This window comes from Carassius gibelio, chromosome B7 (assembly GCF_023724105.1).
Source record: "Carassius gibelio isolate Cgi1373 ecotype wild population from Czech Republic chromosome B7, carGib1.2-hapl.c, whole genome shotgun sequence".
Classification (NCBI taxonomy): Eukaryota; Metazoa; Chordata; class Actinopteri; order Cypriniformes; family Cyprinidae; genus Carassius; species Carassius gibelio.
The window spans coordinates 13,650,001-13,758,547 of record NC_068402.1 but is presented as its reverse complement, the minus strand read 5'-3'; the positions used below and the strand labels follow the sequence as shown (position 1 = coordinate 13,758,547).

General features: G+C 36.9%; 3 protein-coding genes across 10 annotated transcripts; all 3 read left to right on the top strand.

Annotated features, from left to right (window-relative positions):
* Positions 1 to 1,014: 1,014 nt before the first annotated feature.
* LOC127961308 (intermembrane lipid transfer protein VPS13C) lies at positions 1,015 to 55,567 on the top strand. 5 transcript variants are annotated; one of them, XM_052560366.1, is made up of 85 exons: positions 1,017 to 1,242; positions 4,772 to 4,815; positions 5,213 to 5,255; positions 7,941 to 8,036; positions 9,859 to 9,960; positions 11,066 to 11,128; positions 11,365 to 11,433; positions 11,623 to 11,732; positions 11,857 to 11,916; positions 12,000 to 12,059; positions 12,166 to 12,246; positions 14,576 to 14,633; positions 15,263 to 15,390; positions 15,479 to 15,585; positions 15,676 to 15,847; positions 16,676 to 16,738; positions 16,829 to 16,964; positions 17,058 to 17,152; positions 17,334 to 17,476; positions 18,290 to 18,482; positions 19,013 to 19,127; positions 19,237 to 19,373; positions 19,450 to 19,582; positions 19,657 to 19,774; positions 19,840 to 19,975; positions 21,082 to 21,163; positions 21,300 to 21,400; positions 21,618 to 21,771; positions 21,885 to 21,964; positions 22,079 to 22,138; positions 22,445 to 22,595; positions 22,906 to 23,022; positions 23,126 to 23,229; positions 23,310 to 23,477; positions 23,755 to 23,790; positions 25,706 to 26,010; positions 26,264 to 26,411; positions 26,526 to 26,634; positions 26,719 to 26,843; positions 26,951 to 27,107; positions 27,223 to 27,302; positions 27,672 to 27,731; positions 27,841 to 27,994; positions 28,097 to 28,216; positions 28,546 to 28,649; positions 31,517 to 31,684; positions 31,760 to 32,064; positions 32,247 to 32,394; positions 32,568 to 32,712; positions 32,811 to 32,938; positions 33,014 to 33,174; positions 33,476 to 33,729; positions 34,053 to 34,270; positions 34,393 to 34,485; positions 35,257 to 35,709; positions 35,832 to 35,987; positions 37,090 to 37,348; positions 37,684 to 37,844; positions 37,973 to 38,094; positions 38,376 to 38,673; positions 39,172 to 39,561; positions 39,752 to 39,856; positions 39,976 to 40,137; positions 40,219 to 40,344; positions 40,432 to 40,565; positions 42,962 to 43,088; positions 43,170 to 43,405; positions 43,555 to 43,699; positions 43,794 to 43,934; positions 44,028 to 44,109; positions 44,203 to 44,272; positions 44,800 to 44,911; positions 45,090 to 45,203; positions 45,743 to 45,876; positions 45,974 to 46,055; positions 46,184 to 46,297; positions 46,777 to 46,852; positions 46,954 to 47,117; positions 47,255 to 47,300; positions 47,437 to 47,560; positions 50,907 to 51,021; positions 53,290 to 53,381; positions 53,468 to 53,591; positions 53,719 to 53,802; positions 54,157 to 55,567. In XM_052560366.1, the coding sequence occupies exons 1-85, from the start codon at positions 1,143 to 1,145 to the stop codon at positions 54,253 to 54,255; spliced, it is 11,244 nt and encodes a 3,747-aa protein (XP_052416326.1). In that variant the 5' UTR covers positions 1,017 to 1,142; the 3' UTR covers positions 54,256 to 55,567. The 5 variants fall into 5 exon arrangements, with proteins under 5 accessions (XP_052416328.1, XP_052416330.1, XP_052416326.1 ...); XM_052560367.1 differs by lacking the exon at positions 23,755 to 23,790; XM_052560368.1 differs by lacking the exons at positions 11,066 to 11,128; positions 11,365 to 11,433 and having other exon boundaries at positions 1,015 to 1,242.
* A 1,533-nt stretch (positions 55,568 to 57,100) lies between these two features.
* LOC127961781 (nuclear receptor ROR-alpha B) lies at positions 57,101 to 97,397 on the top strand. 3 transcript variants are annotated; one of them, XM_052561034.1, is made up of 12 exons: positions 57,101 to 57,200; positions 57,529 to 57,840; positions 79,616 to 79,645; positions 89,339 to 89,424; positions 90,422 to 90,563; positions 91,688 to 92,104; positions 92,697 to 92,818; positions 93,166 to 93,298; positions 93,409 to 93,516; positions 93,611 to 93,721; positions 94,270 to 94,382; positions 94,522 to 97,397. In XM_052561034.1, exons 2-12 carry the CDS (start codon positions 57,681 to 57,683, stop codon positions 94,684 to 94,686), a joined length of 1,587 nt encoding a protein of 528 aa, XP_052416994.1. In that variant the 5' UTR covers positions 57,101 to 57,200; positions 57,529 to 57,680; the 3' UTR covers positions 94,687 to 97,397. The 3 variants fall into 3 exon arrangements, with proteins under 3 accessions (XP_052416994.1, XP_052416993.1, XP_052416995.1); XM_052561033.1 differs by lacking the exon at positions 57,101 to 57,200 and having other exon boundaries at positions 57,487 to 57,840; XM_052561035.1 differs by lacking the exons at positions 57,101 to 57,200; positions 57,529 to 57,840; positions 79,616 to 79,645 and adding an exon at positions 85,169 to 85,337.
* Positions 97,398 to 99,681: 2,284 nt separating this feature from the next.
* Positions 99,682 to 104,428, top strand: anxa2b (annexin A2b). 2 transcript variants are annotated; one of them, XM_052561538.1, is made up of 13 exons: positions 99,682 to 99,781; positions 100,456 to 100,510; positions 100,694 to 100,787; positions 101,693 to 101,787; positions 101,895 to 102,008; positions 102,522 to 102,612; positions 102,691 to 102,770; positions 102,935 to 102,994; positions 103,146 to 103,239; positions 103,322 to 103,417; positions 103,708 to 103,766; positions 103,901 to 104,023; positions 104,158 to 104,427. In XM_052561538.1, exons 2-13 carry the CDS (start codon positions 100,460 to 100,462, stop codon positions 104,215 to 104,217), a joined length of 1,017 nt encoding a protein of 338 aa, XP_052417498.1. In that variant the 5' UTR covers positions 99,682 to 99,781; positions 100,456 to 100,459; the 3' UTR covers positions 104,218 to 104,427. The 2 variants fall into 2 exon arrangements, with proteins under 2 accessions (XP_052417498.1, XP_052417499.1); XM_052561539.1 differs by lacking the exon at positions 99,682 to 99,781 and adding an exon at positions 100,334 to 100,352 and having other exon boundaries at positions 104,158 to 104,428.
* The last annotated feature ends 4,119 nt before the right edge of the window (positions 104,429 to 108,547 follow it).

Genomic DNA, 108,547 nt, shown 5'->3' with positions numbered 1-108,547 from the left:
TTGAAGCTGATGAAGTCCAGTCATATTTTTGGATGAGGCAGGCTTTAACCTGGCCATGACATGGAGGAGAGGTTGAGAGAGGCCCAGAACAGTGTTCGCTGGGCAGCCTGACCACCCCCCACTGTGTGATTCTGATAGGACCCCATAGCAAAATCAATGCATTGGGCCCAGAAATCCTAGCAAAGGCAGCAAGTGCAACCATGGTTTCACGCCCATCCACAGTTTATCACCTTGTATTTACCCCATACTCCCCTTTCCTTACTGTAACCCAACTGAAGATTTTTTCTCCACATGGAGGTGGAAGATTCACAATAGGCACCCTCACAAACAAGTCATGCTTCTCCAGGCCACAGATGACATCGTGCAATGACATCACAGGAGACCAATGTCAGGCCAGTTTTTGCCATGCCAGAAGATTTTTTCCAAGATGTTTAGCTAATGAAAACATCAGTGATGATGTGGATGAAAACCTGTGGCCAAATCCACAAGATGTATTTTACTGTAGTTTTTTTCTTATTTTTTTTTCTAATCAAATTTTTTCTCATAATTTTTTTTCTTATCTATTTTTAAACCTGTTGTGAGTTGATTATTCAATAATTTTAAATTTCTTTTAATGATTCCAGCGTCTGTACTTTTCTCTCTAGTCTATTACAATGATCTACTTGGTATCTTGTGTGTGGGTGATCTAAAGTAACGTTCCTATCATATTTTATTTCTGCAAACGCAAGGCTTCTTTAAAGATATGAATGCAATATGCAAAGTTTTGAACATTGGACAGCCTGCCTGTGTTACAAATAATGACTGTTTTGAGTTTTGTGTCTAGAGTTTTGTAAAAAGGTTCTGTTGTTTGCGCAAAAAGTATTGTAAAAAAACTGTAGCAGATGAGGTATTAAACTGGCCTCCTGACATTCTGTTGTAATTATTTCCCCACCTTAATCATGAATACGGTGTTTAACTAGCCAGCCTGTTTATAATACAGTAATCGTCGCGACCCCTGATCTAGACAGTGTGAGTGGATCACCGATCGAGTCGATCTCGCTGTATACGCCTGTCATCTACGGAGGGAAGTAACCTTATCAAATGCGTATTGTGGCATTTTAGCGCGTTATCTTCGACAGCGTTGCTGTCGTTCTCGACTAACCATGGTGTTCGAGTCTTTAGTCAGTGATCTGTTGAACAGGTTTATAGGAGATTATGTGGAAAACTTGGATAAGTCTCAGCTCAAGATTGGCATATGGGGAGGTAAGCGTTTATTCGTCAAAACTGTCCGTCTACATTAGTGCAAAGAAACGCTTGTTTTCTGCTCTGGGTTGTTGTCTGCTGCAAAACGTTCTGTATCGATGTGCAGTGCGAGCTAGATGTGGATTTACTGCAGTCTCCATTAATGTCTCTCGTGCTGGATTGGTTTCTGTTTCTGTAGACTGGCGGCAGTCTGTCAAGTTGTTTGTCCCAAGGAGCCGTTCAGAGGCGATGAAAACACCCATTATTTTTACTGTTCATTTGTATTATTTTTAGGGTTTCCGCTTTTATTGTGTAAAAGGATTTCAGTCATCATCATTACATTTTCGTTTACACGAGTATTACATGAGACATTTGTCTAATATAGATAAGACACAGAAAATGGTTCTCAATAATTAGCTGAGCAGATGGGACAGTCAGTATTGCAAACACTGCTGTTTGTTCTGCTTTGTTGATTTTGTGCTCAAGTAAAGCTCAAGGTGAAGTGAAGCACACCTACATCAGGGGAGTTCCCTCCAAAGAGGCAAGGAAGGCAGTGTCTCCTCAAAAAATTGGATGACAAATTAATCGATATCAAAAACATAAATAGCAAGCATTAGTAAATATGGCATTAAGAGTATAAAAGTCACTAGTTTTTATAAAGTAACGCTGTCCAACAGCGACATCTGCAGGTACAGTTACCGCGGAGGCTTGCCTCCCTTCAGTCCATGGACTTACAACAGAGACCCCTTTGCATGTTGTGGTCCTACTGGGGGGTAATTAAGAATGAATGGGGGAAAGTCACATGAGAGGAGGCAATGCCTCCATCGCGCTATAATTGGATATGATCAATTATGATTGAATGTGATTGGTTCATGCGATAAATCCCGCCTCTTGTTTTCGTGCAAGCTCTTGGCCTGAATGAAGAAAATGATGGTGTTATTGCCTAATTATAAAGTAAACAAACAACTCTCCTGCTTAGATGCCAAGAGGGTCCTAACTGCAGAACACAAAATCCAGGGGGCGAGGTTGTATCCAGTTCCAACTCCTCCCACTTTACATACCTCTAAACCTCTATCCGTCTATCCATCTTTACCCCTGATCTCTAAACCCACCCATCTCCTTCCCTTAGATATGGATCCAACCACGACCCCTGAATATTGTGTTCTGCAGTGAGGGGCTTCTGTAGATACCACTACATTGTGTCATCTCAAAATAAAACTTGAAATGGTCTGAAAACGTGATGAATGCATCAGTTTTTAGTGAGCATATATCTTTGTGTCTATGGCAGTGTTTACAGAGCTTTTATGACGATGACCCCGAATTAAGTTGACCGTTAAAAAGAACATCAGTTCACAAATAAAAAAAAATATTGGAAAAATTTTACAATAAGATTTCATTTAATATGTTAACATGAACAAACAATTAACATTACAAATAAACATACTGTTCATTGTTGTTAGTTCACAGTGCTAAACTAATGTTAACAAACAACTTTTGATTTTAATAGTGCATTAGTAAATTAATTTTAACTGAGAATAATAAATGCTGTAGAAGTAGGCTATTGTTTATTCTTAGTTCAAGTTAAACTTCACATATATGTTTGGAAAAACCTGGGACACTACGTAACTACAGATTTATCTTGACGCCCCTTTCCTGACATTTTATCCTACCCTGTCAGATTTTCCTACCTGGGTCTACTGCGCACGCGCACATCAATATCGCGTCCGTTGTCTCATGCTAAATAACGATATTTAATGTATCTGGATTACTGTAAGGGTAGGTTTAGGGTTGGGGTAGGTGTAGACTTTAATAAAAACGCAATCTAATTGGTAGAAAACAATATTTATTGTTGGTTTCCTGACGCTGTATGCCTTCTAGCTACAACCGCGAATATAACACATAATTACTGTATTTGCAGTGCTGTAAGGGTATGATTAGGGTTGTGGTTGGTGTAGACGTTAATAAACCATAACTTTACAGTAGCATTTTTCGTTGTGGAATTATACTACCCACTGTTTTAGTGGGAGGTAGGAAAATCTGACAGCGTAGGACAAATGGACAGAACACCCCCTTTGGCCCATATCCCCCTATTACTCCTGTCATCACTAATGACTTCTTTTTAGAGTTAAAGTATGTAAACTGTTTTACATTGTATAAACTGTTTACAAAATCATTGGTCATACACAAACACTGCTGGGAACACGACCCTTTCATTCTCTTTGTGATCGTGTGGTGTAGTTTTATTGTTTGCAGGTTTAAATACAAATATGTGTGTTCGCTCAGTTAATGTTAGCATAAGCATAGTCTTTGAAAGGAGTCCTTTGAAAAGGAGTCATATCAGATTGCTGTCATTCTGTTGTTTTGTTTTAATCACTTTAGAGGAAGTGTCAAGGCGGGAACGACTAAATTCCAAGCATAGTTTGAAACCATGTTCATTAGAATTATAAGAAACATACGTCATGAAACAAAAATTTACCTAATCTGTACCTCATTACCTAATTTTAAATTCATGTCATAGCTCCTACTGTGAACAAATCATCAATTGATATGTTTCATTTTTTTTCCACCTCAAAATTATCATAATCAGAATGTCTTAACTTGACATTTGTCAGTTGATCTTACAGTGAAAATTGCAGGCTTTTCTCTACTAAGAGAAGTCATGGCTTAGTGGTTTGAGAGTTTGACTCCTAACCCTAAGGTTGTGGGTTTGAGTCTCGGGCCGGCTATACCACGACTGAGGTGCCCTTGTGCAAGGCACCGAACCCCATTTGCGTGAGTTCACGGTGTGTGTGTGGACTTTGGATGGGTTAAATGAAGAGCACAAATTCTGAGTATAGGTCACCATACTTGGCTGAATGTCACGTCACTTTTTTTTTTTATGTATGCCGGACTGCTTAATCCACGCCTCTGCAAGCGCACATTCATCTGCTTCAGTTTTTAAGTCCACATCTCAAAATTCAACCAACAGCCCGTGCATAGAACCAAGTCCCTGGCTTCAATTTTCGTTTTTGATAATCTGTTACACTTGGATTTACGCCATAATACAGATCTGTCACCACTTTCATTTCATTGCAGAAATGGTCAACTGTTGTTTAACATGAGAGGAGGAGAGGAGTAAAGTGTTTTGTATAATGAACATTCAGCTTTCATAGGTGTGACAGACTCCATAGGGGTTTATACAGTCCTTGGCCAGATCAGCATGGGTGCCCTATTATTCTGCCAGCATGCAGTTTGATAAGGTGACGTCTTTATCCCAGCATCAGATAGGCTGCTCTGGTTGACATTTATTTCTTTTCTGTGATGCCAATCCAATTATCGTCAGTGTCAAAAGTGGCCAGCCATATCAGGATGCAATTGTTTAAGCCTTTCATAGTAGCATTTCTTATCTGTGATGCTTTCAAAGTTTCAGATGTTTATATGGATGGCTTTGAGAGAGAAACTACATAATACATGTACTATCTGCAATATATATTATGTAGCATGGATGAAATAAAATTTACAATACAGTTGTTTTTATCTTTTATCTTTTCATTCTTTTTTTTTTTTTTAGGAAATGTGGTGTTGGAAAATCTGAGGGTGAAAGAAAATGCTTTGGTAAGTTTGTTTCGGAAAAATATTAAGTTTAATTGTATTTTATCTATTATTTTAATATAGATTTGAATTCGTTATTAACATGATTTCATGCCACAAAATGTAGAATATACTAAAATAAAAAATCCAATAATAAAAAAATCACAAACAATAAAAGACAGAACTATATTTATCTTGCTGAGGGAAAGGCTGTGTATGTAACACTGTGGTTAGTGGTAGACACTGAAGCATATGCTGAAACAAGAGTGTGCTAAAATAATGAGATTTGCTGATGTTACCACAACTAAATTGTAATAAACAGAGTTTAACTATGTATATGTGCACAAAATGGGATTTCTAATATTGAATTCTTGAAATCTGCATTTCAAAGCCATTTTACCAATTTATTTTTATTGTTTAGAGCGAGTTTGATGTGCCTTTCAAAGTGAAGGCTGGTCAAATTGGTAAGTACCCAATTTTCACTTTATCAGTAAAGTTATGCTGCAGGGAGCTGTAGCATGTGTACGGTCAGTGAAAAAGTGTGAAATGTGTAGTTTTCTAATATTTTGGCTTGTGTGTTGGGAGCTTGTAACCAAGGAGACTGAAGTAGACTTCCTGTTTTGTGCGGCTCTACAGAAATTATGCTGACTGATTCTACTTTGCAGTAACAGTCAAATAAAAGTGATTTTAGAAGTGATTTGGAGAGATCACACTCCAAACTCCAAAAGTAATAAAGACAGCTGAGCAGTAGTAGAGCTTGTTGTAATATGAATTTTAAAATAGTAAATTTAAGTCTATTTTCACAGTTCATAGTTTTTCCTCAATGGATTTGAGGTTTTGTTTAAGTTAGTTTTCAACAAATACTTCTGTTCGTGAATAATCACAAAAGATACCTTAAGATTAGGCAGGGTGTGGAAGCAATATGACTCTGTTCTGAAACTTTTAGGCCTCTTGGACTAGTTAAATTGAGAAGATTATTGTAAGAATAATCGATTTCAGTGAAGTTGTACTGTCTCAGTAATTCAGCATACATCACAGCACAGATGATTTGCCAGTAAATGGGAGCTTGTTGAAATCAGTTCATGCTATCACATGATCCAGTCAGATGACTTAAAACTTCTGCTAGACAGTGTGCCAAGATGTCAAGCAGTAAAAAGTAATTGGTTAAAGGGGTCATATGTTGCTACATGCACTTGTTTGAACTTGAAATGTGTGTTGGCTGTGTGTGTGTAACACAACCACCCTAAAATAATAAAAATCCACCCAGTGTATTTTTTATTTTTATTCATTTTTTTTATTTGCTCAAATCCTTACCCCTTTCTCAAATTAAGCCGGTCTCAGATGCGTGTCTGTGTGACGTCAGAAAAAAAAAACAGGCCCCTCCCACGATAGTTTGATTGACAGTAGCGTTTCAGCACAGTCTAGACCCGCTCTGAGTGACTGTCATCAGTCCACCGTTGTTTCATCGCCGGAGCAGATGTAGACAAGAATGTCTCCTAAGTAGAGATGTTCCGATACCCTTTTTCTCTTCCCGATACCGATTCCGATACCTGGGCTCAGGGTATCGGCCGATACCGAGTACTGATCCGATACCTGGGTGTGTATCTGTATATACAGCTGTATATACTACTAGCCCTGTGTAAATTGCTAGAATTCTTTTTATGGTGTGCTTCAGACAGATCCCTCAATAAAACATGAACAAATACATGGTGAACTACTGTATTTATTACAGTATTTTTATTATCTAACATGAATTTGACAGTATTATTTATTTTCATATGCAAAAAAGAACTTCAAATGCAGCCAAAAATCTAACACCGCAAACTAAAAAAGGTATTTAAGTTTTACAATATAACTGTATAAAAAAACTGCAACAAATAAGTCTAGGAATATAAAAAAAGATCTATTAATCAGATAATCTCTTTACAACAAAACAAGTAAAAAACAAGCAACCATCTAGGCATAATTATTATTATTATAGAGACGTATTATTATTACTGTAGGCTACAACAGTAGCTTTATATATTGTCAATTTACTCATGTAAACCAAACATTTATTTTAATGGGCTGCCATGAAGATCTTTGAGTGTCTGTGTTTATGATATGACAGTATTCTCAAATGAAACGGTAAATTCTCATGAAGTGACGGTTTATGCGTTCGTGTCCTCATGACACACAGCAGAGACTACAAAACAGCGAGCTCTCGCGCATCTGTGCCAGTCACCCACAGAGATGTAGATTTTGCGGGAGTAATATTTAAATAGTATTTTGCAGTTTAATATTCACAGACACTAGTATATATTCGGCTACTGTCTGGAGCCCTGCGTTTTGACTTACACGGAAGCGACTGAACGCAGTTGCCGGTACTGAATATACTCGAGAGTCTGTAACTACCGGTACTACAGAGACATACTGCTAACCACTGATCTATAATATAGAAGCGGCTTCACTGTCTTTTGGCAGTTTAGAATGTGATGAGTGATCCAGTCATATATAGATCAGGGCTGCTAACGCGTTTTCATTTCTTCTTCGCTGCTCTAAACAGGGGTTGCTTGTGGCAACACAGCACAACTTCCTGTGTTTTCAATGCATTTTGAGCAGCGAAGAAGAACCGTGCAGCAGTTAGGCAAAGCTTGCGGTCATAACTAGGTATTTTTTAAGAAAATGGTATCGGATCGGTATATGGGTTCATGTACTCGCCGATGCCGATGCCAGAATTTGTTGTGGTATCGGAGATATTTCCGATACTAGTATCGGAATCGGAACAACTCTACTCCTAAGTGTTTGAGTTGTTCTGTTGGATGTAGGGAATTTGTCCCTGATCTACTTAAATGCGTCTATGTTCACGTTTATCATTCAAGATCCAGCTTCACCCACAGAGGAAGTGAGTGTAAGGTTTTTTTAATGAAGTGAGAAAGCATAATAGGACCCCTTTAGAAAAGATCTGCTTGTTTTGCTTTATTAAATGTTCTTGATCAAAATATATTTAGTCAAAAGTTACCCAATGAACCTTGACCTGTAATGCAACAGATACAATTTTTTTTAAGGTTTTCAAGTTTTCTATGTTTCTATATATTTCTGTATTTATGTAATTCAAGTACTTTTATATTTCTTATGGTCACAGTGATTTGAAAATGTCTGCTTTTAAGGTAAACTGACTCTGAAGATCCCTTGGAAAAACCTGTACAATGAGGCAGTGGTGGCTACATTAGATGGATTATACCTTCTGGTGGTTCCAGGTGCAAGTGAGTGCTTATAGTATTTTTTTTTTACTTATTATGTTTCCTCAATATGACATGTTTCTTAATGTAAAAGTTGTTTTTACATCTAGCTGGAATCACCATGCTATTTATTTCATGGCACTTTACTACAGTAATTTGTCTGCAAAATGCTTTCATTTATTGTTATAACATGTCCTCTTAGAAATTAATTGCATGATTTACTAATAGGCTAGATGTATTCCTGCCTCTTAACTGAGGATTGTGTATTGTCTTGCATTATGCAACATTTCATTAAACAAAGAAAATGTAATTATCAGTCACAAATACTGTATACTTATTATAATACATATATGATTTTAATCATCTGTAATAAATAATGCTTTTAGTAATTACTGTAATAAAAAGCAGTCAGTGACACTTGCATTATCTTAGAACAATTTGAAAGCTATGTGAGGATGTTTTTTTTTTTCAGTAATTACAAATATATTGAATATCTAAATTTCTTTGATCCAGTATCTATTTTCAGTATCACTCGGGCTGCTTCAACTGACATTGTCTTTTACATGTTGCAGCTGAGTCTAAGTTATTTTCCTCACCTTACAATGGTAAGCCAGGTGTAGAAGGTGTGTTGCAGGGTGGTGGCTTGGGACCCGGACGTTAAATTGCTCTTGTGTGTATCTGAATCCTTGATTATTATGGCACACTTTATATGTACCTTTGGTTACAATGTTTAATCATACAAGTGTTTATTTGTATTGACAGTGTATCAATCAAGAGTTTTGAGAGTGTTTGTTCAAATTTGGTATTGATCTTAATAACTTTTTTCCATTCTTTTGGGATCTGCTTTATCTTGTAGTCTGATCAATTCTGTATAATGCATGTTCTGTAAGTAAAATGAGGCAAAATGATTTTTCTTTGTGTTTGTCTCTTGCAATGAAGACATTTAACTTCTACCTGCCAATGAAAAGTTGTTGCTGTTTTGAGATATACACAAGCATTTATCATTCAACAATGCTGAAAGATGTTCTGTAAAGATGGATTGTCTCAGAATTATTTAATATGCCCATTGTAGTGCAATGTCCTGTAAATTCACTATTGTTATAACACTATAAATAGGTGCATAATCTTGAAAATATTTATATTCTGACGTAACACAAGTCTTTTTCATGTTTTTATTCTTTATTATTATTATTATTATTATTATTATTATGTCTCTTGTTGTATTTATATGTGTGCACTCAAAGCTTCAATACCAAGAAAAACTCCTTCTGTGTGCTGGCACACTTGCCCATAAAGCTCTTTCTGGTTGTGAGGAATAGACTATGTATCTTAATGGATTGAATTGCCTCAGGAACTCCAAAGACCTTTTTGGTCTCTATAGATCAGAAATAACAAGTTTTTTTTAAATCTTCATTACTGTCTCTTGTATTACTCTGGTGAATAAAAATAAACAGTGGCTGCATATACAATAGCAGGCATTAAGGTTTTTGTTTCTCACATGGATTGGTCTGAACTGGTCTTTCCTGATAGAGCTTCACTACTGGATTCCAAATCAGAGGACAAAGCCTCAGTGAAAATATTAAGTCTGCCTGAACGAGCAGCATTAGACTGTAGCTACTTATAAGCCACAGTGCAAACCGTGGGAGATGGTCAATGTAAATAACTTTTCTGTTATTACATGGTTGACTGAGCTCCCACTGTTTAGTTTGACAAACACAATTTTAAGTGGCAGCAGTGAAAACAGATTCGTAATCAATTAAAGACTTCTGAGGTGTTAATGATATAAATGGTATCTTTGATGTTTGTTTACCTCTACAGTAACTGCGTGTGTATTGTGTGTTTAAAGCGATGAAATATGATCCAGTTAAAGAAGAGCATTACCAGCAGGAAGCCAAACAGAAGGAGCTTCAGCGCATTGAGGAAACCCTGCAGCTGGTTGCACGCAGAGGTGAGAAACCCTTTGTGTGTTTGTATGAGGAGGGTGTGATGCTTGCTTAACCTAGTACATAGTCAACTTTTGCATTCAAATTTGTCCGTTTTATTTTTATGCTCTCTGTACGATACGCAGTTATTGAAAGTATAACTATTAAAGGGTGTTCATCATTTCATTTAATCCCATCCAATCACATCACATCACAATCAGTCTGTGTCTACTTCATTCATCACACATTCCTCCATTTATTTGAGTTTGCACATTAAATCTGCATTGTATCAGTTTATTGCCTCAGCCTATGCTGTTTTTGCCTGTTTTAAGATCGTCTTCTAGCACTAACTTAAAAGGATAACAATATAATATGGCAAACATGTTAAACTTTTAAGAACACTTTCTCTTTAACAGGGCATTTGAAGTGAGTTGCTGTTAGCATGTAACAGTATTAAAGCTCTGTGAAAAAACACAAAACCAAAGAAATTCCGTAATAAATAATCAATCTTTTATACTTAACATTATATTGTTATGATATTCAAATAAAACTATTATAGTACTATTCAAAAGTTTGGGGTCTTTTTTTTTTTCTTTTTCTTTTTTGTTTTTTTAGAAAGAACTTAATTCTTTTATTCATCAGCAAGGATACATTTAATTGATCTAAAGTGACAGTAAGGACATTTGAATTTTTTATTTATTTTTTAATAAATGCTGTTCTTTCAGTTCAATGAATAATTCATAATTTCATAATAAATCATTTTTTTCTATAATCCCAAATCAGCATATTAGCATGTTATCGAAGGATAATGTGACACTTAAGACTGGAGTGATGTCATCAGCTTTGCCATCAGGAATGAATTCCATTTATAAATATATGAAAATAGAAAACCGTTCTAAATTGAGATATATTTCACAATTTTTCATTATTTTTTTAACTTTTTTTTTATAGATTTATTATATCGCCCATTTATCTGTCAATGGCGTCAGTATAAAAATTATTTCAGAACATCAGTTTAAACAAAGTGCATCCCTACATTAATCAACCCACCCACCCATCCATCCATCCATTCAGATCTCTCTGCCTAACAGCTATGTGTGTTTGCTTTGTGCTGCATCTGCTGGACGGCAGGCTCTCAGACTGGAGAGTTTGTGTTTAATCTGGAGAGTTATGTGTGTAAGAATCCACCACTGGGTATGTACAGACCCATTCCTATAGCAGGCTATTCACACGCCCGTCTCAAGTAGACTTTTTAATTTAAAAGTGTGCAGTGAGGGTCTATATGTGTAGAAATGTTATTCTTCCCCACTAATTGGTGTGCTTTGGTGCAGTTCTATGTTTGTTTAATCCAAGTGTGTGTGTTTATTGCTGCACTAGTTCTTTTCTACCTCAACAACTTTTCTCTCTCTCCCAATGCTGCGCTTGGTAAGACAAAGGACATAAGCTTAAAAAGCGTAAAAAACCCTTTAGGAGATCTAAAAAGTATGAACATAAAGCAGGTGGGTGGCCCGGGGTGGCTGTGAACGACTGTGATCGTGGCAAATATGAGCAATATTTTCAATAGCTTTATTCTGTTTATTGGACTAAATATGTTTGCTTAAGTATTAGATTGTATAAGGTATTAGAATGACAAATCGGATAGAGTTATGATAAAATCTTTGTGTTTACTAAATTATTTTTAATTTCAGAGAAGCACCAGGAAGAAAAGAAGGACACGTTTGCTGAGAAACTAGCTACACAAGTTATCAAAAACCTCCAGGTCAAAATCACCAGCATTCATGTCAGATATGAGGATGATGTAAGTGTTGACTCTCCATACAGTGCAGCTCTTGAGTTATGTGTATTTTTGAACCTATGTGTTGCTTATTAATAAAGACTTGTGAAATTAGATTATATGTCTTCATTTTCCATCTGTGCTTCAGGTGTCAGATCCTCAAAGGCCTTTTGCTATTGGCATGACTCTTTCAGAACTCAGCCTGCAGGTGCTCTCTCAAAACAAATGTAAAAATAATTGTATTTGCATGCTCTGGTCTTTCAGCACGTCTTCTGTTTTTCTCTCTTATAGACAGCAGATGAGAACTGGAAGCCTTGCATTCTGAACGAAGCAGCCAAGATCATCTACAAGGTAAACAACCAGAGAATATATCTTATTTTTCGTAATAATAACAAGACCTCATAGTACAGCTGTGGTTGTGTGTCTAACACGTGTCTGTATGTATCTTCTACATAAGCTGGGCCGCCTGGAGTGTTTTTGTGCCTACTGGAACGTGAACAGCCCAATCTTCTACAGAGGCTCATGGGGGGAAATAGTGGTAATGTGCCTTTTTTTTTTCTCTAACAGCCGAGCTCTAAAGTGTTGTTTAATTGAGATTTTTCATAGTATTTAAGACTACTATGTTGTCCTCAGGCATTGTAAATGGTGCACCATATTAAAAAGGTTTCAAATCCGTCATCATTTACTCTCCTTCATGTTGATTCAAACCAATAAGTCTTCTGTTTATCTTCAAAACAAATGAAGTGATTTTTAGTGATAGATTCCTGTGCCTCTGAGGTCCATTACACCAAAAATAAGCTTCATAAAAACGTTGGTAAAAGTAATCTATAGGAATAAAGTGGTTTAGTCCATGCCTTCTGAAGAGACGCAATCATTTTAACCTGTTAACTGTCACCCCGTCCTGAATACAGGACGCCTACGTTGACTATACTATATTACAATCAAATCTAATCTAATCTTGACAAGCTATATATCGTTGGAAAGGTCTAAGACTCCCAAATATATATTTTACCAAAATGTTTTGTTAAAAATTATGTAGGAAAAGTAATAGATTAATTTATGACAAGAGTGCACCCTCAGAAATATACATTACATAAGAAATTTTGACCTGTGTTTAAAAAAAAAAGCCTTCCTCGTTGCCTTTTTCTCTATCACATTTTAGAAATCATCAGAAGTTATATATCACTTGAAAACATAAAATCTCAAAAGTCATCTTTTAAAACCCATTTTAAAATCAGACATTTCATTACCATGTAAATTGCACATCAAAATCATGTTACAAAATGTTTTCAGTCATGAATTATAAAAATGTAGGTTTGTATCATGCACATTCATGTCTATCTTCAAAAACGTGAGTGACAGTGGTCACCCACATTTGCTTGATGCACAATAATCAATGAGGTACGTCAGGTAAGTAAGATTGAGCTTCCATTTGCCATTTTTGATGTGCTCAATGAATGAGTGCTGATCAGTGTTTATATGTGACAGAAAAAAAGTTTTCATTCAAATATTTTCAGTTGTGTTTTGAATATGAATGACAATTTTTTTGTAATGGAGCAACATGAGGGTGAGAAATTCATAACAGATGTATAATTTTTGGATGAACTCATTTTGGATGAAAACACAAGAAGAAAGTGTAAATTGAATTTTTTTTTTATCCTGTTATGCTCTGAAGATGCAAGGAAACAACTCATCTGCTTCTGTTTGTGTGTGAACATACAGACAAAGTGTGGGAAGATCTGAAGGTGCTTACCGACAAGCAGTACAAAATGTTTTTAGTCAGTGAAGATGTATGATAATACATAATAAAAGTTGAAAATAATTGTTGATAAGTGTCAGGATTCGTCCAATAAATGCAGGAAGCATGATTTGCAAAAGTTCAATTCTTTATAGATTTAAAAAATTTTAAAACGTACACTTGGCCATACATAGAGAAAATAAAGAAAACTGCACAAATAAACGAAAGGAAAATTGGAGCTCCAGGGCTCAGATGTTAACAGTTGTGATCCCTTTCCCAAAAAACTCCCTTAATGAACAAAACCCTGCCATTATATTACCGGGACCGTACCATTTGATAGATAACAAAAGTTCACGTGTATTTAATATTTTATAGCTTGATTTCTATTCATTTATGTTTGTAAACAGCTATACTAAAAATCTTTGATCTTGTTGATGTAAAATCGGCTGCTGCTGAAAGCTGTATCATTAAACTGTCAGTCTGAGGACTCTGGGTACACTTTTGACTTATCTCTCATCGAGGCTTGTGAAAACCAAGTACAGCAGCAATGGTTGAGCTTGCTTAGCGTCTAGCACTTTTTTTTATCTTTTAATCTCTCACTATATACGTTAATCTTTCTTCGACTTTGAAAGAAGCAAAAGAAAATTGCTCTCAGTGGTTTTTGCACTCAGCTCAACATGGACTGCCTCATCAAGATAACAGACATAACCAACAATGTTCTGTACATGCTATTGATCTACTACTGTATATCTGTCCAGGCCTGAATGTGCTGCCCAAATAATATTAAAACCCCTACTCTATTAATTATCATCAAAACTGTGATCGGTCCATCTTTTACTGTATATCTTAACGAGTCAGTAATTAAATAGGTTTATTTCTGGTTGAGCAATATGTAGAAATATCTTAAAATGAGCTCGAAATGGGTTTCATTACCTTGCAGATTGTATCTAGTTTGATATAATACACTTTTGTAAGAGGCTTAAGTACATACTGAATTAATATTGAAAATAAAGGAAATTAAAATTAAAAAGAAAAAACTCTCAGACTATTTCAGTCTCACTGTGTATGTACATTTTAAATGTATGTACATTTTAAAATATATCTCAAAATAATTTTTTGGTTTTTGCAGGACAAGCTGAAAGTGGGAGTAAGCACAAAAAATGAGGAGCTGCAAGGCTATCAGTACAGTATGTATTTTTTGTATAATTACTTATTCTGTATTTTCTTATCCACAGAAAGATGATGGCTACAGTATCTTTATTATTATCTGGCCTGGAGCTGTTTAGTATAGCTTTGTTAGTATGTTTTGGTGTCGTGCTTAACTGAATAGAAAGAATAGACACAATGACAAAAAAGAACAACATGGATGTTGAAAGCCTTAGGAGAAATACATATTAAATTATAAATAGAAAAAACAGTAATAATGATGTATCATCCTTTGCTGTTGCAAACCCTATTGTTTCATACTTTAGTTGGGTGTGTGTGTTTTACCTGGCACAGCTTCAATTTCAAGTGCTATTTAAACATGCTATGTGATCTCAATCGGTACACATGACACACCTCCTTATAGCACACAAACTCCAGTAATCACAGTGTGTACTATTTCTACAACAGCCTTATATTTACATGTACTAGTTAAACCACAAATGTCAGTAAGAGTGCCAGTACAGCTACATTTAATATGCATATGATATAACAAGCTTTTGTCAGTGAGATATAATGAAATTATTTTGGTGGTTAAAGGATTTATGAAAAACTTAGGGTTATCGTTCTAAATAATTGCATCCATCATGATGAACTGATTTGTTTCTTACAGTTTTCAAACCCATATTTGCTTCTGCAAGGATGTGCATCAACCCTAATGCTGAAGTTGAGCTAAAATCACCCAAAGCAAACCTGCACCTTGAGGTTCAGAACATTGCAATTGAGATGACCAAGCCACAGGTATAACATTATGGCCACCATCATGTGTCTTAAGCACAAACTACCATTCAAAAGTTTGGGATTAGTAATTTATTTTGGGTGTTTCTAGTACCTGTCTATGGTGGATCTGTTGGAATCTATAGACTGCATGGTGAAGAATGCCCCCTATAGAAAGTTTAGGCCTGATGTTCCAGTCCACAGAAATGCCAGGCAATGGTAAGTGCATTATGTGTTCATATGATAATGTTTCATATGGCTGATTGATTGGAGCATGGTGTTTCTAACAATTCCCCTTTGATCGGTCAGGTGGAAATACAGCATCAACAGTATACTGGAAGTGCATATCAGACACTTTAACCAGATGTGGAACTGGAACAACATCAAGAAGCACAGAAACACACTTAAGGCTTACAAAGCTGCATACAAAATCAAACTCACACAGGGAAAAGTCCGAGAAGACACGGAGAAACAAATCCAGGTATGAGCTATAGATTAATAGTTTATCCAGATAACGTCAATGCATTTAAATACATTGGGCTATCAGGTTTTGCACAACTTTGCTAAACAAAGAAACAAAATGCTAAGAAAGTCTGAGTTCCAGTTCATTCAATTTGTTAAAGGGATAGGTTACCCAAAAATGACAATTCCTCTCATAAATCACTTGTTTCAAACCCATTAGTTTTAAGACCTTCATTCATCTTCAAAATACAAATGAAGATATTTTTGATGAAATCTGAGAGCTTTTTGACCCTCCATAGACAGCATCGCAACTGACACATCCAGTTCTCAAAAATGTAGTAAGGACATAAGGATGAGTAGTTTGACAGAATATTAATTTTTGGGGTGAACTATCCCTTTACATTTTTATGATGAAATAATTTATAATGATTTTTAAAAAATGTATTAAAGGTGCAATAGGTGATTTTTTTTTTCTTTTTTTTTTCTCAAGTCTCTTCACATCCCGATAGCAATCATTAAGTTAATTGATCTAAATGTATTTATATATTCTGTGGAAGGCGTAGGACCAAGAAATGTTCGTCCAATCAAAACGCTAATTCCAAGCATTGTGATTGATTTTCCTACCTGCCTGTCAACATGTTTATTTGCATACCTCTGTACACCTGGTTCGCGCAGACAGGATACGTCATCAATGCCATTATGTTGCTATCAGGCTAAAGTTAGCATTTTCCAAGATCTCCTACTGCACCTTTAACATATACTATTTTGAAATTAAATTAGTTTTATTATTTAATCATTCTTAAATATGTTTTACTATTTTACATTTATTAATTGTGTTTTCTTTCAGGAGCTGGAGAAAGTTCTGGATGTGTTCAACATTTTATTGGCCAGACAGCAGATTCAGATGGAGGTTTGACAACATGTGTCAAAACAGAAACCATACTGTACTTGTGTTATGTTTTTCATCTGGTCTAAGTAAGCGGACTTTGTTTCTTCACAGGTTGTTCGGTCGGGACAGAAGCTGGTTGCTAAAAAGACTGCCACTCAGAAACAAAGTGGAGGAGGCTTCTTCGGCGGCTTTTTTGGCAAGAAAGAAGGGAAGAAGAAAGAGGAAGAGGAAGATAAAGGGCCTGAGAGTGAGTGTTAATCGCTAAAATAATTGCTAAACTATAAGTAAATGCACATTTTAAATGTACATCCATATTTATGTTCACGTACTCTTTGTACAGATATTGATTCCATCATGACTCCTGAAGAGAAAACAAAACTCTACACAGCCATTGGCTACAGCGGTAGCTCTCATAACCTTGCCTTACCAAAACACGTGAGTGGAAAATACTCTGTACTACCTTGTATCGTTAGAGTCACATTACTGTTGTTCTGTGAAATTAATGTGACTACACCTTAACAAAACATGTTTCACATTAACAAAAAAAAAAAACTGCATATCCTGTTTATCCTGGACATATACTCAAATGTTTCTGTATATTTGTTTTTATGTGCAGTATGTAGCTGTGATTGTCAATTTTAAACTGTTGAGCACCTCAGTAACCATCAGAGAGGAACCTGGTGTTCCAGAGATCCTCAAAGTGCAAATGATTGACCTCAGTACGTCCATCTCACAGAGACCAGGAGCACAGGCCATCAGGTATGTTCAGAATTACATATACAGATATACAGGGAAACCCTTAGAATTGGCCAACAAATATATATATATATATATATATATATATATATATATATATATATATATATATATATATATATATATATATATATATATAAATATAAATAATATTAGTGCTGGGCAACGATTACTTTCCGCAATTAATTGCAGCAATCTTAACCGTCTTGGAGCACATTTGACCCCCAAAGCCTAGTTCGTTTGAATAGTGTGATCGTTCCATTGAGCAGTCCCAGGCTTTTTTTGAAGAGTTCAGTTATAGATCAGTGCATGTGAGCACTAACCGCACCGGAGTGCAGATCTTCTGATGGGTGCTGCATGATTGCGTGAATATTTCTGAGCAGCAAAGCAATAGATCTGTAAAGCAATAGCCTATATTGTGAGAGGGACATGTGTTACCGCGACCCATACGACTCAAAATAATAAACCACAAAGATAACAAAATGATTCGCTCCACTGTGTTGAGTGAGAGCACTTCTCTGCTGTCTTCACATGCTAACGGAAACTTCCTATTTCCAACTTATAAAGTTATGATTAGCTTGTTTTTTTCTGTTAAAAATAACAGTGGACAGTGGTTTGTGAATGTTGATGCTTAGCCTAAATAATTTGATCGAGAGCATCCCCTCCTGTGACCCATGTTTTATCTATATGTGTATTCAGAGCTAGTGAGCAGCGGACTTTCATAATAATAAAAAGCTGCATATATCATATATATATATATATATAGCCATATGTAAAGTATATGCTTCAGTTGTGGGAAATGTGTGTGTTGTGTAGAGTGGAGGCTAAGCTGGAGCACTGGTACGTGACTGGTCTACAGCAGCAGGGGGAAGTGCCATCTCTCATAGCATCAGTCGGAGACTCTGACTCCTCTCTGCTCAGCGTGCTCTTTGAGCTCAATCCAGAGGATAGCACCGCTGACCAGCTCCTCAGAGTCCACTCACAGCCTGTAGAGATCATCTATGATGCTGTAAGAGACACACAAACACACTGTAGTTATGCCTTGATTTCAGAGAGAGCCATTGGAGTTTTTGATTAAGTGCAGTTTTTTTACATTCATCATTTTATTTTATTTATTTATTTATATTGCAATCAAATTGCATCTTCTGAAGACAACTTCAAACTGACAATTCATATAATAATATAATTATATCATTATATAAACAAAATATAATATAATAATCTATCTCCCTATTGTGTGTATTTATTACTAATATATATATACACACACACACACACACACACATATAAAGTACTTAATTTAATGTAGTAAAATAATATTTATATATAATATTTATTTATAAAGAACTAAATTATTGAATAATTACTCTAAATATAATCCATTTATTCTTATAATTATTAATTAATATTTTGTTCTTAATACATTAGTTTTTTATATCAATATTCAGAATTGTATATACATTTTTAATATATAAATATTTATACATTTAGATTAAAAATTATTTACAAATATTTACTGTTCATTTGTCTGTTCTGTAGCTGACTGTCATCAGCATCACAGAATTCTTTAAGACAGAAAAGGGAGTTGATCTGGAGGTCATCACCTCAGCGACACTCAGCAAACTTGAGGAGATCAAAGAGAAGACAGCCAGTGGTAACCCTCTCCTCATTTCCCATCATCCCCACAGATATGTTGGCACATTGAGAAAGAGTATGCGAGTAGTCATCTTAAATACTTCCCCATTGTCTTTATCTGAACCCAGGCTTGTCTCACATTATTGAGACACGTAAGGTGCTGGACCTGAGGATCGATCTAAAACCCTCCTACCTGCTGCTTCCCAAGTCTGGATTCTATGACAGCAAATCAGACCTCATGATCGTTGATTTTGGTTACCTTCAGGTGAGGGAGGAAAGTAAAATGTAAAAGTAAAATGTGTCAATAATGTCTGACTGTAAATATATGCATGTGCATGTAGTTGAACAGTGTAGACCAGGCCAGCCATCAGCAGGTATCTGCCAGTTTCTCATCGCTAGAGGAAATCATGGATAGAGCCTATGAAAGATATTCCTTGGAGCTCCGCAGTGTCCAGATACTCTACAGCAAATCAGGTACACACCATGCAACACAGGGAAAAGACTAAACTGTCTGCACAACCGATTTTTAACGGCGTCTCTTTTTGAAGGAGAGAAATGGAAACATGCTCGTGTTAAAGGTTTCACCCATCAGCACATCCTGCAGCCGATGGACATCACACTTCAACTTGCTAAATGTATGGTGGACAAAGATTCCCGTATGCCCAGGTTAGCGCTCGCTCTCTGCCATGTCTGTAATCCTCATACATGCACTAAGGTCTGTTCATTCCCAGGTTCAAAGTATCAGGGGAGCTGCCCTTACTTCATGTGAAGATTTCTGATCAGAAGATCCAGGGTGTTCTGGAGCTGGTGGACAGTGTTCCTCTCCCTCAGACTACCTCGAGCCCCCCTAGCACCCCCAAAGAAAAGGTCAGAAAACACAAAGAAACACAATCTCTCTGTATTGGCTGTTGTGTTGCTTCCTCTCACACTTAATAAGTCATGACTCATGAATGGTAGTTTCCTGGTAGGACGCCACAGGTATTTGATACTATTGTCATGGCTGTTTTTTGAAAGCTATGAATATTTCAAGCCTGTAAAACTAATCGCAATGTACTTATCGCTTTGTGCTAAGTCTGAGGTGCTGCTTGCTTTTATATTTCGTTCCTGAAGTTGCTCTGTTAGCGTGACAGTGCAGCTTCAGTCTCCACAGATAACACCACTTCGGAAAGACATTATCAACAATCAGCATCACTGTCGCTCTACCCAACGAGCCCTGTGCTGTCTTATAAGTGAACTTACTGCCTCAACAAGCAAGAAAAAGCCCTTCCTAGTTTACTTTGCCAACCAAATGTTAAAGGATAAATACATATCTACCATTCAGAAGTTTGTGATCAGTAAGATTTTGTTTTTAAAATTACTTTTGAGTACTTACTGAAAACATTTATTCAGCAAGGCTGCAATACATTAATAAAACGACTGTAACGACATGTATAATGTTACAAAAAATATCTATTTGAAATAAAAGCTGTTCTTTTGAACTTTCTCTTCATCAAAGAATCCTCAAAAATGTATATATCACAGCTCCCACAGAAATATGATCATTGATGAATGATAATAAGAAATGTTTCTTGACACTGCATCAGAATGAATATTAGATTAACTGGAATAATGGCTGGAATAAATTATGAATACATTAATTAAATTATAATATTTTCAAATCTTTACTGTTTACACTGTATCCATAGTGAAAACAACATCTTTCAAAAACATAAAAAAATCGAACCCCAATCTTTTGAACGGTAATGTAAATTTGTTGGAAAACTATGAGAAAGAAAATAGTTAAAAGTAAAGTTTTTTTTTTTTTCTTAAAAATACTTTCCTACAAAAATGTTACCCAATTGACTAAAATGCAAAAAAAAATAAAAAAATAAAAAAACTCTTTCTGCATATGTACTGGAAGTAAACGGAGTGCAAAAATGACATACCATATAATTTCCTGTTGTTTGTATAATAACGGTGGTATTCTTCTGAAGGTTTTGGGGATGTCGCGGTCTGATGCCAGGCCAAAGGTTTTGGGTTTAGACCCCACAGTTCTCCCCTATACAGTGGAATCAGGTCAGAGTTCAACTAGATGCTCACCCTTAATTTCAGACAAAAATAAATAAAAAATACCACACTTTTGTTTTTAATTGACACTATTCATATACGTATACAGATTATCTCACAGTTTATGTTGTACATGTGTGTTCAGACTCTGAAGAAGACACCAGTGATAAGGCTGCCGATGAAGACTCTCTCAGATCATCCTCAGAGGAACTGACCGAAGTGCAGTTTCAGTTTGAAGTCAAAGCAGTACGTTCTTCTTCATTGCATAGCTCACACCATGCCACAACCATTCGTCATCAGTGGGCGCAAGAGCCCCACATTTCATTAAAGAATCACTCGGCATTCCATCAGTTGATGACAATTATTTTGTGTATGATTCCTGTTCGTGTTTGTGTGGACCATTGTGTGTTTTAGTGTGAAGTGATGTATATGTGTCTATATACATGTATGTGTGTGTGTGTAGGTGTTGTTGGAGCTTACGAGGCAGGCCGCTCAGGAGGATGTCGTATTAGCTTTCAATGTGTCTCAACTGGGTGCAGAGGGTAAGATAAGGACCTTTGATCTCACCGTCACATCTTACCTGCGCAAGATCAGCCTGGACTACTGCGAGATAAAAGGTACATGTGCACACACACACACACACACAAAGTGTGATCAAGCTTTTGTTGTTTGAAGTACTTCATGTTGTTTCAGGGATGCCGTTGCTCTCATTCTTGTGTATGTGTTTCAGATGCGCAAAATCAGCCACTTCATCTAACTACCTCTTCAGACAAGCATGGCTCTGATCTGTTGAAAGTGGAGTACATCAAAGTAAACATGAGCATTTTGCTTATTAAACACTCTATAAAGGACTCTCTTAAATGAGTTGTTTTAGCTGAATGGTTTAATTTGTGCTGTTCTGCGTGGCTTTTTTCTGTCCTTCAGGCTGATGTTAATGGACCCAACTTCCACACCATATTTAATAATACAGAACAAGCACTGAAGGTACGTTTAAGTTTACAGTTCCAAAAAAGTTATGGCTGTAGTCCTAGAATTGATTTGTTTACTTAATCATTCAATATATTTATCCGATATATTTATTCATTAAATTATTTAACTATTTTTGCATTTAAAAATGTAAAAAAAAATGTATTTTGGTTAAAAATGTATTTTTGTAAACTTATTTTAGTGTATATATATATATATATATATATATATATATATATATATATATATATATATATATATATATATATATATATAGTTTTATCAGAAATCAAAATTAAGTAATTGATTTACTTCTATTCACAGGTGGAATTTTCCTCACTGGACTTCCTGCTTCACACTAAAGCTTTGTTGTCTACCATCAACTACGTGAATTCAGCAATACCACAAGACCTCACAGCTTTGAAAGACAGAGAAACCAAGAGACGAGCTGAGAGAGCAGCAGCAGGGAAGACAGGTGTGAATAACATATACGCCTTCTGTGTTGAAAATCTGTGAAAACAAATGTATTTCATTTGATGTCAAATTATTGGGTAGACCCTGAATATTGCTCATGCATCCATGTTGTCTTTGTCTCTGCTTTGTAGGTTTTTTCTTGGGTAGCTAATGTTTCTTGATCTTTGCACTGGTCTTGACATGCCTTATACTAACAGGGGTCTGAAACAGAGTCTGTTTTGCTTGTGTTAATGCATGTTGCAGACAATACTGTTTTTAGATTGTCACATTGTGTGTTGTTTGTGTTTTAAATGGACTCTATGTTTTGTTAGTGTCTAAGGGTTCGAAGGACTCTGGTGTTGTGCACTTTAAGCTGTCTGCCGTACTCGGCTCTTTCAGAGTGGCTGTTTGCGATGACAGAAGCAACATTGCCGACATCCGTGTTCAAGGTAGAAAAAAAACGAAAGTGTCTGTCCTTAAAAGTCCGCATATCTTAAAGTGATATATAAATTTTCTGCAAGTCAACCAAACATGTTGATGGTGTTGAAACAGGCATTGACGCATCTGTGGTAGTCCAGGCCAAAGAAACAGACGTTTTTGCACGTCTGCGTGACATTGTGGTTCTTGATGTGGACCCTAAGACTGTCCATAAGAAGGTGAGATATCAGTCATATTATTTCTGGCTTGTTTGCAAGCAGGTTTCTGTGCTCCAGTTCTGTTTTTGTGAATACTACAGGCAGTGTCAATCGTTGGAGAAGAGGTGTTCAGCTTTAAGATGACATTGTATCCTGGGGCCACTGAAGGTGAAGCATACACTGACACCTCCAAAGTGGATGGGAAAGTTGTCCTGAGACTTGGCTGTATCCAGATCGTCTACCTGCATAAGTTCCTTACGTCTTTATTGGTGAGAATTCATGTAAATCCACTTACCTTTCATATTGTATTGTTACTCATATTTTGTCTGTGTTACTTAGTTATTGAAAATGTATACCAGTTGGTAAAACCCAATGACTGGTAATTGCAAAACAAACAGGGACAGCATTTTAAAAAAAACTGTATTTCTCAGTGTCTGTTTTTTTGTTTGTATTTTGTCTGGATATTTAAGTCTCTCCCTTTCTTTTTGCTCTGGCATCTTCCCCCCCCCCTCATAGTTTTCGTTAATTGTGTCTTCCTCTTTTCAGGACTCTTTTAGCTATCAATACCCCTCTGCTGATGAGGTACAGGTTTGGGCATGCAGCATTAAAGTTTTTTGCTTTGCAGCTTATTTTCAAATGCACCTCTGCACACACTGAAATATGTCCTCTCCCCATTAAACTACTGCATTTGTTGTGCACACAGTTAAACCTTTTCAAATAAGATGGAAACATTAATTCAGGTTAACACCATTCACAGCAATGTTTATGACTGCTTTTGTTTTATTTCTAGTGCAGTGGCTCTTAACAAGGGATCTTAACAAGGGACCTCTAGGGCCTCAACAAACCTCCAGTATTTATTCTCATATTTAAAAAGAAATTAATTAAAAAACTGTAAAGATGCAATAATAAAAGAAAAAATATATATATGTAGACCCATTATGTAATGTTTAACACGCGACTGACTTGCAGTTAATGTGGCGGCGGTACATGTGGCAGTGTTACCCATTCTGGTTGTCCACCTACTGTAAGATATTGTTGAACAATGGGGTAGGGGTGGCTTAAGGGGTTGAGAACCATTGGTCCAGTGGAAGGTTATAGGAAACCTTCAAGAACAATCCATTAGATTCAAGCTAAACAGAAGCAGTCTTAAAGTTTACGATCACTAATATTGTCAGTAGTATTTCAACATTGCTTACATTACATATGCACCACTGATATATAATAACATCTTTTAAAATGGGTATGCTTTTTTAGTTATGCTTTTCCTATAAAATTAGGTAATTTGAATTACCATAAGAAAGACTTTCAAAAGATCACGGCAATACCTGATATTTTTCTACTACAGCATTGTAATTTAGAATTTCTGCACTGCTATAGTGGGATCAAACAGAATTATGTATCACCTAAATGTTTGATCTTGTCTTTAATGGATCATGCCATCTTTTATTTTTCAGAAATAGTTCCGAAATCTTGAGTCAGTTTTGCTAAACTACGTAATTGTGGTTTTGTTTGCAGAAAGAACATAATGCAGCTTTAAAGGGTTACTCAACCCCAAAATTAAAAGTGCGGCTGACACAGAAAAGCATACTTTGCTTGCGTTCAGCGTATATTCTCCAAAATTGCTCTAAATTGTTGAAAAATGTTGTTATTTTCATTTTCTTTGTGTACAAAAAGTATTCTCGTCACCACATAAAATTTAGATTGACCTACTGATGGCAGATTAACTATTCTGACAATGCCTTTCATACTTTTCTGGACCTTGACAGTGTAATTTACTTGGCAGTCAATGGGACAGTTGTCCCAAAATATCTTAAATTACCTTCCGAAGAAAAACTAAGCTTTTATGAGTTTGGAATGACATGGGGGGTCAGTGATTAATGAAAACATTTTCGTTTTGGGGTGGAGTATCCATTTAATGCTGGTTTCTCTTAATAGGATATCTTGAGAATATTAGTATGATTTTTCTTTTTTTTAATCTGTGAGATATTACTGTTAGATATTGTTAAAGAAGTGGACTTTAGGTAATGCAGCCCATAGCATTATTTATGAATGCAATGAGGCACAGAATTTTTAAATGACTTGATTGCGAATATGTGGATTTGCATGTGCGCTCGTGACTCATACTACATATTGAAGTAGAAATCACAGAAATGTAAGATGGAATTTCGCACGATATGGATGCCTTGATTTTTATTGGCTCTAACTTTCATACTCTACATGCTTAATCGAAACAGCTCACCAGCCATACCTAGACAATGTAATCATCAGCTTTCCTACTTTCTCTCATAAAGAAAGTGCTGCTATTTTCACCACTACTGAATTTGCAACTTTTCGTTGTAAATTTGTCATTCAGGCGTTTTAAAACACAAGAACATACCTGCATGAAATTTCAACACTGTGGATCCCAGACTGTAACATTAAGACCTTCCCTCACTTCTACTAAACTGCAATGTCAAGTCTCACAAAACTGCAACTAACTGTTGGTTGTCTTCCATAGATGTTTGTGGATAACTTCCAGACAGCTAAAGAGGCTCTCAGTGCTGCCACGGCTCAGGCCGCAGAGAGAGCAGCTTCCAGTGTGAGGGATTTTGCTCAAAAGAGCTTCAGACTAGCCATGGACATCAGACTGAAGGCCCCCCTTATCATAATCCCTCAGTCTTCCACATCCCATAATGCATTTATGGTTGACCTGGGTCTCATTACTGTGGGAAACAGCTTCTCACTGCTGGCAGCTGAGGGCTTTCCATTGCCTGCAGTTTTGGAGACCATGGACGTAAAACTCACACAACTGAAACTTTCTAGGTAGTAAAGAAAGCTGAAGAACTTTCCCAGAACTCTCTAAATTGATTCACGTTAATTTATATAATTAAATTTATTTCCTAGGCAACATATATAATTTTCATTAAAGTTTTTCAATTCAATATTTATGTTTTATTTCAGCTTTATTTCAATTAACAAAAATGTTTAATAGTAGTCTCGACTTGTTTGGTGCTATAGAATGATTCAGAGGTGGCTCTTCTTTTTCGGATTTATTATTTTGACCTTCTTTCTACAGGATTGATCTGAAGCACAGTGCTGCTCGTTTAGATGTTGAGATTCTGGAGCCAATAAATCTACAGCTTTTAGTCAAGCGCAATTTGGCTGCCACTTGGTACAACAAAATTCCTGGAATGGAGGTCAATGGAGTACTTATGTCAATGAACGTGAGTTTCTCATGACGTTTAAATGTGGAAGTATTGAATCGAAAATCTAAAATGGGACCCAATCAGAGTTTTCAGGAGAGAAAACTAAAGATTGCTATTTTCTGGCTCCTGTAGATGGCTCTTGGTCAGGAGGATGTTGGGGTCCTCATGAGCATCTTAGCGGAGAACATTGGCGAGGGAAGCAGGGCTGCTGCAGTCGAGGGAATGAAAGCTTCTGCTAAAAGTATGAAAAGGTTTAACCTGTCAGTAATATTGTCCATTAAAGTTTGTCTTTAAGGGCTTCATTTTACCCTCTTTTCCTCCACAGATGAAGCTGTAGATGAAGGATTGGTTGAAACATTACCTGCGGGGACAGGGAGTCAACCAGCATTGACCAATGGTGCTTTCAGTGAAAATGTTGTCAATGTGCTGCTCAATTTCGAAATCAAGGAGGTGATTAAGCTCTCTTAAATTCTTATTTTCAGTTACAGTCATACAGTAACTCCAGATTTGGTGTGGATCTGGAGTGAACTGAGAATCCTGTGTCTTTCTCATTGTAGGTTATGCTAAGGTTGAAAAAGTCCAAAAATGGGGAAGAGTGTCCCTTTTTGGTTCTCCATATAGCTCATCTAGGAATTGACACCAAAGTTCGAAAATATGACATGGAGGCCACGACATACATCAAAAACATCTCTATGAAGTGCCTAGAGTTCCTTGGTTTGTAGCACTTAGTTTTGAAACCTAGAGTACAAAGTAGGATTTTTTCGTTTTAAAAAAAAGAAAGAAAAAAAATCATTTATTGACCTTTTTATTTATTTCTTTTCCTTTATAGATTCAAATGAAGAACCGCTCTGTATAATCAGTTCCTCTGCAGAGTCAGGAGCAGATCTTCTTAAAGTCAAGTATTTTAAGGTAACTACTTCTTTTTGAATTGAATTAATATGTAATTTGGCTTATAAATGAGAACTATTTATAAAACTTCCTACTCAAAAAAATTGTTAAACACCTCTTACATTAAGTTTTAAGTAACACCCTTTTGATCCATTCTAAAGTTGTCTAATGGCAGGACATGTCATGTGTGGACAGGCTTCAGCTCTTACATTTAAAAAATTTATTTAGGTCAGTACATGAATTCATATTGTGATCAAAGCATCAGGACAATTTGATCCAGCCTTTAGCCATCGCACTCTTTAGTGTTTGTGGATTGGCTCTTCTTTTAATTCCTGAGGGCCATTTCTCATGAGTGCAGATCCCAAATTTGTTTGATTCCTGTCTTTGCAGGCTGATCGTAATGGGCCCAACTTTGCAAGCCTTTACCAGAATACTGAGCAGAAGATCAATGTAAGCATCTGTAAACAAGGTTAAATAAAATCCTGTTTTGGAAATTGAGGCGCTAATCTCAAAAGAAGTTCATATTGAAGGGGTTTAACATGCCTGTGTGTGTCTTTAGGTGGAGTTCTCCTCTCTAGACTTGATGTTGCACACTGAGGCTCTCCTCTCTACCATGGACTTCCTGTCTACTGCCCTGTCCAACAGCAGTCTGCCCTCACCTGAGAGAGAGAGCAAAAAGAGTGAAGATATGAAAACTACCTCAGCTAAATCCAGTAAAAACCCACACACACATACATTTAATCGCTGAACTGATTGACATGGACTTTTTGGCCATGATTTAGGAATGAATTAATGAAGGAGTGTTTCTGTCCCAGCTGCACTGAGCTCTCCCTCTGACAGTGACGTCATTGACCTGATGGTGAACATGCAGCTTGGTGCGTTTAATGTGTTGGTTTGTGACCAAAAGAGTAACATGGCAGACATCAAAATTCAGGGTGAGACTGCATTCTTATTTTGAAAATGTACTCGTGTATTATTATAATATAAAAGTTACTGCATCACAGCTACTGTTTTAAAATAAAAAAAATCATGCAGGATCTTTTTTAAGATGTAAATATACTTTATCATTGTGTATTTATATTTTAGTTTGATGAAATAATTATATTTATTAAAGCATTTAGAATTATATCAATAATTATGACATAGTTGTGATAAAGCAATGTTTTAATTTTATGGTGTGTTGGTCTGCTTACACAATATATGTTTCTTGATTACTCCGAGGCTGGTTTTGTTGGTAAGCTGATTTTATAAATCTTCTCCTTAGGTTTGGACGGTTTTCTAAAGATGCAGGGAACTCGGACACACATGTACACACGTTTGCGTGACTTCATCGTCATGAATGTGGATCCTAAAACAATTCACAAGAAGGCAAGCTATCTATACCACTACGGCAGATTTTAAGCATTTACTATATTTTCTATTCTCTATCTAGTTTCTATCTACTTTGGCTTAGGGCTTATGGCCAAAAAAATTATCACGATACAATTTTTCAGATCAGTCGATATCGATAATTATCACAGTAAATTTAAAATCTTTATTTCTTTCAAGTGTAAAGGTAGACTTTTGCTCCTAAGTGATAATTGTAGAAAGCAGACTGTCTTTTTGTCAGAACATGACAAACATTTTTTTTCACAATTTTCCTTAACAAAACAAATTATCTTCGAAAATGTAATTTCTTAGTTTGTGCATGTTCTAATAAGTCATATTGTTGTGAAGCAGGTTTGAATTGCCTGAATTTGATGACGTGTATCTTCAGCTTGCAGTGTTTTCACTCAATATCCTGTTAATCTTGAGTACATATAGAGTAGTACTGCATCCTTCATAAATCCAAAAAGTCTTTAGTTTTATTATATTCATAAGAGAAAGATAGTCTGTACCGATTTTTCCCGAAAAAACACGAGCGCCTGGAGGCGTGACGTGCAGTGTTAATTTTGACACAAAATTTTAATTTAGTTTTAGTCTTAGTCTTTTGACTATAATTCTTTTTAGTTTTAGTCAAGTTTTAGTCATCTGATTTGTTTTAATTTTAGTCTTATTATAGTTGACTAAAATTGCTTGGTATTTTAGTCGACTAAAATAAGACTAAAATCAATAACAGATTTACTTGACAATTTTTTACAGCTGGTATAGGAAACAAACTTAACCAAAATATATAAAACACAAATTCAACTTTATTTCAACATAACTGTGTCTTTATTTTGATTCAAAAGCTTTTATGCAGCAACAAACACTGTCATGATAATGTAAACAATAACTAGCTGCCAATTGACCATCAATAAAAGAAAAATAAAGTTAGGTCCAGGACCTTAAAGCTTACAGCTGAGCTGAACAATAAGTGCATACATTTAAAGTAAATATTTAATAAGTTGGGTGGATAAAAAAAGTAACAAGATTTTATGAGGTATTCATTTGTCTAGCAATATTGTATGTTTTAAATACTACAATATTGCTAGATTAGTATGTATAATGATAGGATGTAAATATTCACGTTACACATGACTAATATAGAAATATTTGTGATATTGTCAACAAGCAGAACATTATAAAATATACTAAACATTAGTATTAATCAAATGTATGTATCATAATATTACGTATTAGTATTGTGCTCTCATCTAACTTGAAGAAGGGGCTATTTTACAGTACTTTTCAGTTCGTAATATTTAATGCTACAACATCTACGCACTGCAGTCTTCCAATTTTGCTTAGCTCAATAAACAAAAGAACATCGTTGTGAAATTACATTTGAGAAAATGTCCGGGTGGCTCGTCTGTAAATGTATTTTCAAATTGGTTGTGTTCTTGCCACGAATGAGCGCTCCGCGTGCTTTACACTTTGTTATGTTTTGTTCGTCGTCAAACGTGAAGTGAGCTGTGGACATTTTGTCGCTCTTTTAGACATCACCTCTTCGAATGCCGACTTCCCGCGAGCTCATTTAAAAACTGAAAACCTTCGCTTCACGTCTCAATAAGTCAGGCTCGGATTGGTTCTCTTCTCTCATGCAGTCTGTTCCGTTTTGCCGGTTCTTTTGTTCATTCCTCGCATCTCTCCCGTCTGCTGATTTGATTTTCGTCACAGTCTATTTTCGTCTCGTCCTTTATTTGTTGACGATAATGTCAGCCAATTTAGTCATAGTTTTAGTCTCCATCAGTGCCTTCTTTTTTAGTTTTCGTTTCGTTTTCGTCCGCAAAAATATATTTGTGATGAAAATAATGACGAAAATATTTAGTCAACGAAATTAACACTGGTGACATTACCGTGAGGGAAAACCCATCATCCAAAACAAACCATGGCTTACAGTCAGATTCAGCCGTTTATTTATGATCCAGAATCATATCCCGAGGCTAAAACTGAACGAAAGCAGCAGCAGCAACGACTCGCACCGAGCGGGGCTCGAACCCGGGTCTCCGATGGGAGGGGACGCACATCAAGGAGGCAGAGATATTTGAAGCAGTTTTACTCACCGCATGCGGTTCCAACACACAATCGTGACCCTTTTTCCTTGGGATTGCATCATCCTTAAGAAATAAACGAAACGCAAATCCGTCGTCAAACTGGGCCTTGCGAACAAGCATCTTCGAAATGCAGGGAACAAACAAAAACACTTGCAAAAACTCCTTTGATGCTCTGTAAAAATAAACTCCATCCACTGGTCCCTTGATGCTATTTTTTTTTTGGTAATCTGTGCAGGGTTGTCTTTCCCTGGCAACCAAAAACACACTTCTTTTGTGACTTTTCGCGACGCTCTCGCTCTGATCAGTGAAAGTCTGTGCTGCTCAGCCTCGCTATATGGGAGCGCGCGCTTTTTGCACCTTAGGCAATTCCGCTCCATCTAACGTCACACAGAGCCATACTCGAAAAAAACTTTCCAAAACTTGTGACAAACCGGAAGGAGTATTTTGGGAACAAAAATACTCCTTCAAACGTAAGACTTAATTTTTGAAACTTTGTCCATGTTTAGCATGGGAATCCAACTCTTTAACAGTGTAAAAAACTCAGTATGCATGAAATAGCATTTCACCCCCCCTTTAAACATCATATCGAACATTGATCAAACTTTTAATGTTTTATTGAGGAATAATATTGATTATTACCGATAATCGAAAATCATAATCATTGTTTTTCCTCCCAGCCCTACTTGGCTTTTTTATAAACAAAGTACAACAAAAGTGCATTGTAAAGTAAAGAGAACTGCAATATCTGTTGTTTATTTTGGGTTATTTTTGGTTGTGTAGGCCATCTCCATCGTAGGCGATGAGGTGTTCAGCTTCAGCATGAGTCTGACACCCAAAGCCACTGAGGGGGCTGGGTATACAGATACTTCAAATGTTGATGGCAAAGTGAAACTCAACGTGGGCTGTATTCAAGTGGTCTACCTTCACAAATTTGTCATGTCATTACTGGTGAGTTTAAATTGCACACATGGCTTCTCTGCTGATTCAAGCACACTAGCTTACTTTAGCCTTTTCTCTCCACAGAATTTCAGTAATAACTTCCAGACAGCTAAAGAGGCTCTCAGTGCCGCCACGGCTCAGGCCGCAGAGAAAGCAGCTTCCAGTGTGAGGGATTTCGCGCAGAAGAGCTTCAGACTTGCCATGGACGTCAGACTGAAGGCCCCCCTTATCATAATCCCTCAGTCCTCCACATCCCATAATGCTGTGGAGGCGGACCTGGGTCTCATTACTGTGGGAAACAGCTTCTCTCTGCTCCCAGTGGAAGGTCGTCCACTGCCTGCTGTCATAGATAATATGGATATACAGCTCACGCAGCTAAAACTGTCCAGGTAGCCCACTGCCACAAAGCTTATCTCGGATTTTCAGACTTGTATAATATCCAATATGTGTCCATTTAAAGATCTGATTATTGATTAATCCATAAATCTTCAAAGCCCACATTCTAGTTGACCATTATACAAGTCTATATGCGTTTCCTCCTTTAAATGCTTGGTTGTTTGTTATCCTAAAGAATTTCCATGGAGCAAGACTCAAATCAGCCTAGTTCAAAACTCTTGGAGCCAGTCAATCTGGTTCTGTCTGTTAAACGTAACCTGGCGGCATCATGGTACCAGAAGATGGCTGCCATAGAGGTGGATGGAGATCTGAAGCCCATGAAGGTCTGTTCACATAATGTCAGGACGTCACATTACATGCAGACTTTAAATGAAGCCTGTGGGATTTTGTTTTGTCTGGTTCATTTCTGTGATCTGGTTATAATCAATATAATATAGAGTTGGAGTGATGGTGGGAAAATTAATGAAGGTTGTCAAATTTTCTGACTCCGTTCCAGGTGGCATTGAGTCAAGATGACCTGACTGTCCTTCTGCGGATTTTGATGGAGAACATCGGAGAGGCGAGCAGTGTTCAATCTGACACACCGATCGACTCAGCCCTTAAACAAGAGAGTGTGCTTGTCAGAGCTCGTACAGTGACTGGTGAGGGAAGACGGACACACGCAGATGTTTTGTATAGTTATCCTTCTCCTAGAGGAAAAACTCAGTGGATGGTCTTGATTTGTGCGTGTTTTGTGTAGGCACTGAGATTCTCGTGGAGAAGCTGTCTGAAAGTAAACTGAGGGAGACTGAGCTGCTTGAGAGTGTCAGATTCAGCTTTAATGTGGAGTCCCTTGGGCTTACTCTCTACAGTAATGATCCTGCACAGGTGTGTATGGAGCCTACGGATTCAAGTCCACTGATAAAGAAAGCGAGTGTTATATCTGTGTCCCTCTTTCTTTAGCCCTCTGTACATAAGGAGCCGATGTGTTTAGGTGAATTTATGCTGTGTAAAATGAAGACTTCAGGCAAAATGTCTAGTAACGGTAACATGGAGGTCTCCACCATCCTCACCACATGCACGCTGGATGACAGACGGAGCGGTATTCGGAGAGTCACATCCAGGTGATTTACACATATTTTAGATTAAGATTTTTCATGTCAATTTTATTAAGATTTCACCAAAAAAAAAAAAAAGTGACACTGACTGACAAAATTCAGTTTTTCCATCGCAGAGTTAAAGTGCTTTTTCAAATATAATAAAATGGAAAGGAGCTTTTTAATTGCAATAATATTTCACAATATTACAGTTTCTACTATAACTGTTTTTCGTAAAATAAAAGCATCTGTCATGTCACTTTTTAACATGTTTTTTTCCCCTAATTGCCTCGCCCCTCTAGTCTGATCACATTATTTTTCCTCACAGAATGCTGGGAAGGCGTGATGAGGAGACATCCGAGCCCATGATTGATGTGACATACTGTCAGAGTGCGGAAGAGCGCTCGGTAGTCGCTGTGCTGCAGAAGCTCTATTTGTGTGCTAGCGTGGAGTTCCTGTTGGCTGTGGCTGACTTTTTTGTGCAAGCCCTGCCTACGAGTCCACCTACACCGAGAGACAAATCCAATCAGCTGCCACTCAAATATGTCTCAGAGCCCAAAATCCAGAGTGAACCTAAAGCAGGTATGAATACTGCTGCTAAAAGAATGGTTGTTTCTCACAAGCAGGAAAACCAGGAAATGTCAGGGGATGTCAAAAATGTGATTTCGAAACCTGGAAAATTCAACATAAATTAAAAAAGTTTATGGAAATAGGCAGTATATATGTTTTCTGATCAGTTGTAAATAATTTTTAGCTAACAATGCTTGTGCGTACAATGTCTGTCATTAGAAAGGGCTGGAACTGTCCTGAAAAAGGAATGGAAATGTATTGGTTCAGAAAGTGTTGGAACCCTTCATTTCAGGAAAAATGTATATATTTGATATGTTATCTATCTTCAACTTCAGCTCCAAGAACCAAGCTGAAAGCAGTTGTGGTGGACCCAGAGGTTGTGTTTGTGGCTAACCTGATGAAGGCAGATGCTCCTGCACTGGTGGCTTCATTCCAGTGTGATGTTAGACTGCTGTCTGAAGACACTGGACAGACCATGAAGGCCAACGTCAAAAACCTCAAAGTGCTCGCCTGCCCCTTTATCAGGATGGAGGGTGACAAAGCCGAGACCACCGTATGCTTACTGATGTTTTACTATTTTATCTCTATTGTTACAACAGGAATAAAGATTTATTGCCGTGTGTAATTGCAATTATCTACATTGATTTGCAAATTATTATAATTTTTTTACTGCAGGTGCTGAGACCATGCTCTGTTGAACTTGAGACCAAAATGCCAACCAACGGCCCATTAACCGGTTCAGTAACTGTAGAGGAGGTCATAGTGAAAGTGGGTGCTAGCTCCTTGTCTTATTAATATTTCTGTGAAAGGAACATGTATTATAGCATTTCAAAAGTTTGGGGTTGGTAAGATGTTTTTAAAATAATTCTAATTTATTTGATAAAAAATACAGTAAATATTAAAAATATATATATTTTAATATTCTATTCTATTCTATATAATATAATATAATATTATTTATATATATTTGAAATGTTATATTTAATATATTTTAGCAATAAATATATATTTAATATATTTTTTACATTTAATTATTTGATGGTGAATCTGATTTTTTTTAATAAGCCATTACTTTTTTAATAAGCCATTACGTCTTCAGTGACACACGATTCATCAGAAATCATGCTGATTTGCTGATTTGGTGCTCAAGAAACATTTCTTATTATTGTCAGTGTTAAAAACAGTTCAGTTCATTTTTTTCATTGAGACATCAAGACTCTGTGATGAATAGTAATAGTAATGTAAATCAAAAACTGTGTTTACTGTCACTTTTTGATTTACATATTGCATTCTTGCTTAAGTATTCATTTCTGTTGAAAAATCTTACTGATCTTAAACTTTTAAACTGTAGTATTCTCCCTGTTTTGTTGTGTACCAAGACACTGTTACTGTATTTCAAGATCATGTGAACTTAGTTATTTTCTGTGTAAATATATACAGTACTGTTCAAACATCTCATGTTTTCATTACATATCCCAGGAATAAATAAATCTAATCTGTGTTGAACTAACATTTTTTTTCTCTGTCTTGCTCTCTCAGATCTCTCCTATCATTCTAAACACTGTCATTACCATCACGGCGGCCATGGCACCCAAACCTAAAGAAGAGTCATCAGAGACATCAGATGACCTAAACAGCCTCTGGTCTTTGATTAATGTGGCTAATGCAAACTACTGGTTCCTTGGTGTGGATACAGCCTCCGAGGTCACTGAGAGCTTCAAGGATGTGGACTGCAGTAAGGATGGAGAGAGCTTTGAGATGAAGGTGAAGGTGGTGCAGGTCACGCTGGAGTCCGGTTTGGGGCATCGGACTGTTCCCCTGCTGCTTGCGGAGTCGACATTTACTGGTACTGCTCAGAACTGGTCGTCGTTGCTCAGCGTCTCTGCAGATATGACGCTCGAGGTGAATTACTTCAATGAGGCTCATGCCATTTGGGAGCCACTTCTTGAGAGAGTGGACAGTGGGAGACGAAGGTGGAACCTTAAACTGGATGTAAGCAGAATTGCTTCTCTTTTTTCACTTTTACGTACAAATGTAAATCCACATTCCCAGCCTGTCAGACTGCTTTAAAGGTTGTTCTGTTAGTGATTATTTGTTTGTGTTTCTGTGTGTAGATGAAGAATAACCCTATTCATGATAAAAGTCCAGTTCCTGGGGATGATTTCATTATGTTGCCAGACCCTCGCACAGCCATCACCATATGCTCCAAAGACACCATGAACATCACAGTGTCCAAGTGCTGCCTCAGTGTCTTCAGCAACCTGGCTAAGGTAAACCATTCAGTCCAAAGAACAGCATTGACACACAAAAACCATGCATTTTCTGAGCACGCAATATCATTGTATCATTATTCATTTTTCCCATACATGCAAAATACAGGATTTATGTTACCTGAAATTGAATATGTATTGCTATTTGTTGTTTTCTTTTTACTGGTGTGATATTCACGGGGTGTTAAATGTATACTACTGTTTGAAAGATGGGGTCAGTAGGAAGATTTTTTTTTTTTTAATATATTTTAATCTGCAAGGGCACATTAAATTGATCAAAAATGCCAGTAAATTAATTTAAAATGCTTCAAAAGATTTCTATTTCAAATCATGCTTCACCTTAGAACTATTTAGCCCAAAATCCATAATTTTTTAAAGATATTTAATAATAATAAAAAACATTTCTTGAGCACCAAATCAGCATATAAGAATGATTTCTGAAGGATCATGGGACGCTGAAGTCTGGAGTAATGATGCTGAAATTACTGAACACTCTATTTTAAGGTCTAATTCTGTTAAATATTTGCTTATGAGCATTCATATTATTAGCATACTGACTGTTTATAAGTGCTTATAAAGCACATATTAATGCTTTATTCTGCGTGATCATATTTTAGATTTCTTAATTGAACCCCATCCTTAAAATTAACAACTACCTTTACCATACTAACTATTAATAAACAGCAAATTAGGAGTTTATTGAGGCAAAAGTTGTAGTTAATAACTAGATATTAGTGAGAATTGGTCCCTAAACTAAACTATGACCAGCTTTGCCATCACAGGAATAAATAACATTTTAAAACATGTAATTTAATGATAGGTAAAAATTGATAGCCTGAATGCACTGTAAGTCGCTTTGAATAAAAGTGCCTGCTAAATGCTCAAATTTAATTTAATTTAAAACATATTAAAATAGACAACAGTTATTTTACTTTTTAATAATGTTTTACAATGTTTACTGTATTTTTGATCAAATAAATGCAGTTTTAGTGAGCATAAGAGACTTATTTCCAAAGCAAAAAAAAAAAAAAAAAACTTACCAACCCCAAACCTTTTGTATTGCATGTTATACATAATAAAGATCCAATTTCTCTCTTGTCAGGCTTTCTCAGAGAGCACAGCCTCCACGTTTGACCATTCTCTGAAGGAGAAATCCCCGTACACCATCCGCAATGCATTAGGCATTCCACTCATTGTTCAGCACAGTGCAAACCTGCGCTTGACTGGCTCATCCGCACCGGGTAAACTGCACGAGTTGGCCATGGATAAGAGTGTGGATTTAGAACATACATCCTTTGAGCGTTCATCACGACTGTCTGCCCTGCAAAGACAGGAAAGCTGCTTATTCAATCTCAGCGTAGGTCAGTAACAAGGTCAATATACACCTCGTAAACTGTACAAATGCTTCGGGTTTTGCCTCAAAAACTAGCGAGCTGCCTACCTAGACAGCATTTTTGGGCATAATATGCTCTTAGAAAGTTCAAGCATGTCTGTGCTCTCCAAAAATGCTCTCTTGATAGGTCACTAAGTTTTTAACAGCCTAAATGCCCATACAAAAATAAAGTAAGTCATATCTGGTTATTCTATTTGTTAAATGGCCTAATATTTCTTTTAATATGCTGTATAGTTTACATTTTTAGGTCATGTGATTACAGGTAAATGCAGTACACTAATCCTGATCATAAATGTCCCTCAGTTCCCTCAGGTTACAGTGAGATTTCAAATATCCCTTTGGGTAAGCCTGGCCGTAGACTGTATAATATCAGAGGACCCATGCAACAGCAGGCTGTGTCTGTACTGCTCCAGATCGATGCCAGTGAGGGCAACAAGGTCATCACAGTACGGTCCCCACTACAGGTTCGTCTGCTTACTTTACCTGCAGAGAGCATACATCTTTTCACCTGTCTGGATAAATAAATCCTTAGTGAAAACGACCCTGTTAAAATCATGGCAACGTTGTTTTCTTTTTTTGAATGTGTTTTCAGATAAAGAACCATTTCTGTGTGCCTTTTGCCATTCTGAAGTATTCTCCTGAACTTGGAGTGATGGTGAATGTAGGGGTTGCTGAGCCTGAGAAGGAGTGTCATGTTCCCCTTGAAGCTTACAGGTATAGATGCAGGAGAAGTGTAATTACATATTCTGTTCCAGTCAATTTTGCCCTCAAATGAGTCAGATATCATGAGGAGCAACTGTAAAGTTCTGTGACTCCTGCTGTAGCTGAAAACGTATTATTATGAATATATTATATTATTATGAATATATTTTTTTGCTTGTCTTTCTTATTTGCAGGCAGCGTTTTTGACATCCCTGCACTATACTGTAAAATACATTACCTGTACTTTCTTGCGGTTTATGTTGTAACTTTCCGTGCTCTGTGTATTACTTTAGGAGTCAGTTGTTCTTGCTGCCTGTCGGTCCTTTAGAAGATTTGTATCGTGCATCCACCACATGCATCGCATGGAAGGAGCAGGTTCACGTGAGCTCAGAGGTTAAAGCAGTGCTGCAGTGCCCCGCCATAGACAGCAGCTTCCTGCCACTGGTGGTGAACACACTTGCCGTGCCTGATGACCTCAGCCATATTGCCAGCCATGGGGAAGGGGACTGGGACCCTGCTTATGTCATCCACCTGCACCCAGCTGTCACTCTCAAAAACCTGCTGCCTTACTCAATACGCTACTTGCTGGAGGTGCAGAAAATTGCAGTTTCAGTACACAAATGCTAGAACACATTCGGCATACAGTTTTTCTGAAATGTTGGGGTCTTGTATGATTTTTACTATTTTTTTAATATATTTAAAAAAAAAGTTTTTTTCTTTGATGGCAAAGCTACATTTTCAGCAGCCATAACTGTAGTCCTCAGTGTCACATGATCCTTCAGAAATCACTCTAATGGCTGCTGTTGGTGCTCAAATTTGTACAATTATTTTATTAATAGAAATTTCAAAAGAACAGCTTTTTTTTTTTTTTTTTTTAAAGAAGTCTTTTGTAACATCAATGTCTTTACTGTTCCTTTCAAACTATTTAATGCACCTTGATTGAAAAAATAAATACATTTCTTTCGGGGGAAAAAAAAAATCTGACTGACCCCAAACTTTTGTGCTTTACGTTCATTTTGATTATATAATCAGTATCAGTTTAATATTAGCCAGCGTTCATTTATTAAAACCAAATCCTGTCTCTCACAGGGTTCTGCTGACTTCTATGAGCTTCAGGAGGGCAGTGTGGCGGATGTGCTGAACTCAAATGTTGGTGGTGAAATAATTGAGCTTGTTTTGATCAAGTACCAAGGTCGCAACTGGACTGGACGTATGAGAATTAGCAGAGAAATGCCTGAGTTCTTGTCCGTCTGCTTCACCTGTGACTCACCAGAAGGACTGACCGTGGACCTGTGTGTGCATGTGTCTCGATTAAGCGGCAAAATGGTCCTCTCTGTTTACAGTCCATACTGGATCATCAATAAGACGTCCCGCATCCTGCAATATCGTGCAGAGGATACGTGTGTGAAACACCCATCCGACTTCAGGGATGTCATTCTGTTCTCCTTCAAAAAGAAGAATTTCTTCAGCAAGAATAAGGTTGGATAGGACTCTTTGGCAGTGTTGCTGGATACACCTGTACAGCCATATTAGCCAAATATCATAAATATTCAAATCATGAATGCTGACATGAACTTTAATGTGTTTGGTCTGTAATGACCATAACGCCATGTTTTACCCATAGTTTTTGATAGTTATTCATGAATTTGCATTCTGCTCTTCCTTTCAGCTGCAGCTCTGTGTGTCCACCAGCTCTTGGTCCGATGGCTTCTCGCTGGACACTGTTGGCAGCTATGGATGTGTCCGTTGTCCAGACAAAAACGGCGACTACTTAGTAAAGGCTTTAGACATTTAATGAAATAAGAGTAACTTTAAGTAAACATTAGATGCCAGCAAATGTAATCCAAATGTTAAAATGAAAATTAACTTGTTGGAAATCTCTTTGATGTCCAGGTTGGGGTCAGCATCAAGATGAGCAGCTTTAATCTGACACGGATTGTTACCATGAGTCCTTTCTACACGCTAGTCAATAAGTCCTCGTTTGAGCTGGAGGTCGGAGAGGTGCAAAACAACAATGGTTTCGGCTGCAAGTGGCACTACATCTCCTCCACTGAGGTCAGCGCAGAATTCGGCTTTTATCAAAGGCAGAAGTATTCCCACATTATTTGTGTTGAGTGTATGATTGTGTGTGTACAGTGCTTGCCTTTTTGGCCCGAGGCTAGCACAGGGAAGCTGTGTGTGCGAGTTGTGGGATCTGAATCTAGCTCCAAATCGTTCTTCTTCAACAAGCAGGACAACGGAACTCTGCTGCGCATGGAACAGGTGAACATGATCTGCCTGGAAATATGATGCTAAATATACTTTATTAAACCATATTGATCACTTAATTCTAATGTTGGTTCCCATCAGTGTGGTGGCGTGATAGTGGATGTGAATCTCTCAGACCACTCCACTGTCATCAGCTTCACCGACTACTATGATGGATCTGCACCTGCTTTGGTTATCAATCACACAGCTGCAGCCATTGTCAGCTTCAGGCAGAGGTTAGCACCCCTTCAAGATTTCACTTCGTATAACAGAAGAATGAAAAGTCTGAAGATGTCTAGGGTTGGCACAATAGCTAGGTTTCAGTATTCAATAGTAGCAATACCGCAATTTCACAAATATCTTTACCAGTTTTGATACCATAGCAAAAACTAATTGCTATTAAAAACATTGTTTTATATAAAAGTTAAATATTAATTCTGAAAGTATGTGCAGATAAATATTTGAAGATTAAATTCCCTTGTTTTAATTGATTTATTAAGTCAAAAGGAATAAGACAAAGGAAACACATTGCCTTCAAAATTTCAAAATTGTTCCAAAACATTTCAAATGTTACAGAATATTTAAATAAATTATGTTCTTTTGTACTTTCTATTCATTAAATAATCCTGAAAAAGTATATATCATTATATGTATATATAAAGTATATATATATATATATATATATATATATATATATATATATATATATATATATATATATATATATATATATATATATATATGATTTCTGAAGGATCATGTGACACTATTTGTTTGTTTATTTATTTAAAAATTCAGGTTTGGCATCACAGGAATTAATTACATTTGTAAAAAATATATTTAAATAGAATATGTTTTAGTTTGGTACGACAGCGTTTTAGTGCCACATAAAAATAAAAAAAATCTAAGGTTACGAGATTTAAAGTCGTAATATTTCGATAATAAAGTCGTAATATTTCGACTTTACTCTCGAAATCTTACGACTTTATTATCGAAATATTACGACTTTAAATCTCGAGAATAAAGTCGAAATACTACGAGAATAAATGTTCACATATTTGGAATTTTCAAAAAGAAAACTGAATTGTTTCACATAAATACAGCGATCTGATCATTAAAGATCTTGCAAAAGGCACAAATCTTATTGCTGTTGGGTGGATGGTGCACTACAAATAACAAATGCAATGGAAAATATGAAATATTATTTCCAAGCACACTGTCCCTGCGACTATGACTGTTACGGCCATTTTCAATTGGATCCGAGGCACATGAGTAGTGGCAACCGGATTCCGACCTCAGCCAACAGATCAAGAAAGGCACATATCACTTTTAAAGCAGTTTATTAAAGAGAAGTGAGATGAATATAAGGTGCATTAGCTTCGGAAAGGCCCAAGGCCAAAATAATAAACAAAACTAGTAATAAAATAAAAGTAAGAGGTAATTGACCTGACTACAAAGAAAATAAAAATACAAATGAACTGCCTTAACTCCCTAAACAAAAACACATCACAAAATTAGATCAAAATAAATGGCAGACCCCTCCTATGCTCCCAGAGTGGTCTTAGGATAAACAGAATAAATCACATAGTAAGAACAACAAACAGCAACCACAAAGCTGTTGATGATCTGTTGACGGAGACGGAATCCGGAGCTCCTCACGTCACAGAAGCAAACGCCAAAGTGAGCCCCCGTGTGTTGGTAGTGCCACCCTTTTTATAGTCATCTGCTTCAGGATCCACCAATCACATTCCTTGATGAACAGCCAATACCTGCACACACGCACTCATACAACAAACCAAGACACAAAAATAACAATGCCGGTGATCGTACCAATGACACATGGTATGATTTCTGCTAATAATCCCACATATATTTGTAGTGTATTTTTAAAAAAAAGATGCGTTAAATAAGATAGCTACAGAGCCCCCTGAAGGAATGTTGATTGGTTGTTTGAGAGCTGTTAAGATAAAAGGTTGTTCCTGTTCACTCTGTTAGTAAATATCATATTCTTGATATTAAGATGTTTCCTCGAGTCCTTAAAACTGACTCATCCTCATCCCAGTAAAATGATGCGGACGCTCGGACACAACAATATTCAAATCAATCCAGGTGGCCTGGCAACTTCTCCCCATGCTCTCAAAATAATATAACTTTAATTTCTACGATTTAAATTCTCCAAACATTTCAACTTTATTATCATAGTATTACGACTTTATTCTCGTAACATTTTGACTTTATTCTCGAAGTATTTCGACTTTATTCTCGTAATCTTAGATTTTTGATATTTATTTTTTTCAATGTGGCACTAAAACACAGTCGTAGTTTGGCTAAATTTAAACAGTGTAATGCACAGATTCAATAAATTATTTTCAAACTTTTGTAACCTGGCTGTTTTCATATATCCATTTTATCACCAAGACACCGAGCTATTCAATGTACACCTGCATTATTATAAGGCACAAATGCTCCTTTTTATCAACTGGTGCCAGACTAATGGTACTTTTGACATCTGTACACTAAAGGATTAAGAAGATCACTTATGGAGATCATCTGCTGATTGAGTGTTTTCTTTTGGAGTGTGTGAATATGTTTCCTGTCTGTAATCAGTGTCTGTGTCTCTGTGCTTGTGCAGAGGCTGTGAGGAGTCTTGGGCACTGAGACCAGGTGAAGCTCAGCGTTTTGCATGGGATGATCCAGCAGGGGTGCGGAAGCTTAGCTGGAGCTGTCAAGACCACAGCGGAGAACTGGACCTTGTAAAGGTTAGAGAGGGATGCTGGGTTACTGAATCTTATAATCTGCTAATATTACTGGTTATGTCATTCCCATGTTGATTTCTTTAGGACGAGTGTGGGCAGTTTGCTTATAGCAGCTTAGTTCAGATACACTGGGTGTCTTTCTTGGACGGCCGACAGCGGGTGCTGATCTTCACGGAGGATGTTGGCATAGTCTCAAAAGCCCGACAGGCAGAGGAGCTGGAGCAATTCCAGCAAGAAGTCAACATCTCATTACAGAACCTGGGCCTGTCACTCATCAACAATGACATCAGGCAGGAGATAGCATACGTCGGTATCACCAGGTAACTAAACCCACACCCAGCAACCGTGAGTCTTGCTGTAAACTGATGACTCATTTTTAGTTATTATCGATTTTTAAAGGGGAACATAAATGTCACTCTTGTGCAAGTTGTTTGTCGTTGATTAAGAATGATTGAATTGTGTTTTTAAGTTCTGGAGTGGTTTGGGAGATGAGACCAAAGAACCGCTGGAAGTCCTTTAACCACAAAAACATTGGACTGTTGGAAAAGGCCTATCAGGACTACGTCAACAGCAAGAGTGAACCAGGCTGGACTAAACTAGAAACTGGCCTGGAGGTAATAAAGGATTTTATCGAAATAAAGTCTGATTAGTAAAATAAATACGCTGCTTAGACGTTATCACATTCTTGTTTTGTCTTTATTGAAACAGGTGAACTTTGGAAGATTGCCCATGTTGATGAGACAGCCATTTCCCTGCACTATCAGGAGAAACTTCCTGCCTGGCATTTGTATTGAGTTGAAACAGTCGCCTCATCAAAGGAGTTTACGTGCGCAGCTCCATTGGCTACAGGTAACACCCCCACACAATTCACTTGTTGAATATTACACTTCCGTCATTTTTGGCATTTGTTCAGTTGCTATGTGCACCATTTATTTGTTCCAGGTGGATAATCAGCTGCCGGGAGCTATATTTCCTACTGTGTTTCATCCTGTTCCTCTTCCAAAATCTATTGTTCAAGACTCAGGTACAAGCCCCAGTTAGCAAATGAATGCTCCATCTAAGTGCACATTTAGAGTGAGTGGACATGAACACAATATATCTTACCTTTTATCTTCAGAACCGAAGCCGTTTTTCGACGTTAGCATCATCACAAGGTTTAATGAGCACAGCCAAGTCATGCAGTTTAAGTAAGTGATGGTGCACAGACTACATTATCTGCTCACTGTGTCAAATCTAATAAAATTGTCTCATCATGTCTCACTAAATTAAATTCTGAGTTACACTCAGCAAATCAATTAACTGTATCATATTCTTTAATGAAGTGTGTGAAATCTAAATCTAAACTAATGTATTGTATTAATCCAGTGTTTCTCTTGATCTTAAAAACCAATATACACTTTATAAATTAATACTTTTGTTCAACAAGAATGCTTTAAATCCATCAAAATGACAACAAATATGTGCTTGCTGTTCTTTTGAACTTCCCGTTCATCAAAAAATCCTGAACATTTTCATGATTTTAATTTGTTATAATATTTCACAGTATTACTTGTTTTAAATACAGCCTTGTAGCCTTAGTGAGCATAAAGATGTCTTTCAGAAACATATAAAAAAATCTTATTGATCCCAAAGCCTTTTAATGGTAATGTTACAAAATAGTGTAATAAAGAAAAAGTAGATCCAACCTTTGACTGGTATTGTTTATTTTCTGAAGGTACTTTATGGCATTAGTGCAGGAGATGGCAGTGAAGATCGATCAGGGCTTCTTGGGAGCAATTCTCGCCCTGTTTAACCCAGCTACCACCTCCCAGGATACTAAAGAGAAGGTAACTACTGCTTTTCTCTGACAGGCGTTGTCACATATTTTTACCGATAAACCTAATCTGTAATGAGCACAGTGTTAAACACTTCCTCCGTCATTACAACCTTTTGTTTTTGTGTGACTCTATGCAATGTGACTGAAAACGAGCCTGGAGATGTCAGTTGTGTTTCTCTGTGCTTCAGAATAAGCTGATAGAGAGGGATCTGGAGGCGCTGCAGGCTCAGCTGATGGAGACCTCCATGACAGATGCCTCGGGCCTGAGCTTCTTTGAGCATTTCCACATCTCCCCTATTAAAGTAATGAACCAACACCACTGTCAACTCCAAAACACAGCACATGTTCTCTTCAAGGTCACTTGTCACAGAAAATGTGTAAATGTCATTTATTCCTGTGAAGGCAAAGCTGATTTTTCATCAGCCATTTCTCTACTCTTCAGTGTCACATGATACTTTGGAAATTTCTTTTTATTGTCCGTGTTGAAAACCATTGTTATTATTGATATTTTTGTGTCTTTAGCTTGACAGAAAGAGTCAATGTCTTTTTATGTAAAAAAAAAGAAAAAGAAAAGAAAAGCATTAAAAGTAATATGTTTGGAGGGTCAAATATATCTTGATATTATAGTATAGTGCTGTGAATTTGGGTCATTGACATGCTTGGTTTACTGACATATGAAAGACACTTGCTTGTCTACCAGGCTATGAATAACAGTAATGTCAAATGATAGATTCATTGCAGACTGATACCTTTGACAGATAGCTGCATCAAACTGTTTAAGGACATGTACTGTAACTGTTTATGATTGATCTAAGAAACTGTGTGTGTTGTGTTTGTGTAGCTGCACCTGAGTCTGTCTCTGGGCTCCAGTGGAGATGAATCTGAGCAGGGTGATATGGTCGCCGTCCAGTCCGTCAACCTCCTGCTCAAAAGCATTGGTGCCACACTCACTGATGTAGATGATCTGATTTTCAAGTAAGACTTTGAGATGTGCAAGTACTCTAATACTGACTTACACGGTTCTTTGAAAATAAGATTCACACGGACATCGGTTGACGTCGTTGTTTTTCAGACTGGCTTACTTTGAGGTGAAATATCAGTTCTACCGGCGAGATAAACTGATGTGGGCGGTGATCAGACACTACACTGAACAAGTGGGTGATCTAAATACACACTCATGCAATGTCAGAGTTCATTACATGAGCGAACACTCAACAATATGCTTACATTTTCACTTTAAGTTCAGAGTTCACAAGTTCAGAGTCTGTTTCTCTCCTCCTAGTTCCTAACACAGATGTATGTGCTGGTTTTGGGGCTGGATGTGCTTGGAAACCCATTCGGGTTGATCCGAGGCTTATCAGAAGGAGTGGAGGCTTTCTTCTACGAGCCCATCCAGGTCTGATACATACTGTTCATTTATCTTTCCATTCAGGCCCCATCATTTAATTCACTACAAATATGAGTGTGTTATCTTTTAAATGCCAGATATAAGTACAGGTCTGAGTAACCTAGATCAGCCTCCACAGAAATGAGTGTATCAAATTATATGATACCACAGGTTTTTGAGATATATTTAATATCAATCACCACTATAATAATGCATGTAATGATATAATCCAATCAAATAATTGAATCCTTGAATTGAATTGAATAGAATTGAAGAATTTGTTTTGTATATACAGCCTGCTGTATTATTATTTAATTGTCTCTAAAATTGCATGATTTATTTATAAAACTTTTTATCTATATATTTTAGCTTTTTTCTCTCATTCTTCCACAGTTTAATTTAAAAAGACTATTCTTTCATGTGTCATGTTTTACAAGGTTGTAAAGTTATAATTTGTCGATTACTAGCATTTGTTTGTGTGTGTGTAGGGGGCTGTTCAAGGTCCTGAGGAATTTGCAGAAGGTTTTGTAATCGGTGTTCGAAGTTTACTGGGCCACACAGTGGGTAAGAGTCCCTGCTTTCCTGCGTTACTCCCTAAAACCCACATACACTCACAAAGGATCCTTAATGCACATGCTTATTTTGTTTTGACATTATCTTCCCAGGGGGTGCAGCTGGCATGGTGTCCCGAATAACAGGCAGTGTAGGAAAAGGTTTGGCTGCCATCACTATGGACAAAGAGTATCAGCAGAAACGGAGGGAGGAGATGAACAGACCCAGTAAAGACCTTGGAGAGAGTCTGGCTAAAGGAGGAATGGGCTTCCTCAAGGTACTGAACACAAGTACAAAAAAAAACATTTAAGAGGACATCAAAGCATTTCCCTTTCTATTTTATGCACTGTATATAACACCATTCTATTGTATTTAGCATGAATTGACTTTTGTTATGTCCCTGCTCTCCTTCAGGGAGTGGTTGGTGGAGTAACAGGAATTGTGACCAAACCGGTGGAAGGTATGGCGGTTTACTGCTGACGCAACACATACTTGAATGAATTTGATCAGTTTTTTTGTTGGGTGATGAGATAACAAGTATTTATTATAATATTAGGAACTGAAAAGGCACAAATAATAATCTGTCATGGGTTTAGGGGCGAAGAAAGAGGGGGCTGCAGGCTTCTTCAAGGGCATTGGGAAAGGCCTGGTTGGAGTGGTGGCCAGACCAACAGGGGGCATCATAGACATGGCAAGCAGTACTTTTCAGGGCATTCAGAGGTGAGACCAACATGCACATGAATATTATATTTACATACACGCCTGCAAACACAGACTCACATTCAGACAACCATGCACATACACAACCACTCAAAGGTTTTGGGTTAGTAACGTTTTTCAATACATTTAAAATATAATAAAAAAGAGAGACAGCAACTTTTAATTGTCATTTTACAATATCACCGTTTTTATTCTATTCCTGATCAAATCAATTCTGCCTTGTCGAGCATAAGATACTTCTTATCAACAAAAAAATATCTTACCAAATCTTAGTTGAATGAAGATTTTTGTTTAAGCGATATTTTAAACCTAAATGCTTGTATGTAGTTCTATGTTTTAAGAGGGGCCCACATTTACACATTTTTGCAGATGTGAGGCCATTTCCTCTCACCCTAAATATAGCTTGGAAATCTTGTTCTTTCAACAAGTATGCACTGATGTGCACTTTACATATGCATTTTAAAAAATACTATTAGATTAATGATATGCATTCTGAAAGGACAAAGAAAAATACTTTACATTTAATAAAAAATGTCCTGTGGCAATTTTCTAATATGCTGTTGGCTGTCAGCTGAATGTCAGTGTCCTAATTTGTGTCTCTTTTGTCTTTGTCGTCTTGCATTTCTTTTCTCCTGTAGTGTTGTTTTAGTTTTCCTGTGTGTTAACTAATTTTTTTTTTTTTCATGTTTTTCATAAGTTAATTCCTGGATGTATTTGTTCTTTTTAGTTCAGTGAGTATTTGGAAGCTCATGAGTGTGTACGTGTGACTGGAGTGTGAATGTATTTGTATTTTTGCCTATGTTACCCAAAGACATGACAGTGAATGATCCCTCTGCGTTCACTCAGTTGGGTTTGCTTGTTTCCAAAAAAAGAGTGTATATTGCAGCATGAATGAATTTTTAATCTACAGGGTATGAATGGTTGAAAGGTAAGCATTGCATCATGGGAAGCAAAGGATGCGAGCTGTAGCGCAGATAATTCTGCCATAATCTACAGTTCAAGAATCCCCTTATAACTGGATTAATCAACATATGCCTATTTTCCCATCATTGTAACATTTGCTTCTGATCTCCACACCCCTTTCACTGGTGCATTTTGGGGCCAACGGAAAGTCTGATGAGCAGAGCAGCACAGACAGGAGCAGAGATGATATAGAGAGGAGAGCATGTTTAAGAGAAAGCTATGTTTAAGAGAAATGGTTCTTTAAACCAACAGTTTGAATAGTATATAATGTCCTTAAAATCATAGTTAAAGGGATAGTTTGAACAAATTAAAAATGTAATCATTTACGCACTTATGTCATTTAAAACCTGTATTAAATTCTTTCCTCCGTGGAACATAAAATGTTTAGGTTTTTTTAAATGTTTCAGTAATTTTTTGTCCGTGGACCCATTTTATAGAGTTAACGAGTTGATTCCACAGTTATTAAAGGGGTCATATGATGCTTTTTTTAAAGATCATTATTTTGTGTATTTGTGGTAACATAATATGTTGACATGCTTCAGTGTTTAAAAAAAACCCATTATTTTTCAAATACTGTACATAAGTGTAGGTCCTCTATGCTCCGCCTCCACGTGTCGTTTTCTACAAAGTCCCTCCTTCCGACAAGTGCAGTCTGCTCTGATTGGCCAACTGAACCAGTGCATTGTGATTGGCCGAACACCGCAAACACTCATCGGAAATGTAACGCCCCTTTCCATAATCGCTGACAGCTGACCCCACTATGTGACCCTCTATCTCTCTCTCACACAAACACACACACACAAACACACAGGACGCGCAAAACACAGCATTTGAAAATTCAATAGCAAATACTTAACCTAATAACAAAACATTCTTACTGTAGCTGATTCAAAGGCACTAGATTGTCGTAGCTAAGTCAGAATTACCTCCTCTCCTACGTTGCTGTTTTGTTGTAAGTAATCTAAAATATTCCTAAATGCATCTTCTTTCTGAAGGCCAAATAAAGTGCTTCTGCTTTCGCCTCGATACACACAACATCTCCCTGACATGGCTGCTCCAACGCTAACTGTGGTCACTGAAACCATGCCTTCTTTCTTTGCCTGAACATTTGGGAGGCATTACGCAAATAGTTCCACATAGTGACAAAGACATGTTGGGGGTGTGTTTGAATGAGCCATTTCAAGGGGCGTGGCAGAGTCTTAACTTTGATAAAGAATATCTCTTTGGATTTGAGACTTTAGTCTTTGCAACTTTACCAATCTTCTTTATGCACCAAGTGCTTGCATCATATGACCCCTTTAACATCATAAGTCTAGCAAAGAATATATTTTTTGTTTCTTTTCACTTTTTCAGGCTCACAATCCATATCAAAAGACATACAAACAAACAGAAATAACACACGCACACACACACACACAAATCTAACCAATGTGATCAGTCTCTTCATATTTTTGTCCTCTTTTACAAAGTCAGAGAAACACTATCATGCATTTTTCATTAGCCATTGGACCAAACAGATATATAAAAAAAATTGAAATATGAAGAGGGTCTATTGAATTTCATTATATGGGCAAAATATATTTTCTGTTCCAAAAGAAGAAAGAATGTGGTACAGATTTGGAACGGCATGAGAATGAGTAAGTGAGTATCATTTTTGGTGAACTTTGTATGATGTCCCTCTCTCCGACTGCTCTCCTTGTCAGACCAAGTCCACCGCATGAGCTCACCGCACTGCTGATGCACTGGACTGCCTGGTGTGACCAGGCACCCTCCAACCAATAGCAAAAGAAGCATTATGAATTCAAAGGCAGTCAATAACCAGGCTAACCAATCACATTATGCACCCATGCCATTTACTGTGCCCCGGAAAGATGAGTTGTGTTGGCCTATCTGTTGTGTTTTACGGTGTTCCCGCCCCTAGCTTTTTCATGCCAAACCTTTCACAACAAGCTGGAACAGTGATGACCCCCCACCCCCACCCCCCAGTGATTCTCTAGCATATGCGCTCAGTCATCCAGCCATTCGTTCTGCTTTCCATCTTATACACCTGAACTGATCAGCACTGTCTGTATGAACTAATCACGTTGCTTTTCCATGCTCGCATTGTAGAAGTAACCAAAGGTGAGAGAGGGCTTAAGGAATCAGACACTGCACGCAGTAGCACAAAGAAACTTTGTAGGTTGACTCTTGAGATGCATTGCGTTTGTTCAAGGCTGTTCGGGCATGCTCAGATGAACTTTAAATGAGTAGATTCTGTTCACTACCTGTTGTTAAGAATGACTCATCCATTGCCCACGCATTTTACATGGATGAAAGGCACTGGATCACAGGATGCCATCTTTGTGAGTGTTTTCTAATGTGCTGTTGCTGACTTGATTTGCAGGGTGGCAGAATCGACTGAAGAGGTGACGAAAATAAGGCCAGTGCGTCTCATACAAGAGGATGGCATCATACGGCCCTACGACCACCATGAGTCGGAGGGCTTTGACCTCTTTCAGGTGAGGTCACCGGTCAACCCAACTGACCAGGCTATTACACCCTGATGGAAAGGATTTTAATCAGCTTAACCCTCTGTTTTAATTCATAACTACTAACAGTCAAATAGTTTTGATGGATTGGAGTCAGTTTAAGAGATTAAGGCAAAACCGTTGTTTTTTCATGCACTGGTCATTTTTGAGATTTTGGACTATTTTTCTTCCATTCCGTTGTCATATTTCAGACTAGTGGAAAGAAAACATCCAAATACACATTTAGGTGTATATTTTATCTATTTGCATCTGCAGATTTCAGTTATAGTAGATACCTGTTAAAGCCATTTCCTCAAAATGAGTTTTTCCAGTAACGCTTTATTTTAAGGTGTCTTTGTTACAATGTAATTATACATTTAAGTACAGAGTAATATTAATTAACTACATGTGCTTACTATATGCTTAGGGTTAGGATTTAGTTTAGGGTTACTTGCATGTAATTATGCATAATTTATTGTTATTAAAAAGTTAGTATATGTAACGTGTGTAACAAGGACACCTTAAAATAGTTTTACCCTTTTTCCTCATGCACGGAGTCAGTAGGACTTACATGCACCAAACTTTTTTTGTGCAGTTTTATGCTTATTTATATTTGGAAGATTTATATTTATTTATTTTTACAGAGGGATTTGTTCATATATCAGCCTGATTTATGTAACATGTTTTTTTTTCCCAGGCTGTTGAAAGTACTTTATCCATAAATATGGATTTATGGTATAATAAACGGAGATATTCCAAATCCCCATCTATAAAAACGTTCAATTCTAATATGACAGCAAAAATAAAATAATAAATTTGAACTTGGCTTTATCTAATGCTCGGCTTTCTGTTTAGGAAATGTATGTTAATTAGTGCATATTTAAACTCACCTTTTTCAGGAAAACAAAAGAGTTCAACTGGGGAAGTATGGGGATATCTATCTGAATTTACCTGTGGTGTGAAACACAACCAAATTCCAAATCCCTTTGTTAAAATTCCAGTCGTCTTCTTCATTAAAACTGACCTTAAACTCCAAAGTTGAACTGACTCCTACCCTGCTGTGAAGAAATTAATTCCTGTTTGCCTATTCATTTAATTTTTCCTTTTTCTCTCTTTTCTGTCCTTTCCCAAATGCAGCCTGAGGAGATGTAAATTGGGAGTGGGGGATGGGATTGGGACTATTACCTTAAAGATGTTACTGAAAACATTTGGGAACACAGAGACATTGTAGCACTTAAATGAACCAAACTGGATATCCAGCACTAGACTCTAGCCTGGTCCACTTACAATAGAATGTTACATTGTTGTGTTTAGAAAATAATATATATTATCCTAAGTCTGCATCTGAAGTTGTCTGTCTTGTGCACTTTTATTGGCTGTGGAACTTTTCTTATCTAGAAAACATTTTATTTTATTTTTATTTGCCCCTATTAATTTTGCCAAAAATAATTCCAGCTTTACACCTCAGACATTTTTATTATATCAGTTTTATATTATTATATTATTTTATTTTGTATAAGTTAATACCAAATATATCCAAACATAATCTCATTAATATCTTATTTTTCCAGAATATTTTATTTGAAATGTAAAAAAATAACAAGGTGGTTTTAAGACTTTAGAGCCACACTGGCAAACAATAATAGATTTTCATTATTAATAGTTAAACAATTATTAGATTTGTTAGAAATAGGATGTGTAACTTCCAAAGTTTGTCTATTTTTCTAAAATTCATTGTAATTTCTTTGAATTGATGTCTGTAAATACATTTTCATGAATCTAAAGCCTGATAACACAATATTAGAGTCTATATAAAATATATTTATTAAAAATGTAATGTAAACATTATTCTTAATCATTGTGAATACATTAAAATGTGCATATTAATATATGCAAACTTATTTATATGCACTAAATGGGCATTTTTCAGTGCATGTCGGAGTTAAGGTCTGATGTATTTTCCTATATACCTTATACGCTATATCTTATATAACACGTGTGGTTCATAATTGTCATGTGATTGTTTAATGTGGCTTTACTATGTTGTAATTGAATTAATTGCTTGAATGCTGTGATTTGACCCAAATAATCTGGAATAAATCAATACTCCTCTTTGCCATGATCAGTTGCATTCTGGATGATTTCTATGTTTTTTTTTTTTTAAGATCATTACTGCTGAAAGAGTATTCAGGGGCAGTCGCTACAGCAGTGTGTGTTGTATTTTGTGTATTGTGCTGTATGAGTGTGTATGTTTTTCAGAGGTCTGAGATAAAACAGTTGGATGGAGAGATCTTCCGAGAACACTATGAATACCCGGGGCACAGAAAAACAAACATCATTATCACCAACAGGTATTCCAACAACAGAAAAATGATGAAACATTTGCATTTAGCCAGTTTTCCCTGTTTTTACTTAGTTTTACTTATTCATCATGCAGGAGAGTGATGTGTGTGAAGGAGATCGATGTGATTGGACATTTCAACAAAGAATGGGAATGTCAGTTTGAGAATTTTCAAAGGCCTCCAAGCACAGAAGGAGGAGATTTGAAGATATATTACCGGGTACATAAATGGCTTTCTTTAACAGGCTTCCTAACAGCAAAGTGATAAGTGTATGATTTAAAGCATGCTGATAAAGTCATGAACAACTAATTAACATTGCTTGACATCAATCTGGATGTTGGTGCAGGAACAGAACAAACTGAACCTCATGAGGAAGGATGGACAGACGCTAGAGAAAGTGATACACATGAGACATGCTAACGCGGCTGAGGTAAACATCACAGATGTGTGTGGATTGTAACTTAAAACTGCTGCTTGAAAATTGTTATTTAGCTTCAGGAATAGTTCATTATTGGAAATTTTTTGAACATGTATTCACACGCAAACAAAATATCAGAGCCCATTGTTGAATACGATACCGGGCATTTTGCATTTCTCTAGTTTGTTTTACAGATGCCAAGCTGTGATTAAGTTAGGTACACAGGTTGCACTAGTTTTATCTCTTTTTTTGCTCACATGCTTTTACACTGAGTAAAAGTACATAGCTATCAAAATGACTGCTTTTTTATTTTCTGCCAAGAACAAATGGTGGCCTCATTGACCTCTTTTGCTTCACACTCCACAGAGACTGCGAGAAGGAATCGATAGTGCCCGGTCTGCACGCAAGCAATATCAGATGGCACGGCAGAAATCACAGCGCTTCATCAAAACGGGCAATGTTTAAAGAAGTCAGCCATGCCTACATCTCCTTAGTTTAATATACTGCCTAGCTTTCAAAGTATCAATCATGTGTAAAAGAAAAATATATATTTAGACAAATGTATTAGTTCAACTCACTGGAGTTTTGAATGTATCTCTTAATTTTTGGAGTAAGAACTAGATTTTTTTAGATGTTTAAGCACTTTGCCTTTTGTTGTCATGATTGCTTGAGATAGGTCTTGATGAAGGGAGAAAACAAAAAAGACTGTTTTGTTAATTATTTTGCACTTGCTATAAAAAAAAAAAAAATACATCACTTCAATACACAAATCTAATATGCAATGTGAGGCTTGCCCAGTTTCGCTCACTTACCTTGATTACAAAAAGTTTTGTATACAATGACATGTATAATACACAAAATATTTCTTAGCTTAAAAATGATGTTGTTATAATGATAATGTTTTGATCTCTCTTGTATTGTTTTACAGACACATGTGCATCTCTTGTCCCCTTGCACTTCCTTCAAAGTCACAATGTACTATGACTATGTACTAAAAAAGTGCTGTATGTGTCACTGCTGTTCCGCAGTTTGTTAAAATGGCAGACCACACCTGCTATTTGTGGTGGAGACTGTGATATGTGCTAAGCTTTACTTCTCATAGTTACATGTTTGTTTTGGAAGTAACCAAGACATGATTAAACAGCGCCTGTCTATATGGTTAGGAAAGATTGCGCTGTATTCCACAGTTTTCCCACAATGATGTACAGTGAATGTAATGACAAAGCACCTGGCAGTGGATCCTCTCCATGTTGCTAAGTAACGGGGCTTCCTGTATTTGGGTGCAAGTGGCCCCTATTGGCCTGGTGTGGGCAGGAAAAGGAGAGGTTGGCTATCCCATGCCCTTTGCTGTGGGTCTTTCCATGTCCTCTTATTTCCTATGCATCAGTTGACCAGACACACATCCACAGGTCAATGCCACTTTGTAGACCGCTGTAACAGCTAAAGACACTAAATGTCATAAATAATCTCCACTAATCCAATGCAAACACTAGGAATGTCATGCGTTATATAAGAATGTCCCGATCTCATCTGCCTCTCTAGATAAAAGCTGTTTTCAGAAACATTCAGTGTGCTGTAACTGTGATCACAGCCTCATACGTCAATGCAGAGCAGTAAACCTGCAGTATCTAATCTAAGATCAGTCTCATGACTGAACTCTGTTGTGAAAGCTATCTCAAGTTCATCCCAATGTAATTACAACTATAGAATTGCACTTTGAACGCACCTTGATTTAACTTTAGAAAATCTAATTGTATTAAAAACAACGAAGAAAGTAGAGAAGTGGATTTCTTTTTGTGCAAATCACTATCCTTTGTAGTATCAATTAAAATGACACATTAGAACAGAGAGTCCATTGAAAACTGCATATATTTTGCCAAGACATTTTTACTTAATCATTTTCCAACTGAAGCTCTATTGTGCATTAATGTTTATTTTCATAATGAACATTATTACATGGGTCAGTATCACCATAGAGTGCCTTTCAACCCTCACAATACTCAAACATTGTGGTTTTAATTTCCCATTCACTTTATGTCATGTCATAAATAGTAGACACTCAAGTAGGCTACTATAGAAACATATTAGCTGAGCTCCCACACACTTTTTAGATAGTTAGGGGCCATTGTTCGAAGCATAAACCATAGAATATGTCCAACCTGTCATGGACATATACAGTATATTATTGTTAAATACATTTTCATTGCAAAATTAAGATGCAATATACTTTCTGAAAGTTATGATGTCCCTTTCCTAAACTGGGTTATCTGTTTGCTTTCAAATTATAAATACATAAAAGATTTTATGTAAACCATGTGTTTTTAAAGAAACTCCGTTCGCACATGTATTCTTTTCTTATTTGGAGAAAGCTCTGAAATTTGGATCCAGTTTTTTGTCATTGCCCCCACACCTAGCTATTGAACACACTGGATAATATAGATAAGATTTAATTATTATTTAAAATATTAGTGTAAAATATCAAGATGACAGGGTAGACATATCTTATGCAAAGAAAATTTGTCAGTTGAAAAGTCACCAACTTACTCAATTCAGCCTTTGAAATTCCCGCCATTGAAGAGACAAACAATTTGTTGTCCTGACGTCAGTAAAGAGGATGGCCTTTTCTTAAAGGGGCGGATTCCCCAAAATGACAGGGTGGACAACCATTGAGGGACATGGACAAACTCTTATTTTTTTTTATTCAATAAAAATATAACTTTTATTACCAAATGATCAAAGCACTTAAATTAAGTACTCTCTCATTTAACAAAATATTAATAGGATAATTAAATAGGATAATTTTTTTTACTGACAATATTCTACTATCATTTAAATGTAATGAGCAGTGCATGGGACATAGCAAAATAAATCTTCATAAATCAGGTGTTTATCTGTCTGTCTTATATTGTTGGTCTAGCTATACAATAAACTACATACATGGCAACATGAACTTGCAAGCTCTAGAATTGCATTTAGCGGAAGTAGTGGTCAGCAGCATGTTAGCTCATCACATGTCAAGCATGCTCTGTATGTGTGTGTGGACAACCTTTGGGTTACTAAGAAAATACGTGCATTTATTAATAACATCCTGCATCTTGGGACAAAGGACTGGACAAAGCAGATGAATTGTTAAATTATTATTCTCAAAGATAATATATATAGCTCAAATATTTACTATGTGCCTTTCCCACTTAATTGTCCACCTGCCAAATATTAAGTTCACCGATTAACAAATAGTTCTGCTGAGTCGGATATTTTAATAATCTGGTTTACAAAATTGATGTTTGACGTTCGATTGTATGTGTCAGTGTAATGATTCCCCGAATCTGTTACTTACAAGCGGTTCGGCATAGGCGCGAATCACAGTGTTTAAAGTCCACAACTCACCGACTCATTAGGCAAGATATTAGGTAAGATTCATTGCAATACATGTTAACGAATAATGCATATTTATGAATTTGAAATACGATGAGTTAATTTTAATCAATATCAATTAGCATTTTTACTTTTACTAGCAATGGAGATGCAAAATAAATGTAATTGTAGTTTATTTTAGATGCAAATTACATTTGTAATAGCTGAATCATGGCTGTAACCAACTAAATTATACTGCAAGTTACTACAATAAACACCCATGCTAGAAAAATAAAATGTGCAAAATGTGCCACATATGGCTTTGCTGGAATGTTTCGAGCATGTCGGTGTATGTTTGGTGTGACCGTGTCTCGCGCTCAACAGCGCTGTCTGTGGACAGAAGGACCACACCCGCTCCCATGAACACGAACAGATCTGTCACACGCTCAAGTGCAATCCGCACCAAAAGACGATGTAAAACGAATCTGAGTTGTTCGACAAAGCGATCCCATTGTATTAGTAACTGAAACTCGCAGATGAACATGGAGTCTCCGCCAGAGTCGGTCGCGTCGCCGAGCAAGAGCGCTTCTGAAGCGGACGCTTCGGTGGAGGACAGCCCGGTGAAACTGGACAGCAAGCCTGAGCCCGACAAACCAGCCCCAGTTCGGCGGCAGAGTTGCTCAAGTACCAACAGGGGTAAGGCTTGAGCAGAACCCAAACTTGCTTGTGAATTATTTTCCAGCTTAATCAAGTTCGCGTAGATCAAATGTTAGCCTAATCTTCAACTTAATTCCTTGCATGTGACCTGCTTCATATTAGCTCTGAATTTGCAATTTTGCAATGGATTAAACATCATGTTATTTTACATATATGGAGGCCTGGTGGAAACACTCACGCTTTGTGCAAAATAACTGATAATACACACATTTGTAGGCGAACCCAAACATTCCTGGCAACTGGCTAACGTGACATGTCATTTCTGATATATTGCTCGCATGCTGTGTTTAGTTAATGAAGAATTGAAGTCGTTTTTCACGACTGTCACAGCTTTATCCACTCCTGCTCTCATTGTGTTTGTACGTCGATAGACAAAACTGTGGCCAACGTCTCCGTGTTTCAGTACTGCTAATAATACACAAACTTAAATGCAACGTATGTTAGTGCACAAAGCGCAATCATTTGCATAGCAAAGTGGTGTGCAAATGAGCACAAAGCCATCTGTTTTACATGGGATAGCTACGCCCCTTATGTGTCTCTGATTTGGGGATGCAAGTCAAAGAAATATCGGTTAATGTGTCATTCGGTTGACTATCATAGTTGACAGTTTAGTCAGAGCAGATTTGATGACTGCGGCTGTGCCTCAAACCCCACTGCCTATGCAGCATTTTTGGGCACTGTGTGCGATTATGTAGTCTTCAAATGCTGTCTGAATAGGCTGCTTATTTGGTATTGAGACGCCGCCCCTGTGTCTGGCAGGCGTTGCGCGGTGCTTGCGTGTGTGTGGAGCGCTGTTATGTAACAGGTTAAGTCACACAAACACACACACACAAACAGAGAAGGAGAGGATATGAAGGGATATTTTCACGTCTTTACTGCTCGTGTAAACAAATGGGGTTTTATGTCATGACTACTGCGGTTTTTAATGTAGGACGTTATTTTCCCTGTGTGTTGACACGGTTGTACTGTTTTCTCTTCACGGACACGCTGTCTAGTTGCTCTAGTAACGTTACGTAACCGGAGGACGGAGGCAGGTACGTTGCTGCATCCGGCCGCGGAAGGAGTTTCATTTTGGACTCGGAGAAAGGGTCTGACACTCCTAACCCGCTAACCTATATTCTCAAATTCTAATGCTTGGTCAAGATAACTTTAACTGAGGATTGGCCAAAAGATTCAACTTCAACTAACGTTCACCCAGAAAGAATTAAAGAGTAATTTCACTGTGCGCAATGTGGAAAACGTGTTGACATCTTTTACACTGACTGAGGTTTGCTTCATAGAAAAATAGGAATGACTTAGGATTCATTTATGGTATTTAAAAAAATGCACATGAATGGATGGTCAAACAATTACTTAAGATGTTTTAACCACCCTGTCTCCGTAGTAAATTGTTCACTTGCATTGATGTGAGTTAAATATTTAATGTAGAACATCATAAAGACCAATAAAGTAATCATGGAATTAAAACTCACCCTATATATTGACCAAACTTCTCGTGAATGATTCATCCATGACGGTTTCATCTGTAAATTATTTATCAAGCTTCCATTCCACTTCCATTATGTTGCAACTTTGTCTCACACCGAGTCACAAACAATGTAAATTGTCATTATATAATCACCCTGAATGACTTGCATTCTTCAGCATTTATCAAAACATCTTTTTTTGTGTGTGTTTGTCATTCTTGGGTGAACTATCTCTTTAAGTAGTCTTCCTCAGCCGTAGCAGCAGTTTCCTGTCAGCAGTGGCTCTAAAAGCTTCATATTTTACACAAGTCCAGGGACTACCTCCCCAAGCTGATGTTAGTTATATAACTGTGTTTCCGTGAATTCTTCACTCCAGTGGAGGTGGTGGGCCTCAGGGAGGACAAGTGGCTACACACTAGCACTCAGTCAAAAATATGCAAGGCCATCACTGAGCATCTTATGTCCACTTGAGGCTATTGTGTAGTGGGCCGCAAGATTGTGCCTGACTCACTGCTCAGATGCAAAAAATAAATGAGGAAAGAGATGTTAGATATGTCCAAGCAGACAAAATGGTGAACAATACATTGTCTAATAAGCATATCCACTTGAATTAGCAGTGTAATATTAAGCGTAAGAGTAATATTAAAGTGTGTTCACACCATTCCCGAATTACCGTGATCTAAGATTTCAACTTGTAAAAAGGGTTCACATACTCGAAGAACTTGGTATTTACAATATCAGGATTCCTGAAAGCTCTGATTTGTACCAGCAGTTGTTTTGTAATATTTGTATTAAATATTTCCTTGTTGAATTTTGCTAGTGTCTTAATTGTGAGAGAATGGTATGAAAATAAACTAAAGACAAACAATACAGTTACATGTAAATAGCACAGTTTAATAATTAAGAAGTCTTTTTTTTAATGCCTTTGCATAATGGCTGTTATGGAGTTTTATCTTGATTAACCAAAAACATAATCGTTTATGGCATTAAATAGTGGTGCCATAGAAACTCCTAATTATGAGTCTGAGTAGGACGTCCCGGGTTGTAATCTAATGATTATAATTACGACATTGCAGAAACAACAAACAATATTTTCAGCAGTTTTCAAATGAATATATCGGCCACCTTTCTCTTTAGGTAATGATCGTGGATAACGTTCCATTGTAAAGTTGCCATCTTGTGACTGCTATTAAAAGGTTTGCTATTTTAAATTGAAGAGGACTGAATGAGGAAATGTGTGTTTCCAGTGGCATGGTCATGTAAGTGAGGGGAATAAGTGAAGTTTCCAGAGTCGATGCAATCAGTGTTTTAGAACTGACTTTTTGGGTAAACTTTTCTGGAATTGTGGAGACACAGAGAAAAATTAACATACGCTAGGAAACACTCACAGAAAGAGAGTAAACACCCTAGCCAGGCTTTTTGCATTGCGATGGAGTGTTATTGCAGTGGTGACAGTCGTAATTGGCTACAGGTGTGTCCCATCTAATGCTGCCAGGCAAAGTACTTCACACACCCTCCATAGCAGTTGCAGTATGACCGTAGCATGATGTTTGGTGAGATGAGGTGTTTGCATCAAACAGAGGGTTATGTAGGATCACTCACTTTCGGGCTAATTGACTTTTGCTACCAGGCCTCACGGTAACCTGAGAATTGCTGTGGATTTAGACGGTTCAAAAGTACAGAACAATGAAGGGATTGTGAATGTTGTTGTTGTTTAGGAGCTGTTGATATGAAGGCAAGCACTTTCAAGTAGATACAAATCATTAACTGCTGCTTTTAGGTAGAGGAGAAATGCATTGTCCATCTGGTGGAATATTTGATTACATGATGCACGCTGATGTTTGGAATCTCACTTTACACTCTGTTACCAAAAGTCGGTAGTTCCAGGAAATTGTCCATTTGTCATGTAAAGCTCCATTTCTGTCCAAGGATTTGTATTTAGTTTGAAATTCCAAATACAAAATGTAAGATTTGCTGTCTTTACCCGTTTACAGCAAAGTGAAATATCTCCACCTGAGCTGAAAATGACTCGGCTTGTAAACCACTTATACTAAGTCAGAGGGGGACATGTAGTTAAGATGACATTTGCTGGAATGGTGTTTTTTTGGGGGGGGTTACCTTCTTGCTCAGTGAGATTCCAGAAGAAAGGGGGGCGAGCGTTCTGGCTCAGTTTATCTGAATACTCTCCACTGTACTCTGTGTACTCCCTGTTGGGCTGTAACCATGGGTCGAGTCCTGCCACATGGCCTCATGTTTCCCCTGCAGCATGTACCAGAAAGGTACTAGATTGTTTACATTCAGAGCAGCTCCACCCCACAGGTTCCTCATGAATCATTCTGGTATATTGTGCAATAGAATCAATTCTTAGGAGGGCAAAAATTGACGTTTGTGCTCTGTAGGACAGGAGCTAATTGGTTAGTGAGGCTGACTAGCTCTGGGGTCCTGATTTCAAAAAACCATGTGAAGTCGAAAATCATGAAATTGACCTTACACAAAGACCCGCCCCACTTAGTTGCTAAGTCCAACAAGCCATGGCACTCTCACGCCACACATCATGTTCTCACATAGTAAAAAATACATTGCGAAGAAAAGAGGAAACTGACAACACGCTGACAGACAAGACCGAGCAGGATACTTTAGGTATGAAACGCAGTATACCAGAGTATACTCAGTCTCAGCTTTAAAATATTGTCATTTTGTAAGAAATTCAAACATTAAATGCCATTTTGTAGCTCTTAAATGTGTCGTGACAGATCGCTGTAGCATCTCAGTTCAAGCAGCTTGTGAACGATCATCTCTTCCTTTTTAGTAGTCTAGCATTAAATAAACATCAGAAGGTATCTTGTTTCAACCGCCGATAGATGCCAACACACCATTTTTCAAGATTAAAGTCCACCAATGTTAATCCACTCTCCTGTCTGATTTGTTTGTTGGTTTAAATGGCAGGTTCGGCATTATGATTGGTCAGGTCGCCTGTTAGTCAAACTCCTGGTGAAGGGTCAATTAACTGAAAAAAAATTATTCTACTGACAGCCCTTGTTTTTAACAGAATAAATACAATTTGCTAATTGAATTCATTGCCGTTCAATTTCTGTTTATTCATATACCATTAATAGTGTGTAGGAAAAAAGTTGATACATAGAAAATAAGGATAAAATATTTTTTCAGATGATATTTTAGTTATTATTCTTAGTGCAATCGTGACAACATAAGCCAGTTATCTGTTTATGTGAAGAATTTTTTTATACTAGCACACTTTTTCTTACAGTATCAGTTGCTCTTCTTTGTAAATCAAAAAATATAGCGGTGTTTATATTTTAGTAAGGGGTCCCTCACAAGGGCTAATTATAGTGATTGAACATCACACAGTTATTGAACTGTACTGAACTGGAGCTGAATAATGACACTATTGTCTTGCTGCAGCTGCTTTACAGCAGAATTTTAGACTTGCCTCATTATTCAAATTTGCAACATTGATTCTGTTACTTTCTTGTTTACTACTTTGAAGCTGCTTTTTGAAACAACCTACGTTTAATAAAGCTCTATAAAAATAAAGATGTTTAAATTAGAGTTGTTCCGATTCCGATACTAGTATCGGAAATATCTCCGATACCACAACAAATTCTGGCATCGGCATCGGCGAGTACATGAACCCATATACCGATCCGATACCATTTTCTTAAAAAATACCTAGTTATGACCGCAAGCTTTGCCTAACCGCTGCACGGTTCTTCTTCGCTGCTCAAAATGCATTGAAAACACAGGAAGTTGTGCTGTGTTGCCACAAGCAACCCCTGTTTAGAGCAGCGAAGAAGAAATGAAAACGCGTTAGCAGCCCTGATCTATATATGACTGGATCACTCATCACATTCTAAACTGCCAAAAGACAGTGAAGCCGCTTCTATATTATAGATCAGTGGTTAGCAGTATGTCTCTGTAGTACCGGTAGTTACAGACTCTCAAGTATATTCAGTACCGGCAGCTGCGTTCAGTCGCTTCCGTGTAAGTCAAAGCGCAGGGCTCCAGACAGTAGCCGAATATATACTAGTGTCTGTGAATATTAAACTGCAAAATACTATTTAAATATTACTCCCGCAAAATCTACATCTCTGTGGGTGACTGGCACAGATGCGCGAGAGCTCGCTGTTTTGTAGTCTCTGCTGTGTGTCATGAGGACACGAACGCATAAACCGTCACTTCATGAGAATTTACCGTTTCATTTGAGAATACTGTCATATCATAAACACAGACACTCAAAGATCTTCATGGCAGCCCATTAAAATAAATGTTTGGTTTACATGAGTAAATTGACAATATATAAAGCTACTGTTGTAGCCTACAGTAATAATAATACGTCTCTATAATAATAATAATTATGCCTAGATGGTTGCTTGTTTTTTACTTGTTTTGTTGTAAAGAGATTATCTGATTAATAGATCTTTTTTTATATTCCTAGACTTATTTGTTGCAGTTTTTTTATACAGTTATATTGTAAAACTTAAATACCTTTTTTAGTTTGCGGTGTTAGATTTTTGGCTGCATTTGAAGTTCTTTTTTGCATATGAAAATAAATAATACTGTCAAATTCATGTTAGATAATAAAAATACTGTAACAAATACAGTAGTTCACCATGTATTTGTTCATGTTTTATTGAGGGATCTGTCTGAAGCACACCATAAAAAGAATTCTAGCAATTTACACAGGGCTAGTAGTATATACAGCTGTATATACAGATATACACCCAGGTATCGGATCAGTACTCGGTATCGGCCGATACCCTGAGCCCAGGTATCGGAATCGGTATCGGGAAGAGAAAAAGGGTATCGGAACATCTCTAGTTTAAATTGTTTTGGCATAGCATTTTCAGATGGTTCCCCCATATTACTACAAACGGGAGAAAGTTCAACATGCAATATGGCAGAACAGGCCCTGCCTTAAACTAAATAAGAAACAATCACCACTTGGTAAAGTCATCGCATTACTCCAGCTGCTGTTAGAAACTCCAGTTCCCATAGAAACAACCAGTGTCCTGAGAAGCGCATTGGGACTGTACACGCTGATTGGGTGGACTAACTTGAAATATACAGTTTTTCATGCTATTTGACCATAGAAACAACATTTATGGTCAGATTTTGCTTCTGATTTAACATTTTATGTTATATAAATGTGGGTTTGCCAAGCGTTTTTTGCAATTTTGATGTTTCCCCATTTAAGTAGATAGTAGGTGGGCTTGGGTGGGCTTGGATGGCCAAAACGGCCGTCTAGAAGCATTGCAAATATGGCCAAGAACCAACCTAATTAAACATGGACTTGTAAGTCAACTTGTTTGTCAGGCAACCCACAGACTAGTTAAAACAGGGTTGTTTTGCACATGTTGTAGTTTTTCCTAATAAGATTTTTCTACTAGACATTCGGTGAACTGGCCAGTCAGCTTTGGAAATGTGCAGTTTTGCACATCCCTGCTGCTTTTGCAAGTTCTTTCTCTGCAGGAACGTTTCTTTGAGTGACTATTTCGTCATCGCTGATGACGTTCACCACATTCTTGCGACAGAAGCTTTAGTGCTTGAGCTTAGTTGAAACATCTAATCTCTCAATTTGATAAATTGTCAGTACTCACACTGACCTTCCAAGAGAAGATGTTATGTGTTGAATCTTATTTTCCAGTGAGCTGCGTTCCAGTCTAAACAGTGTGATAATCTCTCTATCGTTTGTCAGAGTGTCATGTCAGGCAGGCTGGACAAAACATCTTCCTTTCTCTTGTGCAGCTGGAGGAACACACACACACACACACATTCCTGGATGGATGGATGATTCGTGGCATTGGCAGAAAGTTACACTTTTGTTGAATGATGTCAGAACAGCTGGCAGACAAACCATAATCTCAAACAGCACATTGTTAATTCTGCACAGAGAAGTGAGTGAATTAGACATTCAGGTTGCGTCTGGTTTTCCTTTAATGTGGCCTGTAATACCTGCCCAAGGGCAGCACTAAAAATGGGCTTTACGGATGTTTTTGTCCAAACATTACATACAATTTATCCCTGAGAATTAAACCCGTGACCTTGGTGTTGCTAGTGCCAAGATTTGCTGTTTGAGCTACAGGACCATTTACACCAAGGACAACTATAACAAAGAATACAATAAAGACAGAGTTCTAAAAAAATGTCATATTAAAAAAAATAGCAAAGTCCACACCACAATAAACAATAAAGGCACAGAGAAACAATATTGTTGGAATCACTTTCAGAACAATTTTTTCCAGTTGATGAATGATACAAACATTAGCTATGTTTCCATCCAAAGATTCAAATTAAACTTGTGCCCAAAACTGGAATATTGCATAAAACGTATGCGAATAAAGCACCGTTTCCATCCAACAAGTCAAAGAGAACAAAATCGTCACTTCCTGGTAAACTGTGGCACTAAATATCACTAAGAATATAGGAAAAGTCACTGAATATAATCATTTTCATAATTGACTTGCACCTCAGAGAGGGCTTTAATAGAATAAATGTGGTCATTGCTTTCGAGGGGAACTGCTGTTTGGACATGAAGTAGTGTAAGACAATTATACAGAAATACTTGATGACAGACTTTGCTCAGGCATTTCAGAATGACCAAAACAACATAAAAGCAATTATCCCGTCACATGAATTTTTCGATTCGCATGGAGGAATTTATTCGTTAAATGTGTTTCCATTGTATTTTATGCACATTTTTTCTTATCGGATAAAACGTTTATCCTACTCATATGTGCGCATAACGTTTATTTTAACTTTTTATGCGCATTTTTAGAATCTATGTGCATCTTGGTGTTTCCCTCCAGGATTATTTTATGCTATATTCGAAAATGCGCATAAAAATAAGTGAATGGCAATGCAGCCATTGACATCCAATCAGAATCCATCCTGCTATAATGAGCTCGAGAATTTAAAGTGGCAGACGAGTGTGTGCTGAGAATAAAAAGACGTTATCATTCACTGGTGTGGACGCTAATAAAGTTGTCTTTATATTTATCGTTCTTGGTGTGAACAGACCTATAGTCTGTGTTCAGAATATAATACTAGTTTAGTGCTTGAGTTCAGTACATTCTATATAGCATGCCTATTGGAATGGTTGCCCAAAGGCCAAATCCAACCTGTTTCACTATTTCAGTTTTAAAGTTAGACGATCCATCATTTTGATGGATGTACATTTTCACCAGAGAAGTCGTTGTTCTATAAAATATAGTAACACTTGATCGTTTTAAGGTGACTTCTGTTTTTGTTTCAGGTTTAGCTGTATTTTATCAGAATTTTCTGTTCTAGGTAGAAATATTTCTCATGACAAAACCATCAAAAGCTATAGACACTGATGCTTCATCATATAGTGACTAAACATTAAACCATATTAATGCATTGTTAAAGATAGCTTTTTTATTTTAACATATTCAATTTCAAATGGTCTGAAGGTTTTAGTATATAAAATGTAGTTATCATTTCACAATTAATTTGTGCATGCAGGTCCACTAAATGTTTTTAATTAATAATTTAGTAAGCATAAATTCGGTTAAGGATAACCGAACAAACGTACACACACAATCAGTTGTTAGCGGTGATAATCTGACCTTTTTGAGTAATTACACATGCAGTCTTATTCAAGTGAACGTGTCTTTTTTTTTTTTTTTTTTTTTTAGCATACTGAATAGGCCATTTGGCCATTATGTTTGGCCTCTGCCATGTAAGAGTAAACATCTCATTCATTAAGCTACTGGATTGAGGCCAGGCAATTTGTCTTCAGTGACAGTTCTCCCACTGGTAAAGGCAGGTGGTTCAGCTGCCCTGACACAGCACATCTGCAAATAAGCTGGAATGCGATGTGCCATAGCCGAGGTACAGTACAATGAGAGAGCAACTGTTATTTCATAAAGCTGTAAATTTTCTTCTTCTTGTGGTTGGTGTTGTAATTGACTCTGTTATCCGTTGTTAAAGGACTTTGTAATTAGACCTTTTAAAACGGGCCGTTTTATCTTGATTAATTAAGTGGCCGGTGTCGGGCAGGAATATTTAGTGAGCCAGTAATGTAACTTTATTAATCTCTAAGTGCTTTATACGGTAGCTGAACTGAAGTTATTTACCCCATCCTCTGGGTTGTTATAACAGACCTTCTTGTTGAAGTTATACTGTAACCACATTGACCATAGAGAAGTAGCAGTTCAGCTTTTGATAAATGTTCAGTATGTTCTGTTCTCGTGTTCTTGTTTTGTCATTGGCCAGAAAAAAATAGATACAGTTTTTTGAACACAATCTAAAGGGCATGTTGGCACACTATAAAGGGATCACAGGAACCTGTAAATTAATAGAATATTATAATGCACAATTTCGATAGTGAAACAATTAATTTTTAATAGGTGATTATAAAAATGGTTTAGCAATGACCAGACAGTTAAAAAATTAACTTGGCTTGCGAATACGATTCAACTTTTTGATTTAATTCAGCCTCTATAATATAGTTTACACTTCTTTTGTTGCATCTTAATGATATTTTATATGTTTTATATTTAGAGCTAGAAAAACAATTTTCATATTCTAATGAGTAAACTACACGTTTGAAATCAACCTGCAAAAGCGCTTCTAGAAAAAATAATTGTTCAAATATTTGGATTCTATTTGGATTTTTTTTAAATATATTTTTTTAAAGAAGTGTCTTCTGTTCACCATGTCTTAGCAGAAAAATTCTTATTTTGACCAAAAACACAGTGAAACCTAAGCAAATATTAATACAAAGTAAAATGACTGATTTCTATTCAAATATATTTTTAAATGTCATTTATTCCTGTGATTTCAAAGCTGAATTTTCAGCAGCCATTACTCTGGTTTAGAAATCATTCTAATATGGCGATATTCATTCTAATCTCATCTAATAATTCTAGTAATCATTCTGATAAGTCTTTGTTGTCACTTTATCAATTTAATGCATCCTTGCTGAATAATATTTTTCACTTCTCTTTCATTTCGCTCTCTTTATTCTATCTGCTCTTAGGTAAAGATGCGAGTGAAAATAGAGCAGAGTGGTATGTCTGTGTACATTACACAAGGAAAGTTTTAGGCGTGACGCTGGCCACATCCAAACAGGGCAAACCAGTTGTCCCGACCAGTGCATCGGTTAAAACTAGGCGTTGTGTATGCAAATCTCATTTCAATCGGGTGTCTTTGGCATTTTAAGGCTTTTAATTCTCTTTTTTTAAGAAAAATAAAAAGTGAGAGTGCACCATGAGATAACATCTGAAAGAAAATGCCTTTCCCCTATGCCGATGCCGTAGTGTTGTGGATGAGATGAAAGGCAGAGGGGTTTGTGCTGATGAGCAATCTTTGATGAATTTGAGATCGTGAGAGTGAGCGGCGCTGTAAGAAGCAGGCAGACACGACTGCGGCCCGGGGAAATCTGCATCCAGAGTAAGAGCGATGTGGAATTTTAAAGCGGAGATGACGTCAATAAAGCCATTACATTTTTCCATTAAACTCATCCGCTATCCTGTTAAACACAGCAGCGCTAGGACTGAATCCACCAGCTCTGTCTCAGTTTTGCTTCACTTATAAACACATATGCTTCCTCCTTCAACGACTAGTTTGTCAAATAAACATCTTCCATGTGCAATTGAGCAGAACAGCTCTTAAAGATGCTTCATCGTCATGTCTGTCACTGTTAGGTGTCTGCTTGAATTGTATTGTTATGGCTGACTGTGTGTGTGTGTGTGTGTGTGTGTGTGTGTGTGTGTGTGATTTGGTGATTCAGATGCATTAGCTGCTCTCAGTCACACCACTTCCCTTCAGTGGGGGAAACAGCAAACTCCGATTATTTACCTGCTAAAAGTGTCACGATGTGGGAGCTATTTATAATATGCATCAGTACACATCAATGTGTAAGCAAACTAGCAAACGTCGTGACATAAAATGGATTCTGACCGTTACCTTCTTTGGCATGATTAAATGTTTTATTTGGTCCAGACTATCAAGTGAAAACCTGAGCGCCGGTCATTCGGAGAGGAGATGCTAGTGGATTTGTTGTTAGTGGAAACCTGGCAGTGGCTGAAATGAGTAATTTGACAGATGCAGCATCCGGATGGGAGGGAGGAGAGAGCCGAGCCGTGGGCTTATGTAAAATGAAGCTAATCCTTAGTGATTGGGATTATATAAAGTCTACATTCAAAGTGTATTTTATTCTCTCTCTCTATCTCATAGTTGCTTCTTATATTTCCGCTTCTCCTTCTGTACTCTGTTTTTGCGTGTATATAAGAAATACTTTATCTTCAGGAGACGTTATCAGTAAGAAACACTACAGCAGGTTTGACACACAAATGCTGATGTTTTCCCTTTTATTTACCCGTTTATTTATAATGATGCTCGAGTAGGATTTTGATTACATGCATTATTTTCTGTGCCATGAGGGGGCGGTAGTCTTCATACAGCCGACGTCATTACCTTTTTCTCATGCTGTGAAATGTAATCAAATCTTTTCGTGCCTTTGAGAGTGACATCTCGTGGGTGATTCAAACGCAACACATTATGTAAGAGTTTATGCTGGCATCTGCTCACTATGCATCTGTACATTAGCAGATGGTTTTATGAACCGATTTTTAACAGAACAGCATTTGCTCCTAGTTCTAACATACACAAGGGTGGGGGCCAGAAGTCTGAGACCATGCTGGAAATATGGGATTCAAAATTAATTTAAATCCGGAAATAAACAGGATGTTTGAGGATTTGTAAACATTTACTTTATGAAACATTATGACGTAAAATGAAAAATACTTTTTTTCTTAATCTGCGCCATTTGTAAGTCAATAATAAGGCAAAGCTGTAACATGTATCATGTTTTTCTTGCTTACATTTAGCGTTTGGATAATTCTCAAGTCATGCTAGAGAACATTATCTTTTTTTTTTTTTTTTTTTTTAACAAATTTTCATTAAAAACCTGTGGAGTTCAGCTTGAGCCCTGCTGTCAAGAAAGCAAAGTTTTTCTTTTGTTTTTTGTTTTTTACATTTAATTTAAATAAATTGAATACAGTTTTATTTTTTGATGCTTTTGTTTTTGTTATTGTAGTAGCAAGAGGTATTAGACTTTTGAACCCCACTTTATCTTCTGAATTGTTTGACAAATATGCTACTAAAAAAACTCTGGAAAATATTTTCCAGTTCTCTGGCTGTTGTGCACTGTTAAACCTTTTAAATTCACATATCCCAGAGTCCCTGGAAACCAGATTTTATTAATCCCTTCGGAGGTTTAAGCTCTGTTATCCTGCTGCTAACACACACTCTCCATGATCTCTTTATGTGATCTCTCGCTCTCTCCCTCCCTTTGGTGGATAACCGTTATTTTCCTCTCCACAGTAGGAGCCGATAGCCCCCTCATTACGCCCGGCAGGGGCACATCAACATGCTTTTTACTCGCAGAGATTAACATGCAGAGCTGGTCATAAGCAATGAATTGAGCTGGTGTTGGCAGTTCACTTCATGACCACTCGTTCCCCTCCCTTTATCTTCCTTCTTGTCTTCTCCTCCCCTCTCATACCTCCTCAGTGTGTGTTTGTTGTTCTGTGTAACCCAGTACTGCTCTACTAACCCAATTTGGCATAATCTCAGTTCTGTGCTGTAATACACAGTGGGAGTGTTTGTGTAAGTGCTGTCTGGATCTCTGTGGGTGTGTGTCCATGTGTTTGTGTGTGTGTGTGTGTGTGTCTATTACGTAAATGCGACCATCATCTCTTGTAAGCTTGTCAGCCAGAAATAGACTAATGGAAAAATACAAAAGAAGGTGTGAAGGATGTGACAGAGAGAGAAATGGACTGGAGAGTCGATTAAATATGATGTGAAACTCTACCTGCTATTTCACTGACTGATGCTTGCCATTCTCCATTTCCTCTGGACCGTCACATTATGACTTTAATTCAGCACTTATTTTCTGTAGCTTTACTAAAGCGAATGTTCATATAAAGAAAACTACAACATCTGCTAAATGTTTTTTTACGCCAGAGGTTTCTTTGTTGAATTATACATTCTGTTATTCCACATTTTGGTTTTGCTCCCCATACCATGATAAATTCCCCATATAATGAAAAATTTTTGGTCATATCGTAAAAATTGTATAATTTCAATATAGCAAAAAAAAAAAATCTGCTTGCATTCACATACTCGATCTTTCGTTATATTCCAAAATAGGAAATCTTTAGAATGCAGCCAAAAATAAATGGAGAAAAGTGAATGATTAGTTCATATCCCAAGTCTTTTGTTTATTTGTCACATAATAGATGTAGTGAATGAATTGTTCTTGAAAACCTCATTATTGCGTACAGAAAACATAATGGGATAATGAGGTGATGATTGCCAGTTGTAACTTTTAAAATTATTAATGAAATATTTTGTCGCATTTGTGACCAGTTTCACAGTCTGAGGCCCTAAAATTAAGTGTTCATTGTGTAGTACAAATACATGCATAACTTTTCTTATTTTAAATATAAATAATCATTTAATAATGAATACAACTAATAAATAACAGCTAATTAAGTCATTGTACTGCCAAGTAATAAATTACATTAGCTTAGCCGTTGTTTACAGTTGCCAAACAAAGTAGAAACTTGGCACATTAACAGAATGTGCAGCAGTTACAGGTTTATCTTCATCTAACAACGGCTTTCAATCAAAATCCAGAGTCTGAACTAAACATTTTAGAACATTTTTTTTTTTCTTTTTTTTTTTTCTTAACTTTAATGAGTTCAGGGGGTTATCAGTATGTTTGAGCCCTAGTGACTGTGTACGGCCAGTGCCAGAGCCTGTCATGAATATCAGTGTGATCTTCAAACTGAAGAGAAGACCTGTCATCAGTGTAACTGACATTTTTGCTGATTAACATAGTTAAGAGTTTAAAGAGGACTGAAAGAGTCAAACAGAGTGCAAGAGAGAGAGATGAGTGGAGTTGTAACAACAGTAATGTTGGTCTTAAGGTCTGCATTCCAGCTTCATCTCATCGACTAGAAACCATGTGTAAGAAAAGCAAGTCCTGTGACCATGTGCGTCCGTCTGAACCTTCTGACCCCTGGAATGCCCACAGTGTTGGACTCAATTATATATATATTAATTATATATATATATATATATATATTAATTATATATATATATATATATATATATATATATATATATATATATATATATATATATATATATGTATGTATATGTGTATATATATATATATATATATATATATATATATATATATATATATATATGTATGTATATGTGTATATATATATATATATATATATATATATGTATATATATATATATATATATATATATATATATATATATATATATGTATATATATATATATGTATATATATATATATATATATATATATATATATATATATATGTATATGTATATATATATATATATATATATATATATATGTATATATATATATGTATATATATATATATATATATATATATATATATATATGTATATGTATATATATATATATATATATATATATATATATATATATATATATATATATATATATACTGTATATATATATACTGTATATATATAAAAAAAATTTTTTTTTTTAGATAAGCATCCTGCAAAAACAGAGAATTAAATTATAAAATTGTAAAAAGTTTTCCTTACCTGTTTTTCTTTATTTTTACTGCTTCGTTTTGTTTCCCATTAAAGAAGAATTTCGACATTTTAGCAAAAAAAAAAACATTTCTCATAAAAAATAAATGTTGAATCATTATTATGAATAATTAGACAAATATTGTTTAAAGTTTTGGATTAAGTGTAGAATGCTGTTCTTTTCAACTTTCAGTTCATCAGAGATTCCTGAAAACAAACTACTGTATTGGGATTTTCACAAATATTTTAAGCAGTACAAATAATAACAGCAAGAAATGTTTCTTGAGGATCATGTGAACTTGCATTTTAAAATATTAAAAATAATAATAATAGTATTTAGTAATATTACAGTTTTTACTATATTTTATTCAAATAAATTCAGCCTTGATGAGCATGAAAACATCTTTCAGAAACATTAACAAATCTGACCAAGCTCAACGGTAGTGTATGTAGTCGCCTCTGACTTGCTTAGTTGGGGACACTTCATTTCCAGTGATATCATCGTCTTGATTGCACAGATATTATTTAAACTGAACTGAGCTGGATGATGACATCAATTAATTCAAAGATGAACTGTAGGGATGTAACGATTCACTCAACTTACGATTCGATTCATTTTTTTTTTTACAAAAATATGTTAAAGACAAATGTCCTTTTATTATTGCTTGGGCAAAGTGCTGTACATTTCTTCGTGAAATTTAAATATAACTATAATATACTAATATAGCATTGCATATTATTGCTCTTTTGTTGGTTTTGATTTCTTCTATTGTCCTCATTTATAAGTCGCTAAATGACCAAATTTAAATATAATGTAAATATAAATAACAAAACTAAATAAAACAAGCCCCAAATCAAATAAATAACACAAATAAAATAAATCTCTTCATATAAACAAAATAAGGCGCTGTCTGTGCTCTTTAATTTTCGAAATGAGACAACCACTGAATTTTAATCATGATTCAAACAACGATGCTGCATGCATGCAACATTTCGGAATTTTGATGCAAAAACAGAATGGTTTGACTTCTGTTTTGTGAAACTAAACATAAAAATATCTGCATGAAACCAAAACATCAGACGAGATGAATGAGACGCAGATTCACTCTCTGCCAGCAGGTGGCGCTTAAAGTGTTTCCTTGGTATTTTTTTCTTTTCATCTCTGCATAATGCATATTCAAGTTCATAAATGCAAACCATCTCAACTTTCCTAAAGACAGTAAGTTCCCCTCAGACATGCGTTCATATAAACTCCTACCCCTAACAGAATCGTGATTTGTTTAGCATCTCTACCAATTTAAATCTATTTTCAACCAGCTCGTCATTAATAATTACATCCCTAATGAACTGCCTTTAACTGAAAATTGAGTGTTTACTCTTGGCCCTTTGCATTATTGACACTATTTTCCTATTTAATACTGTAATGCAGCTTTGACACAATCTTTATTGTTAAAAGTGCTTTATAAATAAAGGTGACATGACTTGTATGTATGCATTTTATACACATATTTTGTCAGTTCATGTATTCATGGATAAGCAGCTTAGCTTGTAGAGATGTATAATTTCGGCATACGAAGGTGAAGGTTTTGGGATTAGTGTTATTTAGGGGTGCTCCGATCACGATCGGCCGATCGTTATGCGCATCTCGTCAGTAAAGCCGGTTTTCTAATCAGCGGTTAATTCCATCAGGTGCTTGATTTCACATAGAGCAGCTGTTACTACACAGAGCCGTTGTTAATAGAGAAGATGCGCAAATCCACTTCATTTTCAGCGTTTTTTGGCGCATTTTCTCAGTTAACAACGGCTCTGTGTAGTAACAGCTGCTCTATGTGAAATCACGCACCTGATGGAATTAACCGCTGATTAGAAAACCGGCTTTACTGATGAGATGCGCATTAATGATCGGCCGATCGTGATCGGAGCACCCTTAGTGTTATTTGCTCAGGGAATTAATCTTTTTGGAACAAGTTTTTTATTTGAAGATCCTACTTCTCATGGATTTTGTGCTTTGATCGCTGTAAATTCTTCCATCAGTCATATCAAACAAAAGACTTTGCATCATCAGGCTTTCTTTATAAAAAAAAAAAACAGAGGCTGTTTTTTTAAAAAATCTTTGCGTTTCTGATGGGGACATCAGTTCTTAAACATGGTTAGAATATTGCCCCAACCTGATTAAACATTAAGCCTGAACAATGAATAAAACATATCAGATTCCTTAGTGTTTCCAAGTTAAAGCCTCAAATATTTATGCACTCACATCCCTAACTAACCCCCAACACAGTCAGCTCACCTGAAAAATGATATCTATTTCAAAGGAAAGTGCAACTCTAACCATGTGTCTGAAGCTCTTCAGTTGGTTTATAGAGTCACTGTGTCAAACTCTCATTAGGTTTCTGACACCAAATGACTTTGACAACCTATTACCTCCAGTATGAGCAGGGCCTCAAAACTATTCGGTGAGTGGGAGTGAACTTAACCAACCTTGCATGAACCCAATCAACTCTGCATAACTCAGATCCACACAAGTACACATCCATGTTGAGTTTGGCTTTGAAAAACATCAGTGAATTAAGTAATCAGACCCCCAGGGTTTGAACTGAAGAGACCATCTGTTTGTTTCACTACAACATTTGTAACAATCATTATCAGCGGTAACACTTAATAATTGTTAAAAGTAAAACTTAAAATCCATTAACGTTGTTGAATAAGGTTTATTTGGCACATTATTGGATGATGTCGATCCTCTCAGCGTCCGGCTTAAACAGGATTGAAATATTCACCAAATGAGTAGTTTTACCTCAATCCTGAGGCAGTTTCTGTGTCATTCAGCTCTGACTAATCTCTCGAAAAGATTGAAAGCACACATGTTCTCCCCTAAAAGCCATCCTAAAATATTTAATAACACAGTATGCACCCTGAATCCCGCCAACTGACACACATTTTGAAACCCAGTGGGTCGTGTAGAGAGATTGTGTATGTATGTATGTATGTGTGTGTATATTAAGGGGTATAACGGTACACAAAAATCACGGTTCGGTACATATATAGATTATATATATAGAGAGAGAGATATGTGTGTGTGTGTGTGTGTGTGTGTGTGTGTGTGTTTGTTGTCTTAAGGGTTTTTCCATTGTTTTAGTATAACATAATACCATTTCATATTTTTACTTTTTTATATATATTTTAAAGAATAAACCAATCCAATGTTTATTTGATATTTAAGGTTTAATACTATAAAAAAAAAGCACTAAAGTTTTTTTTTTTTTTAGTTGGAGTGTTTCCAGCTTATTTTCATATAAAAATATACAGCATGCAGTTGCATCAAACAGTGGTATAAACATCATTCAATTTAAATTGTAATAATCGTAATTAATAATCACAATTACAATTTCAAGGGAATAATTGACAATTATGATTTTTTGGTCATAATCGTGCAGCCCTAATTAATATATATAGATAGATGATTAATTTGAATGTGCAGCAGTTACCCAACAATCTGGACGGCAAATATTTTCGCCGCAAGTACATTTTACTGGGTACAAACCATCCGTCTGACCTTTGCTTTCTGTAATGTTTCATTGTTATTGTGGTCTAATCCTCTCAACTCTCAGCCATTTTTTCCATGAACATCTACATGCTCTCTGTTCTTCAGAGCATGGAAGGAGAATTACAGGGAAATTTCAATGTGAACAGACAGAAACAAAGAGACTCAGGGGGAGGCTATTTGAGACTGAGACCGAGGAGTTAAACCGATTAGAAATGGGTGGAAAGAACAGCGACAGGAGATTCGCTGTCATTTTGCTGCTGAGCATCATCAGATCTGAAGCAGCTTCTTACATTGCACTGCGATGATGGGAACGAGACAAAGCGGGATCATTTCTTTTTTACGCCTCTCCTGTTTCGTTTCATAAATAGATGGATAAATAAAGGTTTGCAGTCAGATCCTTTCTTTTCATCGTTCAGTTTTTCAGCTGGAGAGGAATAATGAATGTGCCTCCTCAAAAGCCTCAAGCCAGAACGTTTGTTGTGGTCCAGCTGGATATAAGATATGAAAAAGAGAAAGCTCTTCTCATCAGTTTAGGTTCTAGCAATTATAAGCTCCTTTTTAGGATCCTTCAGTCATTTAAAAAGTATAGTACACAGATTTTAATACAGCTGCTTGAGATTTTCAACAGTAGCACAATCACATCCATGATGAAATGAACATTTGCCACCTTATTATTTCTAAAATGTTCAGTTAGTTATTGGTTGTGTCTCATTTGCCTCATGCTGCTGCTGTGAGTTGGACATGAACTGAGTCTAATTTACAAGCAGATGGAAATTCATTTGACACAAATCACTGGTTAATGCTTTGTTGATTGGCAGTTGCCATTTACCACTTGTATCTCGTTTCAACAGTATCACTAGTCATGACAGATTGTATTTCTCTCAGATGGACACTTTACATCACAATAGAGCTGGCAGTAGTACAATAGCCCTGATTAAAGGGAGTGGATGGATTAATGGTGATTGACTGCATTGGCCTGAGTTGGCCTGAATGTAAAAGCATAAACCAGGGCCTGTGATGGCTTGGGATTACAGAGTGCCTTCAGTTCACTTCTGTGCAATTAAAAAAACAAAAACAGGAATGTGTACATTGTTCACTATATACATAGTATTTCTTATTTTCAGGTTTAGCAATATGATGGCATATAACAAACACATGTAATTATATATAATATTATTTTAATATACCTTTTTTTGTTTTCCAAATTATTTTTGGTATTTGTATTTTTTTTTTTATTTCCCATGATGCATAGGCATGAAAGGTCATACAAGGTTGGATTTTACAGTTTAAAAGGGGGGGGGGGATTGGGAATTCAAAGAGAAAATACAAAAAGAATCATAGGAGCAATTAATTGCGAGAAATTGTACTTTAAAAATTATGTGAATGTAATATAATAGGGATGTTTAATTTGGTTATTTTTCCTAACCAACAACTAACGCTTAATATAATATAATATAATATAATATAATATAATATAATATAAAATTAATAAATAAGCCTATATGTGAAATATATCTTTACTTAAAGGGATGGTTCACTTTTAAATTAAATTTGGGTATGTTTTAGCTTACCTCAAGGGCATCCAAGATGTAGGTGTCTGTTTCCACAGTAGTTTCAATTTTGATATTTTTAGGTCAAACCGTTATTGTCTGTAACTCATATAATGGAGGTCTATGGTCACCACCTCAAAGAGCATGCACAGAGAAGTCCAAATGAAACAATTCCCCATCGTAAGTACACTTTGATGGTCTAAGACACGAAACGAGTGGTTTGTGTGAGAAAACGAACAGTATTTATGTAGTTTTTACCTCTTATACACAACCACATCCAAGTGACCTGGGGGCGCGCGTGCTTCCTGGTGTGTGAGGTGTGTTCGCATTCTGGCTTAGTCTGCGCAAGCGCGGAAAGTGACGGAAGTGATCTTCCGTAACAGTGATGAACAAGTACATTAACATTTACAATAACATTGATTTACTGAATAATTAAGTAAATATGATTCCTTGATTTACCTTTGTAAGAAAAGTCTCATTGCTCTCCGCTGTCTTTACCGATGACCTCTTTACAATGCATCCTGTTCATTATCATAATGACGTACAGTCAGTCAAACATATGGAAAAAATAAACACTGCTCAGTTTAAATATGTAGTTAAATCAGTGCCGTTAAGTGTTATCACCATACCGCCAGGATGTTATGCAAAACATATTGGATATGTGAACACAAGTGAAGCACATAATAAATAATTATTTGCCATTCAAATACATTGTGAATGCATCTTAATTTGTGTTGAATGAGAGACCCAAAGCTGGTTTCAGTTTTGTTTTAGACTAAATAAATTAGTTTTGTCTTGTTTAAATTGCTGTAACTTCTGAAAGGCCTATTTTTAATTCTTGTTCTTTTCTAAATACTGTTAATTGAAATGATTTGTTGCAGAGTGAGGGGAACTAAAATACCAGCGCATAGATTTCGAAATACTTCCACACAAATGGCATAGCGAATGATTACAATGTATTCTGTAAACGCGGGCGCACTTCTGGAAAAATCGGCCGAAAAAAGACCACAAACCGGCCGATTGCCGATCGAATATTTTAAGCAAAAACTGCCCGGTTCGATTTATGGCCGGTCAACCGGTGCATCCCTAGGCATTAGGCCCATTTCTGAATTAAATAATAATATGTGACTTATTATAAGCATTTATTTTTCTCTCTCTCTAAAAAGCACAATATTTTAAATGCGTAGCATATTTTAACCATGCAGCAAACCTTTTTAAATATTTTGATAAATTACTTAAAATAAATAAATGACTTTTTAAATCGCTCAAAATTCTTAACGGTCGGTTAACGGCGAACTGGTTAAAATGAACATCCCTAAAATATATAATGTACTTTATCAGAACACAAACTTTTTGTAAATATCATTTGTGTTATGTCCAATTTAATATCTTTAATATCTTTTAATATCTAATATCTATTTAAGCATGGACTTCTTTCCATAAGTTTTCAAGCAAAATGTTTTTTAAGAGTCTAGTATGAACTCTATCGCAAGCCCTGTTTAATATTTATTTTATTGCTTCTCTTTTTCAGATGTGTCCTCAGCAAAGAAAACACACACATGTAAGTACATTCTTCATATAAGAGTTCAGTCCTGTGACCACGGATCTTTATGTAACATACTCCGTTTGTAAACATAAAAGCAAACGATCATGGAGAATGTTATAAAAATAATTAAAGAGAAGAGGAGACACTGAACTTCTGGAAAATTCAAGAAATTTGAGAATGTTAACACCCTCATTGACATCCACTTGTTATTGTTTTTGCTTTAAACAGATTCTTTGGGCTTATGTGAGAGAGTGACAATGTGTGCGAGGATGAGATGCCTGTGATAATAAATGCTGGTTTAAAGAGGTTTAAAAGTGCCCTCCTACCAACATCTATCAGCTTTCATTTTCTGGTTGAAATCATTTCTTAATCAGTAAAAGGATAATTGTAGTTGTAGTACTTACTGGACTGTAAGATTTGTTAAGATATCGGTGTGACTTTTTTTAAAGTAGTGTTTACCAGTGTAACTGATATTTCTCACCTCCTTTTACCATGTACACACACTCTCTCACATAATTTTTGTACACACACATGCACGCACACATACTATAAACTGCAATAATAAATGAGAAATTATGAACAATTACAGTTTTCTTGTGTGTATATGTGTGTGTATAACATACAATTTGTCGTTTCTTTGTAATTTATTTATTATTGCTGTTGTAATAAATATAACTTATTATATTTTATGGTCAATAAAAAATACAATGAAAAATTTTTGATTTATGGGGTTGAATACGCATTTACCACCAAATGTAATTTTTTGTTTGTTGATTGATGTGCCCTACATGCCCTTTATGGATGTAGGTGTTTCTGGAAACAGAAGAGAGCCGTTTCTTGTATACTGGTTTCATGCAAAAAGATTTTGCCAACATGACAGAAAAATGTTGGTCAAGGTGAGAGGAGCTGCTCAAGAAAATGACTGCACACTAGCGGGATGCTTTTGTGGTTTACCAACAGAGACTTCCTGTTTGTGCATTGAATGCTGTGAAATCTCCTTTACTGGATGAGATGTCCCTCGTGTACTTGAATGCACTTGAAGGACAGTGTATATAAACTAGAAAGAGTATATTCGCTGTATTATTCCAGCGTGTAGTTTCATATTACATTCAAATTTTATTTATTCATTCTTAAGAGAATTAATTGTGACAGTCACTGTGTGTGTTTGTATGCGAGTCTTGATGTTTGTGTTGGAGACACCAAGCAAACAAGCAGCAGCTGGGAGCGTGTATTAGCATGTCTGTCCTGCTGAAGTTAAACCCAGCCCAGTGAGAGATGTGTTCAGGATCGCAGAGGGATGCATTTCTCTGAGAGAGTGTCTCGCACAACAGAACCCCGTCCTCACACTGCTGTCATGCCCGTGAAACATGAGACCTGCACAAGCAGCTCCAGCATCTCTATTTCAGCTATTCAGTCCTCAGTTGGACAGCATGTGGGAGACGTTTCTAGAAGAAACTGGTTTGAGAGGCTTGTGTTTAGAGCAGCGGTTCTCAGTTCTGTGAGGTGATTGGTTGGGGGAACAAAAAGATTATAAAACTAAGATGAATAAATTAACAAACAAGCTTGTTGTTGGCAGAAGAATGCATGTAGGTTTGGAGTTTGAGTAAATGAACTGTCTTATAAGGTCACATCTTTGACGCAACTTGTTGCCTAATGAGGTTAGCCAGCAGGTTCTTACCTACAGCTTCAGAATTGTGAAATCCTTACTTTCACAACCGCAGAGATGGTTTTTCACGATGCTTGGTTCTTTGAGCAGACCTTCTGGCCATGGTGGATTGGAGAGGGTGTTGTGTGTTGTGCTGGGCGCTGGCCAGATCATTAGCATTCAGATGGCCCCGTTCCCCTCAGATTCAGCCAGACCTGTATAAGGCTACATGTGTGTGTGCTTGCACCCCACACACACATATGGGTAGAATTTCAAATATGCCAGTTATCCTGTAGGCAAACACATGCAATTTCAAATCACGGCTGTGCTGCTGATGACTTTACTATATATGGCTCTATTGTGTGGGGGATAAAAAAAAAAAAAAAAAAACTATAATGATTTTAAAACAGGGTTTTTTTTTTCATTAGCTGAAGCAGATAATTATGTCTAATGACAGATGGCTGGTATAATGATAGATCATTGTGAATCTATCCTCTGAGATACAGAAAAATCCAAATACATTTATAAAATTTTTTTTAAGAATTTATATATATATATATATATATATATATATATATACATTATATTCTGTTTGATTATTATGTTATTATATGATGCACCAATACTGGTATCGGGCCCGATACTGTGCTCTTTAACTCGTTAAAATGCCCCGATGCTAAACGTGATACCACACAGCATGTTAACAGTGCTGTGTTAAGACAAATAAACAACGTCCACAGAACCAGAGATCACAGAATGGAGTCATTAGAGATTAAGGATGTCTAAGAACTACAGTACATGTATGTAATTTAATACAGTGTTAAACATTGAATATTCATGCCTTAGCACATGCATCATATGAAATACAACTAAATCTTAAATATATATCAGAGAAAACTATTGGGGCATTCACTCTAAACAACATTTCTTTTAAACATCAAGCATACACAATTTAATTAAAGTGAATGTGAAACTATAGCCATCTTTGTGAAATGTGCTCATTCTGCACCAATAAAGATGTGTACACACAGTGTTGGGCAGTATTGTCGCTACAAGCAGCGAAGCTACTAGTTTAACTACATTTCTCAGTAGCTTGGTCGTAGCTTCGCTACTTTCTGAATCAAATAGTTTTTCAGTAGCGAAGCTCTTTTTTTTTTACCAAGTAGTGCGGTAGCTTCCACACAAGCTACATTTTCGCAAGCATTTCTGAAGCTCAAACTCAAATCGGGAAATACAACTGCTAAGATCGCTGATCCTGGATCAGTAGTGACGGACGGCGTTACTTCATCTTGTTCGTGTTTACGGTGTATAGCAACCAACCATCTTTATGATGCATTACCGCCACCTTCTGCTCCGGATGGTACCACTCCTTGGCCAGTCACGCAAAAAATTATTTGATGAAATGATGGCATAGGATGAGGTCAGAGAACAGTTAATCGCGCGTTAACGGCGTTAATTAATTGTTTGTTGTTAATTACGCCAATTTTTTTAAAGCATTTCACACATGCGCAGTGTGACATTATTCAGGTCGGGAAAGTCTCGTCGATCTCTGAATTCTCAAGATAGTAAAAAACAGCGGCGAGCGCCGCGACGAAAACACAGAAGAAGCTTAAGGTTTTACCCCATTTACTCTCAAATACATTCTTGCCAAGCTCGATAAACAGAGACGACTTTGGTAGTTGATACGCTGGAGCTTCTTCCTGTTATAGCGTCCTGTGTTTCACACTGCGCATGCGCAGAACGCATACATGCAATGCAGCGAAAATTACAGCTGTTTGGGAAAGCATATGCATTTTTACTTGGTTTTACTGGCACTTGAAGCCTTCAGAACGTGAAAATATCGATCCTAAAGTATTGTGGCATAGCAAATGAACACCTCCCAAAAACAAGAGTGCCCAGAGTGCTGCTTATGTGATGGTGGCGCATGTTTGTGTTTCTGAGTTCATGCTTTCGAGTTTCTCTATGCATAATTTCATAGATATGTGGCTATATTTAACCACTGGTTCACCTAAAACTCTTACACTATCTGTAGTTAAATGGCATGGTTTGATATAGTGCTCAGGTAAATTTGATCTGAGTAAATGTTAAACTTTTGAAATTCAGGAAAAAAGAACCACATATTGATGAATCAATACATGAAAATTATGTATATGTGTCCTGTTATTTATCTTTTGGTATGCTTTTCAGAAAAAAAAAATGGTTAGGATTCAGGTGTAATTGCAAATAGTGATTAATCATGATTAATCCACTGAAAATTCTGATTAATTTGATTAAAAATTTTAATCATTTGACAGCCCTAGTTTAAATCCATGCAAGGTTAAAAAAAACATTGTAATTTTGTCAAAATATCATTTTAAAATTACCTCAATTCTCAGAGATCCCCAAACGGTTCCTGCGAAGCTGTTCAAAAGATTCAGTTTCCTTAAACCCCACCTTTCGGAAGCACACTGTGTTCTGATTGGTCAACTAACATAGTCAGTTTTGATTGGTTGTTCCGCACACAACTTCACGGTAAACAATGCGTTAGCATCTTTTTGGGGTGAATTATGTCTTATTCCTCTCATTGCGAAGCAAACAGTAAAATAAAAAAACTTGAACAGTCTCGCTGCGTTTTTTTTCTGTGTGGGCGTATTCAAGCCACGCGCTTCAGTTTGAATCTGAGCGCGTTCAGCGCAGGGACAAGTCACATTAGATATAATGAAGGGAGACGTGAAAAACGGACATCCCGTTGTTTTAATATGGATTACTTTATCACAGAATATCTTTTTTCGGCAGCACTTTTAGTTTTGTTTAGGTCTTGTTTAGGTTTAAAGTAGACTTTCTATATAGCTTTCTATATATATCGCTCTCATGTCTCTTCGTTGAGTATTCACGGAGTTACAGTTCATTTTAATGACGTGTTTGTAAATGAAGATCAGCGCAGACAAAGGCTGCAGACAGCCCACCTTGCTTTTACTATTAAAAACACACTGTCTCCTCGACATGATGCCATCACACCAACTACTAACTTTATTTGGGGGGTGGGGCAGGTATGAGTTTTGTTTCTCCCAAGATGGTAGGCGGAGATTATTATGCAAAATGTTCTCGTTATGTACATAGATATGGGCAAAATCTATTATATCTATATCTATAATCTATAACGACTCATTTCAGCGATTCAGAGTCGACTCCTTACTTTAGAAGCCAATAACTTTATAAATCGTGTACTTTTTGGTTTAATTACTTTGCACATTGTTTACACTGATGGACAGCTACATCATACACTGTAATACAGGTAATTATTGATTTCCCATCTGTGTGGCTCTTTAAATTAGTTGCGTGAATTTAAGGTATTATTTTTAATGTATATAAAATATAAAAAATATATCAAAATGTAATAAAAACAAGATAAAAAAATCAAAAAGATAAAAAACTATTTAATCTATCTATATATAAATATATGTATGTGTATGCATGTAAAAGAACTACTCGAGTATATCTCAAAACACTTATTTATCACACTGTAAATGTCTTAAGTTCATTTAGATGCATTGTAGTTTGTAATATATAATGTGCCAAGTAATGATGGTGAGACATATCAACAAAGAAGTCAGTCATTACAGATGGTGTGATAAGTGCAGCAGGCAACCAATGCCTTGTGTGTCACCGTGAAACACTCTCATGGAGGAAGAGAAAGTGTTTTAGTTTGCTCTGACACTTTGAAGCCTTACCTGCAGACAACTTCCTGCATACAGTATAGTATCATGAAAACACATTGCACAGCAGTGAGAGTCAACACTAACCCTTTAAACCACACAGTCAACTAAAACTCAATCTAATCAGCCATTGGATGACAAATCTGTCACTCAAGGGTTGAAGGGGCGGGAAGAAAGGGTTTTAGTCCTTATGTCACGGTCACATGGATTCTCATGCGGTAGAGACGAGAGGCACAGCAGCGCTCCCGTCAGTCAGCAGGACAACGCTTGCGTCCCAGTCTGCACATGCTCTTGAGACGAGGCTGTTGACGGTCCTCAGCGTGGCCACAGAGCCTCAAGATGTACTTAATGATCACAGCCATGAAAGGTAGGACAGGGATTTCCATGTTGAGGCAGCTGTGGAAATGTGTGTGTGTGTGTGTGTGCGTGCACATTAGAGAATGAGTGCATAAGCTTGTGTTAATATTTCTGTAATGTTTCCAGCTCTTAGTGTCTGTTATAATGTCTTGCATGTATAATGTTGCAGTTTTGTTTTCAGAACGTTGCATGGACAGAGTTTTGCTCTGTTTATGCTTTTTTATGATTTTGAATTACAAAGTTAATATTAGATCTTTTAGTAATATGCATTAAAGCATGTGTGTGTTTGAGGGAACGTCTCAGTCAGTCTGAAACTGCCGTGGGCACAAGTTAAGTCAGTAAGTATGTGATGCGTTGTGATGGCGTCTTTCTGACAGCTCATACATGGGCGGCCATGTTGGCTGTTTGGCACGGCATGGGAATGTTGCCATGCTGGATGATTGGGGAATGTTGTTACATTGACCTATTTATGGCAGGCAGGGGTGGACCCCCATAGGAGCGCCTGGCTGTTTATTCCACCAACGGCTGTGTCTTACTTAATCCCCCCACCCCCAACTCTGAATCACCATGTGTGCACACACACACACACACACACACACACACGGGCAATGCAAAGTCTTGCTGGCAGCTGTCATTATCTATTAGTGATAAGGTATAGGGCAGCGGAACATCTGTGTGAGCCTCCGCTGCTTCTCTTTCAAAGAGATTGAAGATTATTTCGGCACTTCAGACGTGTCCTCCTACACTGTTTCCAGATCAACTGAAAGTGTTCTGTTATCAACCATCTTTTTGTCTAAGAACAAAGCTAGAGATTGTTGTGAAAGTACTGCTTTATCTTGCCTGACCTGCTGACATCATGACTAAAGGTTAATGAGATTTAACCCTGAGTTGACTTGGCAGGATTGTGAACAACTGAAACTATTGCACACATAGGTTAATTTAGTGTCTTATTAGGGTTAGCCATGAAAGTTAATTATGTAGACTTTATAGGGCTTGGTCACCATTCAGTTTGTTCTTGGAGCAGATAATAGGTTCACTTTTAAGTGTTTCTTTTCACCCTAATTACAGATAATAAATGAGTATTAGCTAATATAAAAATAATGATATAATGTCTAGGTGTTTGCCAAAACCTTTAATTATTGAAGCAGTTTAAGTCTAATATGTGCCAGAATGTTCTTTTCTCCTTTGTTATGATGGAGTGTTTATCTCAACACTGATGCGAGTCAGTGTTGTCAACAGATTACAAAAAACCCCACAGGGTGGGAGTGAAGGGGGAGGGAACGTGTGTGTGTGTGTGTGTGTGTGTGTGTGTGTGTGTCTGTGCGTGTGTATCTGCAGGCTTTGACTTTGGTTGGGTGCTGTGTTTTATGTTTCCTACTTAGACAGCACATCAGCACTTTCAGACCGGGAGAGAGACCAAACATGTTAAACCACAACATCTCATGAGGAGGAAACGACACTTGCAAACAGAAGTCTTCTGTGTGTGAAAGTCTGTGTATGCAGATTATGATAAACACCTGTAAAATGTTGGTGCTTGTCTGTAAAAGTGATGAAATGATAAAAAAATCTAGTGCTGGACTGGGGTTATTCAGTCTCTTATATTGACTGAAAATCTGAAGTTGCAGCTGTGGACAGAATAAACTATTCAATGTAGTATAATATTATACTACATTCTAACCTATACTATACACTATATTTCACATAATGAGCTACTATGTGTGTATACTTTAGAATAATATATAACAGTAAAAAATATATATATACTGTTTCACAAAATGAGGTAATGTGTATATGTTATAGAAATAAATATAATACTAAATATATACGCTATACAATTATTATATATACAATATATGCTATACATTTATATATATATATGTGTGTGTGTGTGTGTGTGTGTGTGTGTGTGTGTGTGTGTGTGTGTGTGTGTGTGTGTGTGTGTGTGTGTGTGTGTTTAAAAAAGTATATTTAGATAAATTATGAATAGAATATTGTTTATACAAGTATATGTAGTTGCATTATATAATTCGGTATTATTTAATATAATAGCTTATAAAATACCTTTTTTATAATGTGCATATTGTTTAACATATTTTACAAAATTTTGGTGGGAATTATTTCTTCTCCACAATATGAGGTAGGGTGTGCGTGTATGCACTTATTATAAAAATGTGTATTTTACAAAATATTTATATATGTGTGTGTGTGTATATGTACGTAATATAGTTAATTATTCTATTAAATCAAATGATATAATATTAGAATATATATTTAAAACAAATTATGAATAAAATATTCTTTACGTGCAGTTGCTTTATGCAATGCAATATTAACAGTATAATATTTTATATAATGCACTTTAATATGCATATTCATTTTTAGATTTTTGACTTTTGAGATATGTAGAAGGGCATTTCATCCTACTGTTCATGGTTGAAGTGATCTTAAAAATCCTCTACAGGCTAATCAGTCTTTAAGAATATCCACCACAATCGAATCTCTTTACACAAACCCTTGTATTGTTGTGCAGAATTAATGCATTCACAATCCTCATCTGTATATGGCCCTCATGAGCGCTCCTTTTCTGTAGTCTGAAATAGCAGCTCTGTAAGCCATGCTCTTGCATCAGAGCCGAACAGCGGTACCTACTGTTGCAAGACTTCAGCGGCAGCTCTGGGAGAATGTGCCTTTGATGTATAAATCCATAATTCAGACCAGATTAGCGTCTTGTGCTTCAGAGTAACTAATTACTGCCGATTGGTTTTACATATCTAATGAGAGAGAGTGAGGATGCCCTTAATGAATACGGCATGCAGAACCAAAGGGGATTAGCCCTTTCTGTAATCATGAGAAAATAGTCATTCTCAAACTTCTCTGATGCCTTTGCAAATAGAGTCCACAGCTTGAAAAAAAACATACGAGTCTGAGCGTATGTGACCGAGAGAAAAGAGAGTGCTCTTATGGTGCTGAGATGCGTTTTACTTTTTCATCCTGTACTGTATGCGCCTCAGGGCTGCCGGAACAACTGCATCGCTCTTCTCTAAATGGATTTCTCCTCCTGCTCTATTCCCCCAGCTCTCCTCTCAACAGCCTCGCACACCATCTCTGTGTGCTTTTCCACAACCAACCGCAGCCGAGCCACTGAGGGGCTCGCGCACGACTATGGCACACAATTCAGCGCATACAGACGCCATCTCCAACTAGGAGTGCATCTTGACTTTGATATTTACCAAAATGCACCACGGCGCTGTCGTGAAGCGAGCTCGTGGCTTCAGGGAGGATGGCATTGTCATGCTGTAGTTACCCAAATGAATGTTGGATGTTAGATGAGCAGATTGGACTTACAGATGATGTCAGTCCCGTGGGTGATTTCAACAGTCATAGACATTTTTTCTGCTTGAATAAATGGAGTGTTTTATGTAGTGCTGCCTAGATTCATTCTTTTAAAATATCTTCTCCGTTGTTCAGCTAGCTAAAGCCTGAGGTTACATTCTGCACAACAAACCTCAGGCCTTGTTCTCTCTGCATTAGCAAACTCAAAGTCTTGATGTGATTATGGTCTCCACTGATCAGTTTAAAGGAAGAAAAGAGTGTTTTCAAAGGGCAAAAACAGACGTGCTTTGTCAAACCGCGTTTTATCAATGCGTCCTATTGATTTGAGATTGATAATGGTTCTCCTATATTCGAATACCTGCATTTAGTCTTTTCTGCAGCATTATATAGAATTGCAACTTTTTCCAAACAAGTTTCCCCAAGCACGCTGCCTAATTTTGGTTATTTTGGTTGTTTCGGTTAAGCCAGTGTTGCTATGTTGGGCTGGTTGGAGCGTTCAAACAAACCGAGAAATGTTAAACGCATCAGTGTTCCTGAGGAAAATGACTAACAAATGTTTTAATTAAAGCTATCTTTGTGTGTTAAGCTGACACAGGAGAAAATATTGTAGCAAAGACAAATGTGATTTTTTTTTTTTTTTTTTTTTTTTGCTGAAAGTGTGTTTCTGTCTCTTTGTAGCCCAGATAGAGAGTATTCCCTGTAAAATCTGTGGAGATAAATCATCAGGGATTCATTATGGTGTTATCACATGTGAGGGATGCAAGGTAAGACAACCAAAAAAACAAAACACGTGCACACATCTCATAGTTGCGTCTCGTCAGCAAGATCCCAATGCATCTATCAGATTATTTCCTTTTTTCTTTTTCTTTTTTATATAATTAATGCTGTTATTAATTAATTAATCATGATCATAATTTTTTAGAATATGCACTACCGTTCAAAAGTTTGGGGTCATTAAGTGTTTTTTTAAATATATATTTACTTACTAATTAAAGACATTTATAATATTACAGAAGATTTCTATTTCAAACAAATGCAGTTGCTTTAAAATTTAAGTTCAGCAAAACATCCTAAAAAAAATTAATGGTTCCCACAAAAATATTAAACTGCACAAATGTTTTAAACATTGATGATAATATTTCTTGAACATCAAATCAGCATATTAAAAGGATTTCTGAAGGATCATGTGACACTGAAGACTGAAGCAATGATGCTAAAACCTCCGACCCTAAACTTTTGTGGTGGTGTAGATTATTATTATTTTTTCAGTCTTAAATAGTATAATATTTTTCTATCACACATTTTTCACTTTCAGTCATGTTGCAATGGCCAAAATGTTTTCCATTTACAGAAAAATAAAATAAGAAATAAAGTAAAATCACACTGCTTTGCATTCACAATGCACATCCATGCCTTATTTATACTTGTCTAAATGTGTGGCACGAACCACCACAGAAGGTGCTTATGCTCACTAGAGTGCTCTAGAGGCATTTACACTTCATGCATTCTTCATGCATATGAGTTCATCTGGAGCTCCCATAACGCACCGCTGCACTGGAAAGAGAGGCATAAAAATGCGCATTTTGTGACATATTCCTTTAAAAGTCACTTAACTGCATGGAAATATGCAGTGTAAAAAACCCTATTTAGTTATAATTTAAGAGTAAATAAATCATTCTGAAATGTGCTGCAATGCGAACTTCAAAGATACAAGCTAGAGGTGACCTATAGTTGTGCTCTCTCTCTCTCGCTCTCTTTCAGGGTTTCTTCAGGAGGAGTCAGCAGGGCACTGTGTCATATTCGTGTCCTCGGCAGAAGAGCTGTCTGATCGACCGTACCAGCAGAAACCGCTGCCAGCACTGTCGCCTGCAGAAATGCTTAGCAGTGGGCATGTCAAGAGATGGTAGGCTCTCAACTCTCACAGCAGTCTGAGTGATGTGCATGTGGCTGCTGGTGTATATAATTCTCCTGAGATGTGTAGAGTGTGAAAGTAGGGTTTTAAATGTAAAAATACCTTTCATTTTCAGAAACTTACCATGAGCTTTAATGCTATTAAGCAAAGGCATATGCTAATATTTTTGCATTTATTCGAAAAGGTTGTACGTTATTCCAGTTGTATCTTTCACAGTGCTTTTGGTAGAAATCCAGATCTCGGCTAATTACTTTTTAACCTTGTTAACAATCTCAAACCTTATTCAAATTTTAGAATAAGGTTCCATTTGTTAACAATACTTAACATTACTTACATTAGTCAACACACTGAAACATGTATTAATAATTTATGATTAACTAGTACATTAATAAAATCCAAAGTTGAATTTGTGTTCATATTATTAATGGACCTCAGGTAACAAACTCACAATAAACAGTTAAATAACAATAAAAGATTTCCTAACTAGCTGCGACGGTGACATGCAAAATTTCTATTTTAGAAATGGTTTCTATTTCTGCGACGTCACGGCTGGAACAACAACAACATACAATCTATGACAGTAGTTAATTCTCAGTTGATTATGTGCTTTATTCCAAGTTGAACGTGTCTAATATGAGTTTGAAAATCATATTGCGTGTCATTTATAGCCATACTGATAAAAACAATGGATAGTTTACCTCAGATCTTAAAATAAAATAAAATAAAGCAAACATGTGCGTTAAAATTGTGAATTCAATGCGAACCAACAAGCATACTAAAGATGGTATCAGTCACTCACTGTGTACATTTAATGATGTTAAAAAGGTTTGATATTTACGAATTAGAGTATAAACTTATCCATTTCATTGTGAGTGCAGTGTGCTATCATAGAGAGCCCACCCACAAGCGCTTTTGATTGGCTGTGATTATTTTATTTATTCTGTCGCGATGCGTCTAGTATGGACACCCAAATTGCATGTGGAAAAACTGAATTTTTTTTATTTACGAAAAATATTTTTTTACAGTGTGATGTGGCCGTCCTGTAAAGTGTTACCAGTACTTTCAGACATTTCGTTTGATATTAGCATTATTAATGATAAACTGTTCACTCACAGCTGTGAAATTCGGCCGGATGTCTAAGAAACAGAGGGACAGTCTGTTCGCAGAGGTTCAGAAACACCGTCAACAGCAGCAGGAGGAGAAAGTGGGTGATGACACAGAGAAGGGGCGGGAACCTCAACCTCCAGGAGAGGCGGAGCCACTCACGCCCTCTTACGCCCTGTCCACCAATGGCGTCACAGAGCTCACCGATGACCTCAGTGGATACGTGAGCGGTCAGACCCCAGAGCAGGGAAAGGTGGATTCAGCGACTGGTGGATTTTACCTTGACATTCAGCCCTCTCCAGACCAGTCAGGTCTAGACATGGATGACATTAAACTAGAACCTGTGTGCGACCTCAGCTCGGACTCTGGCTTAGATCAATATTGTTGCTATAGCAATGGAGACTCTTCACCTCCTGACAATGACCTAGGTAACAACTATATAATACTAATCACTTACAAAAAATATGTTTAAAGTTATATTTTATTACATTTTTCATTGTTATATTTTTTTATTTTATTTTAGAATTTATTCTATTTGTCATTATTATGGAAGATTGCATTTAATATATCACAGATGATATCAAAGACAGAATATTTGTACTATTTTTTTTTTTTTTTCATTTTAGCTATTAGTTACTTTGGCATCATTTGGCACGTAATTGCAAAGAAAGAAAATATTATCAAATGAAATTACATAGAGCCGCCCTACATAATTATACGGGATGCTGCCATTATGGGCATGATTGACAGCTGTGGGGTTTGAAACAGCAGGGGTCTGTGAACTCACCTCCATAGCCCATTTAACATGTCATTAGTAAGAAGTGCCTCATTAACACAGACCAGTCAAATACTAGCACAGGACTATTTTTTTTTTTTTTAATAAAATGAGTCTTAATGGTTTTGTTTGAGAAAATATGTGGCAATAAAATACAACTTCAGTATGCCTGATGTGCATTTCACAAACCCAGGAATGTGTGTCAGCTCCAGCTGTTTGACTCTATTTGTGCGTTTCTAACACAGAACATCTGTCAGAGAACATCTGCAAGTCTCACATGGAGACGTGCCAGTATCTTCGAGAAGAGCTACAGCCCAGCAGCTGGCAGACAGTCTTACAGACCGACCTGGACGCGTACCAAAAGAAGGTGTTTGGTTATGTCCATTTTGCTCTGTGTGTACACCTGATATTAACAGTTTGAGTGGTCAGATGCAGACAAATCATCTCAATTAGTTTCTTAACCACCACTGGATTTTACAGCTGGAAGTGACTAAAAGCGTTTTATACTATGTACTATGACTAGTGAGGGTTGATAAAGCACAAAAAAGTTCAAAACAGAACAAGTTTGTACTAATTACTTCAATTGTTTTCCCCACATTTCTCTGTTGTCGTTGTATGTAAATGGATGGACAGAAAGATGGATGGATGCACTTGAATGATCCCTGAGGGGAATAATAAGCTATGTGTACTAACAGACCTCTCTGCACTATCTAGTCTCAGGAGGACATGTGGCAGCTGTGTGCAGTTAAAGTCACTGAAGCTGTGCAGTATGTGGTTGAGTTTGCCAAGCGCATTGATGGATTCATGGAGCTCTGTCAGAACGATCAGATCGTGCTGCTCAAAGCAGGTACACCTCAGATAAACCTCTAAACATATCCAAGCTCACATAACAGCATCAGAGTAGTGACAAACTGTGGCAGAACCACTGAATAATGAGTGTGTTTTTCTGCTTCTCAGGTTCTTTAGAAGTCGTGTTCGTGAGGATGTGTCGGGCATATAACTCCCAGAACAACACTGTCTTTTTTGACAGCAAATATGCTGGGCCGGAGGTCTTCAAAGCATTGGGTGCGCATTAAGAGCTGGATTCCTCTTTTAAAGGAAAAGGACATAGCAAATGGAAATGCAAAGCATTAATGGCTGTTTTTTTATGTTTTTCTAGGCTGTGATGATCTTATCAGCTCTGTGTTTGAGTTTGCGAAGAGCCTGAACGCTCTACAGCTCAGTGAAGATGAGATCGGCCTGTTTTCAGCATACGTGTTGATGTCTGCAGGTGAGGGAAGAAAAACAAGGCCAATGACAGAGAGATTCACTGATAGGAGTTGGAGTCCCATCCATTTTGCAGAAGCTTGAATTGTGCATTCTCTGAATATCAGGGTTGTCATTTAAACCATAATGAAATCAAAATTCCTTTTAAATTCCAAATCAGTTTCTGAATTTGAAGTAGCAAACTTTGATTCAGAATTGCAGTTTGAATTTGAATGTTATATACGCATTTGTGGTTGTTGTTGTATTCAAATTGTAACAAAAAAATAAAATGCTGTTCATTTTTTTCCATGCAGGATCCTACTTTTTTTTAAACTTACCACCATACCACCGAACATGTCCCTAATCTTACAGAACCCGTGTCCTGCCTCAATAGCACCAGCAGTGTTTTGTAATACAATATGTATAGTAAAAGTAATAAATTAGTAATAGTAGTTAAGGCCACCTAATATAAACTGGGACCTAGTTAATTTCTAAGAATGCATTACTTGTGTTCTTTGAATTGTAATTTATTAAATTCTTCTTCCTCTAAATCCAATTGATCCTTGTGTGTAGATCGCTCCTGGCTCCAGGAGAAGAGCAGAGTGGAGAAACTCCAGCAGAAGATCAAGATTGCCCTCCAGAACCTCCTGCAGAAGAACCAGAGGGATGAGGGAATTCTCACAAAGGTATATATATATATACATATATACTCATGTTTGCAGTTACCCTTGTAGAAACTAGTTGTACTTACTCATCTGAAAACTGTTTCCCAAGTAAAATTGCCTTCGAACAACCAATTCTTATGTTCTGCTTGTCCTCCCTCAGCTTGTCTGTAAAGTGTCCACCGTTCGGATGTTATGCCGCCGCCATATGGAAAAACTGAGCACATTCAGAGCTCTTTACCCAGAAACGGTCCACACACGCTTCCCTCCACTCTATAAGGAGCTGTTTGGCTCAGACTTTGAGCAGGTTCTGCCTCAGGAGGCCTGATAGAGACTTATCCTAATACTGCACAGATTCAGAAAAAAAGAGATGGAGAGAGAGAGATAATACTAACATGCTGACAAGAACTCTAAGCTCACTTCAGCCTCAGTTCATGTATACATCATTCTCACAAAACACTTCTCAGAGTCCAGCCACACATTGAATTTGCCCCCACCGGCCATGCACCAGAAGGCTGGCGGACCTTTAGAAGAGGAAAGTTCAGATGCAAGGGGAAAAAAAAAATGGCGATGTCTTGTAATGTGCATCGGAGCATTCCTCCACGCCACAGCTTCATCTTTCAGCCTCCTGTTCTGACTGCATAAGATCTCAGCGGAAACGCCCACTGCATTTAACCGCACCAGCGTCGCCCTCTACTGGCCGTAGACGGTAACGAGGTGTCTGGCTGGGGTAGACGAAGTCAGGAAATGAACGTCTAGAGCTGAAATCCCTGTCTTTTTTCTCCGGTGCCACAATGAACAGCCCACGTTGGTGCTAATATCACAGCACTGCCCTTTACTGACCTCTTCCAGCATATACACATTCAGCAGGGACATCATTTGGCGAAACCACTGCCCCAGCCCCAGGAGAAGACAGTGGATGAGGCATGACATGGGACTCAAGCTATGAGACCTGAATCACTATCGTACTGAAACTTTTATGATCAAACGGCATGTACTGAGGCAGTGAGCACAAATACCGTGCATATAATCTTGTTATATGGTTAGTTAAATCATGCAATGTATGATGTGTAGAACCTAACGAAAGGTAGCACTTTGTGTTTTTCCCAGCAATAAACGATTTCAATTTAATTTGTGAAAAAAAAAAAAAAAACATCTGAAGGAACATGCTGTTATTATAGATCGGTAAGATATGAAATACTTGTTTGTGTTTTGTTAAATCTCTGTCTTCTAAAGCCAGCACTCGTTGTCTAGATGGTGGTGTGACACCCTGTTGTGCATTAGTGATTTCTGTGATTAGATTTCCGTCAAAGTGAGCTGAGTGGAGCGATGAATGACCGATCGGGGCATGTGTTGACATTCCAGGGGATCTAGCAGCTCGTATTAAATGTCATGGGGATTGGAGGCGGTTGGCGTTGTTCCTAACTGACCCTTTTTGAGATGCGTCTAGACGTTTTTTTGCACCTAGTAATGCAGCTCATCAGGGAAGAGGAGAGAATAAAAACAGTCACTTATTTTTTCTTTCTTTTAATTTGCAGCTGTGTACACAGGCTTGTTTTTTAAAAGATGTTGGATCCTTGTGTCAATATTTTTGTGCCCCTTCAACACGCGCATTTGAACCAAATTGAATGCATTTAGCACGCAGCCTACAAACGAGGACAAGCAATAACCTTAGTAAAGATGTTCTGATCTGACATCTCTGTTTAATGTTTTTTGTAAGGGCTGGCTCTGCTTTACCTGTAGTATTCATGTTTGTATCTGTTCCGTGAAAGACAATCCATCAAATATCTGACCTCATAAAAGGGTATTTTGGGACTGCTCAGGGAAACTATTGTTTTATAGTTGAGGAGGAGAGCGAATGTGCTCGTAACTGCAAGGGGACGGCGTTATAGTACCGTCGTTTGAAAAACAAGGTTTAAAAAGTGGTGAAATAATATTAAGAAATTGTCCTCTTCGAGAATCAGGGTCAGGTGTGTAAATGAAGAATTATCCAAAATAATACTGAGCAGAAAGCAATAATAATGGCATAATCATGTTTTGAAACCGAAAATTGCATGCAAATGCTTTAAATGCAGAACTTCGTCATGTGTTTTTGTTTGGCTTGAAATTGGCTTGGTTTGGCCTCTCCCACGTCCTGATGTCTTTACCCTCTTCCCATTTCTTTAAAATCCTGATTTGGCCTGTGTATTCTCTATGAATATCTTTTTAGCAATCCTCAATCCCACTGTTTGTGCTGGTTCTGTCAAACTTTTTGGAAGTATTATGGCACTTAAATGGTTAGCAAATTAATTTCTTACACTCTCATCGATTAAACGCATTGATTTCTGATCTAATCTATAGCTGTTTGTTATTATGACATGTGTAACGTGTTGTGTTATCTGTGTGCTAGTCCAGAGGCCTGGAATGTTCTTTCTTTTATTTGCCAATTATTCTTTAAATGTCCATCACTAAGGCAGTATTGTATTTTTCTCTTGCTTTGGTTTTGGGGCATGAGTACTTAATCTTTCTATGTATATGTTAAGACGAGTATCATAGTAACACAGTCCCTTTTAAGGTTGTCATACTTTCACTGACAAATGACCAAATGTTTTGTATGATATACACACCATAATATGCTAATTTGTGAGTAATGCTAATCATTTGAGTGGATCACAGTTTGTACTGAAGAAAAACGTCCTTCTGTTTTGAAGACTTGGGTTTTTCCTCTGTATATTTTTCCATCCTCCATTTTTAACAGATTAACCAGTGGTCTCCTTTTGATTTAATCCACAAGCACTCTTCAACTAGTTCTCCAGTAGATCTGTAGAAATAGTCCATTTCTTCCTCTTTGTCCGATTTGAGGTATTTTGCCTTTGTTTTGTATATACACCTGTACAAAAATGCAAAAGTATTGTTTCTTTGAAATACAGTTTTCATCTAATGTTGTGATTTTTGTATTTAGAGGTTTAACCCCCTAAATTACTTTTATTAAAGACGCATGTCACACATTGACAAATAGTGTGTTGAACGTGCTGATGACAATAAAAAAAAAATCCCACAGCTTGTGATGAAAATTGCAGTTGTCATTTTTCTCTTGCGGTCTGTTCTATGACCAGTCAGTTCATTCAGCAGTTTTGATGCGCTTAAATCAGCTATATTAACACAATCTAGAACAATATAATGCTTATATGCACAGAAGTACTCTGCTTCCGATCCGTAAGTGTTGTAACACTTTTAAGTAATGATGGTATTTGCTATCAAGGGACTGACCCTTATTTATGTGTATATGGGATGTATGGGATGCTTGTTGCATGCGTTGCCATGGATGCAAGTCTAGATCACTGATTGCTAAGGGAACACATGACCCATGCAAGATGGCTTTTATTGTACATGTATTCTGAGCTTCTCTAACAGAGTCACTCTCACTTAGCTTTATTTGCATATAATTAAGTAAGGCACAAAGAACTAAATCAGAACAGATTATAGTAGTATGAGCTGTGTGTGTATCTGGCATTCCCTACACTATTGGGACCAAATATCACCACAATAATACCTGTAAATTTTTGCTCCCCATAAGGAAAGCAGCTTATACATCATACCGAATGAAGTTTCATGAAAATCTAAAAATGCTGAAAGTTTAAAGAAGGGTAGGTTTAGGGGACCAAAAATACAGTATAAAAACCATTACACTTATGGAATGTCCCCATAAAACATGGAAGGCAGTGTGTGTTTGTAGATGTCAGTGTGCTGTCCTCTCTCACTATAAAACTGCTGCTATGACTGACAGCACAGTCAAACATTGGCAGAAACTCTACTGATTGAGGAATGCTTCTCCGCCTTTAGCAAACATACTTCCTTTGAATCTCTAAACCACTCTGGTTCTCCCAATACTGCTCATAAACCATCTGTGAAGCAGTTTAATACTATATAGATCCAAGTGAACATGTTGAGCCTGCTCAAGATGTATAAATAGCTGTTTAACCCACTCGTTTGACAATAAATCTGTAATAATTACATCAGAGAAAGACTTGATGGTGATTTTATCCCCTACATTTTTAATAGCAAACCAAATTTATTTACTACTTAAATCTCAATAACGGCATTAATCGTTAAGCTTTTTCTCTCTAAATGATTGCATGATCAATTAAACTGCATGGTGCATTGTTATTACTGTTATTGTCATGTAGTTACTCAGTGAATATGTCTAAAGTAAAATAAAATGTTGTGACATTTTGCCAAGTATGTTAACCCATACTCGGAATTGGTGCTTTGCATTTAACCCATCCAAGTGCACACACCGTGAACACACACTCAGAGCAGTGGGCAAGTATATATCCAGCACCTGGGGAGCAACTTGGGGCTCAGTGCCTTGCTTAAGGGCACTTCAGCCATGAGTATTGAGGGAGGGTGGAAGAGAGCGCTGTTCAACCACCCCCATCAACTCCTGCCAACACCGAGACTCGAACCTATGACCTTCGGTCCAACTCTCTAACCATTAGGAATGTTTAACTAATGGAACATTACAAACAGCTAATGTTAATTAAATTATTTATTTTAGAAACCTACTTTAGTTTCAGGATGCATGTTCTTTTTTATTCCCATTATAGTTTAGGTTTAAAAACATCGATTTTTGTTTTCTTTTCTTGCTATGCTGCTTTTATTTTACACACCACATATACATGTGTCCTGATTCATTTCCTCTGTGTCAGGAACAGTCGTGGGTAGGGTTACCTCACACCACTATTGCTCAACATTCAACATAATGATATTTAGCGTCCAAACTGACTGTTTTTCATGTAATTTAAACACTTATTGTACATGCTGAATTACTGAAATTCATGCACAGGCCTGCAGCCGTGATGTCAGAGATGAGGAAAACTATGTTTGGATGTATGTATCAAATTTGTGAAATCACAGTTGCCAATCCCTCAAGTCATTAATAGTGACACAGACTACATGTGCATATTTTAAAATGAATGACTCAATTTACCTAAAGAGATTTACAAGTGGACAATTTTGGAAATTCCTCCCCAGTTTCTCATTTTGTCAGTGTTAATTTTCATTGTAGGTAACAGCATTTCCAAAATGCAAACAGAAACATGATGGATTTTTTTATTAATGAAATAAAAAAAATATATTTATGGTGGCAGTTGTCATTAATACATGTTCCCTTTGAAAATGTGAGGTTTCACAGTGGTAACCCGGAACTGTAGATGACATTTTAGCACAAACTGTGAGTAGTATAGTAAATTTCTGTAAGGAATGTATAGCCCAGTAAATGAATAACTAATAAGAAACTTTAGGGTCTTTATCTTGAGTGGGTGTAGGTGTGGGTTGATAGGAGGAGACGTGAGTCATTGGCTGACTGCATTTAAAGGTAATCCCATACACAGAACTACAACTGGAACTCCACCGCTACACCTTCACTCTCAACAGCATCTCAGGTAAGACTCCGCTCCTCTGTGGTGATTCGCCATTGATTAGACAGAGAAACATGAACTGCATCTCTTGACAGGACTGCTGTAGTATGAATCTTACTAAGACTTTTTATTGCGGATTATACTGCGTCACTTTTCGAGTCCTGTTTAATCTGCAGAAAAAGCTGTATTGGTCTTGCTCTGTGTGTGTGTGTGTGTGTGTGTGTGTGTGATGGTCAGAGATTCAGTTGTCTGTGGAATGTGTACAGGGTGTGTGTCTGGGTGTGCCTGAACAAAGTTCAAGCAATCCCTTCACAGCTCACCTCGTAATATATAGTATAGAGAAATGATTTCCTGTTAGCACTATAGGGGATGTTTAACCACTGTAGCATTGGTGAAGGACAACAGCACAACAAAAAGCTGTTTTAAGTCTTCTTTTAATACCATGAGAAATAACTTTCTCTGTGACACCTTTAAGGGCAAAATGGTTATCGATTTGCATTATTGCTTATGATGAAACTGAACTGGGCCTTTATCTACACAGTCCTACTAATCACTGTAACTATGACAACAATCACTTAGACCTTTGAAACAAAAGGTGAGGTTGTATTTTACAGCGGCTTAAAACACAGATTTTATCACCTGTTTCATCCACTCGTTGTTCAACTTGAATGATTGCATGTGTTCTCTGTCCTCTGCAGGAAAATGGCTTTAGTGTCTGAGATTTTGACGAAACTTACATTGAGTTATGGAGGGGTAAGTTATTACAGTTGTAACATAAAATATAGTATTATCACAAATTTTAACAAAAAAAAAAAATATACTACTTTGTACATTGATGTGGCCATTAAGACTGATTGTTTTTTTATTTCATCCATAATATTTTATATATTATTATAGATTACATTTCTATATCTACATTTTCTGATATATTTTCAGGAGAGAGAACCGAAATGCCCTACAGTGGTCCCAGCTTATGATTTTAACCCAGAGGAGGATGCGGCCAAAATCGAGACAGCCATCAAAACCAAAGGTAAAGGATGATGCCATAAACACTTAACATTTGCATTGGAATCTGTAGATTTGATTTTGCACCACAGATTACAGTGGAACACAAAAAGAGTCCCCAGTGGCATTTCATAATCCTTTCTCTGAAATATTTGTTTCAGTGCCGTTATATTTGCAGTCTAACTGAGCTTTGGCTTTCTGCTTAACTACCTTAAACAGGTTGTGTGGTGCTTTAAGACTCTTAATCAAGGTAGAATGGTTGATGAGCCCTCCTCTGTTGAAAAACCAGTTGTAAATAATTAGTGGTGACTGCCAAATATGAGTCAGTGTCTTGTAAGTAGGCCTATTTTGGTAGAATCTTGAAATATATGTATGATTTTAAATCAATATAGGCTACATAAAATGGGTTTGTGTTAAACTCCCTGGTAAGATATAGGCACATTCTATGATGCTGTAGTACTCACACTGCTATTTAATGAATATCAAGGTTTAGTGTGAGAATGTGTTTGATTGCACATATGTATGCGGGAAGTTGTGGCCTAGTGGTTAGAGAGTTTGACTCCTAATGGTTGTGGGTTCGAGTCTCAGGCTGACAATACCATGACTTAGGTGCCCTTGAGCAAGGCACAAAACCCCCAACTGCTCCCCGGGCGCCACAGCATCAATGACTGCCCACTGCTCCAAGTGTATGTTCACGGTGAGTGTGTGTGTGTGTGTGTGTGTGTGTGTGTGTGCACTTTGGATGAGTTAAATACAGGGCTCGAATTCTGAGTATAGGTCACCATACTTGGCTGTATGTCATGGTCACTTATTCCAGTAGCTGATGACTATTTAATGATTTTATACTAGGAAATAAAAAGGTGCAATTAGTCCTTATCTTAATGGTAATATCTCAATCCCTCTCAAGATTGCCTTTATGTATTCATTCAGGTGTGGATGAGCAGACGATCATTGATATTGTGACAAGACGCAGTTGCTCACAAAGGAGCGAAATTGCATTTGAGTATGAAAAACGGGCAAAGAAGGTACACACCATAATTATCTATAAAGAAATCGGATTATTTTACCTTTATAAAGTACAGTGATATGTATAAGTAGCTTCTCTAACAACTTGTCCCTGTGTGTGTTGCAGGATTTGGTGAGTGCCCTGAAGGGGGCGCTCTCAGGCTCTTTGGAGCATCTGATTCTGGGCTTGATGAAGAGTACAGCACAATATGACGCCTCTGAACTCAAATCATCTATGAAGGTATGTTTACATAGATCTGTAATTGTTTATGGACGCTGCTTGTTTACTTCTCTTTTCTGCTGAAGTATCAAAATCAAACTCATACTCCATATTTAATAATAATTTCTGAAAAATGTATGAAAACCATGAATAAAATAACCTACACTACTGATAAAAAAAAAAAAATTCTTATGCTCACCAATGCTACATTTATTTGACTATAATACAGTAACAATTGTAATATTATGAAATATTTTATTTTTGCCTACTCATTACTCAAGTTGTGCTGCTTAATATTTGTGTGGAAGCCAGGGATACATTGTAATTTTTTAATTCATAGAAATTTACAAAAGATCAGCATTTATTTAAAAATTAAAATCAATTTAACTCATCCTTGCTAAATAAAAGCATTATTATTATTATTATTATTATTTTCAAAACAACACAAAACAAAGTCTTACTGACCCCAGACTTCTGGACAGTAATGTATTCATATATCACTGTATGCATGTGACAGTTATTGTTTTTTTGCAGGGTCTGGGCACTGATGAGGAGAGTCTTACTGAAATGATCTGCTCTCGCAACAATGAAGAGCTCAGGGAAATCAAGAAGGTTTACAGAGAGAGTGAGTGATGCTGTTCCTTAAAAGGCATAAAAAGCACACATACATTAGTATCCATGTGCCTTTCTTTTTGTGTTTAAGTGTTTAAGAAGGAGTTGGAAAAAGATGTTTCTGGAGACACATCTGGTGATGTCGCTAAGCTTCTCCTTGCCCTTGTACAGGTAACTTAATAGATAACTATAATAGTTATTTGTGGTAATAATGATCAGATTCCGCTTTGTTGCACAATGTGCAACAAGTAATTCCCTTACCACCAATATAGTTTGCAAACTGCATATTCTGCATTGCTGTACAGTACTCACACTTGAATCATTCATTTTCACAGGCCAAAAGAGATGAGCCGAGTAACGTGGTGGACTATGAGAAGATCGACAATGATGCAAGAGTGAGTAGAGCCCTTTAACTGATATTTAGCATGATTCAAATAATATTATGATAGTAAACCATTGTGCATTAAAATGACCCATGTTAATAATGCTGGAACAACAAAAAGTTGCATTTTGTAATCTTTAGTCAATTATATAAAAAATATTTAGGCTCTTTATGAAGCTGGAGTGAAGAGAAAAGGAACTGATGTGACCACCTGGATTTCAATCTTCTCTGAGAGGAGTGTCCCACACTTGCAGAAAGGTGAAACATTAAAAGAGCTGTATTTGAAGTCAATTGTCATTATTATTTGTGCAACAACGTAACCAGCAACTCTTTTTCTCAGTGTTTGATAGGTACAAGAGATACAGCCCATATGACATTAAAGAGAGTATTCGAAAGGAGGTGAAGGGAGATCTGGAAAAATCCTTCCTCACACTAGGTATCTATCAGCTGTCCATTCTTAACATAAGCTGTCCGAACACTTAGAGATATGTGGCAGATTTGATGATGCTTATGCCTGTCTGCTCAAGTACTCTTTCACGCTCTTGCATTTTCCTTGGGAATACCTTCTTCTTTTATTCTTAACATAATCACAAGCTGTTTGGTGAGGAACACTTCATGGAAATCCCTGTGGAAATGCATGGCAGAGCAGAACTAAAGAGTCAAAGTCTGAAAAAAAAAAAAAAAACATGTAACCATGTCCTAAAATGTATCTCTGTCTTTCTACAGTTGAGTGCTTGGAGAACAAGCATCTGTATTTTGCCAGCAAACTCAGTGATGCGATGAAGGTTAATATCTCATTTTGACTGTGTGTCATTTGACATGTAAAGAGGTGACCTTGGTTGATTTTGAGTTGTGTTTAACAGTTTAATCTATGGAAAGAGTGTGTCAATACCGAACATTTTGATTTTGTTGTTTGCAGAGTAAAAGTGTTAAAGAGAAAGTCATAACCCGCATCATGGTCTCCCGCTGTGAAGTTGATCTCATGAAGGTCCGTGCAGAGTTTAAGAGGAATTTTGGAAAATCTCTGTACCAGACAATTTTTGTAAGTTTCCATTTGTCTCTTTTCTTTCTTACTTGTTCTGTTATTTACCTCTCTCTTCTCTTCTTAACTCTTAGTTTGCCTTCAATCAAGAAGCATGTTAATCAGAACTTTTCTCGTTTTCTATTTCTCCTCAGGAGCACACCAAGGGTGACTACCAGAGAGCTCTACTGAACCTCTGTGGAGGAGATGACTAAACATCTGTAATCTTCTGCTGCTCATGTCCAGCAGTGAAGACTTTCTGAAATGATTAGTTAAAAACACAGTATTATTATAAGCATGCTTTGTGTTTTCTTATGTTTGAGTGTTGTGTACTATTACTTAAACTGATCACATTTGACTCAAAGGAAAACAGAATGAAGAATTTTAAAATTAGAAAAATAATATTTGTATTATTTTATAGCTAAATGAATAATACTTTTAAAATGAAACACTTCTAAGTACTTGTGGTTTTTCAAATGTGCTGTGGGTGTACGATTTGTCAGAACAAATGATTTTGAGAACTCCTTCACCACCAGAGGTCACTACAGTCATTCCTGTCCTTCTAAAAAAAATATTATTTTTACACACACACACACACACACACATTTCCTCCTCTGATACACTTAATTAGGTGTAATTCAACAGTTTGATGTTTTTCATATGCTCATTCTTCAGCCTCAAATAACAACAGAGGTGGGGATCTACTAGCTTGACTTTTTATCTTGTAGTGACACAAGGCAGGTTATCTTTGTAACACAGAGTTAAAATGCATGCTTTCATGAGAATTGTGGCATTACAGTGTGAGATGTCAGCTCTATAGTTAAGCTTCCAAGAGCGGCACATCCTTGGATATGCTTTGCACCTTAAAGGGGGGATGAAATGCTCGTTTTCACTCAATATCCTGTTAATCTTGAGTACCTATAGAGTAGTACTGCATCCTTAATAACTCCAAAAAGTCTTTAGTTTTATTATATTCATAAGAGAAAGATAGTCTGTACCGATTTTTCCCAGAAAAACACGAGTGGCTGGAGGCGTGACGTGTGGGCGGAGCTAAAGAATCACGAGCGCGAATAGGCTTTTGTGTTGAGAGCATGTGGAAGCTGTGACATTACCTTGAGGAAAAACCCATCATCCAAAACAAACCATGGCTTACAGTCAGATTCAGCCGTTTATTTATGAACCAGAATCATATCCAGAGACTGAAATTTAACAAGAGCAGCATCAGCAATGACGTCTCTATGTGGTATGTGCTGAAACTGTATATATTTGCTTAGCGGTTTTGGAAAATGACTAAGTTCCTCTTTATGTCGTCTTTTTTTTTTTTTTTTAGCTGTACATGTGGAAAGTGCAGTTTGATGACAACATCGCATGTTGTTTACTTGATGTGCTTACGCGCCGATAGCTAAGTTAACAACACAGAGATATTTGAAGCAGTTTTACTCACCACCTTCGGTTCCAACACACGATCGTGACCCTTTTTCGTTGGGACTGCATTATCCTTAAAAAAATAAACAATGTGCAAATCCGGCGTCAAACTGGGCCTTGTTTGTAAAACAAGCATCTTCGAAATGCAGGGAACAAGCACTACAAACGCTTACACAACTCCGTTCATGCTCTGTAAAAATAAACTCCATCCACTGGTCCCTTAATGCTGTTTTTTTTTTTTTTAGGTAATCTGTGCAGGGTTGTCTTGCCCTGGCAACCAAAAACACACTCCTTTTGTGACATTTCGCGATGCTCTCGCTCTGATCAGTGAATGTCTGTGCTCTCAGTGCTCTGCTATATGGGAGCGCGCGCTCTTCCGGAAGTGCCCTTAGGACCCATATAAGGAAATTCCGCTCCATCTAACGTCACACAGAGCCATACTCGAAAAAAACTTTCCGAAACTTGTGACAAACCGGAACAAACGTACAACTTAATTGTCCATGTTTAGCATGGGAATCCAACTCTTTAACAGTGTAAAAAACTCAGTATGCATGAAATAGCATTTCACCCCCCCCCCCCTCCCCCCTTTAACAAGTAGCCTTTGAGAAAAGGGATGCTTACAGTATGTCAACCAGAGTGAGGATGGTTCATTTATTTCAAACAGTGAATATATAGTAGATGTTATTGATAATAACTTAAAAGCACAATACTTATGATTATTTTATTAAAATATCCAAAAAACACCAGTACAGTTTGATATATTTAGCTGACTTGTGTACGTATATTATCCCAAATATTTCGAAGAACATTTAAATCCAGATAATTAAGTAATTTTATCTGCTACTAGGTTGTGAGTTCGAGTCTTCGGCCAGCAGGAATTGTAGGTGGGGGGAGTGCATGTACAGTTCTCTCTCCACTTTCAATACCATGACTTAGGTGCCCTTGAGCAAGGCATCGAACCCCTAACTGCTCACCAGGCGCCGCAGCAGCATAAATGTCTGCCCACTGCTCTGGGTGTGTGTTTACAGTGTGTGTGTGTTCACTGCTTTGTGTGTGTGCACTTCGGATGGGTTAAATGCAGAGCACAGATTCTAAGTTTGGGTCTCCATACTTGGCTGAATGTCACGTCACTGTCACTGTCACTGTCACTGTCAGACTGTGTCCATAGTGTCATTGTATCACCTACAAATTATGTCATAACCCCTCGATTTCATTTTTTTTTTTTTTTTTAGAAACACCAAAGATGCTTTAATATGTTGTGAGTTTAAATAGACCGCACAGAGTAGCATCATAACATAACATTCAAATGTATCTAGTATGATAAAACAGTGCAGCTTTTTTTCCCCACATATGCATAACTGGAAGGAGCGGAAGCAGTCAACTGTGGCATAATAAAAGCAGCTCCGCTGCTTTCGAGCCATACATGTGTCATGCTTGATTAATGTTCTGTTTGCTTCGACGGCTTCCAGGCTCACCCTGCTTCACTCTACTACATTAATAAATCATTAGCTCATCCATGACCATGATTTCTGTGGGAATGAAGACGACAACTCACGGTTTCATCAAATTACACCTTTTTGTTTGTTTTGAAAATTCGCTCTCTAGTGGTGAAAAATTCTGGAAGTTCTGAGTTCGTTTAATAGTCATTTTGTTCTGGTATTTTGAGGGGGGTTTTTACCAGGTAAGATGACTTCTGTGATTGTTCTGGCAGCTGATTGGTGGTTCAACGGCTGATTGGGACTTGGAACTCCGCCCACTCATCAGTGGCTGCAGCTGGCTGGGCTCTTTAAAAAGCTCAGTCTTGGATCAGTTTGGTCTCTCTGTTCCTGTGTTAGGTTTTGCTCCATATTGCTCTAGATTTTGTTACCGCCCTCCCGCCCTCTAATGGCATAATGGTCGTTTTGACCGTAGTGGACCGTAGTGGTAGAGGCGGCACATTTCATTCCCTTGCCCATATTACCTACAGCCAAGGAGACAGCGGTCACTGTCATTGATCACATCTTTCAGTTACATGGCCTCCCGGTAGATGTAGTTTCTGACAGGGGATCCCAATATATACACAAATTTTGGAAGGAATTTTGCAAATTGCTAGGAGCAACGGTTAGTTTGTCTTCGGGTTATCACCCTCAGAGTAACGGGCAATCTGAGTGAGCCAACCAGGATTTTAGAGAGAACGTTGCGATGTTTAGTCTCCAAGAATCCTTCTTCCTGGAGCCAACAACTCTCTATGGTTGAGTACGCTCATAACTCGTTACCAGGGGTGGTAAAAGTACTCAAAAGTTATACTCAAGTAAAAGTAGATGTATCTAAATAAAAAATGACTCCAGTAAAAGTAGAAAGTCCTCCATTCAAACATCACTTGAGTAAAAGTACAAAAGTATCTGATTTAAAACATACTTAAGTACTGGAAGTAAAAAGTAAATATTCAAATTAACTGTAAATATCAATAATTAAGCAGATCAGTTGTTTTGGGAGTGATATGCAGTGTTTTAATTGAACAAATGATGAGATTAGATACTTTAGAATTTGTTAGATTTACAATCAAAACAGACAATGAAGAACCTTATCACAGTATAGGGATTGAACTTTCAATAGACATGTTCCATAACATCATAGCTGCATCAAACAGAAGAAGTGCAAGATACAAGGTAAGACTGTTTCAGAATATCAATGAGGAAGAACCATCTCTTTAAAGAGTTAGTTCTCCCAAAAATGAAAATTCTGTCATTCGCATTTTAGGGGCTAAATATCACGTTATTGGTATTGTCACTTCGACCTGCGGACATGAAAAACAACCACAGACTTGGCAACACTGGTTGGCATATACTACACAGAGCCGTAATTCACTGACAATCTACACAAAATCGATTTTTTTCTCGATTTTGAAAGCAATTTTGTGTTAGTTATCGGTGGACTACGGCTCTGTGTAGTAACTGCAGCTCCACCTGAACCAGTGTTGCCACATCCGTGGTTGTTTTTCATGTCCGCCAGTTGTAGAAACCCCAATCCCAATAACTTGATATTTATTGCCTAAAATGTGACTTTTACAAAGGCAACCCTTCCAATAAACGTATATTTTAACCCCGGGAAGCAATTTTTATCGGCGAACCTCCTGGAAAC

Coding starts and splice junctions, on each gene's coding strand:
- LOC127961308 (XM_052560366.1), top strand. CDS start 1,143: ATGGTGTTCGAGTCTTTAGTCAGTGATCTGTTGAACAGGTTTATAGGA. Junction 14,634..15,262: donor GCTGCAAGGCTATCAGTACA/GTATGTATTTTT, acceptor TGTTTCTTACAG/TTTTCAAACCCATATTTGCT. Junction 27,732..27,840: donor ATACTGAGCAGAAGATCAAT/GTAAGCATCTGT, acceptor GTGTGTCTTTAG/GTGGAGTTCTCCTCTCTAGA.
- LOC127961781 (XM_052561034.1), top strand. CDS start 57,681: ATGAACATGGAGTCTCCGCCAGAGTCGGTCGCGTCGCCGAGCAAGAGC. Junction 57,841..79,615: donor TTGCTCAAGTACCAACAGGG/GTAAGGCTTGAG, acceptor TCTCTTTTTCAG/ATGTGTCCTCAGCAAAGAAA. Junction 89,425..90,421: donor TCACATGTGAGGGATGCAAG/GTAAGACAACCA, acceptor GCTCTCTTTCAG/GGTTTCTTCAGGAGGAGTCA.
- anxa2b (XM_052561539.1), top strand. CDS start 100,460: ATGGCTTTAGTGTCTGAGATTTTGACGAAACTTACATTGAGTTATGGA. Junction 100,788..101,692: donor GACAGCCATCAAAACCAAAG/GTAAAGGATGAT, acceptor GTATTCATTCAG/GTGTGGATGAGCAGACGATC. Junction 102,995..103,145: donor AGATCGACAATGATGCAAGA/GTGAGTAGAGCC, acceptor AAAAATATTTAG/GCTCTTTATGAAGCTGGAGT.